Genomic DNA, 118,641 nt, shown 5'->3' with positions numbered 1-118,641 from the left:
CTCTATGGGCACCAAGATACTGATGCAGAAAATAAAATAAAAACCTGAGGGGGAGAAACAACAAAAAGTTCAAGTATTCATTTAGATGCCCTAAGACATTCCTGAGACAGAGACAAATGTTTCATTCTAAACTCTGAAACTCCTCAGAATCAGGGCATTTAAGAAATTTCAAAAGGGCCAGACAGTGGTGGCGCACGCCTTTAATCCCAGCACTCAGGAGGCAGAGGCAGGCAATCTCTGTAAATTCAATGCCAGTCTGGTCTACAGAGTGAGTTCTAGGACAGCCAGGGCTACACAGAGAAACCCTGTCTCGAAAAAAACAAAACAAAAGGTATCTTAGATTGTCAATGTCATGTCCAGTATAGGGCAGTCTAAATTGACAGTGGCTTTGGATGTATAAGAACGACAAGTCTTTCGTGGCGGGAAGGGTTTATACGTATGGAGGTTTTGACTGAATGCTTGTACACAACTCATGCGTCTGATTCCTGAGAGGCCAGTGGAAAGCATCAGATGCCCTGGAACTGGAGTCACAGACGGTTGTGAAGAGTGTGCTGTCATTTAGGTTCTTCTTTTCCACAGCACCACAACTACCATCACATTATAAAGTACACACTGTATAAACACTCATCTACAGTTTGTAAGTGAACAGGATCCCACATGACAGAGAATTAACAGGCCAGGGTCCTCTTAAATATATGCTATTACGCTAAGACAATTCCCAAATCCACCCTTCCATTTTCCTGCAGTCCCCCCACCTTCGAGCCTGATAGAAAGGCTACATTTGGGCATAAAAGACAACACGGTTTGTACTTTTGGTTTCAAGAGGTTTTTTTCAGTTCATTTCCATAAAAACTTAATATAAAAGGCAACGCCACCATCTTCCCCTCATGGGGGGGTGTTCCATCACGTTGGTGTAGGCTGCTTGCTCCAGTGATTCAAAGCTCATCATGAGATCTGTGCAGGGCGTGGTCACATAGATCTGCAAACAGTGCATAACAGTGTGAAGGAAACAGCCACCCTCACATATATACACTGCTTACCAGGAAACACCCCAAGCCAAACCCCAAGACAACCACCATTCTTCAAAGAATACACTTATCAGTGGCAAACCATCCCCCGCCGCTCCCTCTCCCAAATCTAGGGTAACAGAGACACACATTCTGAAAAGTATTAGGCGGAGACTGGAGAGAAATCACTCCAAACCCTAAGCCAAGGGAAATGGAAGCTGGTTGTGTGGGACACCTATCAGAGGTCTTGAGTGTGGTGGCCACATGCTCTGTGTGGTGAGGGTCAGGGCTGAAAGGCTGTGAGCACAGGACGTAAAATGTGTGTGTGTGTTGGGGGAGCTTACCTGTCCGCTTACTACAAAGCTTGTCTTTAACGTTGTCGGCCTCTCTGGAGAAGAATTCAATAAGCTCATCCTCGTATTCCTCCACGATGCTTTCACACTGCCGACCAAGAAGACAGAGATCTGACCCAGGATCCCAAGCCAGGCAAAGACACTGGCTCAGCTCTCTACCTGGTTTTGGGGCGGGGCTGGGGATTTTATAGATAGAGCCTTACTCCAGCTGCCAGGCCAGACTCAAACTGAGGCTGATCTTCCAACTGCTGCGCCTTGATTGCTGAGGTTACAAGCATGCAACACCACATCCACCCCCAACTCCCAATCTGTGCCCCAGAATGCCTATGACCTCCCCCAAACCAGCTACTCACCACACAGACATAACTCACCGCAAACTTGAGGGTGCCGCTGATATCCGAATCGATTCGGATACCCTGTAAGTCTAGTTCACTGGATTCTCCGTTCCGGCTCACGACACGTACATAGTTCTTGCGGTGCGTAGAAGGGTCAATCTGTTCCCCATACTCCTTCATCCGGTCACAGACCTCCTCAAGCAACTCTGTGAGGTGGGCCTCTGAGCGGGCATAAGGTACCTAGAAATGTACTCAGCCTTCGGTCACTCCCTTCTACCTCAGATATTAGTCCTTTGAACTCTTATTTTTCCTTTCAAATCTAGCTCAAACAGCTCATTGAAAAAAACAAAAACAAAACAAAAAAACCCCTTCTCTAATATTCTGTTGTGATGTCTGCCTATCCTGTCTTTTTCTCAAGTTACCTTCCTTTTTTTTTTTTTTTTTTTTTTTTAAAGATTTTATTTATTTATTTGATGAATACACTGTCGCTGTCTTCAGACAGCAGAAGAGGACATCGGACCCTATCACAGATGGTTGTGAGCCACCATGTGGTTGCTGGGAATTGAACTCAGGACCTCTGGGAGAGCAGTCAGTGCTTTTTTTTTTTTTTTTTTTTTTTTGGTTTTTCGAGACAGGGTTTCTCTGTGTAGCTCTGGCTGTCCTGGAACTCACTCTGTAGACCAGGCTGGCCTCAAACTCAGAAATCCGCCTGCCTCTGCCTCCCAAGTGCTGGGATTAAAGGCGTGCGACACCACCACCCGGCGCAGTCAGTGCTCTTAACCACTGAGCCATCTCTCCAGCTCATCAAGTTACTTTCAAATGGACATATTTTGTTTGTCTGGCCTTTGGAACAGGGTCTCATCCTGCAGCCAGTGCAGACCAGTCTGGTCTTGAACTCATAGAAATCCACCTCCAACTCCCAATCTGTGTCCCCAAGAATCTGTATTACCTTCCAAGAACCAGCAACTCACACCCCTAACTCACTGCCTCCACTCTAGGCAAATGTACAATCTTATTTTGCCTGATTATAAAACCCCAAGAAATAAAACATGCACCATTACCATTCGCTCCAAAATATAGGCAGAAACCACTTTGATTAACTATAATCCAAAATTTTTTTTTTGGTGTCAACTTCCTTAGTTCTTGTGGACATAGGTATTTATTATTTATTAAAATAACATTAAAAGTTAAAAAAATAAGAAAAAATAAAATAACATTGAAAACCAGGCATAGTGGCATACACCTTTAATTCTAGCACTTGGGAGGCAGAGGCAGGCAGATCTCTGTAAGTTTAAGGCCAGCTTGGTCTACATAGTGAGTTCTAGGACAGCCAGGGATATAGAGTGAGACCCCAGTCTTGAAAAAAATAAAAAAATAAACAAACAAAGAGTAAAGAGGCAGTGCAGGCTCCGATGATAGCACACCAACAGGCTTCACAGGAATGTTTCCTTGAAGGGACTGGACAAATAGCTCAGTGTTTAGGAACACTGACTGCTTTTCCAGGGGACTGGGTTTACACATGGCAGCTCACAATTGCCTTTAACTCCAGGGGATCTGGCAGCCTTACACAGACATGCATTCTGGCATAACACCAATCCACATAAAGTAAAAACAAATCGTTACGTTTCCTTGCACATTATTACTAGGTATAGCTTTAACTTGTTTCTTTAGAAAACTTGTTTCTTTAGAAACTTTAAGTTTCTAGCTAATATAAGTTTCTTGAATACAGAGACTTTCTTTAAAAAAAAAAAAAAAAAAGGGTTTTATTTTATGCATGAGTGTTTGCTTGCATGCATGCATGCCTGGTGGCCATGGACACCAGAAGAGAATGTTAGATTCCCCAGAATGAGTTCTGAACCACTCCATGAATGCTAGAATCTAAACCAAGCCCTCTGCAATAGCAGTATGTGCACCTAACCACTGAACCATCTCTCCAGCTCCAAGGAAGACTCTGAGTGTATGGATTACAGGTGTGTACCAGTATGCTGGGTTTATGGGATGCTAAGGACCAAATCCAGGGTTCTGTGAATGCTAGGCTAGCACTCAACTGAGCTTACATTCCCAGCTGGACAAGACCTCTTATTCTTTTTTAAATGAATGTATATGTACTATATTGCTGTAGTGAAACAAGAGTCATGTAAGCTGGGGACAAGGAGAACTAGACTAATCAAGGCCTAATTTCTACAGCAGAAACAAGAAATTGAGGTTTGGGGCCAAGGAATACATAGTTATAACTTTCCAGGCTCTTCCGGATAGGCAGAGCCCAACTGCTCTGTTGTTTGTTTGTGAGGCAGGGTCTCAAGTAGTCCAGGCTGGCCTTGAACTACTAACTATCCTGTCTCTATCTTCCAGTACTGGGATTACAGGCATGCAAATACCATAACTGGTTTAGAGCCCAATCCTTTAGATACACAATCAGATACACACCGTTCTGGCTTCTTGGTTTTTTTTTTTTTTTTGTTTGTTTGTTTGTTTTGAGACAGGGTTTCTCTCTATAACAGCCCTGGCTGTCTTGGAACTCTCTTTGTAGACCAGGCTGGCCTCAAACTCAAGATCAGCCTGCCTCTGCTGGGATTAATGGTATGCACCACCACACCAAGCTATTTCTTTTCTTTTTGAAGACAGTACCTAATTCTATGGTCTAGACCAGAACTAGAACTCAGAAAAGATCCTTCTGGTTCAGCCTCTGAGGGTTGAGATTATTATCATCACACGTCGAATGACTTCCTGCTTTCTTCTCTTCCTTGACCAAGTTCATACTCTAAGCCTGGGTGAGCTACTTTATTTGAGGGATAGTAAGTTACCTCCACAACTGACTGGCTGCCATCTGGATTGATTCGGAAGGATCCCATCTGAATGGTCTTCTTGGGGTCCACGCGGGCAATTTCCCACTCTAATTCATCCACCAGAGCCCTGCAAGCTGGTGTCAGGGAAGAGAATAGGGGGTGGGGATGGTGAGGGGAATGGGTCAACTCAAGGGTTTTTCTATCCATCGTTGTTCCAAGCTTTGATCTTATGACTCCCAAGGGTCGGCTTCCTCCCACTTCTCCACTAGTTTTTGTGCTTTTACCTCCACAGTGTAGATCCTGGCTCCTTCGAGCCCAGGCAGTTCCCAGCAGAACCCCCAAAAGTAGGGCTAGCCAACCCCAGCCTTTCATCTTTATCGTGACAGGGTCGCTCCACCTGGATTTGTATGGAAACGAAACACAGGTGTGAGGAGAGCGATTCATTTCCCCATGACCGCCACCCTTTATTCCAAGGCCTTCAAGGCCTCGGTGTGATTCTGATTCTATTATCCAGGAAAAGACCACGTTACAAACACCCGAGGGACCTGAGTTCGGGATGGGGGAAATAGTAGTGAGAGCTCAGGACTGGGACTCAGCTCCAGAAACTATGTCCTCCACAGGTGAGGGCCTGGGTATTGATACTTTAGCAGTGGATACTGAGGGCTCACAGAGGTATGCAGTAGCTTTGAGATGGAGGTTATCGATTACGCGAGGATGACGGGCAGAAAGGGGCTGCCATCAAGGGAACCATCAGTCAGGCCACGAAGGCAGCGAGAACACTCCATAACCAGGGGCCTATGTGGACCTAGCACCAAGGTTTCCAGAATCCCCATCTCCAGAAGGTAAGTAGTTCCCGTGCAGACCAGCCCCTTTTGTAAGAACTCCGCCATTGCTTCGCTCGGGTCCATTCCCAACCTCAGTGCGCCCACAGCCTCTGACGCTCGCATCCGTCCCACCTCTGCTGCCACGGCCGCCGCCGTGGCCCAGGAACTGGAAAGCAGCCGGACTCTCACTTTGTTTTCCGTGGCTCCCAACCCTAGCAGCTGGCTGGGAAGAACGGGGCTGTCCCGGCTTCTCCAGAGCGCTCCGGTGCCCGCCAGGTTCAGGGTGGCCAGTGACTGCCTGGCCCAGCTTCCTGCACTTAACTAGGCACCTAAGCGGAGACCTGAGGGTCCCGTGCGAGCCCCCACGAAACTGACCCTAAGCCTGCCCCTCCGAATTCTCGCGCGAGCAGGCAGCTTTAGGAGCGCCTCCGAGGCAGCGAGGACCCCTTGGAAGGCTTGAGGACCCAGACTTGCGTGGCGAATCGGTCCACGTGACCAACCAAAGAACAAAGGTAGCCTAGCCCACCGTGAGGATGAAGCTCAAGTAGTGCATGTGGATACTGCATCAGTTCAGGTGCGCTAGGACTTGCAAGCAGATGCAATTAGTAGTGGGAGAGAAACCTAGGTTTCAATGTACAAAGATTTCATGACACAGCAAACTACATTTCCCAGGAAGCACTGCAGTACCACTCTGCCTGTAGCTACAGGTCTTTTCTGGTTTTTAAAAAACTAATTGTTATTCTTTCTTGTGCCAAATTAATAAATTACTGTCCTTAGGTATGTATTGGGAAGATCATTTTTGGTATTATATGCCTTTTCAGGCAGGTTCTTGGAGATTTCTCAAATTTATCCTCTGAGGGTGGGGGTGAGTATGCTATGTTAAGTTTAATATTATTAGCTCTCAGGCTGTGAATAGAGGAATTCCCCTCTGATTTCCCAGCACATCGGTGTTCCTGTCATGAGTGAGTGTCTTGCTGTGTAGCCCAGGATGCCTTGAACTCAACTCCCCGTCGCAGACTGGCTGGGAACTGTGGTTCTCAGCTGCTTGGCTGTTAGGATAACAGGCTGATACCATGCCTGACTCCTCAGGTCTTAAGATAAACTGGGATTTGTGAATGCTTTATGTATTTAAGGTGCTAGGCGACTACAGCAAAGACTGAATATTGTCCAGCGGAAAAACAATTATGTTCCTCCTGGATCCATTCATTCTGGGACTCCAGAATCTTCATTTCTAGGTGTGGATCTCAACAGTTTTTATTTTCTCATTGTTTGGTTAAGTTAAAGCAAAGAAAGGTAGACAGAAGCCAAAGAATCCCACACCAGTGATTTTCTAATGAGATAAAAATACTTTTATTTTATAAAACATGCTGTTTTAAGCAAATTTTTTAAAAAATAAAACAAAACTCGAGATAGAGTGTATGGAAGACAGATACTTCTCAGCTGTGGTCAGGAATGAAGCCAGTAGCTCAGCTTCCTCCACACTGGTTTGATTGGCCCATTGAGACTCTACAAGCTGGTCCACCCAGACACCATCTCGAGCAGCTGGGTGCTTGAGCTGTCTGGATCTCTGTACCCTGTAACTGTCCAGAACTTCGGTTCGCTGGCTGGCTGGGAACCGAGAGTTCTGGTTCTAGAGCTCTTCTGTAGATATCAGTTACCCAGGATATTTATTAGGAATACCAACCACTCCTCCTGGGTCACTTTAGGCTTTGTTTCTGGCCCACTGTTTTGCAGAGGATAAGGGGGACTGGCAGCTGGAACCTTTGCAGCAATGCTGCTGCTTTCCAGTCCTATTAATAGCACCATCTGTAGACCCTGAGCAGATCCAGTTCTGGAAGTGGACAGGGTAAAGCCGACTTGAGAAGCCACCTCTCAGTTCTGGGGACAGAGCACTGAAAGGAAAGGCAGCTCACAGTGCCAGCACTGAGGAGAAGACAGCTGCGTCTGTGAGAAGACAGAATCACGGAGACCAGGGTGAACAAAGAAGGCACCAGGATACTCCCTATGCAGGAGGAACATGAGGGAAGGTGGGCAAGGCATGGACCTTCCTCAGATTTGGGCAAGCAGCTACACACCAGTGTCTCTCACTGACTATTTGAAACACTGGGTGATGTGTAAACTGTTAGAGGCTTCACGAGCAGGTAGGAGTATGTTATAATCATGAGGCAGTGTACAAGCTCTACATACATCATCAAAACCTACCCAACCCAGTCCCCCTGCCTCAGTGCAGCCTTACTCTTGGGACTTGTCTGGCTTTCAGGCTCAGGCACCTTCCAGTCCATCTTTCGGCCCTTCTCATAGAGGCCCTTGAGCACCTTGTGGAAGGACTCGGGCTCAGTACCATTCTTGCTTAGCTCCAGATACTTCCGGTAGAGTTGAAGGGCTGTGCGGGCATCCTCAATACTGTCATGGGTCTCACCTTGAATCTTCAGGTCTGAGGTAAACACAGTACTTAAGGAACTCACAAACAAGGCACCTCATTTCTATCCTGGCACACAGAAAACTCCCATGCAGCCTCCCAGTCTCCTAGAAACATCTTTTCTTATTTTATGTTTATGAACGTTTTGCTTGCATTTACTTATGTGGTGTGTATGGGAGTGCATGGTGACATGAAGGTCAGAAGAGGGTGTCGGATTGCCTGGAACTGAAGTGACAGATGGTTGTGCGCTATCACATAAGCACTGGGACTTGATCCTGGGTCTTCTGCAAGAGCAGCAAGTGCTCTTAACCAGTAAGCCAACTCTTCAGACCCGGAAAATGTCTTCTTAGTGATAGATCTAACTGAAACCATTAGCAGAAAAAAATGGTAATTCTAAGTTGAGAAATAACTTTTCTTTATTCCAAAATGTTTCCTGTTGTCTTGTTGTTGTAGGGTTTTTGTTTGTTTAAAGACAGGATTTCTCTGTATAGCCCTGGCTGTCCTGGAACTCAGACTGTAGACCAGGCTATCCTTGAACTCAGACATCTACCTGCCTCTGCCTCCTGAGTGCTGAGATTAAAGTGTATGAGCACCGCCTGGCTTTTGTTGTAGCTTTCTATTGATGTTCTTGTTAAGACAGTATCTCCTCTACTGCCCAGGACAGCTTCAAACTTACACAGTGGAAAGCGTCAGCCTCCTTGTGCTTTCTACTCTTCTTTTTTAAAAAACCAAAAAAACAAAAAACCAAGGCCTTTTGTAGACCAGGTTGGCCTTGAACTCATTATGTACTGAGACTAACCTCAAAGTTCTATTTTTTCTGTGTCTCCTGAGTTGGAACTCTCGGCAGGCATGTGCACTATGTCCAGTTCCATGTGGTGCTGGGCCCTGAACAAGGACTCTACCAGATGAGCTGTATCCCCTGCCCCCTGATGTTTTCTTTTGTTTTTTATGAGTACACTGTCACTGTCTTCAGACACACCAGAAGAGGGCATCGGATCCCATTACAGATGGTTGTGAGCCACTGTTTGGATGCTGGGAATTGAACTCAGGACCTCTGGAAGAGCAGTCAGTGCTCTTAGCCGCTGAGCCATCTCTCCAGCCCTCTTACTCAGTTTTCTACTCTTTATCAGTTCTTACTATAGGGTACACAAGGTAGAACAACTCACCTAGAAAGTACCAAGCAAGGAATCGTAGGGAAATCATTCGTTTTCGGGGCATGTGGAACAGATAGACTGTATCAAGAACTTGGTCCTTGGGCACCTGGCAGGGACCAGAAGAACAGAAGCCTTGAGACAGATGATCCAGAACCTCCCATTCTCTGAATTCAGACATACACCCCAAGAAGCCGAGTAACTTTGAGGCCAGCAAGGTGGCTCAGCAGGTAAAGGCATTGCCACCAAGCCTGACAGCTTTCTTTCAATCCCCAGGACCCACATGATGGAAGGAGTCAATGTGCACAAGCTGACCTTTGACCTCCACACACACAACTTGGTACTTGCAGGAGAAGGTGTGTATGAGTGCACACACACCAAATAAATGTAATTTTGTTTTTTAAAGTATGGTGAGTGAATGAGGGTGGTGGGAGCAAGCTGGGTAGGAAGAAGGCTGTATATGGAGGGGACAGGCATGGTATATATGCCTTAAGTCCTAACACTCAGGAGGAGACAGGTGGTCCTCTGTGAGTTCCAAGCCAGCCTGCTTTACATAATTAGTTACAGGGCAGCCAGAGCTACTTAGTGAGTCACTGTGTCAAAACAAAAACAAACTAACCAAACAAGAAACAAAGGACAACAACAAAAGCTACACTTTGAAATAAGTCCTGCCCGAACCATGAGGTTGATGACCCGGAAGTCCTTCTGTAGACCATGACCCACAAACTTGACTCCAATATCAATGAGAAAGCGAAGCTTTAAGTAGGTAGACTTGAGAGTTGTGAGGTGCTTTGAGGAAATTTTGGCATCAAGGTCTCCTGGCTTTATCCCCGAGTACTGAGTCAAGTAATCTACTACCTAGGAGTAGAGAAAAAGACAAATCACTGGGCAGGAGAAGGTCTCTTCCCGCCACTCTTCCCAGGGTTCTTCAGCACTCTGTGTAAGCACAGGGTTGACGTCGATACCCCTCGTATCCTCATACCTGCTCCTGCGTGGAGATGTAGTCATCAATGAAGGGGATACCCTCATTAGGCCCTTGGCCCCGAACACAGGTGATCCTTGCTACTGACATCTGGCTTGGCTTAATGGTGGACTTGGTGCCATCACTGCGTAACTCTGCTTCTTCCTGTGTCACAAGGGTTAATTTGGACACCAGAGAAACACAATTCCTAATATCCTCAGAGTTCCCATGTCCCATCTTTTGGCTCTGGTTACCTCATTAAGAGTGACAAACTCAGCATCAAGGCCTACCAGGTCCCCAACCTGAGGCATCTCATTCAGCATCAGTGGAATAAAGGTAGTATGTGTTTTCCGTTGCTTCCGTGCCAGCGAGGCTTCTGCCAGCAGCACACTAGCCTCAATGGGGTTCTTGACTGGAAAGAGAATGCAGAAAAGACTGGGGAAAAGACTAGGGGGAGACTGCAGGATGGCTGTTCAGAGGCTGTCCATCTATACTGTGATCTCTTGATAAACAAAGCATATGGGGACAAGGAGTGTACCTGGGCTGTGAAGTCTACAGCCTGAGGCTGACCCCCAGAATCCACATGGAGGAAGGAAAGGACCTACTCCCACAAACTCCTGATCTCCACATTCTGCTGTGGTACACATACTAATGCACACACACTGAGTAAATTAAACTGTAATTAACAAAATTAAAAGGAGACTGTTTTTGGTAACACAACAGATCAAATCAGAAAATTATCAAGAAACAGACCAAGAAAAAGAGAGAATAAGGTTTTTAGTTTGGACCTTAGCTACACAATCCAGAAAAAACAAGCTACAGAGAAACTATCATTTAAAGGTACCAAGCTGGTACCTCTGAAAGAGCTCATGCCTATAAGAAGAGATAACTACTTGAGGGTAATGGTTGGAACCGAGGCCAGCTGGCTAAGTGGATAAAGCACTCACTTCGCAAGCCTGGCAACCTGAGTCTGGTGTCTGGAATCCACATACACATGGAAGGGGAGAATTAATGTTACAAAGTTGTCGCTTGGTCTGTACACACACAATAATAACAATAAACAAACAATAATAAATGTAATTTGAGAAGAAAGCTAGCCTATGGTGGCCATTCTCATTCAGACCACTACAAAAGAGGACAGGAATGTTCAGAATCTAAATCTTAACCTAAGCCACTCTTATCAAGTGTCCTTCACACCACCCTCAGAATTTCCAGCTACAAAATTAGTTAATTTTGTTTTGTTGTTTTGAAATGGTTCTTACTCTATAGCTCAGGTAGGCCTTGAACTGACTGTGTAGTCCAAGTCATGAACTCATGGCAATCCTCCTGCCACAGCCTTTTGAGTGCTGCGATTACAGGCATAAGCTACCATCCCCAGCCAGCTTCCAAACTTAAAATCTGATCAGCAGTAATTTCTTTAGTATCCCTGGAGGAGTTAGCACCAGCTACCAATCCTGACTACTAAAAAGATGTCCCCCAGGCTTTCTCCTGAGTCCAACTTAAACTGTCTACACCTCTGGGCCACTCCGTGTCACTTACTGTTCAGGTTGTATCTGGAATTGAGATTCCTTTTGACATAATACAGGATAGCAGGTACTTTCCAATTCATGTCAAACTGCACGGCTTCATACTAGAGGAGACAGAACACAGGGACTAGAGGGGTAGCTCGGTGGTAGAGAGCTTGCCAATTGTGCCTAAGGTTCTGGGTTTAATTCTGAGCACTGCCTCACTCTCTAAAAAAGAAAAAATACTTGTGTCAGGACTCAGGTGCTGTTTTTTAAGTCTCCTGATGCCATTTATTCCCAAAGCTTCTCTAGGTTCATCATGAACCTTCCCAGCATTCTACAGGGGCCCGAGAATAAGAACACTAACAGACAGGCAGATGAAGGGGATGTGGACTGTAATTAATCCTGCAGTCACGGCTGCCTCTAGAGGCTGAGGCAGAAAGATCACAAGTTGAAGGGTACCCTAGTCCTCACAGTGAATTCAAGAACAACCTGAGTCACATAGCAACCTCAACTCCATACCTCCCCAAAAGAGTAAGATGGGGAACAGAACACGTCTTGATTCACCTTATCAATAGGTTCAATAAGGAAGTCATTGAAGAGATACCACTGCTGGTGAGTCACGCCCTGTGCAGGGAAAGAGCCAGGATAAAGTCAAAGTGATAGCTAGCTGTCTCCTTTCCAGGAGCTTGGGGACAGACTTAGGACTGTGCTGCAGCCACCTCCTCCAGGAACACTCTTCTCTGTGTCATTTCACTCACCTCCTTGCGCTGGTGGTAGGTCTCGCCGACTTTGATGTGAGCCACCAAGCTGCCTCCTGTTCGTGAGTCCCGGATGTGTACCACAGTAGCCATCAGGTCATATACATAGACACCATGCTCCTCCTCGGCCCTGGCTGGACCCCACTGTGAGGGGGCACCCAGGCTGCTAAGCTAAGTTTAAGAATGGGTTGTGGGATGGGGGATGGGAATAAAGGGTAGAGGGTAGGGAGTCCTGGGAATGGGGAGCCAGGGTAGGGTATCTCCATTTTAGCCCATCTATGACTTCCCAACTCTAAACTGAGTTATTCTAGACAACCCCAGAACTGGCAAGCGGTCCATTTTATTCCTTCCCTTGATCCTCTAAGGTCCTCCATCCCCTGCCCTGCCTCACCTTCCGCCCGCCTTCGCTCCCTCAGTCCCTCTCTTCTTCCCACTTTTCAACCGCCTGCACCTCATGCTCATCAGCCCAGTTGCAAACATCCAGCCCTTTGTTCTTAGTCATCTTCATGCGGATGGAAAATGGAAGCCAGACATTCTTCAGCTCCTCAATGGAGGAACAACGCAGAAACCCCTCTGGACTCCTCAGCTCCTTCCTATTAGGACAGAAGTGGAAATGTGCTCTGGAGACATGTAGCCAGTGAACAGTGAATCAGCAAGTAGTTCCACCATCTGATGACTCTAAGATGCACCCACCGATCAGCTAGAGCAAACTCCTTGCTCTTCATTTCCCCGCCAAACTTCTTTACCGCTATTTTGAAGGCAACCTAAACACAAAGGAAAGAACATATTCATATGCAGAAGTAAACGCAAGAGATAAAGACAAAGGAGTCCTTCGAAGTCCTGCTCAGTACCATGGTCAGTCATGGTCACTACCTCAGCTTGCAGTCTCCAGAAATCAGCCTCTTTTGAGCTATTCACTTCACAATTAATGACAAGAATATCTGGCAGATGTCGGATGTTGCGGGTCTGAATCTGAGAGAAGGAAACAAGAAATGGCAGAGTCTACAGAAAAAAATAAAAAGCCTAGACAGGATTTGTAAAAGTGGAGTTCTTCCCACTCCCCATACACCCCTGGGAGGTGGTGCTAACACTGGCATGCTAGACCCTGCATGAGTCCTCAGAGAAGCGGGACCCCAGCTTACTCACTGTGGGCTGGTACTTCTCACAGTTGTCACACCAGGCCTGTGTGTTCTGCTCCAGGCAGATACTTCGCTTCAGCACCTGAGCAAAGTCATAGTTCTTCCCGGTTTTATCTGAGGAGACACTCAACACTTCACTCCAAGCTCTCCCTTCTACCCACAGCCTCCCAAACCACTCTCTGTGAAGTTACAAGTTATCTGAGGGAGCCTCCCAACCCAGGTGTGGGGTATACCACAGATGCTACCCTCAGGGTAGGAGAGTGTGAAGAGCAGGGTGGACGAGGCCCGCACAGTCTCGCTGCCGCAGCGGCAGAGGCTGCAGTTCTCCATCTCACAGCTGAACAGCTGCCCGATGACAGAGTCCCCTGATGAGCAGAAACTGCTGAGAGAGGTGAGGGCAACACACACACATTCGCGAACGCACGCACACACACACACACACACACGCGCGCGCACACACACACACACACCGAGTGTTAGAAGGCCTTTGAGTCCCGGGGGCTGGCTTTGGGGGCTTTATTCTTGTTCAGTTCCATACCTGCCTCCAGCACCTCGATAAGCCTGGGGTACTTCCAGCTCCTGCATATCCTGATGCAGCTGAGTAAGGATGAAGCGGTTCCACCTCTGGATGAGCCTGGCCAGACTGCCCTTGCCTGAAGCCTCATCTGAGTCGGCGAGGATGAGCCCCAGTGCCGAGGCCTCAGGAATGGTTCGGAAAGCTCGGAGGAAATTACTGCCCTGGAAGAGGGTTGACGGAAATTTTCCGTCTGCACAGCCGTGCCCTTTTCAACCATCCACCTTCTGTCCCTTGCCGTTTTGAGTGTCCCAGGTCTTGGAGGACTGACCTGACAAGGATCGCCACGAGAGAGGTCAAGCATGTGGAAAAGGAAGCCAAGCTCACACGCCAGGCAGAACTCCTTCTGGCAAAGGTGGTTCTGGATCAGACAGCGAACAGGCTCCAAGAAATAGAGCACCTGGAGGAGGGAGCAGGAGAGCTGGTACGGGGAATTGGGAGCAGGGGAAGATGGGGAGGGGGCGTTCTGTGAGCCACTGGGTACGAAGTATGACTCCAGTGAGGCAATGGAGCTCACAGAGGAGAGACAGCAGTAAGAGGGAGGGTACACAGTAGAGGAGGGACTAAGGGGCAATGGGAATATGGAAAGCAGGAGGCATGTGCAGTCTCAGGGAGAGCCAGCCCTTACCTGGATCATGCAGTTACAGTAGGCATTGGGGATGTGAGGCTCTAACCCAGCAAACAGAGTCTTATTGTAGTGTTTGAAATCAAAGTCTTCCAGTCCTAGCTTGGAATATTTGATGGTTACCTAAGGCACAGATAGTTTGAGCAGAATGAGGACAGAGGGCCTCCCGGGCCTAGACTTGTGGAGGAAGCCTTTATGGACTGCATTCAATTCCGTGCCATGTGATTCCCTTTCCCCACACTTCCCACAAGACCGTGTCCCCAGCACCTTCCGGTACTTCTTAGAAACTGTGTGGAGAGGCTCCTCTTCTCGCCCTGTGGGGGACTCTGCGACTTGACTGAAGTTGTCAAATTCATGGTCTGACTCCTTTAGTCGATAGGGAATCTAGGGGTTTTGGTTATTCGTTTTGTTTTGTTTTGTTTAAAAAAAGAGAGAGAGAGAGAGAGAGAAAGAAACTCCATTGGATTGTTTAACATCTTTGGCTTCCTCTTCTTTTTCCTTTCTGGTGTTTTTTATTTTGTTTTGTTTTGAGACACGGTCTTACTACGTAGCCCTGGTTGGCCTGGAATTCAGTATGTAGACCAGGCTAGCCTTGGACTTCTACCTTTGCCTCTTAAGTGTTGGAATTAAAGGCATGTGCCATCACACTTAACTCTGTTTTTATTTTATTTATTTTAAATTTTTTTTATTTTAAATTTTTTTTATTTTTAATTTTTTTGAGACAAAGTCTCATGTAGCCAAGGTTGGCCTCAAATTCAATATATACCCCAAAAGCCCTTGAACTGTCCAGCCACCTAGGGCTGGGGTTGCCTTTGTATGCCACTTCACCCAGTGCCTATTTTATTCTTTTATTTTTCCTGTTTTTAAAGCTTTATTTCAACATAACAATGCTTACAGAAATATATTCACATTGGTTAATGGAATGCAACTAAGTTTAATTTGTACATGATTTATGATTTTAAAAAAATATCAACCCTGCCACCATCTACTTTATTTTTATCTATTACAAACATATAAAAAGTCTTCCATCAAAATGCTGCCAACAAAGAAAGACTTTTGGTTTACCTTAGGAAAGCAACACAGATCATACTGTAGACAATTACAAAATCGGGGCAGAGTTCAGACCCAAGTTCAATTTCCAGATCTCAAGACAGATGAAGATCCAATTAATAAAAGTCATCCTCTGACCTCTACATGTGCTTGTGATACATGCATGCCTACACTCACTCACATACACATTTATACACTTTCACTAACACACACTTACACTCATACATTCTCACACATACATACACTCTCACACACATACTCTCACTCACTCACACCTGCTCACACACACTCTCACATACACACTCAAACATGCAAATATATATACGTGTGTGTGTGTGTATATGTGTGTGTGTGTAAAATGTTGTAATGTTACAATGTCACCATTTATTTCCTGAGACCCCCTCTAAACAATTGTTTGTTTGTTTGTTTTGTTTTTTGAGACAGGGTTTCTCTGTGTAGTCCTGGCTGTCCTGGAACCCACTCTGTGTAGACCAGGCTGGCTTCGAACTCAGAAATCTGCCTGCCTCTGCCTCCCAGGTGCTGGGATTAAAGGTGTGTGCCAGCACTGCCTGGCTCCCTTTAACAATTGTTATCTTCAGCATCTTCCTCCTCCTCGTGGCCCACCTGCCTGCCTACCTCATTACACTGCTCTCAACTTCTCTAGCCTACAGCTTTGCTTTGGAAAGCTCTGGCACAGAGTGCTCATAACATTCATTTGGCATTTAACAACAAGATATAAGTAATTTCTGATGGGAAATTGTTGGTTTCTTCAACCAACAACCGAATAAGCATCCTAAGGGATAAGACCGTATCACCTATGTATTAGATATAACAAGCAAAGCTTCCTGAATTCTGTTCACATGTCCCAACCCTTTACTGTCTAAAAACAAAACAAACACTAGTGAGAGACAGGAGAACACAGTAGGCTCGCCTCAGAACACACCTGGTTGCGCAGCCTGGTGCGAGGGTTGGGAGCATAGCCAATGAAGCCCACTTTCTTCATGGTTCGGAGAATCTCTGCATCCACAGGTGGTGCTCGCCTATAACCCAGTGTAGTTCTAGGCTTGAGGGGCCATGACAGCCACCCAGGCACTTCCCAACCCATGGGTTCAGAAGAAGAAAAAGCATTTAAGGTAGACAAAAATACCTATAGCAGTGGAACAATAGGCAGGCTAGCAAAACCTTCCATATCTCCCCCCACGACCCACTCCAGCCCAGCAGTGAGTACAACCTGGGAGCAGGAACAGAGTTGGCAGCAGGCCAGTCGGAGAGCAGCGTGTCAGTGGTAAGTGGAACGGGAATAAGGGAAAGTGGCAGCAGATCCTGGTTCCAGTCCAGAGGAGGCAAAGAGTCCACAAGACAGGGCAGAGCAAATTCAGTCTCTCGGGAGTAGGGGTTGAAGGACGGCTCAGGGGAATCAGTCCAGAGATGCACACAGCCCTCGGAATCCCCAAAGGCCAGGGCCTGCTTGCTGGCTGACACGTCAAACGTCATTAGCAAAGGTCCCACGGGATTCACATGGAAGATGTCGGCTGGGTTGGCCAGGCCTGTGGGTTCACAAAACTGGCATTGACCTAGGAGGAAAAAAGGGACAGACCAAGTGAACCCTGGAAACTGAAAGGGAAAACCCCTTTACCCTCTTCTAATGTCAGTAGAAACATTAATCAAAGGAGGGATACAGGTACTTCACTCCCGGCAAAGGCACGTCTCCAGTTAGTCCACTTAGTCCCTTTGAGAGGGGTTTCTCTGTGGAGCCCTGGCTGTCCTGAACTCTGTGGCTCAGGCTGACCTTGAACTCAGAGATCCACATGTCTCTGCCTCTTGTGTGCTGCTATTAAAGGTGTGTGCCACCACACCCAGCTAAGACTTACATGTGTGGCTCTGTGTTGGGATATGCACACCAGTGCAGGTGCGTGCAGAGGCCAGAAGAGAGCATGAGACCCACTGGCGCCTCCTACTGTAGGTGTTGGGAACTGAACTCAGGTTCTCTACAAAATACTCTGAATAGTGAGCCATGAGCCATTTTCTCAGTCCCCATCTTTTTTGTTTTTATTTACTTTTTGGTGCACAGGAGATTGATATCGTGTAACAGGAGATACTATTTGGTGTATAGCACCTGGCACCTTATGGGCAATCACTCTGTCTGTAGCTCTGGCTTGCCCTCTTTTTCTTTCTTAAGACAGGACATCACTGTGTTGCCCAGTCAGGAATTGAATTCACTATCTTTCTGCTTCAACCTCTCAAGTAGCTGGGATCACAGGGCTGTGATCTTTACTGTCTTCTGTGCTCCTTAGACCCATTTCTAAGCAAACCTAGATGAAACCGTGGGAGCCTGGTGGGCAGTTATTTCTTTCCCCAAAAGAGAGGTATATGGGGTTACTTTTGATGAGCTGGGTCTCAGCTTACGACCCTGTCCTACCCAGTGCTGCCCCTGTCCTACCCAGTGCTGCCCCTGTCCTACCCAGTGCTGTCCCTGTCCTACCCAGTGCTGCCCCTGTCCTACCTACCCAGTGCTGCCCTTGTTCTACCCAGTGCTGCCCCTGTTCTACCCAGTGCTGCCCCTGTTCTACCCAGTGCTGCCCCTGTTCTACCCAGTGCTGACCCTGTTCTACCCAGTGCTGCCCCTGTCCTACCCAGTGATGCACCCATCCTACCTGACTGGGAGATGATAGCAAGGCGGGAAGTGTAGGTGGGGATGAAACGCAAGAAGGCTGGATCCACGTGCACTTGAAGTGGTGTGATGGCACGCATCATGCGCAGGTCATACACCTTGAGGAAACGGTCACAGGCCAGGCCAGTGAGGCGGCTGGAGAAGCCGCAGGCAGCCAGCAGGTTGCCATGAACATCAAAATCTGACAGACTCCCTGAGAAGGCATCAAATTCATGCTCCACTTTAAAACTACGGAGGTCTCGCAGAGAAACCTGAAGAAGAAAAGACCTGTTAGCTGCCAGCTCTGTGAGAGGGAAGAGACCCCACCACCTACTTAACCCTGAGAGAGCCCTGCCAGAGAAGACCAAGGTTCTAGGATACTGTCAGAGCAAACAAAGGCAGAAAGAGAAGCCCGGAGCTGGAAAGGATGACCCAAAGAATTCATTTGCCCTTTTGCCTCCAAGGCACCTAGCTGTAGAAAACACCAGGACCCAAGATAATCTCAACACAGTAAGCAGGCCATGACTTAATCCCTCAGAGCCCTCACCTCTCACCCACAGGGAAAGCAGACCCCAGCATCTAGTGAAACAGGGCCCATGGTGGGGACAGACATGGAATCTGCTTACCTTGCCAGATGTGTGGCCACAGAAGAAGAAGCGATTTGTCTGTCTCATGATGGTTACTCCGGGTGTCTCAACTGCATACTGGAGAGAGAAAGAAGAGAAGCTGGTGAGAGGATTTCCCATGACTAAGACAGAGAAGTCACACCCACATCTCAACACACTACAGGCCTAGCAGAGCCTTGCCATGACCGCAGTTCCCCCGTGGGTCTTTCCTGGGCACGACCCAGACTCGTACCTTTTGAGTCTCCTGGACGGTGTTCAGATCAATCTCCAGTACATGGTTCTGCAGCCCACCAACAAGCAGAGTGTTGTTGTCTGTCAGTAGGAGACTGTGCATATCCTCGCTCTCATCCAGCCTATGTGAGAAGAGCCAACAGGACAGGATATCACCGGCTGCCAATCCTAAGGCCTTCCTGTAATTTCCCCCTTTCCCAGCTCAACTGAAAGGCCACTTACAAATAGTCAAATATAATGAGCCCCCCACGGGCCATGTACTTGAGGTTGTTCTTGGTGAGGAAAAGGATACCGTTCTCCAGGCTCTGGATTTGCCGAATGTCATCACTGCCGTTGACCTGAAAGGATGAGTAGCGCTCCAGAGCTGGACCGAAGAAGGAAGTGGCGTGGCCCTGGAGAGGATGAAAACACACACTTGGGTGAGGCAGGGGCATGGCAGACACTTGCCAAGGATGGAGTATTCCTCAGATTCCCTTTCTGTCTAGACAAGAGGCCTAAGGGTAGGGACTAGTCAATCTTAGTGATAAAGCAATGATTACTCTACCTTACATTAATGCAAATCATTATTTTTGTAAATTATTTTTTAATTATTAACTGAAACATTACCTATCATTACGGTCATAGTTGAGAAAATGAGGGCTTATATAAGTAATTATTTTTAAATGTTATTTGTATGTGTGTGTGTTTCAGAAGGGCTGGAAAAGGGAACCAGAACCCCTGGAGCTGGAGTTACAAATAACTGTGAACTGACACATGGGTGCTGAGACTCTAACCCAGATCCTTGGGAAGACAACAGGTAATCTTAACCAACCTGAGCTGTTCTTCAAGCCTCAAATTATTTTTGTTCCCCCAGCACAGAATACTTATATAAACCCTCATTTTATTCTAAGACCGTAATGATAGGTAATACTTAAGGTAATTAGAGATTTGTTTCTTCAGAAGGCCAGGGACATAAGCTGATCCTCCACTGGCCACTTGTTCCATGGTCAAGTTTTAGGGTGTTTTTTCGGTTCTTGATCTTTTTTATTAAAAAAAAAAAAAAAAAAAAAAAAAAAAAGATCTCATACAGTCCAGGGTGGCCTGCCTAAGCCCCCACTAAGTGCTGACATCAGACCTTGCTTCATGGCTAAACCTCTTTTGTTGTTGCTTTTTGAGGCAACGTCTCTCTTGGCTGTTCTGGAATTTGCTATAAAGACCAGGTTGGCTTCAAACCCAGAGACCTTCCTGCATTTGCCTCTGGAGTCCTTGTTTGCTTAAATCTTAATCTCTACAGCAAGTGAGCAATCCATACTGAGTCAATGGTTACAGGCCAGAACACAAACACTGTGAAACACCTCCCCTGCTCTGGCTTATCATTCACTCCAGACTTCTGCCTTCTTTGCTCTATTGAGAGAGGGTCACACTATGCAGCCATGGCTGTCCTGCCTCTGCATCCAGAAAGGGATTAAATCTGTGTGTCACTACCCATGGCTTCCCCTCTTTGGATCTCCTGAAACATGTACCTCCTCACTTACAACCTTGTTTGCTCTCAAAAAGTTTTTAATTACATTTGTGCTTGAGTTTTTCTTTTGTTCTATTCAGTACTAGGAATCAAACCTAAGGGCTCACATATGCTAGACAAGAACTTGGCTTAGCTAGGTCCCCAGCCTTTTTTTAACTTAATTTTGAGATAGGTTCTTGCTACATAGTACTTGCTGGCCTGGACCTTATGCAATCTGCCTTGGTTTCTCAAGCATTGATATTGCAGGCATGTGCACACCTTGAATCCCATTTCTTTCTTTTTTTTTTTTTTTAATTATTTATTTATTTGTGAGACAGCCCTGGCTGTCCTAGAACTCACTTTGCAGACCAGAGTGGCCTCAGACTCACAGAATCCACGTGCCTCTGTCTTCTAAGTGCTGGGTTAGAGGTGTGGACTACCATGTCCAGCCTTGATCGTGAATTGTTGTGTTTTGTTTTTTAACTGCTCATTCCAAACCTAAGCCTTACAATCAAGTTCTGGTACCTAGCAGTTAGCTTACTAGTTTCAGAAGGTGGGGATACAGCTCAGCTGTAAAACACTTGCCTAGCATATTGTAAGGTCCTGGCCTTAATACTGAAGCACTGGAAAAGCTGAATTTCCCCATGCCTTCTGCATATGGACTAAAGGATCCCAGGGCCTGGGGGTGGGAAGATACTAAGATTGAATCCCAGGGCCTCTTGCACTCCAGGCAAGTACTTATCACTGATTCACATCTCATTTTGTATGTTCTTCATTCTGCTGACAAAGGAACGAGTGCCTAAGTGAGTGAATAAGAGTGAATAAGTGCCTACCTTTCAGCTTTCACCCCAATATACTTTTTGCAAATTGCAAAGCTAGGCATGGTAGTGCATGCTTCAAATCTCAGCACTGAGGAGGTAAAGGCAGGCAGATCTCTGAGTTGAAGTCCAGCCTGGTCTACAGAGTGAGTTCCAGGACAGCCGGGGCTACACAGAGAGAACCTGTCTTTAAAAAAAAATAAAAAGACTAGTTCAACTAGACACAGTGGTATATGCCTGAAATTATAATCACAGCTTAGAGATTTATGCAGGAGTCATTATTGGTTACAAACCAAGTTCAAAGCCAGCCTGTGATTTAAAAAAAAAAAGGTAAAAGACAAATTATTCAGTATATTGCAAAGATGGCAAGCAACAGAGTTACCCAGTTGGCCCAATACGTTCTAAGTTCTTATAGTTCTGCATGCTGTTCTCAGCACTCTATACAATACCACAGAAGTGTATACTAACACAGCCTCCTGCATGCTGTGCTCACCTGTCTATACAACACCACAGGAGTGTATACTAACACAGCCTCCTGCATGCTGTGCTCACCTGTCTATACAATACCACAGAAGTGTATACTAACACAGCCTCCTGCATGCTGTGCTCACCTGTCTATACAATACTACAGGAGTGTATACTAACACAGCCTCCTGCATGCTGTGCTCACCTGTCTATACAACACCACAGGAGTGTATACTAACACAGCCTCCTGCATGCTGTGCTCACCTGTCTATACAATACTACAGGAGTGTATACTAACACAGCCTCCTGCATGCTGTGCTCACCTGTCTATACAACACCACAGGAGTGTATACTAACACAGCCTCCTGCATGCTGTGCTCACCTGTCTATACAATACTACAGGAGTGTATACTCCTACATGCTGTGCTCACCTGTCTATACAACACCACAGGAGTGTATACTAATACAGCCTCCTGCATGCTGTGCTCACCTGTCTATACAATACAGGAGTGTATACTAACACAGCCTCCTGCATGCTGTGCTCACCTGTCTATACAACACCACAGGAGTGTATACTAACACAGCCTCCTGCATGCTGTGCTCACCTGTCTATACAACACCACAGGAGTGTATACTAACACAGCCTCCTGCATGCTGTGCTCAACTGTCTATACAACACCACAGGAGTGTATACTAACACAGCTTTCCCTTCCTCTTCACTGATTCAACATTTTTGACACCGAGTCTCATAGAACACTGGCTGGCTTCAAAGTCAGTAAAGCAGCCAGAAATGACCTTGAACTCCTGGTCTTCCTGCCTGTTCCTCCCGGTGCTAGGACTTTGTGTGTATAACATAACATTCCACATACACACCTATTTTCAAAGACTCAGTTCAGCTGTTCCCTTTGCCCTGGTGGCCCTTTCTAACCATTCTATAGCTCACTAATGCTCAATTTCCCCACTGATATTTAAGGGCAGGAGATCACTTGTTCTGGTGCCTTTCTCTGCTCACCATACTGTGAGTTCTATAAGGGCAGGAACTGTTTTGGTAGTAGCAGCTGTTTTGAGACATGGTCTTACTATGGTAATCTATGCTGACCTGGAACTTAACCATCCTCCTGTCTTACCTTCCAAGTGAGGGTTATAAGGTGTGATCAACCACACCTGTCTAAGATCTGTGTTGTATTCTGTTTTGTTCCCTGTGCCCAGCACAGCAGTAGACATGCCTCACTTACTGAACTGAATACACCAGTGAAAAAGTTCATTTCTCCTAATGGAAAAACAATTTATAACCCCATAAAATTGTAAATAAGCAAACCAAGGTATTACAGAGACTATTTGGTTTCATAGCATATATTAATACACATTTGAAAATTAACACTGATAACTGCTTAGACTAACATCAGAAAGAGAAGACAAAATAATTCTAATAGGTATCCAAAAAACATTCATTAAATATTCTGCAATTATAAACCAGCTGTGGTGCATTCCTGACACACCAATACTTTGAGGTTGAGATAAGGCTGCTCCTACTTCAAAGCCACCCTGGGGGGTGTAGTAAGTCCTAGATCAGAAGGTTCTACATAGTGAGCCTCTGTTTCAAACTCCGACCACACTCCCAATTCTAAATTGGGTTAAAAAAACAAAACAAAACAAAACAAAACAAAACAAAACAAAACAAAAAAAAAAACCCTAAAGATTGTGTATGGATGGCTATAAACTAAGGGATGGGTACAGTTAATCAAAACATGGGCTGAGCTCTGCTGGTGATATGCCTATAATCTCAGCACCCTGGAGAGGATGGTACGATTGGAAATTTGAGGCCAGCTTCGGTTGTAGAGCAAAACCTTATTTTAAAACAAAAACAGGATTCAATATGGTGGAGTTGGTCCAGTGCTGGCCTGCTGTGCATGTAACCCTGGCGTTTATCCCAGCACGACATACACTGAATATGGCTTTGGTATCCATATTCCCAGCACTCAGGAGACAGAGGCAGGAGGATCAGAAATTCAAGACCATCCTTGGCTATACATAACGTTCAAGGCCAGATTAGGATGGAGGAAACCCTGTCTTAAAAAACAATGAACAACAGTCAGATATGGTTGATAAACTCAGCACTTTGGAGGCAAAGGCAGGAGGATTGCTGTGAGTTCTGGGTCAGCCTGGACTATAGAAAGAGATGTTGTCGCAAAAACACAGTTAAGTGTTGGGTGAACTGGCAGAGTGGAATGCCTTATGAGACCAAATACATAGTTAATCTCTGGAGCCCCAACTCCTTCTCTTGGTTTGAGAGACCCAGCTAACTCCCATCCCTTCAACTCAGTTTTGACTCCCTACAAAAAGCTATCCTTGGGCAATAAAGATTTCTCATACACCTTTTCAGCCTTCAGAAAGGGGTATAGTTCTTACCCCATGACTCCCCACCCACAGCATCTCCTCATGTAAATCAAAGTGGGAGACAGACACAGGTACTCCCACGTCAGCCACCACGCTGTGCAACTCAGAGTAGACACCTTCCATTATGTGCACTGACTCCTGGACAGGAAGAGCCTCCAAGGCCACTCCCTCTGGGTCCAGCTCCACATTCTGTAGCAAACTTGGATTCAGGTGGGCATCCAGGACCGGGTCCAAGGTAGAATGCATAGCTGGGGAAAATTCGGCCAGTCCAGGATCCAGACCCTCAAAGTTCATGACGGTAATGGCCGCTGGTCAGACCTGAGTCACACCCTCCCTTGCCACGGTTCCTACAGACACCTGACCCAGCCTTCAGCGGGACAGCACCAGTGAACCTAGAATGGACATCCTGGCCTGCAAGGGAAAGAGGCAGCTCAGTCAGGGATAGGCCTAGGCACTGCAAGTGTCTTCTATGTGGGCAGGACAATGAGGTAGGCAGAGGGGATGAGACTGCTGGGCAAAGAAGGAAGCATGCAAGCAAGGGGACACGGGTAATGCTGTACAGTGGGACAACTGTGTCCCTTAATCTGCACCTCTAAACTTTCAAAGTTCTCTACCACCCCACCAAATGATCTAATTCATGACTTCCCTTTCTCCAGAACCACAAGATGAAGGGAGCGGGTATGATAGGGGCTGGAGTTTGGTCGAGAGCTCTGAGATGCTTGTTTCCTAGAATTGGACATGAGACAAAGGGGCTGGGCAGTGAAGGGAGCAAGACAAGTCAGTTTCCCAGAATCCTTTACAGTGGTTACCCAGCATTCTCCAGGGGGTGGGTAACAAGAACGGCCAGTTACCCACAAACGGGGCGGGGGTAAGGGGTTAAGTAATGGAAACGGATAGCTACCCAGAATTCTTTGAGCGAACCAGAGAAACTGGTTACCCAGAATTCTCCCCCAGCGCAGGGGACGGGAGGGGAAGGATTAGGGCAAAGGTCAAGACGTGTTCCTGGGATGCTTACGGGGAATGGGTCATTACCAAGATTTCTCCATGGCGGATATTTTGGAGCGCGTGGAATTCAAACGAGTAGGGGGTAGAGAAAGCGCCGTCAGCTCCGCGGGAAATTCCAGTTTCCCTGCTACTCCCCCGCCTCTAGCTCAACCTAACACAAGCAAGACGGACGGCGGATTGGCAGCCATCGCTACCAATCAGCAGGGGCCACGGGCTCACCTCAGCCAATCAGAAGGAGCCAGGTACAGGCAGCTCCGGAGAAGGGTGTGACGTAAGCTCCGCCAAAACAAGGTTACGGAATGCCACCGGGGACAAACTGAGTCAGGCGCGGACCTATTTGGGGCTACGAAAAGTAATCCCTTCACTCTTAAGCTTTGTTAAACAAAATTAACTTTAGACTTGGAAACCAAGCTTTTACGTTCCCCGAATAGGAACTAGATTAAGGGGCGCCAGAGGCTAAGCATTGGGACTCGCCCGGTGGGTATTCCCAGCGTGGCCTTCATCATTCCCGACGTATATATCTTCATCTTGCTGTGCTTGTGAGCCATTCCAATACCTCTGACCCCGTGCCCCCGAAACTCACTGACATTTCCTATGACTTCTAGATATGGGGGGAAAAAAGGAAGCGGGAGCCTGATTTCTAGTATGGCCCAAGTGGCCACCTTTTCTTTATTTCTAAAGGCATCCATCTGAAATTCCCATCCATGTTTGTATCGTCCCCAGAGGTCCCCTAATTTTCCCAAGAAACAAGTCTCCTAGATTGTCAAAATTCCCCTAGAGCGTGGAGCTGGACATTGACCCTCAGAGAGAGATAAACAGTAAACTGAGTCAACTGAGCTGTAGCAGTCAGTCATTCTGAGGGATTCTTGACTAACCTCCACCTCAAGAGATCCTACTACCTCTCCTGTGAGAGTATGTCACCGTGTCTAACAGATTCTGGGGTATTGACTGTGTACTAAAGTGCTTTGGAATTGGTCCAAGCTGTGACATCCTTAGGTTGCTCAAACTCGGCTGTCATTTCTGTTTTTAAAGGCCCTGTATCGATAATGGTCCAAGCGTACAATCCCTGCATTCTTAGAGCAGAGGCAGGAGACCCTTACAAATTCGAGGCCAGCCTAAGTTACACCTGGCAAGGACCAGGTTTGCTATGGGAACGCAGTGAATATCTCTTTCAACAAACAAAATGCATAAAGGCCATATTGTGGGATGTCTGTGGAAGAAAGTTCTCACCAATAATAAACTTTTAAAGCATTTCTTGGATCAGGCATAGTGGAGATATATTTGTAATGGCAGTAATCCTGAGGTATAGGCAGGAGGATTAGGGTTCAAGGGTAGCTTCTTCTAGACAGCAAGTCCCAGGCTAGTCATACTTGAGACTGTCTCAAACAAACAAAAACCAGGCTAAGTGGGATACTGATCCCACCACTCAGGAGGCAGGATGGATTTCTGTGAGTTTGAAGACAGCCTGGTCCTCAAACATAGTGAATTCTAGGCCAACCAAGGCTACACAGTGAGACCTTGACTCAAAAACCATCCCCTTCCAAATAAAAATGTCTTTCTTTTCAAAAAGGTGAAAGAGACTTTCAAGATGGTACAGCAGGTAAGGGTCTTACTACAAACTGTCAGGATCTGAGTTCCATCCCTGGGACTCACTGTCTTCACATACATACTGTGGCACACATACATAATAAATAAATTTAAGTCTCTCTCTCTCTGTCTCTCTCTCTCTGTGTCTTCCTCTCTGTCTTCTCTCTCTCCTCTCTCCCTCTCCCTCCCCCCATTCGTGTGTGTATGTGTAAGTGTGTGTCCTCTGCAGCATTGTGAATTCCAGGCCATCTTGGACTACCTGAAATCCTATCTAAAAGAACAAAACAAAATAGTAATGGGGTGGGCAAGGAGACATAGGCACTTGGATAGTCCACACACCAAGGAATCTTACACCAAAATAGAGAACACCTAACTCAAAGGATCTCTGGCCTCACAAGTCCTTAGATTCAAATGATCCTACAAGAAGCTCTGTACTAAGAGGCCTAGACAGTCCCTGCACAGAAATCTTCATATTGAAGGCTCATAATTCCTTTTGTTTGTTTTTCAAGACAGGGTTTCTCTGTGTAGCCCTGGCTGTCCTGGAACTCACTCTGTAGACCAGGCTGGCCGCGAACTCAGAAATCCCCCTGCCTCTGCCTCCTAAGTCTGGGATTAAAGGCATACACCACCACTTCCTGGCTTTTTTTTTTTTTTTTTTTTTTTCATAATTCTTATAATTGAAAGAGACCTCACAGACCCATGGAAGTTAAGGAGCTTGAGATACTTGGAAAATCAGTTACTTGTTTTGTTGAGCTAAATTTTCACTAGGGAGCCCAAACTAGCCTTGAGTTTGTAATCCTCCATTCTTATTGACCCCAGAACTGGGTATACAGAAAGGTGCCACCACATCATACTCAATAAACTACTCTATGAATCAAAATCTACTTCCACTTGGGGTTCCTCACAGAATCCAATATGATGACACAGTAATCTTAAATGGAGTCAAGCAAGGTAGAGCATATCTGTAACCCCAGCACTTGGGAAGTGGAGGCAGGAGGATCAGAAGGTAAGGTCATTCTCAGCACAGAGAGATCCGAAGCCATTCTGGGCTGAAAAGAAACTGTCTAGAAAACAAACAGACAAAACAAGAAACTCAAGTGCAGAATATAAACTGGGCCTAATGCAGGTCTATAATCCTTGCCAATAAAGCTAAGTTAGGAGACTCAAAATGTGAAGGCCTAAGCTGGGTGTGGTGTTGCCCAGGCCTTTATCCCTGGCGAGACGATGGCTGGTAGAACACTTGCCTAGCACTCGTGGAATATGAAGCCAGGTTGGAAGACCAGCAAGCAACTTGAGGTCAATTTCTGGAACCTACACAAAGGTGCAAGGAGAGGGCTGTCTGGACAGAGTTGTCCTCTGATTTCCACAGGCATCCTGAGGCACACATGCACCTGCACACACATAATAATTTTAAACAATATTTAAAAGTAGAATTTTGTGGTCAGCATGCAGCTAGCTGTTTCCCAGCTCTGTGGCCTTTGTTAAATGACTTATCTTTGAACCTCGGTCTCCCCAGTAAATCCATGGTCTACTATGTACTACATAGAATTGATTGAGACTTACGTTAGTGCTGGTAAAGTGCTTAGACCAGGTACACATCACAAAGTGAGAGTTAGATACGAGTTAGCCATCATTGTTAGCTGTAGTCATTAACCTCCTGTGGGGAACGTCAACTGGATTTGAAGTCTGGGCATCCGTCTGGAAAGGCCTGTCTAGGAGTGTCTTCTGAATGTGATTTGCATAACGGTTGAGGGCCAGCTGACGTCAAGGGCTTCATGAAGTTCTAGGTCAGCTGCAGCCTTGGAAGTGGTTCCAGCTGCAAGACAGCCACTGTGGAGTCGCCCCACCAACCCAGCTTCCTACTCAACTGCTAGAGCGCCAGGAAGTGAAACAGCTGAAGCCCCGAGCCTCCGACTCACCCGGTCAATCTCTTCCCAGCTCCATTTCCTTATCTTTCTCCTCACCCTTTATCTCCTATCTGTTAGGACTCTCAGGGCTGTGACAAGACATAGCAAAAGAATATGAGATGTTGCACGAAATAAAGCAGACTCCCCTATGCACTATTCCATTTACATCTGTGTAGACAAATCATTTCTCCCCCAAACTGAGCTAATTCTCAGATGCTGGAAATGTTTCATCGAAAGGTAGGCAGACTCATCACAGAATCCTAGTAATAATATTTGAACCAGAAGCTTCATATGGGCAGTTTAAAATAGTTGCTGGGCGGTGGTGGCGCACGCCTTTAATCCCAGCAGCCTGGTCTACCGAGTGGAGTTCCAGGACAGCCAAAGGCTATACAGAGAAACCCTGTCTCAAAAAAACCAAAAAAAAAAAAAAAAAAAAAAAAAAAAAAAAAAAAAAAAAAAAAAAAAAAAAAAAAAGTCCCAAAGGGTACTTGCTTCAGCAGCACCCTACTAAAATTGGAAGGATACAAAGAAGATTAGCATGGGCCCTGTGCAAAGATGAAATGCAAATTCATAAAGCATTTTATAATTAAAAAAAAAATAGTCTTCAGGCAGAGGTGGTACACAGCTTTAATCCCAGCACTCAGGAGGCAGAGGCAGGGGGATCTCTGAGCTCAAGGCCAGCCTGGTCTACATCTTAATATCATCTCTAGATCCTTTCTGTATAATCTATCTGATATTTTTGAGCCATGAGTTCTAGGACTGTCAGGGATACACAGAGAAACCCCTATCTCCAAAACCAAACAAGAGTCCTAAGTGAAAGGGGACCCCCCCCCCCCATTGAGAACTTGTCGCTCAGAGGAAAAGTTAACTTTTGAGAGCCTGCTGTGTGGTCATCTATGGCCTCACTCTGACGTCCAGATTGTTTGGGGACCCTCCACTGGGGTTGGGGGAGTCCCGGCTTCAGACCACCCTCTCCTCCCACGTCCAACCTCTCTCTCCTAGCTGCTTCTCTGAGTGTTACATCATGGAAGGTGATGAAATCAATCAGCCATCAGTGGATTTTACCCGTGGATGCAATAGGCTGAAAGGCCAGCACGGGTCATTGTTGCTGTACTTTCAACCACCCAGAACTTCTGTCTATGCTTTCTAGCTATGTGGTGGGAGCAGGGGCTGCAGTGTTTAAGTTGGACTTCCAGTCCTCGACTCCCTGAAAAATCATTACCTAAATCCCGCAGAACTGATGGCAACCGCAGGCTAAGCGGGCTGAGAAATGAAGAGGCTCTCAGTCAGCATTCTCACCCGGGGAAATGCCCTTTCCACAGTGAGGTCTGATGGGGCCAGTCGTTTCTTACTGCCCCTATGAGGCTTCTCAGATCACAACATGCTTCTGTGGCTACTGTCACCTTCAAAACCAGGATCACCCAATGAAAAGAATATGGAGAGAAGGAAGTGCCTCGGTCTCACACAGAAGGCATCACACAGGAACCAAACTTCGAATCTGAGCTCACCATGGGATTTGGAGATGAATGAGTGCTGTTTTGGTTTTTCCTCAGGCAAGAGGAAGTGAGGAAATCAGAGTGGGGTTGGGTAAGAATAAAGCCTTGAGAGGCAAAAAGTAATATCAGACAGATTACACAGGAAGGAACTGGAGATATTCATTTAAATGTCCATTACTTCCCTGCCCCTTCTGCAGACATCTGTGTTCCTGGAGAGCATGACACATGTGTCCCTACCTAGGCCTCTAGCCACAACAACCTCACCACTCATTTCCCCTGGAACAGAGGCGCATACCTGGGCTCTCCAAAGAGGGAGATGATGCAGGGAGGGGAATCCCACCTGCTCTGAGTCACCTGCTCATGTAAAGGGCGGGCCTTACAGTGCAGGGACCTTAAAAAGAGACTGTGAGACAAAAGGAAGAAATCAGGAAGCAGCTTAGAATTCGGACTACAGGGTTAGACTCAGAGTGAAAGGAGGCAGATAGAGGGTCCACAGGCCTAGTGCAGATCACAGAGCCAGCCAGATCTGAGAAGCAGGCAACAAGATGCTGGATTGCAGAGCGGTAATACTGCTATGGTTGTTGCCCTGGGCCACTCAGGGCCTGGCTGTGCCTAGGAGTAGCAGTCCTGACTGGGCTCAGTGCCAGCAGCTCTCTCGGAATCTCTGCACACTAGCCTGGAGCGCACATGCACCAGTGGGACATATGGTAAGTGTCAGCTCCTGGAACCACGCAGAAAACCTTCCCAAGCCCTCCAAGGGTGTAGGTTTAATGTAAGCTGTGACCCTGGGTAGATCTGGAGGGTTGAAGGCCATCATGGAATGAAAGAGGACAGAAGTTGGGGCTTCTGGGAGAGTCGTGAGCCAGTGGTTGAGTGGAATGCAAACCTGTCCTTCACCTCACTGGTCCCACTCCCTCCATTCCAGGATCTACTAAGAGAAGAAGAAGATGAAGAGACTAAAAACAATGTGCCCCGTATCCAGTGTGGAGATGGCTGTGATCCCCAAGGACTCAAGGACAACAGCCAGGTACCACTAAGCCGAAGTTGGTGTATCTAGAAGGGAAGCTAAAGGAAGCTGGGTATGTCATCATGACCATTTAGCTATGCATGAGATGACAAGGAGCCACAGAGGGCTGGAAGCCAGCCTGAGCTGCGGGTAGTAAGTTTAAGGCCAAAGCCTAAGGTAGTGGGATGCTGTCTAAAGAAAGAAAAAGGAAAAACAGAGGAAGAAAGGAAGGCAGGGAACTGGGAAAGGGGACCCATACGCCTTTATTGCTTTCTTCTTTCCCAGTTCTGCTTGCAAAGGATCCGCCAAGGTCTGGTTTTTTATAAGCACCTGCTGAACTCAGACATCTTCACGGGGGAGCCTGCTCTACTCCCTGATAACTCTGTGGAACAGCTTCATACCTCCCTAATGGGCCTCAGCCAACTCCTCCAGGTATGAACTAGGGATCCGGAAGATGGGGCTAGCCAGTGTCTGAAACTAGGAGCTTGGTATCTGGAATCCTTTCTGACTGTGTCTTGTGTCCTTCAGCCAGAGGATCGCCACTGGGAAACTCAACAGATGCCTAGCCTGAGTCCCAGCCAGCAGTGGCAGCGCCCCCTTCTCCGTTCCAAGATCCTTCGAAGCCTCCAGGCTTTTGTGGCCATAGCTGCCCGGGTCTTTGCCCACGGAGCAGCCACTCTGACTGAGCCCTTAGTGCCAACAGCTTAAGGATGGCGCCTAGGTTCCCATGGCTACAACCATAAGACTAATCTATCAACCCAGACATCTACAAGCTAATTAACCCATTAGGAAGTGTTCCTGTTTTGTTCGTTTTGTGTGAAGGGCAAGGGCACCATTATTAAAGAGAAAACCACCCCCGCCGCCCCCCCCCCCCCCCCCGCCCCAGCAGGCAGCTCACTAGAGGAAGGAGAGGGAGAAGAGGAACGAAGTCATCCATCCCTTGGCCTTGGAAGCTGGCAAGCTTGGCCAAAGGGGAAGGGGGAGGTGGTATTAGAGAAACTGTGAGAAAGCCCAGAGCATCAGAAATAGTGAGCCCAGGCTTTGGCCAGTAAGAAAAACAAGATAAAGGGAACGTTATACTTTTCTGAGTGACTCAGGGAAATGTGCAGACTCACAGTGCTCCAGACAGAAGCTTGGTAACTGCCTGCTTAGTCTCTCAGTTCTAACAGAATCTAGTCTCTAAAAACTAACAGAACTACCAATACAGACTGACATGTGATGCCGACCTGTGACAAAGCTGCATATTTATTAAGTGGGAAGGGAAATTTTGATATTATTTATCCTTGTAACAGTTTAGAGGATTGTTATTTATTCTATTTATAAAGAATTATGTATTTTTTTCAATAAAGATTTATTTATGTGGCTCTCTTGGTCTAGTTTCTAAGTATAGTTGGGAGAGAAAAGAGATGGGAAAAGTAGGGCCATAACAATATGAACCCCTTCTACTCTGACATCTCAGGTCAAAGGACTCAGAGCATCCTGAGTTCTGAATGGACACATTTGTGTTCACTGAATGACAACATGGGAGATACCATGCCGGAATATGTTGTCTTTTTTGACCTGTATGTGTGATGTCCATGTATGTATATATAGGTTCACTTTTGTGAGCATGTGCATTCTGCATTGTGGAGACCAGAAATTGATGTTGAGTGTTTTCATACACACACACACAGTCTCACTATGTAGTCTTAGCTGGCATTGAACTCAACACAGATCTGCCCTCCATCTCTTTAACGCTGGTGTTAAAGGTGTGTGACACATCTCCCAGCTTTGTACCAAGGCCTCTCACTTGAACCTAGCTTAGCAGATTGATTGGTTAGCAGACTGAAGCTACCTCATCAGCTTGCTTTGGAGATCCTGTCTCTGCCTCCCAAGGGCTGGAATTATAGGTGGGGAATGAGCTCCAATCTCTGGTCTTCATGTTTGTCTGGCAAGAACTTTACCCACTAAACTATATCCACAACTCCCGACTTCGGTTTTATTTTATTTTAAAGATTTATTTATTTTGTATATATGAGTACACTGTAGCGGTCTTCAGACGCACCAGAAGAGAGCATCAGATCCTATTACAGATGGTTGTGAGCCACCATGTGGTTGCTGGGAATTGAACTCAAACCTCTGAGCCACCTCTCCAGCCCACTGACTTCAGTTTTAAAATATGGTTTCCCACCAGCCTGTCTGGAATTTATGGCAGTTTTCCTGCCTCAGTGCAGTGTCACTCCCGGCTTGAATTTTTGGTGTTTGTTTTTTGAAATAGGGTATTGCTATGTAGTCTTGGAACTCCTTGATACATTGACCAGGATAATGTCCAATTCAGAGCAATCCTCTTACTTGAGGATCACAGGTGTACCACCAAGACTGGTAAATTTTTGGTTTGACTTCCCAGACTGCCCAAACAGGCTTTTGCACTTGTGGCAGGTCTCCTTCCTCAGCTTCCCAAGGGCTGGTGTTATAAACATGAGCTACCATACCTGGTTTCAGCAGTATAGTCTAAGACAAGTAGGCTTTCTCTCTCAGTACTGCTTCTCTGATGGATATGGACTCTTGTATTTGAGACTGTCTTGGAATTCAATATGTACTCTAGGCTGAGACTTAAACGCCTGTCCCTGCCTCTACTTCCCAAACGCTGGGATTATAGGCACTGGCCTGGGAAGATCCAGGTTTACGTCTTGACTTTACCACTGATTCAGTAATAACGAAAGCTATATGCCTGTCCCTTCACTACCCCGACAGTCCAAGGGACATAAACTGCTGTGCCGACCAGAGGAAGGAAGGAATGACCAGAGAACTGTCCTGGGGTGGGTTTGAGAGAAGCCACAGTTGATGACCTAATGCCTGTAGGTTGTTGGCCTTTTTGTCTCTAAGAATTGGCTTTCAGGAACAGAAAGTCTGAGAGTTTAGAGAAGAGACACTTCCACAGTACTTTTTGTTGTTGTTTTAACAAAAGTTTATTATGATGTATGAAGGACAAAATTTTATTATGATGTTCCAGGACAGCAGTTTGTTCTAGCTATTCAGAATGTGGTGAGAGCATGAGAACCTAGGGTCTTACGAAGGAGCAGAATGAAGTGGTACCATCACCTGAGGCACAAGGAACATTCTCTTATATCCCCCCAACCCCCGAAGACCGGCTATGAGGTCCCACTATGCTGCCCTGCCTGGCTTTGCCGGGTTGTTTAATTTCACGTGTTGGTTGGGCACCTTTTTCTCATGACTTTTGCTTTTGGCTCCTTGAGTTTCTTCTGCTCCTGTGTGCACCTTCCTCATCCACCTCCTTGGTTCTTGGTTTGCTTGTGCCGCCTTCAATGCTGGGCTGGCACTGCTGTTCCCTCTCCCAGTTATTATTAACCCCTTCCTGAACTGTTCTGATGCACTGGGTAGGAAACAGCCACAGAACTGGTCCTCACATTTGTTTACCACAAGCTGTACCACAAGCACACCTTACAGCAGCGGCAAATGCCCCCTGGGTTCCCCAACAATGGCTAAGGCATAAAGATGTCTGACCTTCAAGGCTCTGAGTCCAAGGAACCCGGTCCTTGCCCAGGTCACCCCTAAGGAATAGTAGTTTTTTTTTCCTTTCATGTTAACAAAACACTGTACAAAAGAAGCGATGCCCTCTTATTCGTAAAATAGTAAAATAGCTAAGTTCTCTTCAAACTCTCAGCTCTACCAAGAACTATAAGAACTAATGCCCAAGTGCTCAGAAACCATTCAAACTTCCAGGAGTGATTTTCTCAAGCACTGGGGGGAGGTAGAGTCAAGACGACCTAAAGCAGCAAAGCTTCCATCTTCTTTAGAGCGTCAGAATTGCTTTGTAGGGGAGGAGCTGAGTATGGCAAGGGTGATGCTAGCAGTAATTCTGTTCCACATGGTGAGCTGAAGCAGACAGCTCTCAGCCTCTACAGGAAAAGAAGGAAACTTAAAACTGGAGTCAGGAGCGAAGGGAGGAGACCTGAGGTAACCAGAAGAGAGAACTGAAGGGCTTGGGCTCGGTGCCACCGTGGTTGCCTACCATGGGCAAGTCTCTGGGTTTGACGGGACCCAGGGTAGCAACGGAGGAGGAAGGACAAAATTCCATCCATGTCTGAGCTCCCCATAAAGACCAGATGTTGCTTCACATCAACTTAGCCAATTATCAAAACATTAAAATGGTTCCATATGGGAAAGACACCACTGCCTCAGACCCTCTAAGGACCTCCCAAATGTCCTGACCTGCCCTCAAGACCCCTGTGTCTCCCAGCATGGCAGGCAGCCTCAGGATCCTAGAAAGACTATGGCCTGCGTCTGTTCTGACTCTTTGCTGCACCTGTGAAACCATGTCACGCTTTTACCTCTTACTCCAAAGTTCATGGCTAACCCAGCTTAGAAGGCCTCGGCTTCCCACTGTCAGATGTGGGAGTTAGGAGGGACAAAATGGGAACACAGCTCCTAGTCCTCAGAAGGAATCAAGGGTCCGTCCACGTCAAAATGGCTGGAGCAGGACATGTAAGCCTCCTCTATGATGCTCTGGCCAGCCAACACCGGGTCACCGTTGGGCATGATGTCATCAATATTTATATTGTTTCTGAAGACTAGAGAACACACAGAGAAACATCAGGTCCTGATCCATGTTAGAAGCTCCCAACTTTAGCAGGAAAGGTGCACTCTGGGGCTGAATGGGGCTCTTGGGAAATGGAGGACCAGGGTGGGACAGGGGAGGCCCTTGCATTTCCTAACAAAAGGAATCACCAGGAAAGGAATGAGGAAATTGGAGCTCACCTTTTGGCAATGGTGAGCGATCACTTACTTTCCATACCCTCTGTGTTCAGCTGCTGCAGGTCCTGAGGCAAATCTGGCTCTGCCAACAGCTGCAATGCACGTGTCGGGTCTGACTCCAGCATGATCTGTGGGTCTGGACTCAGTATGGGATCTAGTTTCAGATCTGTGCCCAGATCCAGTCCAGACTGCAGCATTGACTCCAACTCCAGGTCTTGTGCTAACTCCATCGCTGACATGAGTTCTGCATCCAGATCTAACGACTCTGGATCCTGTTTGAGCTCCAGAGGTTGCTGCAGCTCGTCCGGCTGCCTAGGTATACCAGGACAGACAATGGGACAAGGCTCAGTGGGTGAAATAAAGTGAGGCTCGTAGCGCAAGCAGGGGCTGTATGTCTAGCCTAAGAAGGTGGTGGGGAGCTAGGGGTGCTTGTGTACCTATCTAATCCCAGAATTCAGGGGGCAGAGGCAGGCCGAACTCTTTGAGTTTGAGACTAGTCTACATAGTGAGATTTCCTGCCTGGGTGATAATGGTGAGAAGCAAAGGGATAAAGACCATGGGCTTTATCATAAGATTTTATGATATGGATACAAAGTCTCATGTAGCACAGGCTGGCCTTCAAATCTCTACATAGCCAAGGTTAGACTGGAACTTCTGCCACCTTCCACTCCCCAAGCACTGGAATTACAGGCACCAGCCACCACATCTGGCCTTGAAATCAGGCTTGTTAGGATTTGAATCCTCTCATTTACTGATCGGGTAAATCTCAAATTATTATTTAGAGTTTTTAAATTTTATTTTTATTTTCTGTGTACAAGTATTTTGCTTGTGTGTACGTATGTATGCCACATGCATACCTGGTATATGTGGAGGCCAGATGAGAGCATCAGATGCTCAATGGTTGTAAGCAACCTTGTGGGTGCTGAGTACTGAACCCAGGTGCTATGCAAGAACGGCCAGCTGCTCTTAACTGCTGAGCTGCCTCTCCAGCTCAGACTATCGCATCAGTGGGAACAACGACACGTAACAGAGGCAAGAGGATGGTTAAAAGCAGAATTCTCGATATCACCCAAAATGATTTGTAAATTTAATGCAATTTCTACCAAATGCCACTCTTTCCAGAAACAAACTTCATATGCACTCACAAAAGACCCTTAGCGCAGCTGTAGGCTGGGCATGATACATGCCTGTCATTCCAGCCCTTGGGAGGGAGAAGCAGGAGAATCAGAGGTTCAAAGCCAGCCATAGTCGTGTATTATGTTTGAGGTACATGAGACCCTGTTTCAAAACAACAGCTCACACAATAAAATAACATTAAGATATAGTAACCGAATAGCATGGTACCAACATAAAATCAGACATATGGGCCAAGGAAACAGAATGTAGACCCAGAAGAGCTAACTAATTTTTTAATGAAGGTGACAAATACACACACACAAACACACACACACACACACACACACTACAGCCTCCTCAATATACTGGAAATCCATTTACAGAAGAATTAAACTAGATTTGTATCTTCTACCACATGCAAAAACCATGGAGCCAGAACAATGGCTCAGCAGGTAAAAGCATGTACTATTAAACGTAACAGTTTGAGTCCAGTCCCATGACCCACACAGTAGAAGGAAGGAACCGACTCTTGCACATTGTTCACTGACCTCTACACATGTGTTGTGTTATGCACACACATGTGCACACATACATACAGAAATAAATATAGTTTTGAAATCAACACGGGGGCTTGAGAGAAGCTCGGTATGGAGAGTGCACTCAGTATGGAGAGTGGCAAAAGCGACAGAACTGCAGAGACCCACATTCAGTTCCCAGCACCATGTAAGGTGCTTCACAACTGCCTGTAAGTCCAGCTCTAGGAAGGACTCCAGCCCTCTCCGAGCGGAGGACTCTGGTCCCACAGGTGCCTACACTCATATGTATATACACATATACATAATTAAAAATAATAAAAGTACATTTTAAGCAGGACATGGTAGTGCACACTTGAGGCAGGCAGATCTCTGTGGGTTGGAGACCAGCCTGGTGTACAGAGCAAGTTCCAGGGCAGCCAGGGCTGCAGAGAGAAACCTTGTTCCTACCTTGAGGAAAAGACAAACAAACAAACAAACAAAACCCTTAAAGAAAAAAAAACTACACAAAAAGAATGAAAAACCTAAATATAAAAGTTGAAATTATAAAATTCTAAAAGAGGGCTGGAGAGATGGGTCAGCGGTTTTTGAAGGGAATTCTGCTTTTGCAGAGGTCCTAAGTTCAATTCCCAGCACCTACACTGGACAGCTCATAACTGCCTGAAACTCCAGATCCTGGAGATGGAAAATCCTCTTCTGCACATACCCACACACAGACACATATGTATAATTAAAATAAAATAAACCTTAAAAGAAAGGGAAAACCTTGCAACAGTGATATAGACAATAACGTAGCCCTGAAAGCATACAAAAGCAGAAACCAGATCAACTGTAATTAAATCAAACTAGGAAAATTCACAACAAAAGCAACAATCACCCGAGATAACAGGCAACTTGCAAGTGGGAAATAATACTTATAAACTATTCACTCAACAAAGACTTACTATCCAGGAGTTAAAGGAACTTAACAAAACAAAACAAAACAAACAAAAAAACCCAAACAAAACCTCAACAGTAAAAAGGGAAATAAGTGGCTGGCACGATGGCTCAGTGGTCAGCGCACTGGCTGCTGTTGCAGAGGACCAGGGTTTGGTTCCCAGCACCTGCATGGAGGCTCACAACTTCTGTAACTCCAGTTCCAGGGGATCTGATGACCTCTCCTTCTGGCCTCTGAGGGCACTGAACGCATGTGGTGCACAGGCGTGAAAGCCAAAACCCTCCTGCACATCAGTAAAAGTGAATATATCTTTAAAAAGCAAATAATCTTATTTACAAATGGGCCAAAGAGCTACTGTTTTTCTTTGAGATGGGGGTCTCATTACGGAACCCAGCCTGGCCTCAAAATGCTCAATCCTGCTGCCTCATTCTCTCCTATGCTGGATTACCGGCCCATGTTGCCACACCTGGCTTGGGTCGAAGATCTACACAGACATTCCTCAAAAGAAGATACACACATGGCAAAGCATATGAAAAAGCACGTGTTTAACTTGTTATTAGGAAAATGCAAACCCACAGTGGGATATCATGTCATTGTTAGAATAGCTAATTAAATGAATCCCAATAAAAATCCCTATAAAAATCCCAGCACTCAGGCCAGGGCAAGAAACATGTCGCATGTCACATGTTCAAGGCCAGTGAAGACTGTGTAATGAGCTTCAGACAAGCCTGGGCTTCTATTTCAGAAAACAAACAAGTGAGGGACAGAAAATAAAAGTGGGGGTGTAAACTCAGCACTTGGGAAAGCTGAGGAAGGCTAGCCTCAGCTACATGAGACTTTGCCTCAAGCAAAGGAGTGAGCAACTTCTCAAACAAAGAGAAGTATTACTGCTCCTTCAAGGCTACAGGTTTGAATCCCACCACCCACAGGGCGGCTCCCAGCCATCTGTAAGCTCAGCGCCAGGGACTCTGACACCTGCTTCTAGCCTCCACAGGCACCAGATACAAAAGTGTTGCACAGACATACATGCAGGCAAAACATGCATACAAAAAAATAAGCTGAGCTCTGGTGCCTTTAATCCCAAAACCTGAGAGTCAGAGGCAGGGAAATCTATGTGAGTTCAAAGCCAGCCTGCTCTATATAACCTGTTCCAGGCCAGCAGGAGCTCTGTCTCAAACAGAGTCAATCCATTAATTGATCGATCAGTAACCCATTAATTGATCTATCAGTAAATGATCTGACGGAGCTAGGTCGTTCACTAGCCGTGTACCTTAAAGGACACTCACTGCCTTATCAATACTGAAACTCCGTTTCTTTAGCTGATACCGGTCATGCCTCTCATGCCTCTCATGCCTCGCACGTCTGAAGCTTCAGTGAAATCAGAAAACACACAGAACTCTCAGCAATAACACACTCCTAATAAGCATGGCCAACGTTGTTGTTACCTACTACAGTGGGTCCTCATAAGGAGTCAACGGATTTTTTTTTTTTTTTTTCATTAACTCTAGTACTCTGTCATCAGGAAGGGTTGGTCCCACAGGAACTGTTGTGATCATTACTATCAGGGAGACAGTGGAAAAGATGGCAGCAGGAAACCATGAGCGAGGAGCAGCTCGAAGCGGGGAAAACACTAGAGGTTGGTGAGTCGGGGAGGGGGTGGAGAGGAGAGGGGAGGGACTGGAATTAGGCAGCTGGAAGCACTATCAGCCAGAGGACTGCCAGTGAAGGGCTTGTGTCTCACCTGTTAGAGATCACAATGAGTCTATGTTTCAAATATTTCCTCTGTTCTTCAAAATTAACTGTGGGGATACAGACAGGAGATGGGAGAGATCAATGTGTTGGTCACACAGGTCAAAAGTTCCCCTGGCGCAAGACGGTCCTGACAAGGGTACCTTCTTATTAACGAGCGTGCACTGTACACAAACGTGCCGTGTGTGTGTGTGTGTGTGTGTGTGTGTGTGTGTGTGTGTGTAAGGAGGGAGCCAGATCTATCAATATCTGAGAATACTTTCGTTCTAGGATGTACGTCAATGACCCCAACCTTTTTCCTGGTAGTAGCACCCAAAAGCTTCGTCCCGAGGGATTCGGGGATAGAGGAAGCGGAGTGGGTTCTCAGGGGCGTTCTCTTCGGCAAGAACCTGGTAGTGGCGGATGATTTCTGTCAGTGGGATCGACTGTAGCACTTCCTTGGTGTAGGGTTCCACGGAGTAGAAGTTGACTTTATCTGAAGAACACATGCATAACTAGAAGTGAGACTAGCCCAGGGATTCCCTGCCCAAACAGACACCGGCCCCAAGCCAAGAGCAGACAGAGGATCAGAGTTGGAGGGTGTGTGGGGTGCCTGGCAGAAAGCAGATTGCTGGAATGATACAGTAGGGGTAGGGGTGCTGCTGACCGTCATCCTGGTGCTCCACCCAAGAGCAAGTAATGCCCCCTTCAGAAGTTTCACTGAAGCGCAGTAGGAAGGTGCCAGACACCATCTTCCTCAGCAGTCGGCGTTCCTGGCTGCGGCTCACAAAGCCCATGATGCGACTGGAGCAAATAAAGCCTGTTAGACCCCAAGGTCCTGGACCCACTTGTGAAGATTCAGTGGAGAGACTGAGGAAAGCACCAGGTGGGTGTGAGGAGCTGGCTCAGCAGCTAAAGGTACCTCCCGCCTGCCTGGCCACCTGAGGTCAGTCTCTAGGACCCACATGGTGGAAGGAGAGAACCTACCTCTGTAAGCCATACTCTGACCTCCACGTGCACGCGGGCGCAAACACACACGCTTGCACACAAAATAAACACATAAAAATCTAATAGAGCTGGGCATTGGACCGAATGCCTGTAATCCGGTGCTTGGGAGGCAGAGGCAAGTGTAGGCAGACCAATATGGTCTACACAGCAAGTTTCAGGACAGCCAGCCAGACACATAATAGACAGACAGACTGACACACCTCTCCCCACCTCCCTCTCTCCTCAACTCCATTGATCGAGTTCCTAATTTCTCTAAGTCTGGGTTTTCTCATGGAACTGAAGGTGGAAGTACCCCCCACCCAGTGTGGTCCTAAGGACTGTAAGCACCCGGCAGGCTCTGCAACTCAGTAGGTGCTTGACAAATACAGACAACTGCTATTACTAATGGGGACCTGCACCGATTTGTTTTGTTTTTGTTTGTCTCTACCTTGTGACACCAGGGGGCGCACTAAGCGCAGTCCTGAGCCGAGTAGAGGAAAACAAAAGAAGGCAGAACCAGGCCTTACCCATCATTCCAGAGATCCTTCAGGTGGTCATGTACCAGCTCCAGGATTTTGTCCAGCCAGGTCCAGAAAGGGATCTTGCCAGGGGGGCTCTCTCGCTGAAGGAGGAACAGAAAGGCAGGAAGGGATGTGGAACTATGGGAAGGCTGGGGGTGGGCCCAGTGTTTGGACCGGGGACTATCCGGACACAGGCTGCAGCGCGTTACCTTGCTGAAGTCTACCCAGGACAACAGTGCATCCTCCATTTTACAGCTCTTTCCTGTGGACCAGAGTCACAGACGGTTGGGATGACTGAAGGAGGCCAAGGCCAGGCAGAGGGCACAGGGTAGGGGCAAGTCAAGCCTAGGGAATGGTCCAAAGAAAACGGTACCAAATAGCTTCTTCCTCAGCATGCCCAGCTGCTCAGAATCGAGGCCACGGCCAACATAAGAGGAGAACTGCCAACTGAGCACAGGCCCCAGCAAACTCCAGGGGGCTTTTGGAGCTTGGCAGAAGAACTGCTGGTCCTGCTGGTCCTGCGGGGTCGGGGGTGGGACGGCTCAGACGCAGCGCTTCCTCTCTGCCCCTCACCGGCTCACCGCCTCCTCCTCCTCCTCCTACCTTGGGAGTTGAGCTGAGCATGTTGAACCAGAGAATGGATGCCCAAGCAATGGAGAGTTGGTTCATGTTAGAGATGATCACCACAGGGAGAGTGTCCGTCTGGGAGGAAGACAGACAGGGGTCATGGTGGAGAACGGGATGTTTACAACTGCAGATGTCTGCGTCATCGGTGCATCGGTGCGTGGGTGACAATGTCCCCACTCCAGGACTCTGTTGTTCATGCCCTCCTTGCCCCTTCCTCTAAATCTGCTGCCTCTTTCGCTCCCCGCTCACCTGCAGCTTCATCTTCAGACCCTGGTAGACGTATTCCACCACGAAACTGATGATGTGTAACTCCTCTGTCACAGCCAGGGGACCCTGCAGGGGCACAGCGATCAGCTGATCAGCGATCAGCGTTTCCCTGGCGAGTCGCTGGCCTCAGCCCACTGCTCCGGTGAGCCGCCAGCCCTTACCTTGTTGTTGCTCTTTCCGGCACCCACAGAGCGTTGCTCCACCAGCGTCTGCGAATTCAGGAAACACAATGCCAGGGAAGGGACCCAGAGGCCAAGGCCTGGAAATGCTCCAGCTCCTGCTCCTCTGGATTAGACGCCAATTCTGTTAACCCTTCTTACCAAGAAGCCAAAGTCCCAAATTAAGCCTTGTCTCTGGCCCTCCTCGGGGGTCAAGGTTTTTTGGTTTGAGGTCAGAATGTTGAACTTCCGGAAGCTGTTCCAGGGAGAAGATACAACGGAGACAAAGAGCAGTGTTAGTCTCTTTGTTTCCCTCTCTTTTTTCCTTTGTGTAGCCCAGGCTGGCCTTGTATTTCCAGTGATTCTCCTGCCCCGGGCTCCTAAGTACTGAAAGTCAGCTGTGTTCCACCATGGCTTGCTCAGAGTTAGTTTTAAAAAATGAGCAGGAAAGGGACAGTGAGATGACTCAGCAAGAAAAGGGGCTTTCGGACAAGTATGATGACTTGAGTTCAATTCCCAGGACCCACATGGTGGAAGGAGAGAACATGCCCACTAGTTGTCCTCTGATGTACACATACTTTCATATTTTTCCTCTCTTGATTGTGTGTGTGTGACACACATACACACACACACATTCTTTCTGTAAGCAAAATTAAAAAAAAATTAAAATAAAAAGTACAACTTAGCAGTAAACCAAAATTCCAGTTCACTTCAGATCCCCCTCTACCTGTGTCCATGTGCCCCCACAAGTCCCCTCCCTCCCTTGAACTCCCACAGGGCTGCCACTTGTGCTTTTGGAGGTCATGCAGTATACATGTCCTTATCAGGAGGCACTTACCCTGGTAACTCTGAATTCCTGAAAAGAAAGAGAAAAAAGAAGTCACTGGGATGTAAAAGTAGTCAGGAATTTGGTCTTGGTAGTCAGACAGCTTCTGTTCACACTGCTTTCCTGAGCTCATATGAACATGGCACCACCTGGCAGAAGAGACACGGAATCTCTGAGTGCGTGGCGCCTGGCACATGCTCAGTGTGCGGGAAGTGGGACGGATGGACAGAAGGCAGTCTGAGGGAGGATCCTGCCAGGCAGTGGGTACCCCTGCCTCCAGCCTGTGCCTATTGGCTGTTGTAGTCACACCCTTCAGCTGCCTCAGCTCACCTGTCAATGGAGACTTCCGCTCTGAGTGATTCGTTGCCTTCCTGGAGTCTCACCAGCAGTCTGGGAGGGGGACAGATGATTGCATTCAGTGGTCAATCTCAAATTCTCGATACAGCCAGAGGTGTAGAAAAGAGGAGAGGATTAGGAGGGAAGGTGAACTGAGGGGGGGGAAAAAGGAAGTCTTTCATGAGGGAAAGGATCTGTAGTCAAAAAAGGCACGACAGCAGCGGAGGGGAAACGAGGCAGGAGCTGGCAAACGCAACCTTGTTCGGACGGTGAACTTGCTCCCAGTCTTCAGGATGAGGGGTCGATGGAGAGTCTGGGGCATGCAGGGTTGAGTTTCCACTACAAAGGACCTAAGGAAAGAGGTATGGAGAAATGACAGCTTCGTCTATAACAACCATCTCCCGGTGTTTCTTCATTGTTTCTCCTCCACAGATGCCTCCCAGGCCACCAGACCTTTGGAGCAGACGCTGAAGTAACTCCATGACTTGGGCATTCTGCAGGTCCACCCCTTGGCCAAACATGTCACCCTCATACTGAACCGTGAGACTCATTTCCTTCAGCTGCTTCAGTAGCTGTCGAAGGTGGAACAAGAACTTTGCTCCAGCCGTCAACCTGGGTGACAGAGTTCAGGGAGAGAGAATGTGTAAGTTTTCTGGGGCCCCACTGAGGCTTGAGCGTTCTCTTTTTAATAGTGTAGAGAGTCGGAAACTGACTTGAGCTAAAAAAAAAGCCCAAGGTGTGTGACTTCACTCTTGTGATCCCCACACAATCAAAGTTGAAGTAGAAGGGTTGAGAGTTCAAGGCTGGCCTGTATTATATACTGTGATCCAGTCTCAAAAATAAATAAGTAAATGCAAGGGGTTATTGATGTAGCTCATTTGGTGGAAGTAAGTAAGTACAAATCCCTAGATTTGATCCCCAGCACGGCATCAACTAGGCACAGGGATATACACTGCAAGTTCCTGCTCTGAGGCGGTGAAGGCAATACTAGTTCATTCTCAGCTATATAGTGAGTTCAAGGCCAGCCTGGGACACAAGAATTGAGTGTCTTCATCTTTTTTGAGACAATCTCAGCTGGGCGGTGGTGGCGCACGCCTTTAATCCCAGCACTTGGGAGGCAGAGGCAGGTGGATTTCTGAGTTCCTGAGTTCGAGGCCAGCCTGGTCTACAGAGTGAGTTCCAGGACAGCCAGGGCTACACAGAGAAACCCTGTCTCGAAAAACAAAACAAAACAAAACAAAACAAACAAACAAACAAACAAACAAACAAACAAAAAAGAGACAATATCACTCAGTGAGCCTGGACCTCACCATTTTGTTTAAGTGGCTGGCCAGCAAACCCTGATATCTGCCTATTTCTGCCCACCTGGTGCTGGGGTTATGGGTGCCTGGTATTGTGTCCAGCTTTGAAGTGAGTACTAGGGATCTGAACTCAGGCCCTATGCTTGCATAGCAAGCATGTTCCTCATGGGGCCATTTCCTCAGACCCTTAGTGTGTGTGTTTCTTTCGAGATAGGGTCCCACTATATACTCCAGGTTAGCCTGAACTTTTGGTTCTCATGTGTTTGCTTCCCTGGGACTTGGACTGCTAGACTCCAATACTACATTCAGCTCAGAACCATCTTTTATAAAGCCTCAGAAAATGCGCCAACAGCCCGAGACATGGCACAGTGGGTAAAAGTGCTTATCAAGAAAGCTTGGCCACCTGGGTCCCTGGGTTGTGTCCCTGGAACCCATATAAAGATGGCAGTAGACAACCCCACAAAGTTCTCCTCTGAGCTCCATACACACACCAGAGAACATGTGTGCCCTCCCCATCATACAGACACACACAGTAGTTGAAAATTTTAAAATTCAAGAAATGGTGTCTAGAGAGATGGCTCAGTGGTTAAGAGCACTGGCTTCTCTTTGAGAGGATCTGGGTTCAATTCCCAGCATCCACACAGTGCCTCACACCTGTCTGTAACTTTAGTTCCAGGGGATCTAATACCATCACACAAACATACATGCAGACAAAACTGCACTGTAAATAAAAATAAATTATTAAGAAGTGTTTTAATGGGGCTGGAAAGATGGCTCAGTGGTCAAGAGCACTGACTGCTCTTCCAGAGGTCCTGAGTTCAATTCCCAGCAACCACATGGTGGCTCACAGCCATCTGTAATGGGGATCCAATGCTGTCTTCTGGTGCTGTCTGAAGACAGTGATACTATACCCACATACATGCAATAAGTAAATAAATCTTTTTTAAAAAGTGTTTTAATGTACATTTTATAATATTCCATTTATTTTCTTAAGGATTTATTTTATTAAGTGGGCGTGGTAGCCCATGCCTTTAATCCCAACACTGGGGAGGCAGAGACTGGAGAATTGGTCAGTTCAAAGCCAGCCTGGTCAACACAGTGAGTTCCAGGCTATTCGAAGCTACATAGTGAGATCTTGTCTCGAAAGCAAACAAAGCAGAGAATAGATCGTGACTGTGGACTAATCCATTGCTTTCCATGGCTTCTTTACCAAGGCAACGGCTACACACAGGCCTCCCTGAGTGTTGTGGACAAAGGATACAGTCACAGTCAAAGCAGAGAGCGGCAAAAGGGTCACCTGCTGCTGTTTCCCTTCCCCTTTCTGCCTTTCTGCTCTCCTTCTGTGCTGACAATCGAATCCAGGACTTGTGTGTACAGGAGGAGCACTCTCCGGCCGAGCTCCACCGTAGCCCCCACTTGCTAAACTAAGCACCATGAGGACTAGGCCCTGTGTGCACGAGAATGGGAAAAGGCGTCCATTTTTTCCTCTTACCACTGTTCCAGCTGTTCCAGCTGCAGCTTGGGAGGCGAGGCTCCAATGCAGGACTTCTGCTGCTGCACCTTCCACTCGTCCAGTCTGGGCAGCAACAGGTCCACCAGGGTGGTTAATCGGCCAACTAGTCCTTTGGAGACATCCAGAACCTCCTAGGAATGAGAACTCATGAGGGCTAAGTACCTCTTAGTACCCCCTCATCCAGCTGATGAAGAGGAGAACAGAAAACTAAGGCAGTGAGGTCAGGGCTCCCAATTCCCTCCCCCAAGTTCCCTGCTGCCCTGACCCCCTCCCCTAGTTTCCTGCTGCCCCCCCACTCCCCTCTCCTCCATTTCCCTGCTGCCCCCTGACGGCCCTCTGACTCCCCTCAGTTCCCTACTGCTCCCTAACCCCCTCCCCCAGTTCCCTGCTGTGCCCCGACCTCCCCCTGCTGCCCCCCAGTTTCCTGCTGCCTCGACCCCCCTCCCACATGTCCCTGCTGCCCCCCAAACCCCCACTGCTGTCCCCCAGTTCCCTGCTGCCCCTCTGTGCCCTGCCTCCACCTTTCTCATTCTGTCCAGTTCATTGGCTGTCATCTGCACAAGTTGCCGCTGTTGGCTCTGATGGGGGTCCGAAGATGATGTCTTCTCTGAAAGGCAAGACCAAAACTCAGACCACAGGTTCCTTCTGCTCTTTTCTGCCCTGGGTTCTCAGTCAGAAACAGAAAATGTTGGATGGGGAGGAAGAAAGAACCAGACAAAGTACAGGCACCTGGAATCCCACAGGCAAAAATTCTGAACGGACCAGAAGCCCACTCAACCTGCAGTTTTCTACACAATCCCTCCGTGGTTTGCTGACTATTCCTCAGTTACATCTCTAGTCCACCCTCCACACACGCCAGACACCTCTGTTTTACATATCGACAGCACTACTGACGCTGAGGCACAGGGCTGTAAGTGACAACTGCTCGCTGGAGCATTCAGCTTCTGTTGTCCTTCCAACTAGGTTCCCAAGATGGCCCCTGTCCTTCTCCCACTTTGGGTGGACCTACTTTGATTGAGAATTGTGTATCTGAAGCTGAAGACATCCTGCACGTCCTTCAGCTGCCTGATGGATCTCACCAACATCTGTAGAGGAGATAGGACCCCAGTGAGGCTGTTTCTGAGGGCAGAAAAGCTGAGTCCTCCCTACCCAACACTTGACACATCCACCAACCTCAACCACAGCCTGTAAATCCATGATGCGAGTTTCAATCTCATTCTGCTGGCTCTCCACTGCTGCTTCGGGGGCCGGCCTGGGTTGCACCTGAAGTAATAGGTTCTGAACATGTTTGAACTCTGATATGTTTTTCATTTGTTTGTCTGGTTTTGTTTTGAAGACAGGGTTTCTCTGTGTAGCCCTGGCTGTTCTGGAACTCATTATATAGACCAAGCTGGGCTCAAACTCGCAGAGATCCACCTGCCTCTGCAGCCCAAGTGCTGGGATAAGCAGCATGGGCCACATTCCCCGGCTCCTGCCTTAACTCTAAAGTTTTTGTCTCTAAAATCCAGACCTGAAATTTTACTGCAGAGTGAGGGGGGAGATCCTGGTCTGAGACAAGTTCCCCAAATGTCCTCCTCTTGCTGTTCCAGGGGCTTTCAAATGTCAGTATCACACTGACCTTACCTCTTGAGCTCTTTGGGCCTGATTCAGAATCCTTTTCTCTTCCAGAAGAAGATTAAAGATCATCTCAGCCAACTGAGTCGGGCCATTGGGAAAGGTCTAAGTAGGAAAAGCAGAAGCACAGTTCCATTTAACTACATTAATGACCTGCCAATCCAGACCCTGCCTTCAGTGTCTCCAGTATTTTTCTTCCTTCACAGTCCCTGAATCTAGATTCAGTCCTTTACTCTGCTAGGGACACCCCAAGTCCAGACTTTATATCCCAGCTTTTATGCTATACTCAAAGGCTTACGCTTTTATCCCCAGCTCTTCCAAGTACCTGAATGTCCCGGTTGAATTTTCGCAAGTTATGCTGCAATAAAAAGTAATCGGAGTCCGAGCTGTAGTGGTCCCACTGGTTCAGCTGGTCCAGGATGTTGAAGTACAGCATGTTGGCCTTGGAATGATCATTGCCTAGTGCAGCTTCCCTCCTGAGGATGGGGTGTGACAAGGGCTCTGTACACTGACTGCTGCTCTGAGATCTCCCAGGATGCCTCTAGGACCCTGTGTGCTCAGGAGCCACCTGAACCCCCAAGCCCTCACCAGTTCTGGTCTTCAATCCAGGCAGCCAAATGCTGTCGGACATCCACTGGAAGGATGCTCTGGGCATACAACTGGTGCAACTGGTCCAGGAATGGGCTGCCAAGGCTCTGTAGCATCTCCCACTGCGCCATCTGGACTCTGAATGGGAAAGACATCCGTTCTCTACTGGACATTTTATTGAACCAAATCATCCATAATCTCATGGTTTATTTATTTATTGTTTGGTTTACAAAACACACAAACACAAACAAATCCAGGGTCTCAGTAACGCATCTGGACAGGAAGTCGAATCGATCCTGCCTCAGCCTCCTAAGTGCTGGGATGTAGACATGGGCCACCAAGTCGGGGTGTGTGATTTTTTTTTTTGTTCTTATTTCAAACGTTTCAATTATACAGTGAAAAGACAGATAAAAGGGTCTTGAGAGTCGGCTCAGTGTTTAGGAGCACGTGTTCTTCTGGAGGACCAGATTTGATTCCTGGGGCTAATATGGTGACTTACAACTATTTATATTGCAGTCCCAAGGGATCTATATCCTCTTCTGGCCTCTGAGGACATCAGGTATGTAAGAGGTATGCCTATATACAGGTAGGCAAAATGCATACATTGAGGTAGTTTGAATGTAATTGGCCCCCATAAGCCCATAGGGAGTGGCACTATTAGGGGCGTGGCCTTGTTGGAGTGGGTGTGGCCTTGCTGGAGGAAGTGTGTCGCTGTGGGGGCGGGCTTTGAGGTCTCATATGCTCAGGCAATGGCCAATGTGGTGGTACACAGTCTCCCACTGCCTTGGGATCAAGATGTAGAAGTCTCCTTCTTCAGTGCCATGTCTGCTTGCCCACTGCCCTGCTACCTACCATGACGACAATGGGCAAACTCTCTGAAACTGTAGGCCAAACCCAATTAAATACTTTCCTTTATTAGAGTTGCCATGGTCATGGTATCTCTTCACAGCAACAGAAACCCTAATAAAGTGAAATGGAAGTCTCTGGATATGTCAGGTGATGCAGACTCACCCAAAAACACGTTGAGTGTTTATCACGTGACATATCCAGAAACTTCCACTTTAACTAAGACATATACATAAAATAACTTTTTCTTGTTTTGTTTTTGAAACAAGGTTTCTCTGTGTCGCCCTGGCTATCCCAGAAGTAGCTCTATAGATCAGGCTGGCCTCAAATTCAGAGAACCACCTGCCTCTGCCTTCCGAGTGCCAGGATTAAAGGTATGCGCCACTACTGCCCAGCTATAAAATAATTTTAGTATAGACTAATTTAGGGCATGGGAAGGGGAGTTGAGAATGGTGGAGAGAGACAGAGAGACAGAGAGACAGAGAGACAGAGACAGAGAGAAACAGAGAGAGAAAGAAAGAAAGAGAAGCCATCCAGGAACACATGGAGAGACGGAAGAGGGGAGAGAGGGAGAAACGGGTCCCGGAGAGAAGAGAGTCAGAGAGAGAAGGTGCAGAGTTAAAATAATTTTTTAAAGGTATAGAAAATATTAGTTTACATTGCCCCTATTCCCAATCTTGGTCCTTGTCCTTTCTCTCCAAAAAGTAGTTGTTATAATTTACTGCAGTTTTTCCAGGGAATACTATTTAATAGTTGCAACAGGCGGCACTTTTTATTCTAGTAGTAACTTTGAAATACACAAAAGTATTAGTAGAAGTCCTGTAGTGCATGCCTGTGATACCAACACTTGGCAGCTGGAGACAGGAGCACTGGGGGTAGCCTTAGCTACATAATGAATTTGAGGTCAGCCAAAACGACCTAAGATCCAGCTTCAAAGGAAAAAAAAGTATAGGGGTTATTAATGTACATATTATCCAACTTAACAAGTGATATTTCCACTAATGGTATCTGGTTCATCCAGTTAATTTCCACTGAATTTTGTGAGTCAGCATTTGTTTATGCTGGGCTAAAGCATAAACAGTAAAGACTGATGTTGGTCTTGAGTGTTCGTGATTTTTGCTGTCCCTGAAGCTTTCCTTAGGGGCAGGTAAGGAAAGATACAAAACTGTTTTCCTTGACACAAAGCAGGCAGAGCAATGTATGCTCTCCCACTTTTCCCTTCTCACTGCTGTCTTGTCTATAATGGGAATTAAAACTCCATCATCATGGGGATGGAGAGATGGCTCAGTGGTTAAGAGCACTGACTGTTCTTCCAGAGGTCCTAAGTTCAAGTCCCAGCAACCACATGGTGGCTCACAGCCATCTGTAATGGGATCCAATGCCCTTATGGTGTGTCTGAAGACAACACTGTACCCACATACATTAAATAAATAGATAAATAAATAAATACTTCTTCATCTTGCTCCCATCAGCTGCCACAGGATCAAGCCTCTAGGCACTAACCTATGAGTACAGCTGAATATTATTAGGGATCATTCAATCGATTTATTTTCTTTTTTTTTGGGGGGGGGACCCTGCAGAAGAGGGGGAGGAGGAATGGTAGGAGGCAGAAGGAGTGACAACACTACGAGAACACAGCTTACAGAATCAACAAGGCAGGGTTCGTAGGGGCTCACAGAGACATGAAGCAGCAATCACGGAGCCTGCAACACTCTGAGATGGAGCCTCTGCAAATACGTCATGGTTGCTTAGTTTGGAGGGTTTTGTGGGACTCCTAAAGTGGGAGTGGGGGTCTCTGACTCCTTTGCCTGCTCTTGGGATCCTGCTTCTCCTCCTGGGTTACCTTGGCCATCCTTGATCTGAAGGTTTGTATGGAGTATTTGGGTGATAGCCCTGGGAGACCTCCTCCTTGCTGGAAAGGAGCAGTGGATCTGGGGAGAGGATAGCTGGGGGCGGGGGAGATGTGGAGGGAAGGGAAGATGTGGTCAGAATGTATTGTGTGAGAGAATAAAAAGAAACAATAAAAACATTACTCTTATTGTACCTCCAGCTGAGATTAGAAGGAATACGTGCTCTTCAAAGGTCACATGATTCTACTACAGGGCAAACAACTCCACTAAGAGTCCAGGGGCTGACTCTCTTCCCTTAAAGGCAGGAATGGTGCAGGGAAGAGACCAGCCAGGAGATTCAATCATTCTTCTTTTTATTTGTTTTTTTTCGAGACAGGGTTTCTCTGTGAAGCCCTGGCTGTCCTGGAACTCACTCTGTAGACCAGGCTGGCCTCGAACTCAGAACTTAGAAATCCGCCTGCCTCTGCCTCCCAAGTGCTGGGATTAAAGGGGTGCGCCACCACCGCCCGGCCATTCTTCTTTTTAAAATTTTATTTTCTGTATATGTTGGATGTTTTGTCTGCAGCTACACCGGCAGATCAGAAGAGGCACTGGACCCCATATAGTACTATGATTACAGATGGTTGTGAACCACCATGGATGGAAACTGAACTCAGGACGTCTGGGAGGGCAGGCAGTGCTCTTAACTGATGAGCCATCTCTGTAGCCCTGATCCAATCTTTCTTAAAACAAACCAACAAAATATTTTTCATTTTAGCTTTCTTGCGATCCTTGATCCCCGTGCCTTGCTGAAGATCAAACACAGGACCTTACTTTCTAAGGTCCTCTAAGGAAATCTCTAGCTGGGCTACATCTCCAAACGGGTACTTACTTGACTCTCTAAATTATCGTATTGCTTCTAAGAAACAAAAAGTTCAGCCTGGTCTACATAGTGAGTTCCAGGACAGAAGGCCTACACAGAGAAACCCTGTCTCAACTCTCACCCCCAAAGTCTGCCTAAGTGAACTGCACTGTGGTCGTAGGGGCTGCAACAAAGTGCCTTCTCTAGTTAGCTCCACTCTCAGACATCAGTTTTGCACTACATAAGCTTTTCTGAAATAAACTAGACTTTGTGTGTAACCTTAAGCAAACAGTTTCGCCTTCTAGGTCTTTATAGTTTATATGTATTATATATGTATATAGTATACACACATACATAACAATTAAGAATCTTTGTTTATATATTTATTTATTTATTCATTTGGGCAAGGAACAAAAATTATGCAAAGGGCCTGGGGAGATGGCTCCGTGCTTAAGAGCACTGGCTGCTCTTCCAGAGGACCTGGGTTTGATTCCCAGCCCCCACATGGCTGCTCATAACCATCTAACTCCAGTCCCAGAAAACCTGACGCCCTCTTCTGGCCAATTCAGGCACGCATGTAGTATACAGACACAACATGCATACAATTTTTTTTTTTTTTTAAATAAGGAAGCAAACAAATAAGTAAATAGATTCGCAGAGCAGAGGTTAAAGCTTTGGCTTCTGTTTTTTTTTTTTTTTTCCCGAGACAGGGTTTCTCTGTGTAGCCCTGGCTGTCCTGGAACTCACTCTGTAGACCAGGCTGGCCTCGAACTCAGAAATCTGCCTGCCTCTGCCTCCCAAGTGCTGGGATTAAAGGCATGCGCCACCACCGCCCCGCAAAGTTTTGGCTTCTGACAAGGAACAAATGGGTGCATACAGCAGCTGCAAGGGTTGCTGGGGAGTTTTGGAAGGAAGCCGATAGGGTTTAGAAGTAGAGTTGTGCAGAGGTGCAGCATCCTGCAGGGCGTTCGACTTCAGCCGGAGAGCAGAAGCCTTGTCTACAGGGGCATCACCCGGGGCAGCAGCCCTTCCCGGGAACGGGCTAGCCCCTCCGCCCCGCTCCGCACACCCTTTCGGGGCCTGTACCTTCTGACCGTCCACTGCCGCTCCTTCCAGCGCTCCCGTTGCAATTTCCAATCCTCCAAGCGGTTAGAGGACCCGTTTCTCACCCTCCCCCGACTCCGGAGGACCCAGATCGCGAACAGTGGAATGGGTTACCGGGCTGTGGACGCTCGGCGTTCCGGCCTCCGTGGGGCGACCGGAGGCTTGGCCACGCCCTTCCCGCGTGGCGCTCTCATTGGCTAAGACACAATCCCGCCCAGCGCTGGGCTGGACAAGCGGCTTGTGGCCACACCGTCGACTTCAGTGATTGGCGGAGAGGGAGAGGCTTACATTAGCACCCGCCCCCGTCCCCGAGTTGGGCGGAGCCAAACTAAAGTCTTAGCCAGGAATTCTAGCAGCTGATTTACCCGAACCGGGTGTCACCGGGAAAGGAAACTGAAACCAGGGTGCGTGGAGACAGAAAGGACTCCATAGAAAGGGTGGGACTTGTGTCCCTACGCTTTAGGAGACGGAGGGAAGAGCTGAGGTAATAAGGGTTTTTTTTTTTGTTTTTGTTTTTGGTTTTTTTCAAGACAGGGTTTCTCTGTGTAGCCCTGGCTGTCCTGGAACTCACTCTGTAGACCAGGCTGGCCTCGAACTCAGAAATCCGCCTGCCTCTGCCTCCCAAGTGCTGGGATTAAAGGCGTGCACCACCACCGCCCGGCCATAAGTTATTTTTAAGGATATGAATGTGGGTTCATAATAATCACTTTTTAATTTCTATAATCACTTGTTCATGTGAAAGTTCGCCCCATTAGAGTGTAAAAACTGAGTTTCAAGAAGGAAATTCCTGGCAAGTGATGACAGTGATGAACCCAAACCACCCACCTGTCCATTCATCTATACTCCTCTTGTCAGAATTTTCTTTCCACTTGTTGTTCTGTTACTATCTATCTCTTGTATGCCAAGACACGATAGTTATTTAATAAAGGCAAATCCCAGTTAGAAGTTGTACTTTCAAAATCTGACACCAAATTGGACATGGCTGCTTCTTCCACGTCATCGCTATATGTGGTGCTATCCTTCCTGGTCTCTGGCTGAGGGGTGGTCACCTCTGACTGAGGGGTGGTCACCTCTGGCTGAGGGGTGGTCACCTCTGGCTGAGGGGTAGTCACCTCTTTCTCATCATAATAATATCGGATCAGTCTCTGAACCCCAGCCTTCATCGCTGGTTTAAGAACAGCAGTGACCACCGCACCAGCTGGCCCTCCTGAGGCACCCACCATGGCCATCAAAAGATCATAACCCAGGTCTATGGCCCCATCTCGACCTCGTTCCTTGGCCTTGTCAGAGCAGTTCTTAATGGCGTAATACAAAGCTGTGCCTAGGTTGTAGTAGGTGCCCACTGCTGGCAGCAGGTCAACCACGTTGTGCACTCTCTGTTCCTGCTCATTTTCACAGGCCTTGTTAGATATCCAACGTCTGACCCTCTTTGGACCTGACTGCTCCCAGGCTAAGTGCTGTAGAGCAGAGGACAGGGCATCTACAGACACTTTCCAGTCTGCGTGTCCACCTTTCTGGTGCTCTTGAAGATGGTGGATGAGGGCTTGTGTAGCCTTCACACCTCCTAACTGGTACAGCTGAAGCTGGAGAGCCCAGACATCAGCCTGGCAGCCAGCTTCCTCCAGAGCATTCCTTAGAGCCAGGGCTATCAGGAATTTGGAGACAGGGGGCAGGTGAGTGAAGCCAGGCAGGGACTTTGGGAGCAGCTCCTGGCAAGACAAGGGGTCTGAGGTTGGCATCTGGTATCCCAACTTCGAGGGAGGGAGCATTGTAGAGACACTCGTTGGCTCTCTGTGAGAAGTGGCATCCACAGGACACAGCAGGAGATAGCAAAGCAGCTGAACTGACACCACAATGAGTCGGAGGCTATGCATGTCAGGAGCTGAACACCCTGGAAAAAGGAAGAACCCCCCAAACATGCAGACCATATCTCTGAAGGTTAGAGTCTGAAAAGAGCCAAGATTCAGAGGCCCACCTCATCCATCACCTACCTCCAAGCTTATGTTCTTATAAAGGGGTAGGATACGGGGGATGCAACACAATTTCTGTCATTCCTAGATCAGAGGGACCTCCTTCTTTTATGCCCACCCACTTATGGGGGACCCAGATTACCATATAGTCCAGCCATTGAGAAGTAAGAGTCCCCAGGTAGCTCAATCCTCCTCCTGTTCTGCCCAGCTCTCTGTCCCATGTCTAGAGGAGATCTCTCGGGCCTCTGAAGTGGAAGGGGCAGGACTGACCCCTGTGGTGCAGATGAGGCTCCCAATGTTGACATTGGCCAGGGCCTTTGCAAATAAACCAGGAGGGAAAGGCTCAACAGCAAGGACATTGATCTTATCCTCCATAAAGGTCACCTGGCCTTAACTTGGGACGAGGACAGAGTCTACTGGGGACTGCCACGTGTACACTGCTATGCTGTATCGATACTTACCAGACGGTCTTTGGAGACTTCAAATCCACTGGCACATCTTCACCCATATTATTTTTGTTTTGTCTTTTGTGAAGATTTGTTTGTTGTTACTTTATGCGTCTGAGTGTTTTTCCAGTGTATGTGTAAGTGCGCTGACTGCAGGTGCCCAGTACCCAAGGAGGCTAGAGGAGGGTGCTGGATTCCCTGGAACCGGAGCTTAGTGGGTGATGGGAATTGAACCTGGGTCATGTGCAAGAGCAGCCAGTGCTCTTAACACTACTAACCCATCTCTCCGGCCTTTCACCCATAGTTTTAAAAGTTGTGGAACCAGCTGGTGGCGGTCATGCAACCTGAGTCCCAGAACCCAGGAAGCAGAGGCAGATCTCTGAGTTTGAGGCCTACTCAAACTAGTCTACAAAGCAAATTCCAGGACAGCCAGAGCTACACAGAGAAACCTTGTTTTGAAAAACAAACAAAAAAGTGAGGCCATTCAGCATGAAATGAGTCACGCTTGGTAGGGAAACTTAGCCAACTACATAGGCCTAATAAGGTATAGATCTGGAAGGAAAGTCTACACACAGCATGTGACTACACAATAGTCCCTAATGACGTTCTAAATATCTGTCCTTAAACCCACAGGTACCCACAGTCCTCGCTCCTCATTGAGGAGACTTCTCTTTGCAACAGATGGAGACCACTGCATAAAATTGCAGTTGATCAAAACGCAGAGCTGTGGAGTCCAGTCTCCATCTGCAAAACACTCCTAAGGCTCGGGGAATATTGCAAAACGGGGTGGAAAGATCGTAGGGGCCACAGGGATGATCAGAGAGTTTGCTGTGAGATTGTGTCCCCTAGAAATGTCAAAGGCTGTACCCACAAAGTCTCACCAGCTACCTAAGCATGAACGGAACACGGACACCAAAAGACACACTAGTGGGGAAGAAAAAAGCTCTTGAGGCCTCAACCTGAGACAATGAAGCAGGAACTAAGGAATCCAGATATCAGGAGAAATCGTCTCCTTCAAGGAAGAGCACCAATTGGTTTTCCAACGCCAACTCAACAGCCCTGAAAAACATATGTACAAGTAACATTATACAGACCGAGCAGGTTAGAGTTAGGAATATATCTGTATACACATATACATATATGAATATAACAATAATTATTTTTTTAAAAAGAGGCCATGAATTTAAAAGAGAGCAAGGAGGGGTGTATGAGAAGGTTTGGAGAGGGGAAAGGGAAAGGGGAAGTGACATAATTATAGTATACTCTCTTTCCTTCTTTTTAAAAAATATTTATTTATTTATTTAATGTCTTTGGGTGCACTGTCACTGTCTTCAGACACACCAGAAGAGGGCATCAGATTCCATTACAGATGGTTGTGAGTCACCATGTGATCGCTGGGAATTGAACTCAGGACCTTTGGAAGAGCAGTCAGTCCTCTTAACCGCTGAGCCATCTCTCCAGCCCTATAGTATACTCTCAAAAGAATTTAAAAATGCATGTTGAGAAAAAAGGTTATGGAGATCTCACTAGTCCAAGGAGGGAAGTGTTGGTGTGGGCAGGGTAAACATCTCATTTGCTTTGGTGTCTTCGTGATCTGAATAAATGTTTCAATCCCACCGTCTCCCTACCACATCATTCAGAAGCCAGAAAGCTATGGTTTACAAAAGTAGGCTTCTGGTATTTACCAATATTTACCAATTTTTCTGGACCAGGATCTGTCCTCCTCACCTTTGCCCACATTGACCAACTGTATTTTTCCCTTCTGATCCCAGATCATTCTGCCATATCTCCTTGTCCTAACGTTTTTGCCCTAGACCTGTAGATGAAATAAGAAAGGTTCTCAGTATCTTTTAGAGAAGGTTAAGGGAGAAGAAAGCTGGCAGTCTCTGGTAGGAAACCTCTGAACTGTGCTATATGGACACAGACAGACAGACTGACCTCAGACTCACTCAGCGACTTCTGTTTTTCGCTTTTCCTGAGTTCAACATGAAGCCCATAAAACATGTTCAGACACTCCCTGAGTCTAACCAAGACCTGGGCTTTTCGGATTTACTCATAACGTTAGTTCCCAAATGAGAGGAAGAACACATTATCACTTCCTAAGTCTGGCACAGCCAGGTATGAGGATGCTAGCCTGCCATCTCAGCACTTGGGAGGCTGAGGCAGGAGGACAGTGAGCTCAAGATTATGTGCAGCCTGTGCTGCGCCTCCAGACTCTGACTCAGAATAAAAACTAAATAAAAGTATCACACGTTGCAAACGATCATTATGACACAAAGTTTTCTCTGGAATGTTACTTGCTTCTGGCAGGCAAGAAGACAGTGACCAGGCTCTTACCTTCCATCAAGAGTCACTGCTCTCTGTTCCCAGATGTGCCCTTAGCCCCTGAGAGCAATTATAGAGTCAACTAGAGGCGTAAGTCTCCTCGGATGTGCAGCCAAAATTGAAAGTAGCGAGAGCTGTGTGCAGAAGAGTTTCACACTACTTCCAGCCATGAGACTCAAAACCCTAGGACCCTGCTATTTCTGTATACAAGATGGACGTACTATTTAAGTTGTTTCTCTTTAAATCTATCAAAAGTAAGAGTGTCTGCTCCCCTGAGATGGCTCAGAAGGGAAAGGACACTTGTTGCTAAGCCTGAAAACCTGTTTGATCCCTGAGGATCGCAGGCTGGAAGAGACAAGAACACGTTGTCCTCTGACTTACATACCTGTGCCCTGACATGGGCATGCATGCGTGTGCACACATAGATGTCAGAGAGAGGAGAAGGGGCGGAGATAGGAGGAGGGGAGAAAGAATTGCTTTTAAATGGTAGGTTTTTTTTTTTTTAAGATTTTATTTATTTTATATATGTGAGTACACTGTTGCTGTCTTCAGACACACCAGAGGAGGTCATCGGATCCCATTACAGATGATTGTGAGCCACCATGTGGTTGCTGGGAATTGAACTGAGGACCTCTGGAAGAGCAGTCCGTGCTCTTAACTGCTGAGCCATCTTTCCAGCCCCTTAATAGGTAGGGTCTAAGATGATGAAAAAAAAAAAAAAAAAAAAAAAAAAAACCTTTAAAAAGTAGCATAAACTGGCAACAAAAATTTAGAACAATATTTATTTTAAAATATTTTAAGAATAAAATCTTAGTCAAACAAAAAAAAAAGAGAAACAAACTTAGTAAGGTACAAAAATAAAACATCAATGTAAAAACATAAATAAAAATTGGGCTTGGCAGCACACGTGGAACTCAGAGGGGACGGGTACCACAAGTTCAAGCCCAGCCCTGGTCAACTTAGAAAGTTCCAGGACAGTGGGGTGGTATTGGTGCAAGCAGAGGCAGGAGGATCTCTGTGAGTTCCAGGTCAGCCAGTTTTACAAAGCAAGTCCAGGAGAACCTGAGCTTGTTACCTGTCTTATAACCCTGTCTTAAAAAGCAATCAATCAACACCAAAAACCAAGACACACACACACATACTACACACACACACACACACACACACTCACACACTACACACACAGACACACACACTCTACACACAGATACACATGCACACATACACACACACACTACACACAGATATACACGCACACACACACTACACACAGATACACATGCACACATACACACTACACGCAGACAGGCGCACACACACTACACACACAGATACACATGCGCACACACACTACAAACAGATACACATGTGCACACACACTACAAACAGATACACACACACTATACACACAGATACACATGCGCACACACACTACAAACAGATACACACACACTATACACACAGATACACATGCGCACACACATACACACACTACACACACACAGATACACATGCACGCACACTCACACACTACACATACAGATACACACACATACTATGCACACACAGATACACACACACACACACACACTACACACACAGCTGGCAGTGTAGTTTTTGATGGAGTGCTTGCTTAGCATGCAGGACTCGCTGGGTTTGAGTTCTAGCACTACATGAAGCATACATGGTAGCACAGAGCTAGAATCCCAGCACCTGGGAGAGAGAGGCACGATTACAGGAGGTGTGAGCCACGGCAGAACTGACTATATTTTAAAATGTAAGCAGGCAGGCCCAGTGTGGTGTCCCACACCTTTAATCCCAGCACTTAAGAGGCAGAGGCAGGCAGATCTCTGTACTGGTCTACATATCAAATTCCAGGCCAGCCAGGGCTATGTAGCCTGCCTCTGCCTGGTCCCAGAAGAAAAGAGTTGTTTGAGCTATCATCCTTATAATTTGTTTTTCTCTCCCTTCCATCTCTCCCTTCTTCCTCTCCTCCACTGCCTCTTTGTTTACTTCATCATTGTGATCATCTTGAGACAAGGTCTTCCTCTACAGTCCTCATGCCCCAGCTGTGGTGACCTTGCCCCAGCTGTGGTGACCTTGCCCCAGCTGTGGTGACCTTGCCCCAGCTGTGGTGACCTCCTTTGTTCTCCTTCTGTGTTCAAGCATTGCAGGCAGGCAGGCCACTGTTTCCATTTCTTGTAGATAATTTATGATTATGTTCTTTATTTTTTTAAATAAATTACATTTATTTATTTTTATTCTATGTGCATTGGTGTTTTGCCTGCATGTAAGACTGGGTAAGGGTGTCAGATCTTAAGAGTTACAGACAGTTGTGAGCTGCCATGTGCATGCTGGGAATTGAACCTGGGTCCTTTGGAAGAGCAGTCAGTGCTCTTAAATGCCGAGCCATCTCTCCAGCCCCATGGTTATTTTCTTTAAATTAAGTTTAAGGACTCCTTTTTTGTTTTTGTTTTTTAAAAAAAAAACAATTTCTAAAAGAAGGAATAAGAAAGGATGTTAGTGTGCGGGTGAAGGGTCCAGCCAGAGTGATTCTGCAGAAATCTGAGACCAGTCTGGACTGTGAGTGAGATCCTATCTCAAAAACAAAACAAAAGACTTGAAACACTCAGGAAGGATTATACCCACTAGCAGTACAAGAAAGGAAGTAACACAAGGGTAGAGGTGGAGGGCAGAAAACAATTGGTAAAAATCAGTGGAACCAAACGCTTGTTCTCTATAAAGTTGAACAAAATAAACACATTGTTATCTACATGACCAGGAAAGGGGGAAGAGGGAGGAGGAGGGGAGGGGGAGGGAAGAGGAAAGGAAGAGGAGAGGGAGATGGAGAAAAAGGGGAGGAAAGGGAGGGGGAGGGGGAAGAAGAGAGAGGGAGAGGAAGAGGAAGAGGGGGGGGATTCAAATTACTTAAATCATAATGAAACCAGGGACATTATTATCTATTTAACTGAAATTAGAAAGATTATAAGAAAGCTAGGCCTAGTGATTCATGCCCACATCCCTTCCATACTGAAGGGTGAGGCAGGAGGACTGCTAAAAGTTTGACCCTGCTCTGAGCTCTATAGTGAGTTCCAGGCCAGTCAAGGCTGCGAGATGAGGTCTTAACTCTCCCCCCACTACAAGGATTATAAGAGTATTATACACCACTGTTTGCCAGATGGCCTGCAGAAATTTCAGAGGCACATAATCCACCAACCGATGGTAACCATGAAGCAACCGAAATTCTGAGTTAAGATTTCATCAATAGCCTCACCCCAAATCAACCAATAAAGGAGCGGGAGCACACACTTGTGATCTCGGCACTTGGGAGGCTGGCTGCAGGATTGCAGGGTGTGGACAGTTGTTAGCCCCTGAACAGGGGCTGGGACCTGAACCCCTGTCCTCTGAAGGGGCACTGTGCTCTTATCTGCTGAGCCTCTCACTGGCCCTTCTTTTGTTGTTAACTATTGGTTTATCTTCTGTGCTAGCTCAGAAATGTAGGAAGGTATGTTATTATCATGCATGGTATTAGGCATGCCTTTAATGACTCCTGTGGTGTTCTCAGTCAGGGTAAGAAACACTGCTGTGTCAACACAGACCAACACACATGAACTCACTTGACTCCCACGTGTGAGTGAACAGACTTGCCCACTGAAAGCACTGTTGACCCTAGTATCATTTCAGATTCTTTTGGGTAGGTGTAGTCTCTGGGTTACTGTTTTGCATTTGCCTGCTGTCTGTTTGCTTGCTTGTTTGGGGCATTGATATGGTGCCTGTGCAGAACTCAGAGGACGTAGGACAACCTGCCAAAGTTGTTTCTCTCTGTCCACCATATGGGTCCCAGCGATGGAACTCAGGTCATCAGGCTTGGGGACAAATGTCCTTACCCACTGAGCCATCTCAGAGCACTTAGCTATTGTTATTATTTTTAAGTAGTGAGGTTGTACGTACACTCATCCTCTATTCTTATTTTTATACTTATCTTGTTTTAAATTGTGTGTGTGTGTGTATGTGTATATACAAGTGTGTGTATGAGTGTGAATATGTGTGTGTATGTGTGTGAATGTATGCGAGTGTGTACATGTGTGTATGTCTGTATATGAGTGTGTTTATGTGTGTGAATGTGTATGTGCATGTGTGTATATATGTGTGTATATGTATGAGTATCTACCATGTGTGTTTGGGTGCCCATGGTGTGTGTGTCTGTGTGTGTGTAAGTGTATGTGTGTGAGTATGTATGTATGTGTGTATGTGAGTATGTGTATATGTCTATGTAAGAGTGTGTGCATGTGTGTGTATGTGCATGTGTGTATATTTCTGTGTATGTGTATGAGTGTCTACCATGTGTGTTTGGGTGCCCATGGTGTGTGTGTCTGTGTGTGTATGTGAGTATTCATATAAGTCTGTGTGTGTGAGTGTGTGTTTGTGTGTGAGTGTCTACCATTTGTATTTGGGTGTCCGTGACAGCTAGATGAGGGTATCACACCTACAGCTGGAGTTACAAGCAGCTCTGCACCCCTTTATCCCATATCTCCCCTGCCCTGGGTGCTGGGAACTGAACTCAAGTCCTCTGGAAGAGGACAAGCTTTTAACCTCTGAGTCAAACAAAACAAACAAACAAACAAAAAGGAAAGTGTTTGGTTTTTGTTCAATCTTTATATAAATATCACTACAGTTCATAGAAGCAGACTGGTAAAACTGTCCTTCTGGATGTTCAGTAGCTATGCTTGGAGGCCTGTATGATGTGGTCAGAGGGGTTAAAAGGAGAACTATTTCCCCCTGCAAGGTCAACTTGGTCCCAGGGAGTATGGCACATCTCTTCAGATGTCCTGCAACTGTTCTCTGGCTCAGGGAAGCCATGGAAATGAGACTCTATTTGGTAAATTCTAACCAATGTTTAATCTTCAAAGAGGGCCATCAACACAGAGTGAGGGATTCCTCCATGCTTCTGAGAGAAGCCCTAGTTAGACAAGACCTTTTATTTATTCTCACAAAGATGGAACAACTGATAAAAAGCCAGGCCAGACATTCCTCTCATCCTAAGTGAGTCCTGATGACCAGATCTTCACAGAAGAAAAGTAAAAAACAAAGCCAGGGAGATATCTCTTCAGACATGTTTTGTTTGTTTGTTTGTTTTGGTTTTCTGAGACAGGGTTTCTCTGCATAGCCCTGGTTGTCCTGAACATCGCTCACTCTGTAGTCCAGGCTGGCCTTTAATACACAGAAATCTGCCTGCCTCTGCCTCCTGAGTGCTGGGATTAAAGGTATGTGGTACTGCACCTGGTCCCAAACATGAGACTTAAGTCTGGAAATTATTCATGGGGCTGGGAAGAAGGTTCCATGCTTAAGCACAATGGCTGCTCTTCTCGAGGACCTGAGGCACAACTATTCACGACTCCAGTCCCAGGTATCTGATAACCTCTTCTGGCCTCCTCAGGCACACAAACGATGCACACACATAAATACAAACAAAACTCCCATACAAATAAAATAAGAAAGTACCGTTTACAGTTTATTCAGGCAGCTATCTCTAATGACTTTCTTCATGGTAATAAAACGATGCTCAGGGCTGGTGAGATGGCTCAGTGGTTAAAAGCACTGACTGGTCTTTCATGAGTTCAAATCCCAGCAACCACATTGTGGCTCACAACCATCCATATTGAGATCTTATACCCTCTTATGGGTATCTAAAGACAGCTACAGTGTACTTACATATAATAAATTAAAAAAAAAAGATGCTCAAATATCAATCTCAGACCTTGGCTCACTGCGTCATATCTATACATCCAAGAGAGACAAGGCTGCTACTGTTTTAAAATAAAAATTGAAATAAGGCTAAATATCTCTTCTCTATGTGTCGAGAAGCCATATGGAAGGGTGTCAAGATGATTTTAGCCACCCCAGCAGCTATCAACACAGATCTTGGGTTTCAAAAATAAACTTAAAAAAAAAAAAGGAAGTGAGAAAAAATTAATTGTGAGAGTTTTTCTTAGAATAAAGAAGTAGAATTTCAGATCGTATAGATTTACAAGGCCGGGAGAAGAAACCCACCAAGCATATAAAGTTGGCATCCCACAAAGTGGGTAGTTCTCACGGTGCAGATTTATTCCTCACAATTTTTGAGGTTCATACAAAATCAAGACATCATCCATATGGTTTCTACCCTTACCTACAACGTGTGACACCCTGGGACCCATCCTTAATGTGACAAGAAAACATAAAACAAACCCAATGGCCTGCAGAGGGTTATTTTCTGTCTCTTGGAATGGTCTCTTCTGTCGGCCCAGGAGATGCTAATGTTTCTTCCCCTTCCTCCTCTTCATAAAAGGCTCTACAGAGGACAGGCTGCCTATGCAGCCCAGACTCTCTGCGGTGCTGGGATTACAAGCCTGAGCATCCACACCTGTATCTTTCTCTTACACGCTGCTCAAGCCACACCACCCACAACATCCCTGCCCCGATGTCTCACTTCCTCAAGTAAGTTTACAGACCTCACATGGCCTGACTGGGGACTTCATAGGGCTACCGATGGTAACATACCTCCTCTCACTCTGTAACTAAATATGTCCCTCGCACCCCATATATTCAGAGTCCCTCTTGCGGGATTCCCTACCCTCCAGGACCACCAATTACCTAAAACCTCCCCCATTTCTCTGAGACTATCTCAGGGCTGCAATTGCTGTGATGAAACACTGTGACCTGAAGCTGGAAACCTGGAGCACTGCACAGCCTGAGGCGGCTCAACAGGTTGGAGGGTGGCTCAGCTGGTCTAAGACTCTTCCAGACAGCTTGGTCAGAGTCTCTTTCGAGAAGCTTAACTTCTCTGAAAGTCTTCTAGGCAGCTGTCTGGTCTCTGCATCTTATGGTTGGCTCAGCTTCCCTGAGTCTTTAGGTGGCCTCAGTTTGTCTGAGAGTAACTCTTAGCAGTCTTGATGGCAATATTGTTGGGAAGGGAGGGACCTAGTGGATTTGGTCAGTTTCAGGGACTTCCTAAAGCTATTTGGCTTGTTTACTTCCTGTCTTCAAAGAGATTCCCTGGAGAATGGAGTTTTGACCTCCTTGTCTTAAAATATTGTTTCACCTCCATTTTTTTTGTTTGTTTTGTTTTTTTTTGAGACAGGGTTTCTCTGTGTAGCCCTGGCTGTCCTGGAACTCACTCTGTAGACCACGCTGGCCTCGAACTCAGAAATCTGCCTGCCTCTGCCTCCCAAGTGCTGGGATTAAAGGCGTGAGCCACCACTGCCGGGCTCACCTCCATATAAAAAAAATTTTTTAAAGATTTATTTATTTATTATGTATATGAATGCTCTATCTGCATGTACACCTGCATGTCAGAAGAGGGCATCAGATCACATTATAGATGGTTGTGAGCTTCCATGTGGTTGCTGAGAATTGAACTCAGGATCTCTGGATCCAGAGCAGCCAGTGTTCTTCACTACTGAGCCATCTCTCCAGCCCTCACCTCCATTTTTTTTTTTTTTTTTGCATCTTATGTCTTAAAAACGTTTTCCCTCCAAGATGTAAGGTTCCAACTTCAGAGGAAACTGATGCCCATCCCCACCCCCACTTTTTTTTTGAGACAAGTTCTCACATTGCCTAGGGTAGCCTCAAACGCAATATGAAGATGTAGCTTAAACAACTTCTCCTGGTTCTTCTTTTTCTACCCGTACCCCCACTTCCCCACTCTCACCCCAAGATAGCATTTCTCTGTATAGCTCTGGCTGTTATAACCAGGCTGGCCTTGAAGTTAGAGAGAGCTACCTGTCTCTGCCTACTTAGTGCTGGTATTTATTTTTATTTGATGTGCATTGATGACTTGCCTACATGGCACTTGTATGCCTGTGGGAGGGAGTCAGAGCCCCTTTATAAACCATTGTGAGCTGCCTGTGTGCTGGGGCTTGAACTAGAGTCCTCTCAAAGAGCAGCCAGTGCTCTTAATCTGTAAGCTGTGTCTCCAGCCTGACTAGTTCTTAGTCTCACAGAACATGATGGTTGCTGGTCCTATGTGGTGGCCCCACAAACCTTCCTCCCTGATTCTAGCAGAGGGGTGTTTGCCTTGATTAGCTCCTAAATCCCAGTTGTTAGTATTCTGTCTAAACTCCACCCCCACAGTTACCTGGCAACACTAGGTAAGCTCCTCCCCATAGTTACCTGGCAATAGCCAGGCCCACTGTAAAAGGGGCTGCTTGCTCCCTCCTCTCTCTCTCTCTCTCTTGCTCTCTCCATCTCTTGATCCCTCTGTCCCTTTGCCCCTTTCCCTTCCCTTCCCCCTCTCTCTATGTACTCTTGGCCAGCCTCTACTTCTCTACTGTCTTGCTCTCTGCCTCTCTCTGCCTCTACTACCCTCTTAACTCCCTTCCCCATGCCTTGAAAAAACTTTATTCTATAGTATACCATCGTGTGGATGTTACCTCAGGAAGAAGGGATGCCTCAGCATGGGCTCACTGAGACATCCCCTTTCCCCCATACCTCACCACACACCCACAGAACATATTCTTTTTTCTTTATCTTTTTTATAGACACATCAGCAGTCACTGCATGTTTATAGACATGGGGATTCCACGTCTCTCTGACAATTTTGACATGGTTAGAAAATGACATTCAGTGTCTATGGTCTCATCTCAGCCTTTTCCTGGGTTTGACAGAGTGGATCTGAGCAGTGAGGTGCAGAACTGTGCCTGAGTACAGTAGATTCCCACTCTGGGTAAGAGCTGGACCATGTTCTCACACGCTGCTTCTGCCTGTGCAGAGCATGGTGAGGAAGGCTTACTTGCCTGCCCTGTAGGAGGCTGAACTCTTCCCAAGAGCTGCAGGACAGCAACCAAGACATTCCCTGGAAAGCCTGTGTCTAAGGCTAGCTGTCCAGTCTGGTTGAAGAAAAAGGCCTTTTACACCACAGCCTGCAGGCAAAGCTGTAGCTACAGCAGTTAGGCTGGGGTAGGTGGAGGGCAAGCAAAAGGCTATGGCTGAGCAAGAAATTTGAGAATGGGATCTGGTATAAGAACCCCAGAAGTGAAAAAAACAAAAAAGAGGGAGGAGATCATGTTTTAATCTGGGTCTGTAAGAAATGGCAGTAAATACAGAAAGAGACAGTGACTGCAGGCCAGGAGTCTTAGGTGAGGCCTAGCTGGATAAGCCTTGCAGTGTGGACAATAGCTCTCAAACTGCTTCCCTCAGGCTGTGGTCTGAAGAGCGCCTAGGGCACAGTTGAGATGGCATCTGTCCTCATAAAGTCCCAGTGACAAACCGACTCCCATTCCACCAAAGCTAACCCTGGGAGCTAAGTGAGTTTATTGGGGTTACTTACAGAGTATTGGTGTCCCTAAAGTGGTGGTCCCAGCATGGATGATGGGTTCTTCACCATACTTAGATGGGCACCTCCCCCCACCCACTGCTAGTTTGTAGTCTAACTTCTCACCGAAATCCTGAGGCTATGTACAATTAGGGCAGAATTACCTGTAATTGGCTGGGAGGGGTGGCTGGATACTCAGATGAGGGTTTGTGAACTCTGTCCCTCCTGTCAGGAAAGGTCAACGATCAACAGGCCCAACTATGGCAGTCCTTAGCAAGCAGGGTCTGCACCAGTTTGGCTCGGAGGGTAGTCTGGTACAGTATCTCAACCATCAACCCTAGGCTTTTGTTCCTTTTAAGCCAGGCCCAAGAAGTGAGAGTTGTGGGGGCAAGATGACTCAGTAGGCAAAAGTGTTTCCATCATGCCTGGGGATGGAACTGTCATCACCGGAACAGGCAGGGAATGAGAGAAATGACTCATGCCTGCTGTCCCCTAACTTGCACACACACCTGACCTACTCGTGTGCTGTGGCACATGATTGCCCGATCACACACCCAGAGGCTCACACACATTGTAACGTGCACACATTATTAATAATACATACAATAAAAATTTAAAAGGTGCCGGGTGATGGTGGCGCACGCCTTTAACCCCAGCGCTTAGGAGGCAGAGGCAGGCAGATTTCAGAGTTCGAGGCCAGCCTGGTCTACAGAGTGAGTTCCAGGACAGCCAGGGCTACACAGAGAAACCCTGTCTCGAAAAACCAAAAAAATAAATAAATAAAAAAATAAAAAGGTAATGGGAATGACAGCTGTTCAGCTTGGTGTCCATCACTAAGCTGATCCACTTCCATACTGTGTCAGGAGCATCCAAAGTCCTGAGCAGTCCCACTGTGGGGAGCTGAGACAGTCTGGGAGGTGCGGTCCCACTGTGGGGAGCTGAGACAGTCTGGGAGGTGCGGACCCACTGTGGGGAGCTGAGACAGTCTGGGAGGTGTGGTCCCACTGTGGGGAGCTGAGACAGTCTGGGAGGTGTGGACCCACTGTGGGGAGCTGAGACAGTCTGGGAGGTGTGGACCCACTGTGGGGAGCTGAGACAGTCTGGGAGGTGTGGACCCACTGTGGGAAGCTGAGACAGTCTGGGAGGTGTGGTCCCACTGTGGGGAGCTGAGACAGTCTGGGAGGTGTGGACCCACTGTGGGGAGCTGAGACAGTCTGGGAGGTGCGGTCCCACTGTGGAGAGCTGAGACAGTCTGGGAGGTGCGGTCCCACTGTGGGGAGCTGAGACAGTCTGGGAGGTGCGGTCCCACTGTGGGGAGCTGAGACAGTCTGGGAGGTGTGGACCCACTGTGGGGAGCTGAGACAGTCTGGGAGGTGTGGACCCACTGTGGGGAGCTGAGACAGTCTGGGAGGTGTGGACCGTATCCAGCTCCCTGTCCCATGAACAGGAGAAATGGCTGTTTCTCTTCGAGTATCTGCCCATTCTCACTCATTGCCCAAACCTTTGGCCTCAAAACATTAGCATGTGCCCCATGTTCCTGTACAGCCCTGTTGCGGTAAATCTCTTGCCCATAGGGAGTCCATAGAATAACGACACAAGTCAATAAGTATCAAATGAATGCTGCATGCCTAGATTGGGCAGATTTACCATTAAACTACACTATTTCCCCGGCTATGAGAGCTCTTAACAACTTGCGGTTTCCTAGGTCAAAGCCTTTTTCGTCTTCTTTCTCTCTCGACCAACTGCCCTCTGCCTCGGCCAACTGCCAACTCCTCCGCTTCTCTCTCTCATCTCTGTCCCGCTGCTCCTTTAAACATTCAATTGTCTGCTCTTTGTCTGCAAGAGCCTCCTTCAGCATTGTCAAAGCTGTGTCCATGTTAGTCGTGTCCACCTGCAGAGACTTGACTTGCTCTTTCAAGCTGCTCATCTGCTTCTCTTTATCTCTTAGTTGTTCCTGAAGATTTTCTATCTTCTTCTGGAGAACATTGACCATCCGCTCTTTCGTGTCCAGCATGTCCTTGAGGTCATGTATCTCTCCAGTTTGTGTGCCCTTCTCCTCAGTCATAACTGGTCTCAGAACATCTGTTTTTGAAGCAGTGACATTTAATTGTCCTGAGGAAGAGAATTCTCCCTTTCTGGCATTGGGGCCTGCGAGAGGCCCCCCTAGAAGTTTTTTGGCAGGGTATTGCCCCATTTGTCTGTTGTTGCTCTACATTCCCTGGTCAGATGTCGGCCTTTGCCACATCTTTGACATATTCCAGAAGGCCTAGGCCCCCATTTCGTATTATTTTGATTTGTCCTGTAGTCATTTCTGAGATGACCCCATTTACCACAATTAAAACATTTGAAATCTTGGGTCATCTCTAGGTTTCTAGTTGCAGTTTTTCCTATTACTGAGATATCAGCTGAGTGAGATCCAACATCAGCTGTGTATCTAATCCACTCATTTATTGATGCTGACCTTGCCCTCAGTGGTCTGATTACTTCCTTGCACTCAGCAGTTGCATTTTCAAAGGCTAAAGACTCAATTATTGCCTTTCTTGCTACTGAATCTGATATACTCCTTTCGACAGCTGAGGTTAGCCTTTGTAAAAAGTCAGGGAAGGTTTCTTTTGGCCCTTGTATGACTTGAGTAAATGGTTCAAGTCTCTTCCCGGATTCTGCAACTTTGTCCCAGGCATTTAAGGCTGACAATCTACACAATGCCAGAGTTTCTTCATCATATACAGCCTGCACCTCTATTTCAGCAAAACGACCTTCACCAAGCAGTTGGTCTATGGAAATCTCTCTTCCTCTGGCTCTATTTTGTCGTGCTATCTCCCTCGCCTCATCTCTCCACCATGCAACCCATTGTAAATTTGCGGCAGGTTCTAATATAGCTCTTGCCATATCTTTCCAGTCTTGGGGGATTATTCTATTTTTAATAGCCCAAGAAGTCAGAATTTGTTTAACAAATGGTGAGTGCATACCAAAATTATTGACACTCTCCTTAAATTTTCTCAGATCTAACACATCCACAGGTTGCCATTCAAATTCCTCATAACCCTGTGGGTAAACAACATTTGGAGGTATTTGTTGTAACGTAACCGGATAGACCAAGGTGTGTTTTCTAATAATTCTTGGTTGACTTTCTCTATTTACTTCTGTCTTAACCTCAGTATTTTCCTCAGCTGAAAATTTAAATTCCTCCCTTAAGGTTTGTATACATGCTTCATATGTTTTTTTATATTGTAATTGTTTCCATTCCTCATTATTTTCTATCTGTTTCTCCATCTGATCTGTGAGCTGTTGCATGCTCTGTTTGATCATCTTTTCTAGCTCCTGTCTCCCAGTTTCATTTTCATCTTTCTGTCTCTTATTCTGATCTATAATTTCTTGTGTCTTCAATTCATTATTTTTTATCTGTTTCTCCATCTGATCTATTAACTGCTCTATCTTCTGTTCAATTATCCTTTTAATCTCCTGTCTCCCACTTTCATTCTCATCTTTTTGTTCCTGTAACTTCTGTTCTAAGCCCTGCTTCCATTCCTTATTATTTTCTGTCTGTTTATCCATCTGATCTGTGAGCTGTTGCATGCTCTGTTTGATCATCTTTTCTAGCTCCTGTCTCCCAGTTTCATTTTCATTTTTCTGTCTCTTATTCTGATCTATAATTTCTTGTGTCTTCAATTCATTATTTTTTATCTGTTTCTCCATCTGATCTATTAACTGCTCTATCTTCTGTTCAATTATCCTTTTAATCTCCTGTCTCCCACTTTCATTTTCATCGTTTTGTTCCTGTAACTTCTGTTCTAAGCCCTGCTTCCATTCCTCATTATTTTCTATCTGTTTCCAAATTTCATTTCTATCCTGTACCAAAAGTTCTATTGTTTCTTGTAATCTCTTTTCCAAGGCAAAGAATTTTTTATCTAGAGCTTTGTCTTTTGAGAAGACATAGTATATCAAAAAAATAAATATAGCAATACTGATAAATAATAAAGTGTTCCCTAAGTTGATTTCTGTCAAACCATTTGAAATATCATCATATAAAGCCCAAAAGATATCCATTGTTTTTGTCATCTTTATCAAAATATGTTTTTTTTTTATATTAAAAAATTATCTGGTTTGGAGCCCTCAATTCACTGTTTCTACCTGAAAACTACTTCGCAGGCAGCTGTTTTCTAGGATCAGCAGTCCCTCGTTACAATTCGTTACTCTAACCTTTCTATTTATCTGTTTGGCTCTCTTGACTCAGAGTAGCCTGCAATTTACTCCTCGCAACCTTAAAACCTTTTACATCTATTTATCTGTGTCTATTCACCTTTTTTTAATTTAATTTTTTAATTTAAATGACCTACTGGTCTGGCTACAATAACTTTTGTTTCACTGTTGAATTTTCGGAAGACCCTTCTTTCAGTTTTCACAGGGCAGTGAGCAAGCCCTGTGGAAGGAAGGAAGAAGGGAAGCGGAGGGAAGAAGACGGCGTGGCGCGGAGTTGGCAGTTGGTCGAAGCTAGAGGGCAGTTGGTAGAGAGAGAGAAGACGAAGAAGGCCTTGACCTAGGAAACCGCAAGTTGTTAAGAGCTCTCATAGCCGGGGAATAGTGTAGTTTAATGGTAAATCTGCCCAATCTAGGCATGCAGCATTCATTTGATACTTATTGACTTGTGTCGTTATTCTCTGGACTCCCTATGGGCAAAAGATTTACCGCAACACAGCCCTCTCTAGGTTACAGAAGGAGTCACAGAAGCCCAGACTCCAGAAAGCCTTGAAGCCAGGCAGGAGTGTTTCAGCCTGAGGCAAGAGGACCACTCCAAGTTCAAGGCTGGCATGAACTTTGTACTGAGCTCTGGGCCAGCTGGAGCTATGAATTTATATTAAACTCCCTTAAAGCTCCTGAAACTGTAATTCCAATATAGAAGCAGCCTTTTATTTGTCTTATCAGTTTAAGAATTAACAGGAGTAGGCTGTGATGGTGGCTTAGTGGTAGACTACTTGTCTAGTATTCCTGAGGCCCGGGGTTCAACCCCAACACTATGAAAACAGATGTGAGGGCACAGGTCTATAATCCTAGCACTTGGAAAGCTGAAGTAGGAGTCCCATAAATTTGAGGCTAACCTGGGCTAGGTAGCAAGAGCAATGGCCTCGAAGCAAGATGATCTCAAAATATCAGAACAAATCCAAACATGGTGGCGCATACTTTTAATCTCAGCACTTGGAGGCAAAGGCAGGTGGATCTCTGAGTTCCAGGCCAGCCAGGGTTTCCTGGTCAGATCCTGTCTCAAAAACAAAACAAAACAAAATAAAACAACAAAGCCTTAATATCCCAAAACAAATGAAGATGAACACAACCAAGGTGCAGAATTCCGCTGGGGATTTAGAAATCGCTAAGCAGGTAAAGAGGGAGATTGCAATACCCATAGCATTTAAAAACTGAAAGCTTGCAGACAGGTCAAGTGTCTTCACACATTAGGATCAAAGGAAGACAATGTATGATCATGAAATGCAGCCAGGGTCTAGCTACACACCACGGGCAGCTGCTGTGTACACACCTTCTAAAGGGCTCTGAGAAAGTCCACACCATGCCCAGGAGGCCTTGTCTAGCCAAAATAGTTCTGAAGAGAATTCCATACAACGTTCAGGAAAAGACGATTCATAAGGACTGCAAGTCGACCAAACAGGTACAGTCGGTGTTCTATGGGAATCTCGACCTCTTTCAATTCTGGGTCATTCATCAGCTTCTTGGTTACGTCATACAAATGGTCCCAAGACTCCATGGTACACTGCTGGGTGACATTGACTGCAGAAGCCTTGAGCTCTCTTACCAGGTCAGTGGAAGGAAACTTCTCGACAGACTCAATCATCAGCTGTGCCATCTCGGACAACAACCACCCGGGATCAGAGGTACACGCCTCAGGCAGGGTAACTGAGCGCTGGACTCTCTTCATTTCCCCAGGGGATGGCACCAGATGCCTCAGAATGACTTCACCATTGCCAGTCCCTTCCTCCTGGCTACGCTCTTGACTCTCGAGGATCAGGGTTTCAGTGCCGGCTTTTCCTCCCGTTTTAGTGTGCTGGAGCTGCAGAGAGTAGGCCTCAGCAGGGCAGCCAATATTTTCCAGGACAACTCTCAGTGCTAAGAGATAATCGGACAGAAGAGGAGTTATGGGGGGCAACATGTTCAAGAGGTTCTGGCAGGTACTGGGGGTTGGAAGAGGAATCTTGTTGGAGACTACATGTGATGTAGGCTCAGTTTCTGTGACAGCTGGCAGGCCACCATTCTGAGTCTTCCACGGAAAGGCGGTCACCGAGGACAGCAAGATACACCCAAGGAGCAAGGCAGCCTGCATCATGGTGGGTCCACAGAACAGCCCTGTTGGGAAGGAGCAGAGCTCAGGTGAAAGGGGGGAGGGGTATTCAACAAGAACAGGCACCAAGAACAGTCAGAGTTTGATAGAGTCCCAGTCATTGGAGACTTCAATTGCCCTGGACATGTTTTTACCCCCTTAGAGGCTGTCTGTTTCCCTCACCTGTCTGAAAAGCAGCAGAGGAATGAGGTGGTCCCCTGTCTCAGCCCGTCCCTAGTTGGAGCAGCTATCTTCCAGATCTTAACTTTTTGTAGTTGATGACTGAAAACAAATATTTACCACCTCTTTCTGGGCTAGACTTTATCCAACCAACTATTGCCCCATCCTGACAGACAAGGCTCCTCCTTTGTGGCTTAGCTGTCCCTAGACCATAGTAGTCCAGTCACCTTAGATAGTTATATAGACCTAAGTCAGACCAGGCAGAGCTTCTCTGTATCCTCTAAACGATGGAAAGTTTGTTCTCTTTTGAGACTGGGCCTTCTGTAGCCCTAGATGGCTTGGAATTCAACTAATTAGCCCAGGATGATCTTGGATTCTGATTCTTCTGACACCACAGCCCTAGTACTGGGATTTACAGGAATTGCCACCACGTGCAGTTAGTTGCACATGCAGAGAATCAAACCCAAGGGTTCATGCATGTTAAGCAAGCACATTACCAACTGGGCTGCACTCCCAGTCCATGAAGTATGTTTACTTTAAAGACCTACCAATCAAAAGTTTTGAAGAATAGAACCTACAGCAAATCAAGTTATATCAGAGCAGTCTTTGAGGTTTTTTTTTTTTTTAACTTTTATTGTTTGTTGTTTGGTAAGGTTTTTGTTGTTATTGTTTTGAGATAGGGTTTCTCTGTGTAGCCTTGGTTGTCCTGAAACTCACTTTGTAGACCAGGCTGGCCTCAAACTCAGGGATATGCCTGCATCTGCCTCCCAAGTGCTGGGATTGAAGGCGTGAGCCCACAGAGGCCAGATGAGCTGGAGTTACAGGCAGTTGTAAGCCACCTGACATGGTTGCCAGGACTCAAAATTCCAGTCTTACATGTTCTTAACCATTGAGCCATCTCTCCAGCCCTATTTACTTTTTTGTTGTTTGAGCTAGTCCTGCTGTCCTGGAGCTAGGTAGACCCTGCTGGCCTTGAACTCACAGAGATCTTCCTGCCTTTGCCTCCAAATGCTGGGAGCTGAGATTAAAGGTTTAAGCCGCCACCACCACTCACCTGGCTGTTTTTTTTTTTTTTTTTTTTTTCACTTTATAGCCCAAGCTGGACTAACGTCCTATATAGTCTAGGTAATATTGCTTTAGTCTCCGAGTGCTGAAATTATAGGCATGAGCCACCAGACAGGGTCTCAGACACGTGGGTAAAAGTATTTTTTCAGAACAAGCCTGACAAGCTGACCTCAGTCACCAGAACCCAAGTAATAGATACAGACTTTGAAAACATATTATATTTCCAAAAAGTAAAAATTAAAAAAAAAAATTGATTATTGCCGGGAGCCTACCTGGCTGGGAAGGGTTGGAGTGGGGCACAGCATCAGACACAGGTCAAAAGATGAACAATCTCTGGCTCCTTAACTTTCCGTTTTAACTGTTCTGTGCTTCAGTAAGCACTGGAAAACTTAATTTTATTTACTTTATAAACTTACTATATAACTCTCTGGCAATTAACATATGCTGTACAGCAGCAGGGAATTTACTGGAGGATTTATTTCTAGTGCTCCTTTTTCTGGCTTTGAACCAGAGAGAAAAAGGAGAGGAAAGATGTCACTCAAACGGACGCCGCAGAGCCCCCAAGGCAAACCATCGTTTTTATTTCTTTTCTCTGACATTTCTATAGACAAAAGTTCTTAGAAAATTACCTCATAGATAAAGTGTTACACAAAAGGGAGTCACAGAAGGATGTTGATAAGTTCAAAGCAATGGTTTCAGGCGGCCTTGCTTTATCATAGTGCACACCAGTGGCTTCATCCTTGGACCTGAATGTTTTTCCTTGATCACAAATTTGCCACACACACACACACACACCCCGCCCCGCCTACTTCTCTTTTTAGTGTGACTATGAAAGCTCATTGTATTTCTTATTATGCAGCCTTTACTTACTATTATGAATAGTGGGCACACTTTATTCTTGATTCTAACTTTGTTATATCTTTCTAGCAAAACAACTAAAACCCTCTCTTAAAACTTTTCTTCTGGGTTGGTGAGATGGCTCAGTAGTTAAGAGCACTGACTGATCTTCAAGTCCCAACAACCACATGGTGGCTCACACCCATCCATAATGAGATCTGATGCCCTCATATGGGTGTCTGAAGACAGCTACAGTGTACTTTGGGCTGGAGCAAGTGGGCCCAGAGCAAGGGGGAGAAGGGAAGGGGGAAAAATATCTTTCTTCCTAAGAGTATTTGAATTAATTCAGGAACCCTATAACATCATTAATTCATCTAAACAGCATTAATTCATGAAAGTTCATCACTATGGTGATCTGCAGGAAATCAGCTCAATATGGTAGGCTAATGCCCGGGATTATTATATTAATAATGACCGGAGAGGCTTATCACCTCCAAGAAGCTGAAGTCTCTCAGGGCCTTGCCTCTCAGAGCTCACCTATCTTAGTTCATGTGAAAAGGTGGGCCACCTCCAGGAAGGCTAAGTATCTGCTAGCTTTAGCTGTGTGTGTGTGTGTGTGTGTGTGTACCACATGCACGCAGTGCCCACCAAAACCAGAAGTCATCAAATCCCCTGGAGCCAGAGTTGCAGATGGCTGTGAGTTACCATGTGGGTACGGAGGAACCCAGGTTCTCTGGAAGAGCAACCAGCACTCTTAAACACTGAGCCATCACTCTAGACCCCGATAACTAATTTTTAAGAGGCAGCTTATGAAGAATTTGAAGAAGAGGGAGTGGCTATATTAATAAAACCTAAAGGGTAGTATACTTTTTTTTTTTTTTTTTTGAGACAGGTTTACTCAAGCTTTGTGTGTTAAGGCTGGGCTTGAATTCCTGATCATCCTGCCGCCATCTCCCAAGTGCTGGATTACAGGTGTAAACCACCATCCCTAGCTAAAGAGTAGACTAGAGGAAATTACTAGCGTAGTGATGTCATTTGAGAGGGACTGCGGTATTATAAAGTAGGTAGGTGTTTGGCTTTCATCCTGCTTCCCAATCTGTTTTGAAATCCTTATAATTTGTGGTGTGAGGCATGCTAGGATGACTGGTGCTTGTTGCCAGGGGAACCAACCATGTGATGAGAGAATTCTCTGCTCCACCCTTGACTTCCCAAGGGTCAACTGATAAAGGAGCGGTCAATGACTTTAATCAATTGTGCTTATGTGATACATTTCGTAACTCCCCTGAAGGTCTGAGCTCTGAGGGCAACAGTCAATCAAAAGTGAGCACAGCCAGATTACATACAAGGGGACAGGATAGCCTTGGGGGGGGGGGGGCAAATAAAGGAAGAAGGCACCAAAGTCCTTGGAAACTTCAACTGCTTTGATTGATTGATTTTTGAGACAGGGTTTCTCTGTATCTCTGGCTGTCCTGGAACTCATCCTGTAGGCCAGGCTGGTCTTGAACTCAGAGATCAACCCACCTCTCCCTCCTGAGTGCTGGGATTAAAGGTATGTGCCACCAGGCCCTGCTGAGTCCTGGGATCTTAAAGGCTCTTTTCTGAATCTTCCCTTTAGCTTTAGCTTGGCTCCACTGGAAGCCAGAGCAGAAAGATACTTCCAGGGCTAAGCACGATCTTCGCTCGCTCGCTCACAGGGTTTGTTTATCCTCCCACTGTTACCCAGGGCTTTCTTGCTGTCTTTTGTCCATTCCTCTGCCCCGATGCTGACACAACTGTTTTAAACTCTTTGTAGCTTCTGCTTCTCCAAAGTCCACTTACATGAAGATCCAACCTGCAGGCTGCAGTGACGGCTCCCTGGTGAGACTGCATGCAGCTTTTCCAGAGGGCCGTGTTCAGTTCCCAGCACCCACATCCAGTAGTTTATAACCGTTTTTGTATCCAGCTCAGGAGGATCCAGCCCTTCCTCTGGCCTCTGTGGGCACCCGCACACACACCTGGCATATACTTAGAAACATACATGATTTATTCTCAACATTTTCTGTTTGCTTGTTTTCCGTAAGGTAGGGTTTGACTAGCTTCTCCAGAATTCAAATTCAAAATCTTAGCAAAGCCTCATGAAGAGCTGAACCAACAGGCATGCACCCTGTGGCCAGCAAGATGAAGGGAGCATTTCCATGTGACATCGCCATTGTGTCCACCAGAGAAGGCAAAAAGTCTCTCTTCAAAAGTACATTTATTACCAGGCAGAGGTGGTACATGCCTTTAATCCCAGCACTTGGGAGGCAGAGACAGGCGGATTTCTGAGTTCAAAGCCAGCCTGGTCTACAGAGTGAGTTCCAGGACAGCCAGGGCTACACAGAGAAACCCTGTCTCGAAAAAAAGAAAAAAAAATACATTTACTGTCAGGTTGAATTTTTTTTTTTTTTTAAATTTACATTTATTGGCCCAGGTGTAGGGTGTATCCACTCTTTCCCCTCTCCCTCATGGCAGTCCTCTTGCCTCTGTCCCCCACACGCTGGGATTAAAAGCACATGCTACCACACTCAGTTCAGGAAATGTCTTCTAACTTTACTCTTAAAGTTCTTCCAAAGACACAACAGATGGCTGTCTGGTTGCTCTGACATCAGCAACTATTAACTTTACATGTTTAATATGAAACACAGATCAAGGATGTTTGTCAGCCCGAGTAGGGCATCCCAACTCGGCCTCAGCTGCAGAAACCGGCTCAATGTGTGTGCTGGGATCAACCACTGGAAAGAAAATGGGAGGAACCCAGTGCCTGGTGAGGACGGTATGAACGCCCATGTCCTGTCGTAAAGCTTGCTGTCTGAAGCCAGGATGCAGTCCAGAGACGAGTGAGTCCAGTCCGCCTCCAACATTCCACACTCTTCATTTGCTATGGGATGGATCCAGAGACCGGCTGTGCACGCAGATGGACCTGGGGCAAGGACTGACTGCAGAGACTCCACCCAACACTGCTGCCTAAAATTCCTGCACTGTCATCATAGAGAAGGTCACTCTCAATGCAGGCAAAGTGTCTTCTGCGCCTTCCAACTCCGGTCTGTCAAAGGCATCTGGCTTTCAGTCATCCTCATCCTCATCCTCAATCTGAAACCGTTTCTTCTTGTGGATTCTTGGAGTTCCCAACACTGCTGCTATGTGAATGACCGGTAAGAGACAGAAACGGAAAACATCTAAGTATGTAAAAGGATAAGGCAAATGACCAGTGTCTCCGCTGAAGATAGGGTCCTACCTTGTCTCCCCGCCTCATCATCTTCCTCTTCGTCGCTGTCCAGCAGTTGCCGCTTCTTGGGCACTGACTTCCATTCTTCCTCCTCAGGGGCCTCCTCTGAAGTGATGTAAGACACAGTTAGGGAACTGGCCCTACATTGCTTCAAACACCGTACAGCCCTGATGCCTACACGGTGGCACAGAGTAAGTCATCGAGAGGTGAGCATGGCACTTCACCTTCTGGAGACTCCAGGCCTGCTCTCCTCTTACGAGCTGACGAAAGGGCTCTCAGGGCTTCTGCTCGGTGTTCCTCACTGGGACTCTGCTCTCCAGGGATTTCTGGATTTGGCTCTGGCTCTGCTTCCCTTTCCTCCTCATCTTCTTGCTGACTCAAAGAAGCAGCCACTTTCCGAAGGTGGGTGGAGCTCAGTTTGGCTGGAATTCGCCAGAAGGTTTCCTACGGGAACACAGCAAGTGAAATCACGGCCAGGGAGGACCAGCCTCTCTGGCCCCTCTTCTGCTCTACTGTTCACTGAATAGGCATGACCCTCTGTCGGGAATGACCCGTGGGAGTTGTGAACTTGGCTTACTACTCATAACATATACACCCGGCATCTACCTCAGTGCCACACCAGGTAGCAGTCACTGTAAATACAGCTGTTAGCAACGAATACAGGAAAGGATCTGGGGCACGCAAAAAGTGAAGCTGTAAGATCCACGCTCAGAATCAATGGGGGGCTTAGGGCGTAAGCAAGATGCTATAGTGCCACTGGACTGGGCGCCAGAGCAACTATTCCCACTTCATGAGTCAGACAGGCAATAAGATTGCTTCTCTGAGGAAGTGCTGAGGTGACCCTTGAATGCTGGTTGAGGGTCAAAAGGAAGAAGGTATGTGGGGGTGTACACATGTCTGTGTGTGTGGACCTTGGATGTGTGGCTGCAGCCTTCCAACAGGATTGGGAACATCAGCTGGTTATGCCGACCTACTATGTGCAGGGTAGAAAGTCATCCAGGATGACTGTAGTGTGAAGCAGGTGTGAGTGGACGGCCACACAAAGACAAACGGGCCTCCTGGAGGCTGTGACACACAGTGCTCCAGACAGACAAGGGGCAGTGTGGAACATGGTTTAGGGGAGAGGAGGGAGAGAGGAGAGAGACTCGAGCGGGACCTGATGTGGGAATCTTGGGAGGCAAAGCTAAGGCAGCAGGGAGGATCCGGTAACAGCACAGTGCGCGCTGAGTAGGACCGGAGATCCCCGGCTGGTAGGGTTCCGCTCGCGCTGAGTAGGACCAGAGATCCCCGGCTGGCAGGGTCCCGCTCGCTCTGACACTTGCCTGCCCTGAGCTGGGCGGCCGGATCCCAAGCTTGCGTAGCAGATGCTGAAACTGCTCGTTCTCCATTGCTTCCTCATTTTCTTCCGTCAGAGGCACCAGAGGGATCGCCTGGGAGCAGCCTGTGGACATGGTGCAGACAGAGCCGACAGCGCACGGTGACAATGTGACAGAGGGAGTGCTTCAGGTCACACCGGGCCCGGCCACCCAGTGTCCAACACTTACCATCCTCTTCTCGGTCGCTTGCTGCGCGGATCAGGGAGCTCTGGAGCCACAGGAGGGGAGCAGAGAGGCCTGGGCGAAGAGGGGGAGCTCGTACTTGATCCCCCTCCCTTCCTGACCCTCCACCTCTGACATGTCTCCCAACTGAAGTCCTTACCTTCCTGACGCAGGCTCTGACCGAGGTTTTCAGCAGAGAGAGATGAGCTGCCCTGAACCTGTCCTGCTGGCAAGCCTTCCTCACTCTCGTCTTCACTCTCACCTTCTGGTAAGTGTTCCTCTTCCTCTTCTGGATCTTCCTGCCAAGAATCTCTCGGGGACTCTTCTCCATTCTGCTGAAATTCATTGCAGACACAGGAATGAGAAAATGGCTTCAGGGTCTCAGGGGGAGTTAGTGGGCTTCTGGCTTCTATGCACCCACAGAAGGGCCCGGTCTGAATAGCCTGAGGCAGGAGGAGTCCTACGGTACTTTAGTGGGGTGAGGCACAGGCTGGAAGAGCCAGGATAGAATTGTTACCGTGCAAGAAGGCACCAACTTCTTTCTCCGTTTCTTGTATAGCTGCCTCCGCTCAGACACCAACCCCAGGGCCAACAGTTTATCCACTACTCGAGCCCGTGAACGTTTGGCTGTGATATTCTTCATGATATGACCAAGAACATCTGCAGAGAGAGTGCCTTTGGATACCCGAGAGCAAATAGGAAGGAGTAATGGAAACCAGAGGCTGACTCAGCTCCCTCCGGGTGACACAAACATAGCAAGTGAACAGAAGGTGGGAAGTGAGGCATGGAGTGAGGGCAGATCCTGAGACCTCACTCACCATCGGAGTCCTGGAACTCCTCAAAGAGCCGCTGTAACTCCAGCTCCTGGTCCTCTGTCCACAAGACAATCTGTGTCCCTTTCCTATTCAGACAGGGGGCAGTGCCAGGGGAGGTCTGGAGCGATTTGGGGCTTCCTCACCCCAGCTCCATCTAGAGGCTCTGGCGTTACCTCTGGAAGTCCTTGACACTGTCGGCCAGGCCCATCCGCACCAGATGGCTGATGACCTGCTTGCGTGTGCGGGGAACAGCTTTCAGGTGTGCCAAGATGGCTTCTATTACATCCTGACCTGTGGAGAGGGAATGGGGCATAAGGAGGAGTCTGGGACCCAGACTGCCCTCCTCGAAGTCTCTCCAGATCTCAAAGCCTCACACCTTCCACATCCTTGTGGGCGAGGTATAGCTCCTGAAGCTGGGCCTCTTCCTCAGGGCTCCACACAGGGGCTCTGTGGCTGGAAGATCTGAATGTTGAAAGAGGAACAGGTGTAAGGAGGCCACTGGTTTACAGAGACAAGGCGGAGCTCTCTCTGGTCATGTCAGACCCAGGGCGGAGCAGGTAACTCGGCAGAGACCTAAAATACGCCTCTTCATTTATTCTCCACTGAACAACCCCAGAACCCAAACCAGGAGATTTTTGATCTTGGTCTACAGAACCTCACAGTCCAAGGACTAAGCAAAATGGGAAAAAGAGCAGTGTGTGTGAGAGGAGACCAAAGGAAAGACGCTTGTGTGTGTGTGTGTGTGTGTGTGTGTGTGTGTGTGTGTGAGAGAGAGAGAGAGAGAGAAAGGAGACCAGAGGGAAGACCCTAGTGTGTGTGTTTGTGTGTGTGTGTGTGAGAGAGAGAGAGAGAGAGAGAGAGAGAGAGAGGAGACCAGAGGGAAGACGCTAGTGTGTGTGTGTGTGTGTGTGTGTGTGTGTGTGTGTGTGTGTGTGTGAGAGAGAGAGAGAGAGAGAGAGAGGAGACCAGAGGGAAGACGCTAGTGTGTGTGTGTGTGTGTGTGTATGTGTGTGTGTATGTGTGTGTAAGAGAGTGAGAGAGAGACCAGAGGGAAGATGCTCGTGTGTGTGTGTGTGTGTGTGTGTGTGTGTGTGTAGACCAGAGGGAAGATGCTAGTGTGTTTGTGTGTGAGAGGGAGAGGAGACCAGAGGGAAGATGCTAGTGTGTGTGTGTGTGTGTGTGTGTGTGTGAGAGAGAGAGAGAGAGAGAGAGAGAGGAGACTAGAGGGAAGACGCTAGTGTGTGTGTGTGTAAGAGAGTGAGAGAGAGAGACCAGAGGGAAGATGCTCGTGTGTGTGTGTGAGAGAGAGAGAGAGAGAGAGGAGACCAGAGAGAGAGAGAGAGAGAGAGAGAGAGAGAGAGAGAGAGAGGAGAGACCAGAGGGAAGACGCTAGTGTGTTTGTGTGTGACAGGGAGAGGAGACCAGAGGGAAGATGCTGAGAGAGAACAGGTGAGCAGAAGACGAACATCAATGTGAAGCCTATCTTATTTTACAAAGGTCTCATATAACTCAGGGTGGCCTTATATTTGCTTTGTAGTCCAGTGGACCTTTAACTCTGACCTCACTGCCTGTCTCCTAAGTGCCGGGATCGCAGATGTACCGCCACACAGCTTGTCCTCGAGCATGTTTTAAGAAAGCACACAGAAAGAAACTGCGGGGCCTGGCCCACTGTCCTCAGCAGCCACCTCTGAAGGCTGCTGACAGAGAAGGAAACTAAAGGTAGAAGACTTAGTCCAGCCTTGTTCCCATTCTGGGTAACCTCAGGAAAAGCATCTCACCTCACCAGCCTACTCCCTTGACTCAGAAAGAAACATTAGGTCAAATGTTCTGCAAGTGAACCTCGTCTCCCAGCTGTCCCCGGCCCTGAGCTTACCCACTGTCAAGGGAGCCATATCCCTGTGTCATTTCCCGAACCACAGCGGTGTTCTTCCAGAACAGGAGCTCCACAAATGCTTTCTGGTTCACTGCGGCCAACGCAAAGAACTTGCCAAGGATGTATTTGGCAAAAGTCACTAGCTCCTGTTGGAAAATAAAGCTACCATGGCACCTCAGCTCAAACAAATTCAGACCTGCCCATTCCCAGCTTGCCTCTTCCTCGCTCACGGTATCTTTTCTATCCTCCATGCAGCTCCCCCAACCTGCCTGCTGACCTCTCTACTGCGTTCTCATCTCTGACCTAGTGCCTCACCCTTCCTTTCTCTTAAGAATCACCCACAGGGCCAGGCAGTGGTGGCGCAGGCCTTTAATCCCAGCACTTGGGAGGCAGAGGCAGGCGGATTTCTGAGTTCGAGGCCAGCCTGGTCTACAGAGTGAGTTCCAGGACAGCCAGGGCTACAGAGAAACCCTGTCTCGAAAAAACAAACAAACAAACAAAAAGTCACCCACAGGGGCTGGAGAGATGGCTCAGCAGTTAAAAGTACTGTTCCAGAGGTCCTGAGTTCAATCCCCAGCAACCACATGGTGGCTCACAACCATTGGCTCACAGCCATCTGTAATGGGATCTGATGCCCTCTTCTGGTGTGTCTGAAGACAGCTACAGTGTGCTCACATACATAAAAATAATTTTAAACAAAGAAAAAGAAAAACAAAATCACCCACACCCACACTGTGCACGCTCCTTGGCAGCCCCCGACCCCACTGAGCACCCTCCTTGGCAGCCCCTCACTTTGTAGGCTGCAGCAGCCGGGTCACTAAGCAGCTGATTGAAGAGGCAGAAGAGGGAGAGCTGGAAAAGCAGGGCGTCCATCCCCAGGTCGTGGGCCAGCCGGTGCAGCATCTTGGCAATGCAGTGGTTGGTGTGAGCACTGTTCTGCCGGTAGCTCCGCAGGAGAAGTGCATAGGCCCGCACGATGGTTGAGGATGCGAAGCTGTATCACAGCACGGAGGGAAATTATTCAGCATTGGACAGAGACTGCTCATCCTCACAGGCCCTGCCAGTCTTCTCAGCCCCTACCGTTTCAAGTAGTCCAAAAAGTTAAACTCCTTCTCTGACACCTGGACAACCTGCAACTCCTCTTCCTCATCCTCTTCCTCTTCCTCTTCTGCATCTTGTTCTACCGGCTCCTGCTGCCCTGTACAAAGAGTGAGGATTGCTGGGTTTCTGCTGTGCTGGGTAGAGCACAGCTGTGAGGAGAGACGGGGAAGAATGGAGACTCACGGGGAAGGGGTGCGCAGAGGATCTGTTTTAGCAACTCCATTTCTTCCCCCGGGGAAATGACGGGCGAGCCAAACACATTTCCTTCAGGCCACACTTCCCTGGAGGAAGACAGAAACGGGTTTCATCACAGGAAACTGGAGTTGCAGTTAGGACTAGAAGGAAAACTTAGTACTTTTGTCAACTGAAAGGAAGAGTATAAATGGCTACCTCAGAGATGAGACAAGCTAGGGACCTTTTTCTCACAAGCACACTGCTCTTGCAGACCTGGGCTCACCCACACGGCAGCTCACAACTGCCTGGAACCACAGCCCCAAAGGATCTGAAATCCTCTTCTGGCCTCCACAGGCAAAAAGGAGCACACGTGGTGCGTGTACATACATATATTCAGGCAAAATGCTCCTACACAGAAAAGAAGTCTGACCTACATCTATAAGTAGAAGTAAAACATAGCCGTCCAGTGAGACTCACGTGTCTGTAGGCAGACACATGGTATCTCTACACAGAACCAACACTGAGAGGTCATCCAGCCTCCAGTGAGACACACAGAGGCCCACAGCCTCGGCTGAGACGCTTCTCTTCTGAACTCTTGAGAACCCTGGAGCCCAGTGAAGGCCTCCCCATTCCCTCAGAGTTCAGGAGGGTTGGGACACAGGATTCTTACCGGGCAGACCGCAGCAGGGCCAGGGCTTGCGGGGCCTGGCCAGCCGTAAGGCAGTCTTGGATCCTCACCATGGCTTCTACCCGCTGCTCCTCCACCGGCACCTCTGAGGCCGCATCAAAGGGGACAATGGTGTCCACACTGAGCTCAGGGTCCTATAGACAGACACGGCCATGGGAGCAGAGTGGGAGGAAACCTGGACTGTCTACAAGAACACTGTCCTAAACAGGGTATAATTCTCTAACCACCAACCTGGGCACACTGCAGCAGCTGCTCTGACAGGGATGGCCACATGGCCTCCAGTTCCCCAGGGCTATGTGAGAAGGCAGCACCCTGGTCCTGAACCTTCTTTTTCTTCTTTCTCTTTTTTCTTTTGTTCTGTGGGGAAAACACTGTATGGTAGAGGCAGCAGAACCACAAAGTCTCTGTCCAGCGTGTTAGTGCAGTGTAGGCAGAGGAGGATAAGGAGCAGCCGTGGTGTGTGGAGGAGGCAGAGGAGGACGGGGAGCAGCCGTGGTGTGTGGAGGAGGCAGAGGAGGACAGGGAGCAGCTGTGGTGTGTGGAGGAGGCAGAGGAGGACAGGGAGCAGCTGTGGGGTGGGGAGGAGGCAGAGGAGGACAGGGAGCAGCCGTGGGGTGGGGAGGAGGCAGAAGAGGACGGGGAGCAGCCGTGGTATGTGGAGGAGGCAGAGGACGGGGAGCAGCCGTGGTGTGTGGAGGAGGCAGAGGAGGACGGGGAGCAGCCGTGGGGTGTGGAGGAGGCAGAGGAGGACGGGGAGCAGTCGTGGTGTGTGGAGGAGGCAGAGGAGGACGGGGAGCAGCCATGGGGTGTGGAGGAGGCAGAGGAGGACGGGGAGCAGCCGTGGTGTGTGGAGGAGGCAGAGGAGGACGGGGAGCAGCTGTGGTGTGTGGAGGAGGCAGAGGAAGATGGGGGGCAGCAATGAGTGCTGTATTTCCTTGTCCTACCCTCCAGGAGAAACAGGCAAGTCAGGAGGAAGAAGCCATTAAAGTGGGCAAAAACTCTAATGCAGATAAACAGAAAATGTTTATTTCTTTTTCTTTCTTTTTTTTTTTTTTTGTTTTGTTTTTCAAGACAGGGTTTCTCTGTAGCCCTGGCTGTCCTGGAACTCACTCTGTAGACCAGGCTGGCCTCGAACTCAGAAATCCGCCTGTCTCTGCCTCCCAAGTGCTGGGATTAAAGGTGTGCGCCACCACCGCCCGGCCTTTATTTCTTGAAGTAAGAGTCTGTCTTTGATGTGTTTGATTATGAAGTCCTTGAATCAAACACCATCCACAGGAATCCCCATCCATCTGTCCATCTGTCCATCCCATTTGCCTTTTTGGGGGTGGGATGGGGTGAAGACATGTAGCCTTGGTTATCCTGAAACTCACTAAATAGACCAGGCTGCCCTCAAACTCAAGAGATCCTCCTGCCTCTGCCCTCCAAGTACTAGGATTAAAGTTGTGCTCCATCACGCCCAGCTGACAGCAAGAGCTTTCAACCACTGAGCCACATCTCTAGCTGTTCTGACACAATTTTAAACTGTAAAAACCTTAAATGTAGGAAGGTCCTGGCATTTAAAAAAAAACAAACAAAACTTTGTGTGTGTGTGTGTGAAAGAGACAGAGAGAGACAGAGAGACAGAGAGACAGAGACAGACAGACGACAACTCCTTCCATTGAGTGAGTCCTGGGCTCTAACTCCTCAGGTCGTCATGCTCAGAAGTAAATGCCTTTATCTACTGAGCTATCCTGCTAGCCCCATACCAAAAACAAACATGGTTTTGCAAAGCAGATCTGTATCTTTAAGACAGAAATTCCTTGGAGGTATTTTTGGTTTTGTTTTGTTTCTTAAAGATTTATTTGCCAGGTGGTGGTGGCGCACGCCTTTAATCCCAGCACTTGGGAGGCAGAGGCAGGCGGATTTCTGAGTTCGAGGCCAGCCTGGTCTACAGAGTGAGTTCCAGGACAGCCTGGGCTACACAGAGAAACCCTGTCTCAAAAAAAACAAAAACAAACAAAAAAAACCCCTATTTATTTATTTATTTATTTATTTATTTATTTATTCTATGAGTGCCCTACCTGCATGTACACCTGGGTGCCAGAAGGGGCATCAGATCCCATTATAGATGGCTATGAGCCACCAAGTGGTTACTCAGATTTGAACTCCGGACTTCTGGAAGTACAGCCAGTGCTCTTAACCACTAAGCCATCTCTCTAACCCTCCTTGGAGTTTTTTCCTTGGCTTTTGTCTTTGGCTTTTGATCTATTTTCCAGTTTTGGACACAATCTCAGTTTAGTGACCTGGAGGCTGACATGGGTTGCTTGAGTGTATTCTAACTGTACTTGATACAGGACTAGCCTGACCTACTTACTTGTGTGTGTGTCTATAGTATGTATGAGCCTGTGTGTGTCTGTCTACATTGTGTGTAAAGCTGTGTGTGTGTGTGTTGTATGTGCGCACACGAATGCGAGTGTGTGCACCTGTACATATGAACGCATGGCAGAGTTGGCATGACTGTGAGCCTGAGTGTATCTACATTGTGTGTGTGTGCACACGTGAGCGCACACCTGCACCTATATGTATAAATGCATGGCAGAGTTGGCATGCTTCTACCTTCCCTTTTGAGACAGACAAAAAGTAAACCCAACGGGCAATTCCACACTGGCAAATGCCACAAGCCTCTGACCTTTACCCTCCCCTATAGCTGATCCCACACTCTGGGGCTGCCCTGTACCTGCACCATCAGGTTCCCACGGCTCCGACAAAAGCGCTCCAACATTTTGAGGAAGAGGTGGGTGGTTTCCACCAGGTCACGAAGGAATGAGCGTGGATGGTATCTCTCATCAAACTTTCGAAAGAGTGCCAGAAACAGTTCTCGGTACTCCATCATATAGAAAATGTTGTCTGGGGGCGGGAACAAGAAAGGAATGAGAGGGCTGGGAAAGGAGAGATGACGTTAGGACCTGGATGAGAGTCTAATCAGGAAATGGGGAAGGCCAGGGTCAGAGCCCAGGCCAGGACCTCACTTTTGATGATGCGACCGCTCTCCCTAACAGCCTCATCTGGACACATGTCCATCTCGTTCACTGTGGCCAGCAGCTCCTGGTAGGCCTTCAGAGCCAGGTGCATCCTGCCAAAGTGGACGGCAAAGGGTAAAATAGAGGGGAGGCACCTGAAGGCTCTGTCGCACATAAACGCCAACACCTCCCCTCAATGGTACTTCCAAAATGAGAAGAACCCGCCAGTCCCATAGCCTGACCACCTCAACCTTGAACAAGGAAATTATTATCTAAGATTCTGGTATTCGGACTAGGCCAAGGTACCCCCTGTGAGCCCTAACGGCCGTCCCCCTCACCTGCGTGCCCAGGAGGCAGCCTCCTTGCGGTCTGTCAGCATCATCTCATAGTAGTTGGTGAGGTTCTGCTCCACAAAGTGAAAGGTACGGACACTGAGGGTCTCAGAGACAAAGCCGGGGCGGAAGGCAGCAGCTCGGTTGAAGGCCGTGAAGAAAGCCATAGCCCACATGTAGTAGGTCTCATCATGCTGCTGCGCTTTCCCCCGAAGCAGGTGATCCTAACAACAGACCACCATGGCCTCAGGGTGGCTATCCCTTCCAGCCTTTCTGGCCTGTCATGAGGGGTTGGACCCTGGATGCTAACACAGTATTTTCTAGAATCCCCAGTTCCCAGTCTCCTGTTGCTCTCCTCAGGTCTGTTCATACTCCTCTCCCTTTTCTCTGCGCAAATTGTTCCGGAGCCATTATTTTCTTATTAAAAAAAAAGATTCACTTTATTTTTAATTAACATATATGTGTCTCTGTGTGGGTTTGCACACATGAGTGTGGATGTCCCTGGAGACCGGAGCAGGGAATCAGATCTGAAGCTTTAGTTACAGGCAGTTTTGAGTAAACTGACTTGGGCACTGGTATCAAACTCTGCAATAAGTGGTTTAAACTGCTGAACTATCTCCCCAGTCCCACCTAGAACTTCTATTTTTAGTCTTGCTAATAAACCCACTCCTCAGAATCTTCATTCTGTCCGGGGTCCCACCCCCTGTGTAGTCTGCACTTCAGGTCAGCTTTCCCTGGGCTTCTTGGCAGGCTGTCCTTCACCGAGCACATCACTGCTCTGGCTAGCATCTCTCTGCTCTACCCCTAACTGCCTAAATGTCCTTCCTGGGCTCTCACCTTGACTGCACCCATGAGTGGGTTGTAGCAGTTCTCCAAGAACTCAGAGCAGAAGTCTCTGAGGAAGAGCCTCACGTTCAGGACAGAGCGGCGATGAACGGACAGCTCCTGGGCAGCCTGGCGACGCTTAGGCACCCTCCTGGGCTGCTTTCCTAGATCTGAGCTGTAGTTCTGGAGCTGAGAATGGACTGAGGCATTAGAGTAAATCCTGGCTACCCCCAAACCTTGCAGTTCTTTCTATAGCCACTGTTCTGAAATTTTCTAAGAAAAGATGCCTAGGAGGACACCTGCCTCCAGTAGCGGTGAGGCTGTCAGCGGACGTGATATGGTCAGTATGTGTGCTGTCAGCCAGGTTCTAAGCCGGACACAGAGCAGCCTGGACTCCAGAGAGGGCCACCCTTCTCAGGTGCCACACACGGATGCATACTCACGTTGTGGAGGCCTTTGTGAAAGATGACATCCCTTTCTCCAATAGATTTCAAGCCCTGGACAATGTAGGAGCCCCCAAATCGAGAGTGCCTTCAAGCAAAAACAAAAGGGTTCCAAAATGACTCCTCAATTCTCCCCGAGTATTAGACCATTCTCTTTCAGCAGCAGCTCTGAGAGAGCTGGTTTTAAAGTATTACCCAGCCTCAGATTGATCAAGTGTTCGGTGTTTGCTGCTGTGAGTCAGATCACAGCGGAGCAGCCTGCTACCCACCTGTTTCCTCGCTGGAGGGCCCGAGTCCTCTTCTCGGCCATCTCCCGTTGGCGCAGCACCTCCAGTTCTGCCACATCGGTGCTTCGCTCCTGAGCCAAGCGTCCCTGCCCTACCCCGGCCAGCTGCTCAGGGTTCTGGGTTTGGAACAAAGAGGGAAGGATCACCCAGGACAGTCATATTCTAGACTTAGTTCACTCCTACTTAGAAGGGAAAACACTAACACTGAGGACTGTTGATGGGCCTCTGATGGAAGACGCAGCTAGGGCATGCATCGCTCGCCCTCCTCAGGTAATGCTCCATCACCACCAGGGTAGTGCAGAAGCACATGGCGGGGACTAGGAGACTAACGTAAGGTCTCACCTGGTCTCTGAACATGAGGGAGACGATCTCCAGCACATGGAGGCTCCACTGCTGCTCAGCGGATGAGCTGGACAGGAAGAGGAGCAAGTCATCCATGCCACTGAGGTGAATTGCCCAAAGAAGCCGGTCGTGGACACTGGCATCATCATCGATCCTCTGAGCAGGCAGAGAGGAGGAGACGACACACTGAGCTCCACTCAGAGTCCCTGACTCACCGTGTGGCTAAGGCTACTCCCCAGACTCATAGAAGACAGAAAAGCCTAAGACAGGGGAGTTCACACTAACCAGCGTAAGAACTCAGATGCCCCCCAACCCTCTTACCTTCTCCTGCTCAAGGTTGGCTGGGACATGGAGAATATTTCTGACCAGCAGAAGGATCCGTTCAATCAGCAAGTTGTCTTCTTCTTGCCGATCCTCCCAGCCCTGGGCAAGAGGAGAAAAAAAAAAAAAGACTGCCTTTAAGACTGAGCCCTGAGGGGCTGGAGAGATGGCTCAGAGGTTAAGAGCACTGACTGCTCTTCCAGAGGTCCTGAGTTCAATTCCCAGCAACCACATGGTGGCTCACAACCATCTGCAATGATCAGATGCCCTCTTCTGGTGTGTCTGAAGATAGCAACAGTGTACTCACATACATAAAATAAATAAATCTTAAAAAGAAAAAAAAAAAAAAAAAAAAACTGAGTCCTGAGAATTGGGACTAAAAAGAAGGAAAAGGCTCAAAAGGCTCAGTGGTTAACAATGCTCTCGACACAATTGTGATGACTGGAGTTCAGATCCCAGTGCACGATCAACAAGCCATGTGTCTAGAAAAGCACCTGTCATTTGCTTCTGTGTGCACATGTACACATACACACACACACACACACACACACACACACACACACAAACTTAGATAAATTTCTAAAAATAAAATAGAAATAAAAGCAGGCATGGTGGCACAATTCTTAAATCCTAGCTCTTGGGACATAGAGGAGGAAGGGGTGGTGGGGTGGGGAGGGGATGTTGGGAACCATCTCTTAGTTCCAGGCTAGCCTGGGCTACAGAGTGTCTCAAAAAAAGAAATAAAGCAAAATAAGAGTGGCACAGGCCTGTAACCCCAGCTCCTCAAGTGACTGAGGGAGAGGGACTACAAGTTCAAGGCCTGCCTAGAACACAGAGTGAGTTCAAGGTGAAGGGCACTTAGAGCACTTATTGTTCTTGCAGAGACCCTGTGTTCGGTTCCCAGCATGTGTGTGTCAGTTTCATGATCACCTGTAACCAGTTCCAGGGGCTCTAACAACTCTTTTGACCTCTGAGGGTACCTGATGCACAGGCTGCACATACATATAGGTAAGGAAAACACACATATGTATAAAATGATTTAATTAAAAAGAAAGGAGAAAGTAAGGAAGCAAAGAGAGGAGGAGGCTGGGGGGTCGGGTCAAGCAGTCCCAGGGTGGCTACCTTATCTCTAAGGGCTGAGGACCTTCCTAGGCCTAGCGGAGATGGAGGTACTGACTGGCCCCACCGTGGGATGTGTGAGATGCAGACTCACTCACCAGCTGCAGCAGCTTATACAAGGTCTCGCTGAGGACTCCAAATGCCTTCTCACTCGCAAAGGCCTGTGGAACAAGGAACAGTCCATAGATAGTGCCAACCTTCTCTTCCCTTCCTCTCCAAACACTGACCCAGTGTCCCTGAAGAACGACCTCTCACCTCTTTGTAGGCCTGTAGGTAGGTTAGAACCTGCAGAAAATGGTGTCGTACACCAGGGTCCTTAGGCACACTGCCAAAGCAAAGCAGGGCTGGCTGAGTCAAATTTACCATCAGCCTGGGGAGACAGTGAAGACGGAGTGGTTAGGTTTCCTTGCCAACAGAGACACAGCCCGTGGTACAAGTTGAAAGGATGAGGAGCAAACCTGATCACAGCGTCAAAGAGAGGCTTGTCCTGGCGGTGCTGCGTGAGGATTGGCAGGAGGTCACTCTGCAGGATCTGCGCAGCCCCCAGCTGCTGCCGTACATCTCGAGTCTCGTCCTCATGCCTCAGGTATCGAATTAAATCCTTCACACTCTCTGTGGAGACGGGATAAAACACTTACCGGAACACCAGAGGAAGCTGCCCAGGTGCATGCACTGTGTTGTACCCACAGCAGGAGGAATTCACCAGACCTCGATTTGGTGAGGTTTTTTTTTTTTTCTCTTGATCCCTCAAAAGATTTCTCACCCAAGCAATCCGGCTCCTTGTGGTAAGTGCCTCCTTCCAAGTACCCAAGGGCGCTACACGTGGCTAGAAGTTCACAGTTCATCATGTACAAGTCCATACGCCAGAGGCCCAACTTAGCAGAACGGGCAGTGGAGACAGTGAGGCCTGTGGGACTAGGAAGAGGAACATCCGTGGTAAAGAAACTGAGCAAGCTGTGACTCACACTCAGGAACATTCTGGGCGAGCCCCTTAATGGCTTCCCTTTTGTCAGAACCAAAAGTGCTGCTCCCAAATCAGCTGTGGTGCACTGGAATCAAACCCAGGGAGGCTCCTGTGCATGGTGGGTGCATGCATGCTCTACCACTGAGCTGCATCTGCCAGCCCCAGGAAAAACTTTTTGTTAATGCTTCTTTCTAGCTGACTAGAAGCCAAAGAAACTCCAGTTTATGAATTAAGGCCTGGCCCATACTACATACAGCCAGATCCTGGAACCAGAGAAACGTGTTTCAGAGTAAAGATAACCCAGTAGGAAAACAGGGATCAGTGCTGAGATGTTCACCTCAGAGACCTCTGCAGCCGTGGGAGGGGCTAGACTGGATCTTCCATCTTCTACATATTCCACGTACAGCCCTCGTCTGCATATACCACAGGGGTTAGGAGTCCTAGCTTGGGGCTAGCGACATAGCTCGGCGGTAAAGAAGCTTGTCACTGAGGGTGCTAACCTGAGTACTATCCATGGAACCCACACGGAAGGAGGAGGAAACTGACTCCGGCAAGCTGCTCTGACCTGCACATGTTCCCCTCCCTCCAAAAGAAAATAAAATTCCCAGTCCCAGCCATGCAGTGATTATATATAAGATTTATAAATGTGAGAGCTAGGGAACCAGAGGTATAAATGTCTGCCCCACACTTGTGTGTGTGTGTGTGTGTGTGTGTGTGTGTGTGTGTGTGTGAGAGAGAGAGAGAGAGAGAGAGAGAGAGAGAGAGAGAGAGAGAGAGCCAGAGGTCAATCTCAGATATCATGATATCATTCCTCAGGCACCTCCACCTCATTTTAAAACAATAGCTCTCACTAGCACTGGGGTCAGGGCTTGCTGATCAGTGAGCTCTAGGGATCGTCCTGTCTCTGCCTCCACAGCAATGGAATTACAACCACAAACCACAAGCCTGGTTCTTTATGAGAGTGCTGGGACTTGAACCCAGGTCACTGTGCTTGTACTTTCATCAAGTGAGCTATCTCCTCAGACTGCTGTGTAGGACTTACACCCCCTGGGAGCTCCTCGGCTTCTGAGGCACTGGCATTTGTAAAGAAAGCTCTTTCCCTGTCATCCAGGAATTTCAGTGGAAGTCAGCTCTGACAGAATGTGAAGTAGAGGCAGCAAGCAGGAGAAATAAACTCCCTGCCTCTGCCCCAGAAGCGGCAGTTTCCTCTTATGGGGCACTTCCCCAATTATCCAGATCCCTGTGCCCTCAGTAGATGGCACAAACCCAGAACCTGAGTGACTGGAACCTGACATTAATATCACAGATGCACACACACACACACACACACACACACACACACACACACACACTGCATCTTTACCCTCTCCTGTGGAAGATTAGGAATATTCATCAATCTTCTCCTCTAAGCATCTTCAGCTGCACCTTGCTCTGCATGGGAAGCATCCTCTAAAAAGACCCTTTCTGGCTGTGATCCCTAGCTTTTAAGCCCTGACTCCACCCCTACGGGAGACAGATAATAAGCCTCCCAAAGCCCAGATGTACCGGTTGATGCTATCTCCCTGCCTGCGCTCAAGCTTGACTTACGTAACTGGTCTACTTCCTCACGTTGCCCACTGTCCTACTACCCTACCCCGATGCCACCCCCACCGCCATCCTACCATCCTACTTCCGAGCCCCAAAGCCCAGCACTACAGGGAGCCAGTGAAATGCTCACTGTATGACCGGAATGGAAGGAGCCTTTTCTTTGGCCCATTCTCAGTGACCTGGTCTCTGGTGAGCTAGCTTCTGTACATGCAATCCGACTCTGCTCAGACACTCAGCTTTTCCAGGGAGACCACTGGTGTATTATGTGTATGCTTATGTGTGTATATGAATGTATAGATATGTGTATGTCCACACACATCCATGAGAGACCAAAGGCCTTTCTGTCTTTTCCAAGGGTGGACCTAAGAAGCTAGCCAAAAAAAGATCAAAGAGCTGTCTCAGTTGAGGGGCACTTTCAGCAGCACCCAGTGTTTACACCACCCCACAAAAAAGGTAAGCAGAAACTCTTTTTATTTATTTATGCTTTCCCCACTTTGGGACAAGATTATTCTATATATTCCTGACTGTCCTAGAAATCTGTATGTAGACCAGGGTGGCCTCAAACTCACAAAGATCCTCCTGCTGTAATAAAGGTGTGCTGCACCATGTCTGGGTCTGCTTTTAATCATGGGTTGCCGTAAAGGGCTGAAATTCCTATTGAAAGTTCCTTTCCCCCAGTTCCAGGGAGTGGCTGTCAGGCTGTGGGACTCCTGACCGTAGTCTTTGACCTACTTTTCCCTTTACACTGCCTCTCCATTCAAAACAGCTGCAAGGGATTAGGAATGGAAGTCCTGGCTCTCTTATATAACGTCCTGCCTGCCCTCATCTGCCAGAATTGTTTCTTCTCTTTCTTCTCTACCAAATGTTTTGACAGCAACAGACAAAAAGGAGTGGGTAAAAACACTTCCACAGAAGCTAAAAGTCCTGAGTACAGATCCCAAGGATGCACACAAGGCGTGAGAGTGGTAGTGGCTGTCCGTAAGGGCCAGCTATGCCTGGGATAAGCAATGTAGCAGCGTAAACAAGAAAGACTGCCTCAGACTGTAAGGTGAGAACTGACTCCTCAAAGTTGTCATAAATGTAAGAAAACAGGGTGGATGCCAGGGACAGAAAAATTAAGAGTCCACCCTCCTTTTTCCCTTCTTTGCTTTAGAATTTGGAGGCAAGAACGTTTTATTTTTCTTTTCATTCAATTAACTAAAACCTGTTTACTCAGTCTGTCTGGTCTCATCTCTCCTAGATAGCCGATACTGCGCATACACAACCACGTGGCTCAGATCCGTGGACTGTTTGCCTTCTCTGGCAGTTAGGACCTTCACTCAGGAACTTTTTTTTTTTTTTTTTTTTTGGTTTTTTTCGAGACAGGGTTTCTCTGTGTAGCCCTGGCTGTCCTGGCACTCACTCTGTAGACCAGGCTGGCCTCGAACTCAGAAATCCGCCTGCCTCTGCCTCCCAAGTGCTCAGGAACATAAGCATTCATGTCCCAATACATAAAACTCCTCGTGGTTTATTCCCTCCATCTTGGAAGCTTCCTCTGCTTCTGTTATTTCCCAAAGTTCCAAGCCTATGTGACTTTCAAGATGCAGTCTACACACCATTCCTCCATGAGCTTTCCCCTGAGCACCTGCAGGTCAGGGATGGAAAAATCTGAGCAGTCTACACAGGTAATTCTCACTCCAACACCTGTGCTGTCTTACATCAGGGTGACCAGGACAATACACCTGTGCTGTCAGCATACCCAGGACAATCCTCTTTCTTTACTAACCACTGCCTTATATATTTTTGAATGCACTAAATCCAGTAGCTTCCATTCGGGAGATACAGTTAAAGCCTGCAGAATGCAACTGTATGTGAGGTCAGAAGATGGTGTCCAAATCCTGGCTTCAGCGTGTGCTGCAGACTGGTCTATCCTTTACCAAACCAGCCTCAGTTTACACCTCTGGAAAAGAAAGAGTACTCTGGCAGCCATGGAGAGGTCTGCTCAGATTTCTCATCACGAAAGTTTGTGTTGGGGCTGGAGAGATAGCTATGCAGTTACAAGCGCTGGCTGTTCTTCCAGAGGACCCAGCCACCACATGGCAGCTCATAGGAGATCAAGCATCTCCATAGGCAAAAGCACAAATACATGCATATACATGTAATTAAAAATAAAATTGTGGGCTGGAGAGATGGCTCAGAGGTCAAGAGCAGAGTCTGCTCTTCCAGAGGTCCTGAGTTCAAGTCCCAGCAACCACATGGTGGCTCATAACGATCTATAATGAGATCTAGTGCCCTCTTCTGGCCTGCAGGTGTACATGCCCAGTAGAATGCTGTATATATAACAAATGAATCTTTTAACAAAAAATAAATAAATAAATAAATAAATAAAACTCTTAAAAAAGAATGAAAGAAAGTTTGTGCTGGAAATGTAGCACAGTTGTAGGGTGCTTATCTAGCAGGCATAAGACTCTAGGTTTGATGCCAGTACCATAAAAATAAATAAATAAGCAGGTAGGTAGACAGACAAACACAGAAGAAAAAGAGACAAGGGATACAGTTCAGCAGTAGAGTGCTTGTCTAGTATGGGCAAAGCACTGAGTTCAATCTAGTGCGTATTTGCGCTCATTTAAATAAGTAAAAACAGAGCAAGCAAATTCGGACAAACAGCGAGCGGCCACCACGAGGATTCACATCGTCAGCCTACTCTTCCCAGGCAATCCTCGCTCCAGAGTTTCCATTAGAGTGGCGGCCCTTCCGTCCAAGGTTCTCCCTGCCTCCAATCCTGCTCCCTCTTAACTCTAGCATACGAAACCTGCTCTTGCCTCTTGCACCCGACTCCATCTGGATGTCTGCCTCCTGGAGAATCGGAAGTGACACTGAAAGATGGCTAATCTACCTCCTGTATGTGCACTCCATTAACATACACTACTGTACCTCCCTCGTGTGTGCTCCATTAACACACACTACTGAACAAAGCTCTAGTTTTAGGCTGGGCATGGCACTGCACACCTGTAATCTCCAGGCTTGGAAGGCGGAGGCAGGAGGATCATATGTTCAAGGGATCCTTCGTGAGAACACCCTGCCCTGGGCTCCCAGTCCTGGGGTTTCAGATGTGCCCCACCACACCCAGTGTAAGCAGTGATAGGACTGGGACCCAGGGAACTAGACGGTAGTGTCATGGCTTGGTGTGGTGGGCCTTTGGTTCAATCCTCCCTATGGGAAGAACCACACAGCATGGTAGCGGCCAGCCCAGGCTACAGAAGATCCTTTCTTGTTAAAAAACCCCACCCATGCCCACAATATAGTCTTAATGATCTCCCAATGGTCACCTTTCAAGCTGCTGCCATTCTTCCATCTACATGTAAGTTATTTACTTTGAAGACTGCTCAAACCACAGTTGTGATTTCTCGAACCAGAAGCTATCCCCTTCTCCTGTGCCATGAGAGGCATTTACATTTTGTGTACCGAATAGTCAAAGCAGATTGTTTAAGATGGCTGACTGCCTTCATTAGCCTTAGAGTTTGTGAGGCACAAACTCTAGTTATGATTTCCAGGGAGTGGGGCTCAGGCAGGTGTTCTGAAAATGCTCCTGGGGCCTGGGGATGAAGATGGGGATGGAGCTGGAGTTCACCTGGCTTGCCAAGAGTAGGAATCCCTGGGTCCCAGTCCTATCACTGCTTACACTGGGTGTGGGGGCGGCACATCTGAAATCCCAGTACTGGGAGCTCAGGCAAAGTTGTTCTCAAAATGGAGACCAGTTTGGGAAACTTAGGGAATCTTTACCTTTAATTAAGGCAGGGAAAGGGAACTAGAACATAGTGTCAGGGCTTGGTGTGGTGGGCCTTTGGTTCAATTCTCACTATGGGAAGATAGAAGAGAAAAGTGCTTCTCAGGTGATTCTAATATAATTCAGTTGACAGCTGCACTTAAAACGTCAACTCCTGATCCCAGGGATAATGTAGGTGCTTAATAAATGCTGTTCCCTAGACTGAAGTGGACAAGTCTGGACGGTAAGGGAGGGAGGTTAAAGCTGCCAATGTGGAGGCAACAGGACGCAAACCACTGAGCACAGAGTGGAAGAGCTGGGGAGGATTCCTGTCAGTGCAGCTGCAGAAGTTACATCCAGTCCTCGAGACCAGGAACCCTACTCTCATCTCTCAGCACCGAGCGACACCCACGATACATTACTAACAGGCTCAATAAACTTTGTTTATTGGCACTGATAATAAACAAAGGTACAATACTTCAGGGACACAAAGAGGGGAGTGACCAGTACTAGGGAGGCAGAGGCTAGTGAACACCTGTGAGTCTGAAGCTAGCCTGGTCTACACAGAGAATTCCAGCCCAGAAAGGACTAATACTAAGACTCCGTCCTTTTATTTATGATTCATCCCTGTGTGTGTTCCTGTTCAGATATCAATGTCTGAACAGGATTCAGTTCTTTCCTTCCACAAAGTGAGCTCCTAGGACTCCATTCAAATCCTCAGGCTGGCAACAAGCAACCCAACCTGCTGAGGTTTCTGTGAGGTGACCAGCTTGGAGGGCTGGATAATCTGAATTACTGAGCTTACGTGACAAGAACTCTCCAGCAGAGGGAGTTCAGGTACCTTGAGATACGAATGAATGTGAAGCAAACACATCCTTTCTCTGAGGTTGGAAGTCAAACTGGATGAGAAAAATGTCAGGGATGCAAGACACCCACCCGAGTAAGCAAAACCGTAAGCGACCAAAATGGGGTTTCAAAGTAAATGTAAAACTACGGGCTTCAGTAGTTTTTGTTCTTGTTTTTTGTTTTTTTTCCAAAACAAGGTTCTGGTGACAGCATCAAGGACAAGGAAATGACACTCCAGGAAAGAAGCTTAGCTAATGGTTTTCGTCCTAGCTGACATCTCCAAAGTTGTGTCCTCCCTAGGCAAGAGGATCGAACCCAGCCTACGGAGACCCCAAATTTGTGAATCCCGACTCCTGACGACCTCCAGACCGCTGTGTCTTTCGGGTCTGGACTGCATGACAACCCCCGGGAAGCTTCTGCTCTGCTCTCGGAACTCGAAGATCCTGGCTTCAAGGTCCCTTCCCTACCCCACGTTCAGGGTACGCAGAGACCCGCTAGGACGCGGCTGACGCTTCGCGCGCTCGCCCCGGAGCAGGTCAGAACGCGCGTGCGCGCCGGGAGCCCCGCCCCCGCCCTTCAACCGCGCGGCGGGAAGGTGGCCGCTTGTTACCCCGCTGCTCGCCGCCCCGCCGCCTCGGGGATGCACGTTGTCAGCCCTGGGTCCGACCGACACTCACCCGCTCTACGCGAGTCCTCTGAAGCCTCACAGAGCCAGCGGCCCCGAGGTGCGGGGGTCGCAGCCTTTCCCGCCACTCGGCAGGGAGCGACCAGTCCGCGCCTGCGCGGGCGGGAATGGGGCGGGGCGGGAGTGGGGCGGGGCGAGGTGAGCCGGGCGGAGCCACTGGACTCCAGACGAGAGGGAAGATTGGATAAGGGAAACCCAAAAGGACCATTTTATGTGAGTCGGACATCTGCGCTAAAGTAAAAACCAAAACTCTATGGGTTTTCTACTGAATTATAATAAGAATCAAGATCGAATTAAGGGAGAATTTACAGACGTTCTTCCCCTTCCAGTCAAGTGGACTATTCCAAAGTCTTAAATGGCTAGTTAGAAAAGATGTGTTTTATTCTGTGAGGAAGTGCAGAGTTTGGTGTTTGGGATGGAGTTTAGGGTTATCTGCCTTCTTGTAGGCATATGTTTTAAAGCTTGCAAAGTATGTACAAGGAGGCTTAGAATAGAAGGATCTGCAATAAATATTCCTGTTCGTTCAGGGTCACCTGCGCCCCTGTTGAGACGATGCTATTTTACCAACAAATACAAGATAGGGCTCAAAAAAAAAAAAAAAAAAAATCATCTCCGAATTAAGCATTTAGATAGAGGAGATCGGCTACACAGAGAAACCCTGCCTGGAAAAACCAAAAAAAAAAAAAAAAAAAAAAGAGGAGATCGATATCTGGGCCACGAGGGAGAGTTAGCAGAAAGGATAGCTGGGAGAAAAGTGAAAAGACGTACAAAAATAAAAGACTATGGAGCTAGTGATAAAAGTACAGAGATGTCATTTGCAAAGTTCAGTTTGCTCTAAACAAATCCCCCATCTTGCCCGTCAACTCCTGTAAATTTGCTTCAGACACCAGATTTCATGTTTTAGCCTCAGAGAGCAATTCTGGGCTTCGGTGATGTTTATCCAGGGCTATTAGGCAGGGCCTTTTAAACCATTTCATTTTTCTAGACTCTAGACTTGCCTGACCCCTGTTTCTGTTGGAAGGTCCATGGTCCAAGGCTTCCGAATGAACACTCAGCCTAGTGGACATAGGCAGGCTTATGTGTCTCTACAGAACTCAAGCCCCGTGTTTACCTTTCTCAGAGCTTCTACCCCAGTCTCTGGGACAAGCATCCCTGAGATCAGTAGGCTATAGTCTCCCATTAATTCCCTCAAAACTTAGTAGAGATATGGAAATAAAATCTTGGATTCCTCTCCCCAGACCTCCCAACCCCTGGAAGGCCTTTTTGCTTCCTCCTTTCTGTTTCTGTCTGCTTCCTGAGAGGAATGACACACACCCCCCCCGTCTCCTTTGACCCCCTCAAAAATCAAGATGCACATACTTCACTGGAAGCAGGGTAAAGGCCAGAAACTTAAGGTCTTGGGTTCCCTGTGCTCACCAAACTGGAGTGGGGAAGGACATACATGTTGACACCTCTTTCCCCTTCTCTAGCTTCTGTGCCCACAAACTCAGACACAGCCACACACACACACATTCATATGAACAGTCGTGCACACACGGCGAAGGTAGCTGGATCGGGGAGGAAGGGAAGTTTGCACCAACCAGTCGTGAATGCAACTTGAAAGATTTCACACAGCAAAAGGAAAAAATGAAAAACGTAAGTTAAAAAATAAAGAAGTACATGCCCCTCCCCACAGTCTCTTTCCTCATCCAAGGGCTGGCTCGGTTCTCCCTGAAACCCAGCAGCTTTCTGCTTCTCTCTCCAACTGGAGCTTTTACAGGGCCTGAGTCTTCAGTTCGACAGGTTCCCCTGTACCCTCTGGCTGTCCATTGGAGTCACTGGGTCTGGCTCCCTTGAGGATAGACAGTCTCTCAGAAACACTCTTGAGCCGGGGGAAGAGGAGAAAGTCATAGAGTAGACTGCCCAGGCCCCCTCCGATGATTGGGCCCACCCAGTACACCTGTGGGAAGAGAAAAGGCGTGCTCAGGCTTCAGGACTCTTGAGGAGGGAAACAACATATCCTGCTCTCATGGGACACAACTAGGCATTAGTAAAAGTTAATGTAGCTTGTTGTTGCTGCTGCTGCTGCTGCTGCCATATTTGGGGCTCTTCATGTGAGGCATGTGGACTTGGCTGGTTGGTTTTAGAATTATAGACTCAGTGGGGCTGCAGAGATGGCTCAGATCATTTGCTGTCCTTGCAGGGGATGCTAGATCAATTCCCAGCCTTCACGTGGCACCTCACAACTATCTGTAACTCCAGTTCCCAGGGATCTAAGTGCTCCATCTGGTCTCCAAAGGCACCGGGCAGGCACAAAGTGCACATATATGTAAAACACCTATATGTGTTAGAAAATAAAATACAGCGTGGCATGGTGGCGCTCACCTTTAATGCCAGCAATAGTGAGACAAAAAGCAAGAGGTTCTATGGGAGTTCAAAGCCAGCCTGGTCTACACAGCAAGTTCTGGGCTATCAAGGTTACATAGTGAGAACTGTCTCAAAACAACAAAAGACCCAGAATAAAACAAAACAAAAATTAAATTGTTTAAGAAAAAAAAAAAAAACAAACCTAGACTCTGCTGTCTATATCCCAACACCTGTCTCTTTCTTCTGGTTCACTAATCATTTTATTTTCTTATCCCTCCATCTGTCTTCTACCCCCTTAGCATACATATATTCTATTTGTTATCATTTTAAACTAGTTTATATATTCCTCAGAAAACAAATAAGTTGTGGCAAAATACCCTTTGTAACATAAAATTTACCTTATTAATAAATATTGTGTATTATTACTTTGCTTAATACAGGATCTCATTAGCTCAAGATGACCCCAAACAGGCTATATAGTCAACAATGACCTTGAACTCCTGATCCTCTGGCCCTCCCAAGTGCTGGGATAATGGGTATGCACCACTATCAGAATGTATTCAGTATCGGGGAGTGAACTCAGCTTTGTACACCCTAGGCAGGCAGGGTACCCACTGAGCAGTATCCCCAGAATTGGTTGAGTTTATTTGTTTGTTTTGAGATAGGGTTACTCTTGTAGCCCTGGCTGTCCTGGAACTTGCTCTGTAGACCAGGGTGACTTCAAAATCAGAGATCCCTTGTCTCTGGCTCTGGATTGATTGGATAAAAATCGTGCACCACCACATCCAGCTCTGCAGAACTGTTTGTGTTTGAGACACTCTGTAGCCCAAGCTGATGTCAAAGTCACTGTGCAACCCAGCCCAGCGACTGGGTTGACTGAGAGTCAAGGCGACTCTCTGCAGTTGTTCTGAGTTCTGTGTTTGATTAGCACAAGCTGATGTGCCTGTGTATTAACATTTTTGAAGTGTACGCATGGCTCCATAGGATTGACTGTATTCACATTGTTGTGTAACTCATTCCCAGGATTTTTTTGAGTTTGTAAAACTAAAGCTATATAGCCATCAAATCACCCCTCTGACCCCACTCCAGCCCCTGACAAGCTTCTCTCTGTTCCTAGTGATTTGTAATTTTTCTTTCCTTCTTTTTTCCTTTCTTTCCTCTTTCTCCTCTTCTCCCCTTCCTCTTCCACTTTCTCCTCTTTTTGGTATCATGTAGCACAGGCTGGCCCTGAACTGCTATGTAGCCTAGGATGACCTTGGACTCCTAATCCTCCTGCATCTACCTCCTGAGTGCTGGAAATGTAGGTTTGTACCATCACATAGGCTTATTTAAATGAGTTTTAATATCTTATGTAAGTTGAACTATGTAAGAGCTATCTTTTGGTGACAGGTGATTTCACTTAGCGTAATGTCCTAGAGGCTTATGCCATAGCATATCAGAACTTCTATACTTTTTATGGCAGAATAATAGTCCATCCACATTTGATTTTTCTGTTCATCTAACAAGGGGAATTAGGGTTGCTTTTACCTTTGGCTGTTGTAACCAATGCTACTGTAGAAATGGCTGTTCATTTTCGCAGACTCTTTTAAATTATTTTCATGTTTATCTTGATACCCTCAAAGCAGTATAAGCATTACCATTTTAATTGACAGTTAACTCATGCAGAGTCTGTGCCAGATGCACCCCATAATTTCACATTTGTGAAAGATAACTTTCACATTTGCTTTTTTATAATACCCTATTTTATAACTGATGGGTAGAGGCAAAGAGTGAAGTATTAGTCAAAATCGTGTATAAGACTAGTAAGTCTTAAAGAGAAGGTGCTGCCTGGGCCCTGTGCATACATTCTGACATCTGGAACCAGAGGCTTTTGTCTTAGATGTGTGGATTACCCAATAGCCTCTAGTTCTCACAGTGAGAGGTCAGTAGAAAGGCCCAGCTAACAAGAGAAGCTCCCTATAAGTAAGAGCTTCCAGTCAGTTTGTTTTAGAAATGAGGTCTTGCTATGCCCCCCAACTTTCTGAGTTCAGATACTCCTGCATCTGCTGCCCAGGTGCTGGCACTGCAGGCATGTATCACCAGACCCAGCTAAGAGCTTCTTCTTTTGGCAAAATAGTGCAATGTGCACGGGTAAGCATGCCAAGGTCTGTAACAGCCTCCTCAGCTGTATGCCGGCAGAACAGCCAGCACATCTGGATGGAAAGCAGTCCAGCCATTTCTGCAGTCCAGCCCCGTCCAAACACGCTCTGTGACTTACCCTCTACTCTTACTTACCCAGTGGTTGCTGAAGTTCCTGGTGAGGATGGCAGGAGCAAAGGAGCGGGCCGGATTCATCCCCGCACCAGTGTAATATATCTGCAAGAGACAGTTGCCACTGAGACACCCCACCCAACCCTTCCAGCTTCTCTTCTTTACAGCTCCTGTGGCCAGTGAGAGCTGCTGTCTTGTCTCCAGCCAGCAGCAAATGGGGCAGTACCAGCGTCACACATCTCCAGGGTAGAGAATAGCACTGATATTCCATCTAGGGACAGACTTATGGACCCAGAAGAACAGCTCTTACCCAGAAGATATGTAACTTTCCATCCCATAGTCAAGAGGGATTAGATATAGTAGTTATAAGAATTATTTATCAAAAAAAATGAACAAAAATATAAAAAAAGCTGGGTGGTGGTGGTGGCGCACGCCTTTAATCCCAGCACTTGGGAGGCAGAGGCAGGCGGATTTCTGAGTTCGAGGCCAGCCTGGTCTACAGAGTGAGTTCCAGGACAGCCAGGGCTACACAGAGAAACCGTGTCTCAAAAAACAAAAAAAATAAAAATGTTTATCCCTTTGTGCCAGCTAGTAGTGAAAACGGTATAGAATACTTAAGCGTAAAGGTAGGGTGGGAAGGAAAGAACCCTTATAAATTGGTAATACTTTGGGATCCCTAGAATCCTTGAGTAAGAAGTTCCCCACCTCTCTTGCTTACCCCAAAGAGGTGCCCCAGGGTGAGGGAGAAGCCAACAGCCAGGGCCACGGAGCCCATGCGGCCATTCCGCCTCTCGTCATAAGTAGCAAAGATGCAGAGCACGAACTGGAGCGTCAGGAAGATCTCCACGGTGGTGGCCTGGCCCACGCTCACCCCAGCATGCAGCTGGCCAAAGGAAGCAAAAAGGAGGCAACTGTTAGCACTGCCATGCTAGTCCCACTTCAGGCAGGTCAGTTCCCAGGAGAGGAAGGATGCAGAGCCCTTCCCGAGTCAGTGTTTCTATCCTAACAGCGCTTCTTTGTTGTAGAAATGATTGCACTTACTCACATGGGAAGGGAAACTGAGACCTTATGAAGTATAATAAATCTAAGAACCTGCTCTGATGGTGGTGGCACATGTCTTTAATCCCAACATTTGGGAGGCAGAGGCAGGCAGATCTCTTCAAGTTTGAGGTCAGCCTGGTCTACAGAGCTCCAGGTCAGCCAGGGCTACACAGAGAAACCCTGTCTTAAGGGGACAGAGGAGGAGAAGAAAAGAAAGAAAGAAAAAGAGAGAGAGAGAGACAGAGAGAGAGAGAGAGGAAGGAAAGAAGGAAGGAAGGAAAAGAAAGAAAGAGAGAGAACTGAAGAGTGAGCTAGGTATGCAGCTCACTTGACATGACTTGTCTCCTAGCGTGCACGAGGCCCTGGTTCCATTCCCAGCACAACATAAACTGGATATATTTGGATGTACCTGTAATCTTAGCACTTGGAGGGGGTAGAGGCAGGAGGAAGGCCAGGACTACAGTTCCCCCACCCCCAGCAACAAAAGAGTTAGAAGGAAAAGGGGCTCTGAACTCAACTTTCTGGATTCTCCATGGAGGACTCTATGTTTTCCTTTCCCCTCCAAAGCACTTACGGCTCACACACACACACACACACAGAGACACACACACACACAAGCATATGTACATACATGAGCAAGCATGTCAGGACACTGTTCCCTCGACCCTTGGCCAGCCCTTACCGTGTTGAGTGCTAGGTTTCCTCGAACAGCCGGTGGGGTTATGCTATATAGCACGGCCGCTCCAGCCACAGCCCCCAGAAGCTGGGCTGCTATATAGCAGAAAGCACGGAGCAAGGACATCTGGGAGCCCACAAGGAAGGCAAAAGTGACGGCAGGGTTGACGTGGGCTCCACTGATGTGACCCACAGTCTGCACCAATGTAGCCAGGGCCAGGCCAAAGGCCAAAGCCACTTGCAAGACATGTAAGGGTCCGGGGACCCAACGTAGCGAGGCTCCCAGCCCAAAGAAGACATAGAAGAGGGTGGCAAAGAACTCAGCAAATATGGCCCTCCAAAAGGAGGCAGACCGAAGTTCCCACATGGCAGTGGGGGTGAACACAGTGCCTGGGTCCCTAATAACCCCCTGGACCTGTCTGGGTTGACAGTCCCCTTTATAGAGGACTCTTAATCCCTGGGAGGGGCAGGTTGAGGTAATTGGCTCTGCCTCTTAACCCCTTCACAGCTGTGGAGGTCTGAATCCAGCTTCTGATAAAGAGGCTGGATTCCCTTTCTCTCCTCAGCAGGGGGAGGGGCTGAATGAGCCAAGGAGCCTGGAGCCAGAAGTATGGGGTCCATGGATGAAGAACTAGAACACTTTGTCTGTCTGTGTCAAAGCTGAGGTTCATAGTACAGTCCTGACTGACACCTGGTTTAGAGCATTCCTCAAATTTCTTAGAAGGTTGAGTTCACTTCCTCTGATATAGGCTAGGCTCACTCATGGGGGTCTCTGGCTTCTTTAAGTCTATTGGGGTTAAGGGTGGGGGAGGGGTAAGGAGTGGGGTGCAGCAGAGGAATTGAATAACTGAAGAGAATTCTTTAGTTCCCGGGATTAGGGGGCCTTCTCCCATTGGCTGATTTGGACTGGAATCTGTGGACCCTGCAGCTCTGGAACAGAATAGTTCTGCTGTGTCTGGCTTTCTCAGAGCCCCGGGTTCCCTACCCCCTGCCCATGCCAGCACCTCCCTTTCCAAACCATCAGCCTGCCCTTTTAAACCAGAGAGAGAGTCAGACAGACAAGCAGACAAAGGAAGCATAATCTGAAAGTGGGGTTTGGGGTCCCAGAAGGAGAAAACGTGGTCCATTTTTCCAGTTCACTGTCTCGTTGTGCCTTTTCTTAACCCATGTGAGGTAGCAGGGAAGTAGTGAGTGAGAAGAAACAGTCCTTTGGTGAAGCCACTCAGTCTGTTCTCCAGGACAGCCAAGATCAAGACCGAGTGCTCAGCCTCAATCCAGACGAAGGATACAGGTCAAGGAGAATTGGGGAGAGGTTCAGCTCTGTTCAGCTTCAGAGAGAGACATGAGACCTGGGGGGGAGGGCTGTGTGAGTAGACAAAGAAAAATGGGGTGCTGAGACAGACTCCTCCACCTGGCAGGTCCTACAGATCAGCAGAGCTTGTCATGTGAAGCCCTGGAGCAGACCCTGCAGGGATGGCTTAGCCAGTGCCTCTCTTCCAGTGGGGAGTGAGAAGAAACAGATTAGGGGGTTGTATTTCTGTCCTGCAATGTGCAACTTGGAGTTGGATGGGGGAGATATTACGGTGACTGTGGAGGCCTCCTCTAACCCACAGAGCAGCAAGGGATGTTTCTGAGACCAGAGGCACTCAAAGGGACTGATGAAGAGAAACAGTAACATCCCTGGACCCTGTAACATTCCAGGAGCACCTCAAGACTCCTAACTTCAGGTTCTGTAACCTTTGTAGCATCGTACCTAGTGATGTATCCAGATCCCAGTCACCTCCATCAACCCCAGAAGATACAAAGTTTGTGCTGCCTCCTGAGAACAGCTTCAGACGGGGGCAAGGTTAGCACATTATAGATAAGAGTAGAGACCCCTCAAAAAAACAAACAAACAAAAAAAGAGTAGCGCCCCTTTGAGCTTAATGCTGGGGCAGGCATGAGTGAGGATAAAAAGTAACAGAAGTATTTCAGCTGGAATACAAGTTAAGACAGACCCTTTGATATATAGTACAGCACTACGTGAAAAATGAACAAATATTTATTTTCTGACCTAAGAATTGTACTTTCTTTTCAAAAGCACCTCATTTCAAAAAATAAATATTCAAGAGAAATTCCTCTGTAGAGGAATGTTTAGAGCAGCTGTTCACAGTGGCAAAAAACTGAAAGTAACCCAGGCTTTCCTCAACAGGAAAGGGAAGTGACACGTAGTAGTATAGTCAATAAAACAGGAATATTACACAATAGTCACCATGTGTCAATGACACTCAATAGTGAGGGATAGAACTATGGAGGTTTAGGTAGGAGGACCTCACCCCAAATATCTGTGCCAGGCTCACTCTGACCCACCCACTCTCTGAGCCAGGGTTAGCCACATATGGCAGGAAGCTTCCACTGGGATATGGGGCATGGAGGACCACCTCAACCAAGATTAGAATGACAGTGCCCAAGCCTTAAGCAGCAAGCTCATGGCCAACCTAGACTATGCAAAAAGTACCAGGCTGCCCAGGGCTATATGGGAAGACTGTCTCAAAACAGGTAAAACAAAAGCAGAACCAAACAAAACTCCAGAGGCTGGAGAGAGGGTTCGGAAGGCAAGAGCATGCATGGATTGTATTGCTTCAATCCTAGCACCCAGATGGTGGTTCACAAGCATCCATACCCCCAGTTCCAAGGGATCTAATGTCCTCTGTGATGTGCTCCACAGGCACCAGGCACACGTGCAGTGCACATACATGGCCACAGGCAAAATGTTCATACACGTAAACAAAACTAAAAGGATATATGTGTGTGTGTGTGTGTGTGTGTGTGTGTGTGTGTGTGTGTGTGTGTGTTGTGACAATCTTTTTAATAAATGTAAAACAGGGAGGGCTAACTGGATGAGGGTGTAGTCTGGGTGGTACAGGGTTTACCTATCCTGTAGGAGACCTGGGTTCAACCAAAGTGAAATTAAAAATATGTCTTTCAAAATACATCCAGATGAAATAAAGCCACACAAAGAGGAGATTGTGGCACTGCCTTGTGTCTGTAATGCTGGCAGGTAGAGGCAGGAGGATTTTTAATTCAGACAGAGTCCTGAAGATACATAGTGAGACCTCACTTCAAAAAAATAAGTAAGCAGTTGCTGGGGAGCCGTCCCAGCAGTTAAAATGAGCATCTAGTGCTCTTGCAGAGGACCTAGGTTTGGTTCCCAGCACCCACATGGTGGCTCACAGCCATTTATAACTTTAGTACTAGGAAATCTAACATGTGACCTCTGTGGGTACCATGTGCACATGTGATGCATATACATACATATGTATATACATACAGCCAAACATTCACATGCATAAATTAAAAATCTTTTGCCGGGCGGTGGTGGCGCATGACTTTAATCCCAGCACTTGGGAGGCAGAGGCAGGTGGATCTCTGAGTTTGAGGCCAGCCTGGTCTACAGAGTGAGTTCCAGGACAGCCAGGGCTATACAGAGAAATCCTGTATTAAAAAAAAAAAAAGAAATCCTGTATAAAAAAAAATTAAATAAAAAAATTTTAAAAATCTTTTTTATATATGCCAATGAGAGAGGACACAGCCATGGACACAGTAACCCTTGCATTCTTACTTTGTAGGTGACAAACTCCCTAGCCAGAAAAAATCCAGGATGAATGACTGCCATATCTGATTCTTCACCACCAGAAATCTGGTGCTTGACATTCAGAAAGAAAAGCTAAATTTCTGTTAAATCAAGTTAATATAAACTCTTCAGGGCTCAATAACTTCTGCATCAAAAAGTTATTAAAAAAAAAAAAAAAAAGAAAGAAATAGTGTAGGTTAAAAGATAAAGTGTCTCACAGAGAGCCAAACGCTGAATACACAGAAGCCAGTCAACAAGGGTTCTATCAACACCAACAATACTTCCTCACAGCCTGGTACCCCATTTATAAGAGGGATGGGTAGAAGGGAGCTAACCATCATCAGATTTCCTTTTCTGCAGCCAAAAACTCCCCCTTCGTTCCTTGTCAGATGTCAGCAATTGGCCAGATGTGATGGCTCACATCTGTAATCCCAGCACTCTAGAGGCTAATGCAGGAGGGTTGTTATTTGAGGCCAGCCTGGGCTACATATGCATTTGAAACCTGCCTGGACTATAAAGGAAACCTTGTCTCAAAAAGCAAACAGACAAAAATTATTAATAACTCTGTGGATAGCTGAACCCCAGGCCCTTTCCCTTGACATCAGGCTCCTCACTTACTTAAATGCCAGTGTCTTTAAACACAAGCAGAGGGGCCAATGATATGGCTCAGTGAGTTAAGGTGCTTGCCACCAAGCTTGAAGATCTGAGTTTGAGTCCTCAGACCCACACAGGGGAAGGAGAGAATGGTTGTCTCAGGTTGTCCACTGACCTCCATACAAATGCCCTAGCTTACACACAGTAAGTAATAAATACATTTAATTAAGCAAACCCCCAACATGTATTGCCGTAATTAGCATATTGATTTCTATTAGTGTTGCGCCCCGCTATTGCGACACAACGGAGTCCTTCCCAAAGCAGTTTACTCAGGTTCTAGGCAAGATTCTGACAAGTGGCCCCGAGCCTTCCCCGTTTCCGCCTTAAATCCCTGTAGCCAACCAATGTACTCCAGCCATGTGACGTCTCTACAGTGATCTACGTCAGATCGGCCCATATCATGCAACAACCTCATGCCAAATTAGGGCCTGTTTACAACTTGGAGGTCAGGCAGCCAGCGCCATCTTAGGGCGAGGTCAACTGGCATCTCACAAGTTAGTTTGTTTATTTTTGAGACAGGACCCCACTGTACAGACCAGGCTGGCCTAGAATTAACAATCCTATCAAAGGCTCTGAGTAGCTAGAATTTTAGGTGCATGCCACCACACCCAGCCTTAGCCTAGACTTAAAAAAAAAAAAAATGAAAGCAAGTTGTGTTTCCTTTGAGAAGTGAGTCTGACCTCGCTCAAGTCCTTGGTAAGGGCAGGAAATCACACCTTTGCTCACTGATGCAGCCATCAGGGAAACTCCACCAGGCTCATTTGCTCCAGGTCACGGCTGGAAGCCACAGGGAGATAGTGAATGCCTGGTGGAACATGAAGAAAACCACGCTCAGATCCTGGTCTCCATGGCGATTCCTGCTCACCTGTGAGACCAAGGGTGGGAGGACACAGTATTCCTCTCACTGCCTGAATTCCACCCTCTGTGCAGGCAATGGCTGGAATAATAACTATGTTCTCCAGTGGCCAGTGTGTTAAACGACCTGATTCTCAGGGTGGTGCCGTGGAGAGGTGGTGGGGCTCAGAGGAAACTGTGGAAACTGTCCTTGTAGGAGGTCTTCAGGTCAAGGAGGAGTGTCCTCAAAGGCGGGGATTCCCAGCACTGGTTTCTTCTTCCTCTTCCTCTCTCTCTCTCTCTCTCTCTCTCTCTCTTTTTTTTTTTGGGTTTTTCGAGACAGGATTTCTCTGTGTAGCCCTGGCTGTCCTGGAACTCACTCTGTAGACCAGGCTGGCCTCGAACTCAGAAATCCGCCTGCCTCTGCCTCCCAAGTGCTGGGATTAAAGGCGTACGCCACCACTGCCCGGCTTCCTCTTCCTCTCTTGCTGCACTTCCTAGCTCTCAGTGAAAGCCAACTCTCTGCCATACATTTTCACCTGGGCGTGTGCCGCACTTGTCAGAAGCCCAAGGTCATGGAGACGCTCAGGTTTGACTGGAACCTTTAGAAACATGCACTGGAGTAAAAACTTTCCTCTTCATAGGTTAATTGTCTGGAGGTTTTCTCTTATAATGACAGGTATCTATCTGACTAACACAACTCACCTAAGGAGATTTAAGTTAGTCTGGAATTCCACTAACAGCCTTCAGATGAAGATGTAGAACTCTCAGCTCTGCCCACACCACGCTTGCCTGGATGCTGCCATGTTCCTGCCTTGATGGTAATGGACCGACCTCTGAACCTGCAAGCCAGCCACAATTAAATGTTGTCCTTAAAAGAGATGCCTTGGTCATGGTGTCTGTTCACAGCAGTAAAACCCTAACTAAGCCAAAAGCAAGTCACCCCAAATCCTGAGCTCCTGAGTCTAATGCAGTGGACATACCTGCTTCACAGCGATCATGACTTATAGAGAGACTGGCCGAGCCATATTCCTCTCTCTCTCTCACTTACCCTTAAAGCCCTATTAGACAACTAGCTCAGTACCCACTCCATGTGGTCCTATTCAGGGCAGGGACAGGAGTGTCCCTGGGAGAGCAGCTCACTGCAGGTGTAAAGGAACTAGATCAGGATGGCTCCTGTACTCTGACTCAGAACATAAGCATCCCCTGGACAGGGTCGAGTGGTGCACACAGAGCTCCTGCAGAGCCAGAGCTAGACTTGTCTGTACCTGATCGACCTCACCAAACATCCGTGCCAGGCATACGAGCAGCCCTCAGAGCCAGGGCTGGTTGCACAGGGCGAGAGACTGTGCTCTGCATGGAGGTGCCACTGGGGCACCAGGCTTCACAGACCGCTTCTACCAAGATCCTCGAGGCCTTCAAGATACCTCAGTGTGTGGAGACAGTTGCTCCCATGTCTGCTGACCTGGGTTTGATCCCTGCAGCTCATCTGGTAGAGGAAGAGAACTGACTCCCAGCAAGTGGTCCTCTGATCTCCACACAAGTGCCTCCCCCATTATTTATTTTAAATAACATATTAAAAATGAAAACAAAACCAAACAAATAAACATGCCCACCATCCCTGCAGGTCACCACACAAGGAACAGAGCCAGACCAGGCTTGCTGTCCTGGCTACCAGTATCAGCCTTTCTCTTCTCCCTCCTCCTCTTCTTCTTCTTCCACCCCGCTTCTTCTCCCTCCTCCTTTCTCACTATCTTTCTCCTTATAAACCTCAACAGGTGGAGGAAGAGTTCTGGGTGTATAGCTCTTCGGAGAGCACACTTGCACAGCATGCAGAAGCTCCAGGTTTGGGCCTTAACACCATAAACAGAATAGAGCTAGTAACCAGACTTTTTCATCTATCCATCCATCCATCCATCCATCCATCCATCCATCCATCTATTCATCTATCTATCTATCTATCTATCTATCTATCTATCTATCTATCTATCTATCTATCTATCTATAAATGAGACAGGGTCTCCCTATGTAGCCCTGACTGTCTTGACCTGGAACTCACTGTGTAGACCAGGCAAGCCTTGAACTCACAGAGATCCTCCTGTCTCTGCCTTCACCTCAAATGCTGGGATGAAAGGCATGCGATGCCAGTTTTGGAAAATTGTACAGACCTGTTTGTTTGCCTGTTGGTTTTGGCAGTGCTGGAGATTGAATTTAGACCCTTGTGTAAACCAAATAAGTACTCTACCATTGAACACCTCCTGTTCTGTAGTCTTAAAAAAAGTTTTAAAATTGTGTGTGTGTGTTTGCATGAGTGCATGTGTATGTTTATGTATGAGTGCATTTGATGTCTACATATGAGTGCATGTATATGTCTACATACAAGTACATGTGTATGTTCACATATATGAGTGCATGTGTGCACATGCCATGGTTCTCGTTCTCTCTCTCTCTCTCTCTCTCTCTCTCTCTCTCTCTCTCTCTCTCTCTCTGTTGATAGGGTTTCTCTGTGTAGCTCTGGCTATCCTGGAACTATCACTGTAGACCAAGCTGGTCTCAAACTCACAGACACTGCCTCTGCCCCTGAATGCTGGGATCAAAGGTGTGAGCCACCACCACTCGGCCTAATGCGTCTTGTTCTTCATAGCCCACGTTGTCTGAGGCAAAGTTTTCCTGGTTCATCACTGGGAAAGCCTGACTTCGTGGCTCACGAGTTTCCAGGGATATGCCTGTCTGTGCCTGTCCTCCCCTTACAGGAGTGCTGGGGTTACAGAGCCACTGGGCCCAGCTGTCACATGGGTTCTGGGGACACAAACTCAGGCTCTCCAACTGCACAGCAAATGTTTGTTTACTCTTGAACCGTCCCAGCAGCCCTGGAGCTAGCTGGCTCTTTGGAAAGTTTGAAAATTACAGATTGTACCCTCTTTTCTCCGGGACTTCACCAATTAGCTTTCTTTTCTTTTTTCTTTCCTTTTTCCCCTCCCTATAGCTCATCTTCTTTCAACTTGATATGCAACTTCTACACCCAGTTTATGTGGCACTGGGGCTTGGACCAAGGTCTTCATGCCTGCTGATAAGCATTCTGCCAGCCAAGCTGCATATCAAGGCCCTCAAGTGTTCCTTTTCAGTAGAAACCATAGGAGGAAAAAAAGGATTTGTAACACAATAAAACTGGGAAGTTTCAAAAAATAATTATGCCCTTATGTTTTACTCATTACTATTATTATTGTGTGTGTGTGCATGCAAACACGTACGTACACAAATAATGTTGTGTTTGTGGACGTCAGAGGACAACTTTGTAGAGTTGTTTTTCTTCTTCCATCTTTATTTGGATTCCATGGATTAAACTCAGTTGTCAGGCTTGCATGGCCAGGTGGCAAGTGTCCTTACCACTGAGCCATGTCTTCAGCTCTGTTTCTTATTTATTTATTTTTTGAGACAGGATGTCTATGTAGCTAAAACTAGCCTAGAATTCTTAAGCCACTTCCCTCTCCTCCTAGCTATGGGCACCACTCCATTTAGTCTTACATGTTTTCATTTGTTTTTATAATTTTTAATTGTGTAGATGTGTGTGTGTGTGTGCAAGTGAGTGTAATTATTCTGGGAAGCCAGAGGGCTCGTATCTCCTAGAGCTGGAGTCCCTGGCAGTTGTAGGGTACTGCCTACAACTCAGGTTCCAAGCTCAGGGAACCAAGCTCAGGTCCTCTAGAAGAGCCGCAAATGTGCCTAACCACTGAGCCATCTCTCCAGTCACTTTGAAACAAAGTCTTTTTATGTAGATCAGACTTACCTCGAACTTGCTATGTACCTAAAGCTGGCCTCAAGCTCATAATCCTCCTGCCTCTGCTTCCCAAGTATATGCACTAGCATGCCTGGCTTTTATCATGACTGTCAGGTTCTCTCTATGTAAACTCTAGATGTCCTGAAACCCTCTATATACATCAGGCTGGCCTTGAACTCACTGAGATCCATCTGCTTTTAGAGGCTGGGTTAAAGGTACACACCACTATGCTCTGCTTTTATTAGAAAATTATGCTTTGTGATGGTAAGCATCTTGTAGTCAGATCTGTCTCTACATTTACCTGGGTTATCTTTGGTGAATAATCACTGACCTTTCAAAAGATGAATATTCCTGGGCTGGTCATCACACGTCTATTCCTCTGTTCAAGAATGAAAGCTCATTTCTCAATCCCACAGACCATTTCAGAAGCACTGTTTATACTGATAGGGAAAGGGTAGCTATGCACCGCTCAAGGACTCTTCGGGAAAAGCTATTTGTCTTCATTCCTTCATAGTGGAGTCTGTGAGGTTGCTATAGCTACCCATGAGGTGGTCCATGATGCACCAGCTCCTGTATACTCTGTAGTCATCCGTTGTCTTTAGTAAGTGTAACCAAGTCTTGTGGCAGACGATAAGGAGTGTGGAGATCCAATGTGATATGCCTAAACAATGTTGAGACAATGTTTGATTTATCCCAGGCTGGCATCAAACTTACCTTGCATCTGAGGGCAATTTTAAAGTGAGATCCTCTTCCTTTCACCTCCTGAGTGTTGGGATTTAGGTGTATACTTTCTTCTATATACAGTGTGCAGTACTGTGAATTGAACATGGAGCTTAGTGCATAATGGGCAAGCCGTCTATAACTGAACGACATCTCCAACCTACTATGTATATGTTGTTAGCTATCTTAGGTCAAAGCATAAATTAAATGATTCGTGAATTTACCATACATTGATACAATTTATCACGAGTTAAACATCCTCTCCAGTGATTTCAATATTCAAGAATAGAGACGTGGTCCTTGGGGACAGGTGACCATCCATCCCTGTTCCCATCACGTAGACTCCCTATCCTAGCTCCACATTCAGAACGCCATGTCAGCATGTAACACAGCTCCATTGTGTGGACAGTTCCAGTAGGACAAAGGCTCCAGCACAACACAAGCCCCTTTGGCTAGCTCCTGAGGCCAACCCCCTTCTCTCGCTTTCTCTGGTTACGCTTTGCTGACTGCTGACTCCTGGCATAGTCTAGAACAATCACCAAGCTTCCAGTTCATCATCCCTCTCCGTTCCATAGTAAAAGTCTCCAGTTAGCACTTGGGCCAGACCAGGACCCTATGTATTTTGAAGTCCAACATGTAACTCAAGATACAGAGTAATGAAGACATCAGTCTGTCTTGTTCCTGCCCCGCCTGTCACCTTTCTAGTGCCCTATGCTCCCTGTAGGTCAGAGCAGTACTTCACGTGTGCCGCTTCACATACGTGTTGCCACCCTCTAGGGCTGCACCTTTGTGGGTTTTCGTATCTAATCTCTTTGGATGCCTTCATCTATAAACTTCTCTCTCTCTTTGAATTATATATATATGTAGACACTGGTCTATAGAACAAGTTCCAGGACAGCTCAGGCTATACAGAGAAACCCTGTCTGGAAAAATAAAAAGTAAAAAATACAATACAATAAAAAAAATGAGCCAGATGGTGGTGGGGCACACTGTAAATTTCAGCACTTGGGAGGCAGAGGCAGAAGGATCTCTGTGAGTTTGAGGAGAGCCTTACAATACAGACCTGTCAGGCATGGTGTGCCCACAGGCACAGTAGCAGCATGAATATTGTGAAGCTATGAACTGCTTCTTGAGTTCCAGGACACCCAGGGCTACAAAAGAGAAACTCTGTCTTGAAACAAACAAAATAATAATAATAAATAATAATAATATGAAATGAAAAAAGAGGGGTGTGCTGATTGGTAGATGGTGCTTTTCCAGAAGACCTGATGGTTAAATGGAAATCCACACAGCAAGTGCCCGGAGGCTCCAAAACAACCCAGGCTACTGCCATTGCTTTCAGTTGCCAACCAGAACCAGCTGGTAAGACTCTGTGGCTGAACATTTCCATTGAAGGACATAAAGAAATCTAGGTAGAAGGCCGGGCAGTGATGGCGCATGCCTTTAATCTCAGCACTTGGGAGGCAGAGGCAGGTGGATTTCTGAGTTCGAGGCCAGCCTGGTCTACAGAGTGAGTCAGTCCCAGGACAGCCAGGCTTACACAGAGAAACCTTGTCTAAAAAAAAAAAAAGAAAGAAAGAAAGAAAGAAAGAAAGAAAGAAAGAAAGAAAGAAAGAAAGAAAGACAGACAGAAAGAAAGACAGAAAGAAAGACAGAAAGAAAGAAATCTAGGTAGAGCTGATCTGAAAACTTCCTCCCCACTGGCTAGATATCATAGTGCCAGAGACGATATACAAGAGATAAGCCATCATTGATGCTCTCTGTTGTCAAACTCTGCATGTTACAATACAGACCTGTCAGGCACGGTGTGCCCACAGGCACAGTAGTAGCATGAATGTCGTGAAGCTATGAACTGCTTTTGAATTAGATTTTAGGCCTGCTTCACAGAAGAGCCATGCCTGATATTGTAAACCAGGTCAAAATCCCCATGGGTGGGGACGTAAAAGACCCCAAGAGCAAAATACTACTGATGTCTTGCAAAAATAAAAAAGACATATTGTCAAGCCACAATTGAAATATTTCTGTTTACACTCATATTGCCACCTTCAGCCTTGCCAGGTTCAGTACCCCACCACCAGGGAACATCATGGAAGAGGATGCAGAAAGAGTGTAAGAGCTGGAGCGATGGTTCAGCATTTAAGAGCACTGGCTGCTCTTCCAGAGGTCCTGAGTTCAATTCCCAGCAGCACCATTCCAAAATGGGATTTGATCCCCTCTTCTGGTGTGCATAAAAACAGAACACACACACACACACACACACACACACACACACACACACACGAGCTGGAGTCCAAAAGGAGTGTTACACCACCTTCTAGACATGACATAGCCTTGCTGCCAATGAACTCATTGCAGCTACAGTTACCCACACAAGTTCAGTTAGCATTCAACAGGCAGCAATTAGACTCAGTGGGTTATAAAAGAGGAGGAGAAAGAAGAAGAAATGAGAGGGGAAGGCAGATGTATTGAGAGAGAGTTGTTGGGAGGAACAGGAGAGGAAATTCTGAAGTGCATATGACCAAGATACATTATCTACATATATGAAATTATCAAAGAATAAATACAATTCCAACCATACACCTATGGAACATTTTCACTTGGTTGTCCCAAAGATATCTCAAATCCAGCTTCTCTAAACTTAATTACTTTCCTCCAATCTCAACATGCTTCTTCTATGTCCTCTACCAAGTAAGAAACGTAAGGATCACCTTCCTCCCCGCCCCATCTCGTCAGCCCTCTGCCTCTTACACAGCTGG

General features: G+C 47.2%; 8 protein-coding genes, 1 long non-coding RNA gene and 1 pseudogene across 26 annotated transcripts; 3 read left to right on the top strand and 7 right to left on the bottom strand.

Moving 5' to 3' along the window:
• Nucleotides 1-803: 803 nt before the first annotated feature.
• On the bottom strand, nucleotides 804-5,789 carry Cnpy2 (canopy FGF signaling regulator 2). 2 transcript variants are annotated; one of them, XM_076920621.1, is made up of 6 exons: nucleotides 5,438-5,789; nucleotides 4,766-4,878; nucleotides 4,500-4,615; nucleotides 1,732-1,935; nucleotides 1,352-1,448; nucleotides 804-979 (listed from the first exon to the last, which is right to left on the bottom strand). In XM_076920621.1, the coding sequence occupies exons 2-6, from the start codon at nucleotides 4,851-4,853 to the stop codon at nucleotides 936-938; spliced, it is 549 nt and encodes a 182-aa protein (XP_076776736.1). In that variant the 5' UTR covers nucleotides 4,854-4,878; nucleotides 5,438-5,789; the 3' UTR covers nucleotides 804-935. The 2 variants fall into 2 exon arrangements, with proteins under 2 accessions (XP_076776736.1, XP_076776735.1); XM_076920620.1 differs by having other exon boundaries at nucleotides 5,397-5,674.
• Nucleotides 5,790-6,631: 842 nt separating this feature from the next.
• Nucleotides 6,632-25,337, bottom strand: Pan2 (poly(A) specific ribonuclease subunit PAN2). 13 transcript variants are annotated; one of them, XM_076920606.1, is made up of 26 exons: nucleotides 25,190-25,337; nucleotides 24,170-24,568; nucleotides 19,220-19,389; nucleotides 18,999-19,119; nucleotides 18,767-18,844; nucleotides 18,145-18,412; nucleotides 16,722-17,064; nucleotides 16,434-16,530; nucleotides 14,708-14,824; nucleotides 14,444-14,563; nucleotides 14,087-14,215; nucleotides 13,780-13,979; nucleotides 13,475-13,623; nucleotides 13,249-13,355; nucleotides 12,976-13,074; nucleotides 12,796-12,866; nucleotides 12,554-12,695; nucleotides 12,103-12,273; nucleotides 11,909-11,968; nucleotides 11,376-11,466; nucleotides 10,091-10,248; nucleotides 9,858-10,001; nucleotides 9,554-9,733; nucleotides 8,891-8,984; nucleotides 7,542-7,739; nucleotides 6,632-7,249 (listed from the first exon to the last, which is right to left on the bottom strand). In XM_076920606.1, the coding sequence occupies exons 2-26, from the start codon at nucleotides 24,449-24,451 to the stop codon at nucleotides 7,215-7,217; spliced, it is 3,624 nt and encodes a 1,207-aa protein (XP_076776721.1). In that variant the 5' UTR covers nucleotides 24,452-24,568; nucleotides 25,190-25,337; the 3' UTR covers nucleotides 6,632-7,214. The 13 variants fall into 13 exon arrangements, 12 of the variants coding, with proteins under 12 accessions (XP_076776721.1, XP_076776727.1, XP_076776724.1 ...); XM_076920612.1 differs by having other exon boundaries at nucleotides 12,103-12,246; XM_076920609.1 differs by having other exon boundaries at nucleotides 13,487-13,623.
• A 3,802-nt stretch (nucleotides 25,338-29,139) lies between these two features.
• On the top strand, nucleotides 29,140-32,018 carry Il23a (interleukin 23 subunit alpha). Its single transcript, XM_076920605.1, has 4 exons — nucleotides 29,140-30,859; nucleotides 31,078-31,179; nucleotides 31,444-31,590; nucleotides 31,687-32,018. The coding sequence occupies exons 1-4, from the start codon at nucleotides 30,698-30,700 to the stop codon at nucleotides 31,864-31,866; spliced, it is 591 nt and encodes a 196-aa protein (XP_076776720.1). The 5' UTR covers nucleotides 29,140-30,697; the 3' UTR covers nucleotides 31,867-32,018.
• On the top strand, nucleotides 29,146-29,246 carry LOC143436519 (U6 spliceosomal RNA; annotated as a pseudogene).
• Nucleotides 32,019-34,081: 2,063 nt separating the features above from the next.
• Nucleotides 34,082-54,159, bottom strand: Stat2 (signal transducer and activator of transcription 2). 2 transcript variants are annotated; one of them, XM_076920603.1, is made up of 25 exons: nucleotides 53,589-54,159; nucleotides 49,465-49,541; nucleotides 48,966-49,103; nucleotides 48,703-48,853; nucleotides 48,387-48,482; nucleotides 47,937-48,026; nucleotides 47,773-47,848; nucleotides 47,285-47,370; nucleotides 46,743-46,894; nucleotides 44,403-44,561; nucleotides 44,207-44,299; nucleotides 43,944-44,003; nucleotides 43,626-43,643; nucleotides 42,950-43,043; nucleotides 42,791-42,838; nucleotides 42,612-42,695; nucleotides 42,339-42,437; nucleotides 42,109-42,253; nucleotides 41,945-41,997; nucleotides 41,742-41,836; nucleotides 40,895-41,031; nucleotides 40,541-40,723; nucleotides 40,241-40,298; nucleotides 35,945-36,225; nucleotides 34,082-35,729 (listed from the first exon to the last, which is right to left on the bottom strand). In XM_076920603.1, the coding sequence occupies exons 3-25, from the start codon at nucleotides 49,094-49,096 to the stop codon at nucleotides 35,587-35,589; spliced, it is 2,532 nt and encodes an 843-aa protein (XP_076776718.1). In that variant the 5' UTR covers nucleotides 49,097-49,103; nucleotides 49,465-49,541; nucleotides 53,589-54,159; the 3' UTR covers nucleotides 34,082-35,586. The 2 variants fall into 2 exon arrangements, with proteins under 2 accessions (XP_076776718.1, XP_076776717.1); XM_076920602.1 differs by lacking the exon at nucleotides 49,465-49,541.
• Nucleotides 54,160-54,299: 140 nt separating this feature from the next.
• On the bottom strand, nucleotides 54,300-55,878 carry Apof (apolipoprotein F). Its single transcript, XM_076920604.1, has 2 exons — nucleotides 55,719-55,878; nucleotides 54,300-55,497 (listed from the first exon to the last, which is right to left on the bottom strand). The coding sequence occupies exons 1-2, from the start codon at nucleotides 55,795-55,797 to the stop codon at nucleotides 54,494-54,496; spliced, it is 1,083 nt and encodes a 360-aa protein (XP_076776719.1). The 5' UTR covers nucleotides 55,798-55,878; the 3' UTR covers nucleotides 54,300-54,493.
• Nucleotides 55,879-72,802: 16,924 nt separating this feature from the next.
• On the bottom strand, nucleotides 72,803-74,307 carry LOC143436353 (uncharacterized). The gene is made up of 2 exons (XM_076920599.1): nucleotides 74,148-74,307; nucleotides 72,803-73,990 (listed from the first exon to the last, which is right to left on the bottom strand). Exon 2 carries the CDS (start codon nucleotides 73,968-73,970, stop codon nucleotides 73,218-73,220), a length of 753 nt encoding a protein of 250 aa, XP_076776714.1. The 5' UTR covers nucleotides 73,971-73,990; nucleotides 74,148-74,307; the 3' UTR covers nucleotides 72,803-73,217.
• A 4,631-nt stretch (nucleotides 74,308-78,938) lies between these two features.
• Nucleotides 78,939-100,076, bottom strand: Timeless (timeless circadian regulator). The gene is made up of 29 exons (XM_076920601.1): nucleotides 99,967-100,076; nucleotides 92,911-93,062; nucleotides 92,606-92,759; nucleotides 92,403-92,517; nucleotides 92,246-92,308; nucleotides 91,029-91,130; nucleotides 90,708-90,863; nucleotides 90,348-90,481; nucleotides 90,079-90,166; nucleotides 89,648-89,824; nucleotides 88,817-89,034; nucleotides 88,488-88,591; nucleotides 88,196-88,365; nucleotides 85,711-85,836; nucleotides 85,462-85,613; nucleotides 84,801-84,898; nucleotides 84,597-84,714; nucleotides 84,309-84,510; nucleotides 83,517-83,662; nucleotides 82,020-82,105; nucleotides 81,817-81,934; nucleotides 81,647-81,729; nucleotides 81,346-81,488; nucleotides 80,989-81,163; nucleotides 80,835-80,903; nucleotides 80,613-80,731; nucleotides 79,515-79,734; nucleotides 79,300-79,395; nucleotides 78,939-79,201 (listed from the first exon to the last, which is right to left on the bottom strand). Exons 2-29 carry the CDS (start codon nucleotides 93,005-93,007, stop codon nucleotides 79,128-79,130), a joined length of 3,603 nt encoding a protein of 1,200 aa, XP_076776716.1. The 5' UTR covers nucleotides 93,008-93,062; nucleotides 99,967-100,076; the 3' UTR covers nucleotides 78,939-79,127.
• LOC143436355 (uncharacterized) lies at nucleotides 79,076-83,705 on the top strand. Of its 4 annotated transcripts, none has more exons than XR_013106453.1 (5): nucleotides 79,076-79,216; nucleotides 79,387-79,481; nucleotides 79,611-79,692; nucleotides 80,703-81,096; nucleotides 81,388-83,705. It is a non-coding gene; the product is annotated as an uncharacterized LOC143436355 (long non-coding RNA). The 4 variants fall into 4 exon arrangements; XR_013106452.1 differs by having other exon boundaries at nucleotides 79,387-79,496; XR_013106450.1 differs by lacking the exon at nucleotides 79,611-79,692.
• A 1,484-nt stretch (nucleotides 100,077-101,560) lies between the features above and the next one.
• Mip (major intrinsic protein of lens fiber) lies at nucleotides 101,561-106,680 on the bottom strand. Its single transcript, XM_076920598.1, has 4 exons — nucleotides 106,294-106,680; nucleotides 105,289-105,453; nucleotides 104,595-104,675; nucleotides 101,561-101,913 (listed from the first exon to the last, which is right to left on the bottom strand). Exons 1-4 carry the CDS (start codon nucleotides 106,651-106,653, stop codon nucleotides 101,728-101,730), a joined length of 792 nt encoding a protein of 263 aa, XP_076776713.1. The 5' UTR covers nucleotides 106,654-106,680; the 3' UTR covers nucleotides 101,561-101,727.
• Between the last annotated feature and the right edge of the window lie 11,961 nt (nucleotides 106,681-118,641).

The sequence above is a fragment of the Arvicanthis niloticus genome, chromosome 22 (assembly GCF_011762505.2).
Source record: "Arvicanthis niloticus isolate mArvNil1 chromosome 22, mArvNil1.pat.X, whole genome shotgun sequence".
Classification (NCBI taxonomy): Eukaryota; Metazoa; Chordata; class Mammalia; order Rodentia; family Muridae; genus Arvicanthis; species Arvicanthis niloticus.
This window is presented reverse-complemented; position numbering and strand designations above follow the sequence as displayed.

Excerpts from the sequence above, each read along its gene's own strand:
- Cnpy2 (XM_076920620.1), bottom strand. The coding sequence starts at position 5,428 with ATGCGAGCGTCAGAGGCTGTGGGCGCACTGAG. Across the intron at positions 4,879-5,396 it reads GAGGCTGTGGGCGCACTGAG|GTGGAGCGACCCTGTCACGA; the intron begins GTTGGGAATGGA and ends ATACAAATCCAG. Across the intron at positions 980-1,351 it reads GCTTTGTAGTAAGCGGACAG|ATCTATGTGACCACGCCCTG; the intron begins GTAAGCTCCCCC and ends CACTGTTTGCAG.
- Pan2 (XM_076920606.1), bottom strand. The coding sequence starts at position 24,451 with ATGAACTTTGAGGGTCTGGATCCTGGACTGGCCGAATTTTCCCCAGCT. Across the intron at positions 13,356-13,474 it reads CCCTGAGGGTAGCATCTGTG|ATAAAACCGGGAAGAACTAT; the intron begins GTATACCCCACA and ends GTGTCTCCTCAG. Across the intron at positions 12,867-12,975 it reads TCTGGAGACTGCAAGCTGAG|GTTGCCTTCAAAATAGCGGT; the intron begins GTAGTGACCATG and ends CTTTGTGTTTAG.
- Il23a (XM_076920605.1), top strand. The coding sequence starts at position 30,698 with ATGCTGGATTGCAGAGCGGTAATACTGCTATGGTTGTTGCCCTGGGCC. Across the intron at positions 30,860-31,077 it reads ATGCACCAGTGGGACATATG|GATCTACTAAGAGAAGAAGA; the intron begins GTAAGTGTCAGC and ends CCTCCATTCCAG. Across the intron at positions 31,591-31,686 it reads GCCTCAGCCAACTCCTCCAG|CCAGAGGATCGCCACTGGGA; the intron begins GTATGAACTAGG and ends TGTGTCCTTCAG.
- Stat2 (XM_076920603.1), bottom strand. The coding sequence starts at position 49,096 with ATGGCGCAGTGGGAGATGCTACAGAGCCTTGGCAGCCCATTCCTGGAC. Across the intron at positions 42,839-42,949 it reads TTTGGGACTTTGGCTTCTTG|ACGCTGGTGGAGCAACGCTC; the intron begins GTAAGAAGGGTT and ends CTGAATTCGCAG. Across the intron at positions 40,299-40,540 it reads GTGCTACTACCAGGAAAAAG|TTAATTTTGAAGAACAGAGG; the intron begins GTTGGGGTCATT and ends GTATCCCCACAG.
- Apof (XM_076920604.1), bottom strand. The coding sequence starts at position 55,797 with ATGGGACAGAGAGCTGGGCAGAACAGGAGGAGGATTGAGCTACCTGGG. Across the intron at positions 55,498-55,718 it reads CTCAATGGCTGGACTATATG|GGTGTTCAGCTCCTGACATG; the intron begins GTAATCTGGGTC and ends TCCTTTTTCCAG.
- LOC143436353 (XM_076920599.1), bottom strand. The coding sequence starts at position 73,970 with ATGATGCAGGCTGCCTTGCTCCTTGGGTGTATCTTGCTGTCCTCGGTG.
- Timeless (XM_076920601.1), bottom strand. The coding sequence starts at position 93,007 with ATGGACTTGTACATGATGAACTGTGAACTTCTAGCCACGTGTAGCGCC. Across the intron at positions 92,760-92,910 it reads CAAGGAGCCGGATTGCTTGG|AGAGTGTGAAGGATTTAATT; the intron begins GTGAGAAATCTT and ends CCGTCTCCACAG. Across the intron at positions 79,735-80,612 it reads GGCCGCCCAGCTCAGGGCAG|GAAACCTTCTGGCGAATTCC; the intron begins GCAAGTGTCAGA and ends GTGTTCCCGTAG.
- Mip (XM_076920598.1), bottom strand. The coding sequence starts at position 106,653 with ATGTGGGAACTTCGGTCTGCCTCCTTTTGGAGGGCCATATTTGCTGAG. Across the intron at positions 105,454-106,293 it reads GAAACCTAGCACTCAACACG|CTGCATGCTGGGGTGAGCGT; the intron begins GTAAGGGCTGGC and ends TCCTTTGGCCAG. Across the intron at positions 104,676-105,288 it reads CCCTGGGGCACCTCTTTGGG|ATATATTACACTGGTGCGGG; the intron begins GTAAGCAAGAGA and ends TGTCTCTTGCAG.